The sequence below is a fragment of the Fringilla coelebs genome (assembly GCF_963513975.1).
Source record: "Fringilla coelebs genome assembly, chromosome: 26".
NCBI lineage: Eukaryota > Metazoa > Chordata > Aves > Passeriformes > Fringillidae > Fringilla > Fringilla coelebs.
This window is the reverse complement of record NC_140052.1, coordinates 1-108,424: the sequence shown is the minus strand read 5'-3', so window position 1 is coordinate 108,424 and position 108,424 is coordinate 1. Positions and strand designations below refer to the sequence as shown.

The 108,424-nt window shown below is 55.9% G+C and overlaps 8 protein-coding genes across 18 annotated transcripts; 6 read left to right on the top strand and 2 right to left on the bottom strand.

Annotated features, from left to right (window-relative positions):
• Positions 1 to 527: 527 nt before the first annotated feature.
• SLC20A1 (solute carrier family 20 member 1) lies at positions 528 to 8,915 on the top strand. 3 transcript variants are annotated; one of them, XM_084221694.1, is made up of 11 exons: positions 528 to 681; positions 828 to 1,294; positions 1,382 to 1,522; positions 1,622 to 1,707; positions 2,916 to 3,012; positions 4,575 to 4,694; positions 6,200 to 6,448; positions 6,532 to 7,081; positions 7,329 to 7,514; positions 7,750 to 7,834; positions 8,291 to 8,915. In XM_084221694.1, the coding sequence occupies exons 2-11, from the start codon at positions 979 to 981 to the stop codon at positions 8,450 to 8,452; spliced, it is 1,992 nt and encodes a 663-aa protein (XP_084077820.1). In that variant the 5' UTR covers positions 528 to 681; positions 828 to 978; the 3' UTR covers positions 8,453 to 8,915. The 3 variants fall into 3 exon arrangements, with proteins under 3 accessions (XP_084077820.1, XP_084077822.1, XP_084077821.1); XM_084221695.1 differs by having other exon boundaries at positions 529 to 691; XM_084221696.1 differs by lacking the exons at positions 7,750 to 7,834; positions 8,291 to 8,915 and having other exon boundaries at positions 7,226 to 7,506.
• An 888-nt stretch (positions 8,916 to 9,803) lies between these two features.
• Positions 9,804 to 14,004, top strand: LOC311163013 (cytosolic purine 5'-nucleotidase-like). Of its 2 annotated transcripts, XM_084221692.1 has the most exons (18): positions 9,804 to 9,910; positions 10,338 to 10,411; positions 10,498 to 10,615; positions 10,699 to 10,794; positions 10,880 to 10,971; positions 11,062 to 11,119; positions 11,234 to 11,327; positions 11,431 to 11,484; positions 11,590 to 11,673; positions 11,802 to 11,843; positions 12,304 to 12,411; positions 12,568 to 12,634; positions 12,719 to 12,889; positions 13,064 to 13,115; positions 13,198 to 13,258; positions 13,379 to 13,555; positions 13,670 to 13,771; positions 13,871 to 14,004. In XM_084221692.1, the coding sequence occupies exons 1-18, from the start codon at positions 9,822 to 9,824 to the stop codon at positions 13,916 to 13,918; spliced, it is 1,587 nt and encodes a 528-aa protein (XP_084077818.1). In that variant the 5' UTR covers positions 9,804 to 9,821; the 3' UTR covers positions 13,919 to 14,004. The 2 variants fall into 2 exon arrangements, with proteins under 2 accessions (XP_084077818.1, XP_084077819.1); XM_084221693.1 differs by lacking the exon at positions 12,304 to 12,411.
• Positions 14,005 to 17,996: 3,992 nt separating this feature from the next.
• Positions 17,997 to 26,304, bottom strand: CKAP2L (cytoskeleton associated protein 2 like; the record flags this gene model as incomplete). The annotated part of the gene is made up of 10 exons (XM_084221716.1): positions 17,997 to 18,337; positions 18,427 to 18,574; positions 18,861 to 18,924; positions 19,256 to 19,411; positions 19,917 to 20,109; positions 20,894 to 21,975; positions 23,349 to 23,415; positions 24,002 to 24,068; positions 24,722 to 24,924; positions 26,297 to 26,304. 10 exons carry the CDS (start codon positions 26,302 to 26,304, stop codon positions 18,094 to 18,096), a joined length of 2,232 nt encoding a protein of 743 aa, XP_084077842.1. The 3' UTR covers positions 17,997 to 18,093.
• Positions 26,305 to 27,017: 713 nt separating this feature from the next.
• LOC311163087 (interleukin-1 beta-like) lies at positions 27,018 to 28,324 on the bottom strand (the record flags this gene model as incomplete). Its single annotated transcript, XM_084221793.1, has 6 exons — positions 28,250 to 28,324; positions 28,116 to 28,164; positions 27,845 to 28,034; positions 27,572 to 27,742; positions 27,317 to 27,462; positions 27,018 to 27,230 (listed from the first exon to the last, which is right to left on the bottom strand). The coding sequence occupies exons 1-6, from the start codon at positions 28,288 to 28,290 to the stop codon at positions 27,018 to 27,020; spliced, it is 810 nt and encodes a 269-aa protein (XP_084077919.1). The 5' UTR covers positions 28,291 to 28,324.
• Positions 28,325 to 29,732: 1,408 nt separating this feature from the next.
• OGDH (oxoglutarate dehydrogenase) lies at positions 29,733 to 56,243 on the top strand. Its single transcript, XM_084221664.1, has 23 exons — positions 29,733 to 29,864; positions 33,068 to 33,316; positions 37,935 to 38,123; positions 38,757 to 38,859; positions 44,676 to 44,791; positions 45,911 to 46,065; positions 46,473 to 46,619; positions 47,067 to 47,157; positions 48,039 to 48,218; positions 49,252 to 49,380; positions 49,933 to 50,112; positions 50,261 to 50,413; positions 51,062 to 51,164; positions 51,385 to 51,513; positions 52,408 to 52,558; positions 52,649 to 52,776; positions 52,867 to 53,045; positions 53,183 to 53,254; positions 53,717 to 53,839; positions 55,023 to 55,095; positions 55,510 to 55,673; positions 55,776 to 55,930; positions 56,014 to 56,243. Exons 2-23 carry the CDS (start codon positions 33,095 to 33,097, stop codon positions 56,132 to 56,134), a joined length of 3,063 nt encoding a protein of 1,020 aa, XP_084077790.1. The 5' UTR covers positions 29,733 to 29,864; positions 33,068 to 33,094; the 3' UTR covers positions 56,135 to 56,243.
• Positions 56,244 to 57,163: 920 nt separating this feature from the next.
• On the top strand, positions 57,164 to 63,902 carry ZMIZ2 (zinc finger MIZ-type containing 2). Of its 6 annotated transcripts, XM_084221820.1 has the most exons (19): positions 57,219 to 57,331; positions 58,044 to 58,165; positions 58,447 to 58,561; positions 58,650 to 58,852; positions 58,938 to 59,130; positions 59,211 to 59,465; positions 59,542 to 59,715; positions 59,805 to 59,870; positions 59,945 to 60,116; positions 60,703 to 60,847; positions 61,317 to 61,527; positions 61,603 to 61,708; positions 61,860 to 62,017; positions 62,103 to 62,170; positions 62,347 to 62,415; positions 62,531 to 62,775; positions 62,857 to 63,032; positions 63,138 to 63,344; positions 63,458 to 63,902. In XM_084221820.1, the coding sequence occupies exons 2-19, from the start codon at positions 58,116 to 58,118 to the stop codon at positions 63,563 to 63,565; spliced, it is 2,721 nt and encodes a 906-aa protein (XP_084077946.1). In that variant the 5' UTR covers positions 57,219 to 57,331; positions 58,044 to 58,115; the 3' UTR covers positions 63,566 to 63,902. The 6 variants fall into 6 exon arrangements, with proteins under 6 accessions (XP_084077945.1, XP_084077947.1, XP_084077943.1 ...); XM_084221819.1 differs by lacking the exon at positions 58,044 to 58,165 and having other exon boundaries at positions 57,164 to 57,331; positions 60,050 to 60,116; XM_084221821.1 differs by lacking the exon at positions 58,044 to 58,165 and having other exon boundaries at positions 57,164 to 57,331; positions 61,317 to 61,395.
• A 672-nt stretch (positions 63,903 to 64,574) lies between these two features.
• Positions 64,575 to 66,663, top strand: PPIA (peptidylprolyl isomerase A). The gene is made up of 5 exons (XM_084221785.1): positions 64,575 to 64,691; positions 65,688 to 65,718; positions 65,819 to 65,907; positions 66,085 to 66,257; positions 66,362 to 66,663. The coding sequence occupies exons 1-5, from the start codon at positions 64,623 to 64,625 to the stop codon at positions 66,495 to 66,497; spliced, it is 498 nt and encodes a 165-aa protein (XP_084077911.1). The 5' UTR covers positions 64,575 to 64,622; the 3' UTR covers positions 66,498 to 66,663.
• A 4,235-nt stretch (positions 66,664 to 70,898) lies between these two features.
• On the top strand, positions 70,899 to 77,855 carry LOC311163090 (steroid 21-hydroxylase-like). 3 transcript variants are annotated; one of them, XM_084221798.1, is made up of 10 exons: positions 70,899 to 71,129; positions 71,421 to 71,510; positions 72,067 to 72,218; positions 72,682 to 72,777; positions 73,059 to 73,166; positions 73,858 to 73,944; positions 74,320 to 74,505; positions 75,179 to 75,339; positions 76,422 to 76,525; positions 77,200 to 77,855. In XM_084221798.1, the coding sequence occupies exons 1-10, from the start codon at positions 70,931 to 70,933 to the stop codon at positions 77,445 to 77,447; spliced, it is 1,431 nt and encodes a 476-aa protein (XP_084077924.1). In that variant the 5' UTR covers positions 70,899 to 70,930; the 3' UTR covers positions 77,448 to 77,855. The 3 variants fall into 3 exon arrangements, with proteins under 3 accessions (XP_084077924.1, XP_084077925.1, XP_084077926.1); XM_084221799.1 differs by lacking the exon at positions 72,682 to 72,777; XM_084221800.1 differs by lacking the exon at positions 74,320 to 74,505.
• Positions 77,856 to 108,424: the final 30,569 nt, after the last annotated feature.

The following is a 108,424-nucleotide window of genomic DNA, read 5'->3' as shown; positions in this document are numbered from 1 at the left end:
AGCTGGAGTAAGACTGAGCCACACTGCAGTGCCAGCCCCGTGGCCAGCAGCTTTGTGCCCGCCTGGGCTGGTGCAGTACTGTTGCTGTGCCTGGCGCAGGCTGCTCATGCTGGAGCTGAGCAGAGCTGTTCTACCCGTGGGCCAGACCCACACGGACCCACACCCGTGCCAAAGCGTGTCGGGCTGTGCTGCAGCCCAGCGTGGGTCCTCACAGACGCTGGGCTGCGCCCGTGCCACACTAGAGCAGAGCCCACATCGGTGGCAAGCCATGTCAGATGTGCCCGGCCAGGCCGGGCCATGCCGTACCGGTGCCGTGCCGGTCTCTGCACCGGGGCACACCGGGCACGCACGTGGTTCTCCGGCGCGCCGCCCGCAAGGAGAGCGGGGCCGGGCCCGGTCTCCGTGCTCAGCGCTGCCCAATGGCGGCGCGGCCGCGCCCTCTCCCTCGGCCCGCGGGCCAATGGGCAGCGAGGGCGGGGGCGGGGCCGGGGCCGCGGTCACGCGGGGGCGGAGGGCGGTGTTAAAGGCGCCGCGCGCTGTGGCCGCCTCAGTCCGGGCGGCCGGGACCGACCGGGACCGACCGGGAGAGCACCGGGGCCCGAGCGGCGGCGCAGCGGCAGCGCAGCCAAGCGGCACCGCAGCTGAGCATTCCCGGTTAGCGCGGCCCGGCGCGGCGCAGCGGTGAGCGGCGGTGAGGGGCAGGGGCGGGCGCACGCACGCACGCATGGCGGCGGGAGGGGGCGGTGGCGCGCGCGGGAGCGGCCGTTACCGGCGGCGGGAAGGGCCGGTTCCGGTGCTCGCCCTGCTCAGCTCTGTCCTTCCCGCAGGATGAGGAGCGGCGCGGACCATGGCGCGGCAGCCGGCCCCCAGCCCCTGCGACCGACGGGCCCCTAGGACGTCGCGGTCTCCCCGAGCCCTATAGCGATCCCTCTATTTAATTTTGTACCTAATTTATTAACCCATCGCCCCGCCCCCGCCATGGAACCGACCCCCGCGGTGCTCACCGCCCCCATGGCCGACTTCCTCTGGATGCTGGTCCTGGGTTTCATCATTGCCTTCGTCCTGGCCTTCTCTGTCGGTGCGAACGACGTGGCCAACTCCTTCGGCACGGCCGTGGGCTCAGGGGTGGTGACCCTGCGGCAGGCCTGCATCCTGGCCAGCATCTTTGAGACGGTGGGCTCCGTGCTGCTGGGAGCCAAGGTCAGCGAGACCATCCGCAAGGGTCTGATTGATGTAGAGATGTACAACTCCACACAGGAGCTGCTGATGGCAGGCTCGATCAGCGCCATGTCCGGTAAGGAGCACGGAGGTCACGGTGTAGGGACACTGTGTCCCGGGGTGCCCTGGTGATGGCTTTCTTAGTAGGCTGCTTCTTCTCCAGGATCTGCTGTGTGGCAGCTGATGGCTTCATTCTTGAAGCTCCCCATTTCTGGAACCCACTGTATTGTTGGAGCCACCATTGGCTTCTCGCTGGTGGCCAAAGGGCAAGAAGGTGTCAAGTGGTCTGAGTTGGTGAAGATTGGTAAGTGCAGCTGGCAGGACCACCCCAGCCATGGGCCCCATGTGTCCCTGGGCTTCTTTTTCCAGCAGCAGGATGCTGATTGTGCCTCCCACTTTCTAGTGTTGTCCTGGTTCATCTCACCCCTTCTTTCGGGCATCATGTCTGCTATCCTGTTCTTCCTCGTCCAGAGGTTCATCCTCTGTAAGGTAAGGGCTATCTGCCCTCTTTTCTGATGCTTTGGGGCTCTGGGCTGCTCTCAGTGGACTCACTGGTTGGCTTATGGTCACCAGGGCATCCTGGAGTGTCTCTGTTGGCATCAGGGGAGCCCTTTGGGAGCTGAAGACGGGAGAAAATGGGGCCTGTGGCCACTCCACAGAGCGGACTTGGAGGGTGTTGGGGCATCACCCCCCTCTGAAACATGGGAGTTGTCTTGTTTGGCTTCAGCAGGAACAGCCCTGTTTCCTAGTAATGAAATAGCTCTGGTCTTATCAATTCTGAGCTATCAGCTGGGCTTTTCCAAAATCCTGGTATAAGGATTTTTTTTTCCATGGGGTAGGCTGCAGGCGAAGGTATTTATCCACAGCCATGGCATTCCTCAGCTAGGAGGGACAGAATTGTTCCTGTGGCTGGGGAAGCCGCATTCCTGAGACCCCAACTATGCAGAGAAACTCCAGCATTTTCTTCTGCATATCTGAGGTTAAATTCCTTTAGTTTTACCTCTAACAATTGAAGAGATGTTAAGATTTTATCAGGCAGCCCTTTAAAACAGCTCAGCGTCACCACTGTCACAGTAACCTTGTGTAACCAGCCTCCCAAAGCCTAGCTGGCCCTGTCACGCTCAGTCTTGGCGCTTTGGTGCTCGTGCTGCTTGGCATTCAGGAAGGCTTGGTGTGCTTGTCCTGATGCCAAATCCCAATTGCTGGGCAGCAGTGGGGATTAAACACTCCTGCTGCTGGGGTAAGGGCCTTGCTGCCAGGTATGTGGTCAAATAAGCTTCTTTGTGACTAATGGACTTTTTATTTTGTTCAAGTCAGCTGGAAAGGGGCAAAAGCTTTGAAAGTTATTGGGAAGTTGAAAGAAAAATGTAAGTGGAGGTGGCAGTTTGAGGAGCTGGGGAAAGGGTTCAGAAGCCAGACAGAGATGAATTGTTCCAGGCTTGGGAGTGCTGGAACCCTTGGCTGGGCCTGCCCTAGCTCTCTGGGGAGCCATGTGGGGTCCAGGTATTATGCTGCCTCCTGCCCTCCCAGCTGGGGCCATCTGACTGCGGGCTGTTCCCTAAAGGCTGTTGGGAGCTGTCATCTGTAGGTGACTGAGGGCACAAACCCCTTCTGGAGAGAATCTGTTGCTGACCTGCTCCTGGGCTGCTGCACAGCCCCCAGTGTGCCTCTCTGCAGCTCTGCTCTGTGTTTTCCAGGCAGATCCTGTTCCCAACGGCCTGCGAGCTTTGCCCGTCTTCTACGCTTGCACTGTGGGAATCAACCTCTTCTCCATCATGTACACTGGGGCGCCCTGTAAGTGCACAGCAAATGCTTCAACCTGAATTTTGAAATTCTTTCTAAAGCCTCCATTAAATGCACGATTTACCCCTTTTTTGCTTTACAGGGCTGAGATCTCCTAGAAGGCGGCTGGCCTGTGCCGGTTACGGAAGGCGGCAGGCTAGCCTGCACTGTCTGGGCTAGGTAGTTGCCCAGCCAAAGAGACCTGCTCAAACTAAACTCCTAAACTCCTCCAGACCTTTTCCTTAGACTTCCCAGGACTGGCCAATAACATGGCTTCCCCTTCCCTTCTCTTACCTGTGCTAAAACTCAGGTATCTGCTGGCTGCCTGCAGTGGGGCTAGGAGCAGGGATGGGGCTGCACCTCCTGCTTCATCCAGTCCCTAAAAACAAGCTAATTACTCTTGTCCAGAAGAGCTGGCCCATGTGCTGCAGAGTCTGAGCTTCAGGTGGAAAAGCCAAGCTAGGATGCTGTGTTGCAGGGGACAGGTCACGAGCAGGACTAAGAGTGGGCTCAGCAGGGATAGGTGGATTTGCCTGCGGAGCCAGAGGCTCCGTCACCTCTGTTGTTTGCTGGGATGACTCGGCCTGAGCTGTTTTCTGCTGTCAGCGTGGGTTTCCTGTTGTGGAGGAGCTTCTGGAGGTGGGATGCGGGCAGGCAGTGCTGGCTCTGGCAGGGTTTGCTCTGTAAACAGTGGCTGGAAAACTTTTTGGAGGGATGTCAGCTTCCCTTTCCCCAGACTCTGCAACGTGGGGCAGAGAAGGATAGGTTTGCAGTGGTGCTGCTGGTGGCACTGGGGCTGCTCCCAAATCATTTGATCGCTTGGCACATCCAAAGTGGATCTGTGTTTATCCTGAGCCCTGAACTGCTGAGTGAGCTCTAGGTTGCTTGAGCACAGGGTTTGCAGGCAGACTTGTGCCTGCTGAGGTGTCTGGGTTGCTTCAGGAGCAATAAGGCACTGCCTGCAGCAGCAAATGTAGGGTTTGGATAGTCACAAGCACCTGATGCCCTACCTGGGCTTGTGTGATGCCAGTCCTCTGCTCAAAGTCAGGCTGCCTGTGAGAATGCTCGTAAGTGGGTCATGTATCCCCTCAGATGCCATGAAGCCTAAATTGCCATTGACTCCTGGAGCAGAAGAGCTGCCCTCCCCAGCAGCTGCAGGGGCTGGAGAGCTCCAGGGGGGGAGCAGCCCAGGCATTTGTGTCCTCTCAGAGCAGGGAAGCAGCACCGGCGCTGCAGCAGCCACACTGGGAGGTGTTTTTTCCTTTGACATTGCAGCAAATGAGGAGACAAGAGCTGTGTGGAGCCCGGGGCATGCACCGCTCTGTACAGGGCTTGGCTGGGGGAAGGGGCTGTGAAGGGTCAGCTGCTGATGGGAATGTGACCTGTGCGGCTGAGAGCATACCTGGGGTCTCGGCATGGTCAGTGATGCCTTCCCAGCAGTGTTTCTCCCTGGCAGATGGATTAGGTCAGGGCTGTTGCAGGTGATGGAGTCCCCGTGCCTGGGAAAACCAAAGTCATATATCGAGGAGGGTTTTGCCCAGAGGTTTTCAAAGATCCGTTGTTTTATTTCCTAGTGCTGGGCTTTGACAAACTTCCTCTGTGGGGTATCCTCCTAATTTCGGCGGGGAGTGCTGTTGTCTGTGCTCTCATCGTCTGGTTCTTTGTATGTCCGAGAATGAAGAAGAAAATCGACCGTAAGTACCACGTCCCTCTGCAATCCTCGGGGAAGGGCACGCTCTGGCTAACCCACTTCTCTTCCCAGTGGGAGATCCCATTAGCTGTGGGGCTGTTATTAACAGAATCCTCCTCTTCACTCAGGGATTAACCTGCTCTGAGTCACTGGGGCACTCAGCACACTGGGCTCTGCCTGCTCCTAGCCCAGGCACCCAAACCCCCCCAGGAGCAGCTGTTGTGCTGCTGAGCAGTGTCTGGGGCTGATTGATCTGCAGGGTGATCTCTCCTGGAGCTGTGGGCAGTGTCAGACAGCTTGTCCTGCTCTAATAGAGGAGAGAGAAGGCAAGAGACAATGTGCCTGTTGTAACCTTTAATCTTCTCATACCTGCTGAGCAATCCTTGGCCTGGCTGATGCAGATCACAAGTTTAAAGCTGACGAAATCCTTCCCCTGTAGCAAAAAAACCCAAAACACTCTATTGAAAGGCATCCAAAGGATCAGCCTGGAGCTCTGCCTCTGGAGCAGTGCTTGGAACTGAACTGCATGTGGTCCTGAATATCAATGATGTGTGCAGGCTGGGGCCTTGGGAGTTGGTGATGAGGGGATGTCCTTGTTGTGCTGGTGTAATTGGGGTGTGACTAACAGCTTTATGGCTGTTCTTGACAATCCTCCAGCTGTTTAACTTAACTCCTGCCCGTGAGGTGAGGTGGGCACGTCTGCCTGTCAGACATGCTCCCTGCCTGCCCACAGCATCCCTGGGAGGAGGTAGGCATGCAAGGGGAGACAGTTCTGCTGGGACTGGATGCCAGGATGGAAGGTTGATGCCACAACCCAGCCCTTGAGGCAAACAAAGTGACAGGGAAATGGTCATGTTTATGACAAGAAGGTGGTTTTGGTTGTTGTCTGAAGGAGCTGACCTCATGTTTTCACCTGGAGAAAACATGCTTTTACTGTTAGAGGTGGAGGAACAGCCTCAGGTTCCACAGCTTGGTGCTGCTGGTTTGGCTGCCCAGGGTGGACAGGAAACCAGGCTGCCTTTGGGGGGTGGAGACCAGCTTCTGTTTGGGTTTGTCATCTACCAGTGGAAGCTGGAGAGGAGCCCAGGCTGGAGCTGCTGGGCTGGTAGAGGAGCTGGGCTCTTCTGGGCGCCTCTCTGTCAGCTTCAGGGGTCATAGCCGCTCCAGAAGTGGGTCCAGAGCATCCCACTGCCCACAGGGATGGGACAAACATGGCCCAAAGAGGAACCTCTGCACTACACATTACTGACATAAATGCCCCGTAATGGTGTTCACCACACCCCGTGTGGGTGGGGGTGTCTAAAAATAGGGGATGAGCTGGCTTAGATGGTTTGGCTGTTGTGCCCGGGACAAGGTGTGACTGTCCAGCAGTTTCCAAAGCTCAGGATGTGGAGGAGCTGTAAATTTTATTTGGCTGCCATAAATCTGAGTGGCAAGGGGCGTGGGCTTGCTGCTGGCTTTGGGTGCAGTGGTGGAAAGAGGTTTGATGGTGGCTGCCTCTCTTTGCAGGAGAGATAAAATCAAGTCCTTCTGAAAGCCCCTTGATGGAGAAGAATGTTTGCCCAAAGGAGGATCAAGAGGAGGCCAAGATGCCCTTGGGAGATGCCAAGGGCCCCGCTGCTGATGCAGGGTCAGCCGTCCCCCCCCGGGCAGTGGGGGAGGAGAGGATGGTCTCCTTCAACCTGGGGGAGCTGGAGGAGGCCCCAGAGCAGGAGAGGCTTCCCAGCCTCGACCTAAAGGAAACAAGCATTGACAGTGGTGAGTAGCAGGGGGTGATTGGGGTGCCAAGATCCCCCAGCCCAGGCACCCCTTGGTGCTAACCCCGCTGTCCCTACTGGCAGGAGCTGTGCGGCTGCCCAACGGCAACCTGGTGCACCTGAGCCAGGCAGTGGGCCACCAGCTGGGCTCAGGGGGGCAGTACCAGTACCACACTGTGCACAAGGACTCCGGCCTCTACAAGGAGCTGCTGCACAAGCTGCACCTGGCCAAGATGGGGGACTGCATGGGGGACTCGGGGGACAAGCCCCTGCGGCGCAATAACAGCTATACCTCCTACACCATGGCCATCTGTGGCATGCCCCTGGACTCCCTGCGTGCCAGGGACACCGAGGAGGGGGAGAAGCTCAGCTGGTCTGTGGTGGACACTAAGAAGAGGGTCCGCATGGACAGCTACACCAGCTACTGCAACGCAGTGGCAGACGCCCACCCAGCTGCAGACGTGGACCTGAACACAGCCCAGGCAGAGCTGGGGCCTGCTGACCGCAAGGGCAGCACTGGCTCCCTGGAAGAGTGGCACGAGCAGGACAAGCCTGAGGTGTCTCTGCTCTTCCAGTTCTTGCAGATCCTCACAGCTTGTTTTGGCTCCTTTGCTCATGGTGGCAATGATGTCAGGTTAGTGGAGTTAGTGGGAGCCAGGGAGGCTGCTAGCTGGGGCTAGTGCTCACAGAATCATGGAATCACAACATAGTTTGGGGTGGAAGGGACCTTAAATACCTTGTTCCAACCCCCTGCCATGGATGTGTTCCTCTTGACCAGGTTGCTCCACTTGCCATCCAACCTGGCCTTGGAACACTTCCAGGGATATTCTGTCTTGCCAAGAGCCTCTGGCCCTCTAGACCAGATCCTCTTTCTCTTCCAGCAATGCCATTGGGCCCCTGGTTGCACTCTTCCTGGTCTATCAGACGGGTGATGTGGCTACCAAGGTGGCAACTCCCATCTGGCTGCTTCTCTATGGGGGTGCAGGGATTTGCATTGGCTTGTGGGTCTGGGGAAGGAGAGTCATCCAGACGATGGGAAAGGACCTGACTCCCATCACACCATCCAGGTAAGGGCTACCATGGAGCAGAGGGGAGGTTCCATGCAGCCTGAGAGCTGTGTTCTGCTCCAGGAGCCCCTCTCCATTCTTTACTGGGGCTTTCAGTGGTGGAGCTGGGGTGTGTGTGGCTCCAACACTTTGCTGCATCCTGGGGGGTTCATCTGGGAGGCTGCAGAGCCAAGCTGTGCTGCCTTGAGCTGAGCCCACAGTGTTCTGGGGTCTGATCTGCTCTCTGTCCCTGCAGTGGCTTCAGCATCGAGCTGGCATCAGCGCTGACGGTGGTCATTGCCTCCAACGTCGGCCTCCCAATCAGCACAACCCACTGCAAGGTAGGAGGGCTAGCAGGGGCATGGCTTTGGCTCAGTGTGAGCACAGAGTTCCCAACTCTTGGTGCTCACAGGGCTGAGCTGTGTGGGAGGCCCCACTCTGGGCCACTGGCCACTGTCAGCTCCCAGCTCCGCTGCTTGCATCTCAATGTGAAGTGACAGTGGCTGCCCAGCCTCGGGGTGGGCCCCTGGGGCACTTGGGAGGTGGTGGCAGAACAAAACCCTTTCATGGTCCCCTAGGCCCTGCCAAGAGGCCATGGGAATGGGAGTGCTGCGGGATCCTGGTCTTGTCACCCCACTGGGCTGGCAGCTCCTTGCTCTGCACTCCCTGCCTGCACTCTGTGCAGTGCCCACAGGCCGGGGCAGGACCCAGGGCTCTGCCTGAGGGGTGAAGGAGTGTGTGTTTGGGGGGTGCAGAGGGCTCCTCTGGTGCTGAGAGTGCCCTGGCTCCTCGTGCAGGTGGGCTCCGTCGTCTCAGTGGGCTGGCTGCGCTCCAGGAAGGCAGTGGACTGGCGCCTCTTCCGAAACATCTTCATGGCCTGGTTCGTCACCGTCCCCATCTCTGGCCTCATTAGCGCTGCCATCATGGCTGTCTTCAAGTTTGCTGTCCTGACGGTGTGAGGGCACCAGGGCTCCCACTGCTCCTGCTTCCCACTGCTGTCCTCCCTCGAGGAGCCACCGAGGCTGCCTGCTGTGGGGTGGCGCCTGCGCCCATCTGCGCATAGTGCTGTCACTGAAGTATCTTTTTTTTTTTTTAAATATAACTGTCTTGGCGCTAACATTGTGGGGGTGCACTGCCAGGGCTGTATGTGCCCCCAGGTGACCCCCCTGATCTGCTGTAGCTGTAGATAAGCAGTTACTGGGGGCCACTTTCTCACTTCTACCGATCCCCTGGCAGTGATTTTTGGGGGAAGGACAGAGGTTGGTCCTTGCCTGCCCTGGAACAAAGGGCCGGGGAGTCGTGGGGTGCCCCTCTCGCAGGCTGTGCAGTGTTCAGCTTTGCCTCCATTGCGTAGTGCTGTGGACACCATCCTGCTCGGGGGCCCTGGGGGCTGCCCTCTGGCCCCCTGTCACTGCTGCTACCTCGGACTTAATAAAGATTTCCTTCGTATGCCAGTGCTGCCTGTGGTTCTGGGGATTTGGGATACAGTGGGGGCCCCGAATGCTGCCCCACAGCCCTCCCTGCCTCAGCCCTGTGCCCCAGGAGGGAGCTGGGGCCAGAGATAAGATGCCCACGTGCCCCGTGTATCACGGGAGGAGCTGTAAACAGCCCTGCACTGGGGTTATCGGGGCCCTGCACCTGGGGGCGGCTCCTGCCAGCCCCGGGCCGGGTGTGGGGAGATGTGTGGGTGTGTGTCCGGCCTGAACCGTGCCTCGGTAGCCCGCGGGCAGCAGCTGCTTCGCTACCCCTCCACGTGCCGTGGGTCAAGGCCGGCCCGGGGCCCACGTCAGCGGCCCTGGGCTGTCGCAAGAACCCCGGCGGGGGCAGCCGGGAGAGGGGGCCGGTGCCTGGGGTGGCCCGTGCAGGGTTCGGGAGGCCCTGTGTGAAGACGTGAGGCAGCCCCTGGCGGGGGGTCGCTGTGTCACCCCGGCTGTCCCCCGGGCCGGGCCTGCCCCATCCTCCCGATCCCTCTGTGTGAGGCCGGGGCGGCTCCGCGGTGCCCTCGGGGCGGCTGTGGGGCGGCGGCGGGACAGGGCCCTGACCCCGGTTAATGATTCGCCGCTGGGCAAACAGGGCCCGGGGCTGAGGGCCCGGCCGGGGGGCGCGGGGGCAGCGCCGCGAGCGGGAGCCCCGTTCGGGGGGCGCGGGGAGCGCTCCCCGTGTGAGGGGCACAGGCGGGAAGCACGGGGAAGCACAGGGAGCTGGCTGCCCCGGCCGGGGGTCACGGCCCCGGGGTGCCCCGGCCCCGTGCCGCCCGAGGCGGGGCCGGGGGGGCGGTTCCGCAGGGCCCCGTTAAAGCGGCGGCGGCCCGAGGCGACGGCGGTGGCGATGGGCAGCGAGGGCCAGCGGGGCCCGGCGGCGGCCCGGGGCCCGGGGCTGGGCGACCCCCGGGCCCTGCGGAGGGACTGCCAGCACCGGTGGGCTGGGGACCGCGGGGGAACTGCGAGCACCGGGGGCAGTAGGAGTGGGGGATGGGGGGCGAGGGCTGCGGGAAGGACGGGTTGGGAGGGGAGCGGGACCCCGAGCAAGGGCCTGGCTTCAGGTACGGGAGAGGACCCTTGTCGCACCGGGAGGGGGCAGAGGCCCTGGGTGCCGTGTCGACATGCCGGGGTGGGAGCAGGTCCGAACTGGGGCTTACTGTCCCCCCTCCCTCCTGAAGCTCCACAGCCCATTTTTCTGCTCCATTAACTTGCTGTGGGGGCCCTGGGCCGGGATGAGCACACAACCCTCCCAGAGCACTGACCAGGGACTGGGACAGGGAAACACGACCCCATCTCTTCCTCTGTGTCACCCCCAGCCCTAAACCTCTCCTTACCCCGTTACTCCCCCCGTGGTCACCCCCAGGATCTTCGTCAACCGGAGCCTGGCGCTGGAGAAGATCAAGTGCTTTGGCTTTGACATGGACTACACCTTGGCCAGTGCGTTTTGTGGGGGCCCTAAGGCAGGGTGGGGCAGTGGTGGGATTCCCCCAGCCCCTGCCCACATCCCGCGCTCCCCCCTGCAGTGTACAAGTCCCCAGACTACGAGGAGCTGGCCTTCGCTCTGTTGCTGGAGCACCTTGTCGCCATCGGGTACCCTCCTGAGATCCTTGCCTACAAATATGACCCCACCTTCCCCACCCGGTCAGTTTGTGGAGGGGGTCCCAGGGACGGGAGGGGAGGGGAGGGGAAGGGAGCCCCCCACCACTGACAGCTGTGTGGTGCAGGGGGCTGGTGTTCGATGCCCTGTACGGGAACCTGCTGAAAGTGGATTCCCACGGGAACTTGCTGGTCTGTGCGCATGGCTTCCGTTTCCTCAAGGGGTGAGTCTGGGAATTCACCACCCCTGGGGCAGGGGGAAGTTGGAGGTTCCTCAGGGTGGAGTGTAGCTCCATGCTCCCTCCCCAGAGCCGAAATCCTCCACTATTACCCCAACAAGTTCATCCAGCGGGATGACATGAAACGTTTCCACATCCTCAACACCCTCTTTAACCTCACAGGTGAGTGAGAACCCCTATTGTCCTGGCCCTCCCACCACCCTGGGGTGCTGTCCTGCCCTGCACCCCTTCTCACAGCCCTCTCCCTTACAGAAGCCCACCTCTATGCCTGTCTCGTGGACTTCTTCACCAACTGCTCCAGATATGTCAAGTAAGAGGGAGGTGGTGGGTGGCGGCTTGGTGTTGAATCAGACTGGTGTAAATCTTGGGGGGAGCTTCCCTTAGCAGGGCAGCCCTTTCACCCCTCCCTTCCTGCCTGTTGCAGCTGTGACACCGGCTACAAGCACGGGAACCTCTTCATGTCCTTCCGCAGCATGTTCCAGGATGTGCGCGAGGCCATGGACCACGTCCACCTCTCTGTGGGTGCAGGGGGCAGGGGGCTGGTGCTGGTGGGTGTGCTGGGGTTTTCCCACACGCACACCCTGGGAGGTTTTGGCCAGCCCCACCCCATTCCTCCTGCAGGGCTGCCTCAAGGAGAAGACGCTGGAGAACCTGGAGAAATACGTGGTGAAGGATGTGAGTTGTACCCAGGGACCCCAGGGACCCCTCCCCACACTGCTTCCTTCAATCAATTCCTTGTGGCCCCCCTGTGCTCCCCCCCACTGACTTGCCCCTCACTAGCCCCGTGTGCCACTGCTGCTGAGCCGCATGAAGGAGGTGGGGAAGGTCTTCCTGGCCACCAACAGTGACTACACCTACACTGACGTGAGTAGGGGTGTCCCTGTCCCCCAACACCTCTGCCCTGCATGGGGGAGGCAGATGGGCTGTGTTGAAGCATAGACAGGATCTGCCTTGCCTGGGGGCAGCAGTGATGATGCCACATGTCCTTGCAGGCCATCATGTCCTACCTGTTTGACTTCAGCAATGAGGACAAGGTGAGTCTGTCCCCAGTGTGGGCTGGGTGGGTATCGTAGCAGCGGGACCCTGAATGGGGTAATAATTAGCATTGACTCCATGATTCCAGAAGGGTGATCAATTGCTTTATTATACTATACTGCATTATACTGTTAGGAAACCCATTCCAGACAGTCCAGACAATCCGATACAGCTTTTTCCAGATTAGTCAATTGAATCCAAACACCCTCACCACTGGACAACTAAAAAATCACCCCTTGGTAAACAGATCTCAATAACACATTCCACATGTTTACAACAGGTGCAGCAAGTGAAGATAGGAATTGTTGATCATTCCTTTCTCTGGTCTTCTCACAGCTTTCCCCCGCACAGTGCCTGGGAAAGTTGTGCCTGCTGCTCTTTGTGGAGAGAGCTGCAGCCACAGGTGGGGGACACAGTGTGCCATCAGCACCCTCTTGCTGATCCCCTCCCCATCCACAGGCTGATGTCCCACGGCGGCCCTGGAGGTCCTATTTCGACCTGATTGTGGTGGACACGCGCAAGCCCCTCTTCTTTGCTGAGGGCACTGTCCTGCGCCAAGTGGACACTGTGGGTACCTCTCCCCTGCTGCAGGCTAGGGAGGATGGGCACTATTTAGGCCCTGAGGGGGCTCCTGTGGGCACAGCAAGGTGGATTCACGGCTGATTGGCCACCAAGCAGGCACAGGTAACAGTGTCCCCATCCTGGGGCCCTCTTGTCCTGCAGGACACGGGGAAGCTGCGCATTGGGACGTACACTGGCCCCCTGCAGCACTGTGCTGTGTACTCTGGTGGTAAGTGCCCAGCTGGGCTCTCTGGGCTCTGTGGACAGCAAGGGGGACATGCCCACCCCCCACCCTGACCCCTGGCTGTCACAGGCTCCTCAGATGTGGTGTGTGACCTCCTGGGTGTGAAGGGCAAGGATATCCTCTACATGGGGGACCACATCTTTGGGGACATCCTGAAATCCAAGAAGCGGCAGGGCTGGCGCACCTTCCTGGTGGTGCCTGAGCTGGCCCGAGAGCTGCAGGTCTGGACAGAGAAGAGTGGTGAGCAGTGCTGGGCTGGGGACACAGACTGTACCATACAAGGGCAGGTGGCCTGGAGCCTCCTACACCCCTCGATGGCAAAACTGCTTCAGTGGGCCGTGCCCTGACCCTCTGTTGGTCGTGCTGGGCAGTGGGTGATGCTCCTGCACTGAGCTGGCCCTGTTGCCCTTGCAGAGCTGTTTGAGGAGCTGCGGAGCCTGGATCTCTTCCTGGCCGAGCTGTACCAGTGAGTTGGTTGGGGTGGGAGACAGGCAGGGGTGGGAGCATACCCTCCAGGTGAGCCCTTACCTGGGTCTGTTCCGTTCTAGGCACTTGGACAGTGGCAGCAGCGAGCGCCCAGACATCAGCTCCATCAAGCGTCGGATCCAGGTGACACCCAGGGCACTGTGCCTGCTGGCACACAGCTCAGTTCACCCCCTTGCCACAGCTTCCTCTGTGGAGGGCCCCCAGGAGCTGCTGGGTGCCCTGACTGTCCTGCTGCACCCACAGAAAGTCACACATGAGATGGACATGTGCTATGGGAAGATGGGCAGCCTGTTCCGCTGTGGCTCACGTCAGACACTCTTTGCCAACCAGCTGATGCGCTACGCAGACCTTTACGCTGCCTCCTTCATCAACTTCCTCTATTACCCCTTCAGCTACCTCTTCCGGGCTCCCCCTGTCCTGGTAGGCAGCCCCCAGGTCTTGCTGGTCACCCACTATTCCTCAGTTTCCCTCCCTGCCTGAGGGGGCATGGGCTGGTGCCAGCCTCTCTCTGGAAGCCTTGTCCCCATCCCGCAGATGGCCCATGAGTCAACAGTAGAGCACTCTCACCGGGACTCAGGGGACGCCAGCACTGCCCTTCCTCCGTGGCTGGCCCAGCGTGGTGACCCTCACCAGCAGGTGGGTGGCAGGAGCACAGGGGCAGAAGGACATTGGCATCCTGCCACACTGATGCCCTTGGGGCCCTGTGCTCACTGAGCCCCTTCTGCACTGCCTCAGGTCCCCCAGGACTCAAGTGGGGAGGAGGAAGATGATGGAGAAGCCTGAGCGCACCCCAACTGCCCTGCCGCCCACGGGAGGACATTCGGTGGCCCTGGACCACTTGCACTCATGGCTAGCTACCACCAGAGACATAAAATTGGTTTTAAAGGAAAACTGCTTTGTCCCTGCACCTGAGAGGTGGGGGCAAAGGGCAGTCCCCAAATCCTTGTCGGGCACCTGGTGCAAGCACAAGCCCCTAGGGAGAAGGTGGCAGCCCCGAGCTACCCCCAGCTCTGCAGAGGGGCCAGGCCAGCAGCAGTCCACAGAGCAGAGCCACCCCGTACCAGAACTGCTCTGAGGCTTCTGCCAGCATCCACGGCTCAGTCAAGATGCTCAGCCAGGGCTGGGGTTGGGAGAGGGAGAGAGGAGGAGAAGAGTGTGATGGGGCGAGGGGCACTGCTTGCTGGGGCTGGGTGGGTGACAGTAGGGCTCCCTCACCTTCCACAGCTGCTGGATGGTCACTGTTCACAGCAGGGAGCACCTGCCAGTGTGGGAAGATGGGTTGTAGGAGAATAGAGACCGTGCTGAAGGCAATCTTGCCCCTGATGAGTTGCTGCTGTACTAATTACCAAAGAGTAGGAACAGGCCTGCCCTTAATTGACCACAATGTCCAGTAAGGATGACTGTTAAAAAAGAGTGGGTTAGCTAGTTGTGACGACAGTTGGAGTTTGTTAGCTGTGCCGTGAGGAGGAAGGCTCAGGTGGTCGTGTGAGGGACAGGAAGAAGTCAGCCAGCTGTGCAGAAGAAAGAGAAAAGGAGTCAGCGTGGTGAGGAGCTACCCGTGGGAACTCACAGAAAGGGAGTAGGAGTGTTTTACACTAAGATAACAAAGTGACAATGATGGTCAGTTTCCATCCACCACCACTGGTGCCAAGTACCAACACCAGCAAGGGGTGGCCCATACAGGGATGGGTCCCAACGTGCCAATCCCTCTCCAGTCTCTTGCCTGGTACCCGGTGCTGCTGCCTGCTCCAAGTGCAGGGACAGCAGCAGAGGGGGCCTGAGTGCACTTACAGGGCTCATCAGTCCCAGACCCCAACCATGTCCAGGAGCTGGGGGCCTGGCCTGCTGCACCCCAAGGTCCTCTGCAACCCTTGGCACCGCTGTCAGTCTCTGCACAGAAGCTGCTGGGGCACTACAGGGACCCCAGCTCCTCAGGCAGAGCCGTTGCCACCACCTGTGCTTCCAGACACTGGGGCTGCAGATATGCCTCTCAGGAGGGGCCACAAAGATGTGTCCGGGTAGGGCACAAGGCAGTTCCAGAGGAAATCACTCAGGCCATTGCTTCCAGACACTGGGAGGTGCCTGGAACATTACAATCCAACTGAGAACATTCTACAGCAGGAGAACCAGAGTGTCATGGCAGGGGAGCTGAGGGCAGTCCTGGGAGACGCAATCCCAGGAGATACAGCTGCTGTCTCCACACCACTCACTAGCCCACACACATCTCCACTGCAAAGTTCAATATTTAAAATTGCATTTAAATAATTGATCCGTGCTTATTCTGCACCAAACCCTCCCCTCTACATCTGAGGGGCAGCAAGAGCAGTCAGGGGAGCGTGTACAAGGCAGCACAGCGGGCAGGCAGCCTGCTCCTGCTGGCAACCCCTCAGGGGCTCTTGGGGGGATATGAACTCAAGCCCTCCAGCTCTGTCACTTCTGGCAAAGCCTTGTTTTTCCGGAAGAAGAGGAGAGTCTCCTCCTCAGCATCCAGGATTTCACTGAGGGATGACACCACAGGGTCATGGTCCTTCAGCATTTCTATCTTCCCTTTGGATAATTGAGTCTAGTATTCCAGAGGGGTGTCAAAGGATAGACTCCAGTGCTGGCATTAATTGGGGCCAGTAAACCCTGGAGCAGGGCTAGTGGTCAGTGATGCCAGCAGCTGTTGCCCACCAGGGCCCTCCCTCATGCTGTGACTCGCACCAGGGATCTGCCTCGAGTCGGCTCAATCAGCCTGGGCTGCTGCTGCAGCCTGCACTGCCAGCTTCCAGGGTGCTGTCAGTGGCACACACAAGGTCCATGCTGGCTTTGGCTGGGGTAGAATTAATTTCCTTCCCAGCAGTTGGTACGGGGGTTGTGCTTGGGATTTGCGATAAACACAGTGATGATAAGAGGTATTTTCATTTTTGCTGAGCAAGATTTACGCAGGACCAAGGCTATTTCTACTTTATGTGCTGCCACACTGGCAGGGAGGCTGGGGACGTGTGGGAAGCTGAGAGGAGACACAGCCAGGAGAGGTGGCTCCAACAGACCAAAGAGATATTCCAGACCCTCTACTCACTATCTAAAGTGGGGTGACACTTGGAGTGATGTGCTTTGTCTTCCCAACTCACCACTGCATGTGATGGGGCCCTGCTCTCCTGCAGGTGGTGGAACAGCTGCCCCGCCATGGGAAGTAGGGAGCTGATGTTTTGCTTTGTTTGTGTGTGCAGCTTTTGCTTTCCCAGTTAAACTGTCTTTACCTCAACTCCTGAATTCTTGTCTTTGACCCTTATGATTCTCACCCCAGTCCTGCTGGTGGAGGACTGCATGAGCAGCTGCATGGGGCTTGGCTGCTGGCTGGGGTTAAGCCACAATAGTCTTTTTTGACAAGGTACTTCTCCATTCTCGCAGTCAGCACAGCTCACTGCATGCCTTTGGCTTACCCATAACTTTATGAGCACTGGTATTTTCCCATGTTTCCCCTTCTTGCCACTGAACACTTGTTCCCAACTCCTCTTAGCTACTGGAGGGACATGGCCCTCACCCCCTGGCATGCTTAAGGAGAGGAAAAGCTCATTCAAGCAGCTCCTTTCTCGTTCCATTCTCAGCTGTTTCCTGTCCAAGGACACAGAAATCACAGCACAGCAGACAGTAACCCCAGAAGACAGTAGCTTGGCAAGAGCTGGCTGTTTTTCCTTGGAATCTTCCTTGAGCCAACTTCAGCTGCTTAAAAAGAACCAGTATATCTATCTCAGAAACACACCTGAGCTCTAGACTGGGAAAGGAAATCACTCTCAAGCCCAAGCCTTGAGGCTGAAGCAGGAGAGTGGCCACATACTCTCCTTGCACTTACTGAATCGGTGGGAGAGGTGTGGTAATCACATAGAATCTGAACAGAGATTATAACTCCCCAGGAGACATAACTCCCTAGGATTTTCCTGGGAAGCTGTGAGAAGCTGTGAGAAAACTTAGATAAAATAATTAAAGCAATTATTATCTCTCTTTCTGCACATGTTGTTTACAGATACCATTTTCCAGAGTGTGCTATTCCTAATTCACCAGTGGTGTGAGAGGTTTTCACTCCAGGACCAATCCAGCCTTGGTTTAGCGAGTCGGGTTATAAAAGCCGCGCCGTTCCCTCCCTCGAGTGCCTCGGATTAGGATTTTCCACCTCTGCGGAGCGGAGTCCCTGCTCCCGTCCCTGACTCAACGGCGAGCCCTGCAGACCCCGCCTGGAACCGCAGGACGGCCCGAGCCGCACGGCGCCGGCGCCCTTCGCCAGCGGATGCCTCTCGCCCGCCGGAGCGAGGTAATGCTGACTGTGCCCCGCGTCCTTTGTCCCGTTGGGACCGCGGGCATGGCCGAGAACTGAGCAAGGGACGGGTTTTCCCAACACAGCAGACTGTCCGTCTCTTGGAGTGGGAGCCTGCTGAGGGACGGCTTTTCCTTAAAATTGGGGAAGCAACATTCCATAGACACGAACAAGCGGATGTCTCTGTGTGGAGGAATCTGATAACTGCCACCAGACTCCCTGTCTCTGATCAAGCACTTTGCGACCTTTTATTTTGGGCCAAAAATCACGGATCCATGGCTCAATGGAGATGCTGAGCCAAGGCTGCGCTTGGGAGAGAGGAGAGGAGTGTGATGGGGCCAGGGGCACTGCTTGCTGGGGCTGGGTGGGTGACAGTAGGGCTCCCCCACCCCTGCCAATCCCCTCACCAGTCTCTTGCCTGCTACCTTGTGCTGCTGCCTGCTCCAGGTGTAGGCACACACATCTCCACTGCAAAGTTTAGTACTAAAAACTGCGTTTATTATTTAAAAACACATTTAGATATTTAAAACAAAATTTAGATATTTGATACATACTTATTCTGCACCAAACCCTCCCCTCTACATCTGAGGGGCAGCAAGAGCAGTCAGGGGAGCGTGTACAAGGCAGCACAGCGGGCAGGCAGCCTGCTCCTGCTGGCAACCCCTCAGGGGCTCTTGGGGGGATATGAACTCAAGCCCTCCAGCTCTGTCACTTCTGGCAAAGCCTTGTTTTTCCGGAAGAAGAGGAGAGTCTCCTCCTCAGCATCCAGGATTTCACTGAGGGATGACACCACAGGGTCATGGTCCTTCAGCATCTCTGGGTAGCAACTCCGAGCCCTCTCAGTCCGCAGGGAGCGCCGCACGGGTGTTACAAATTTCACTTCTGGGCCTTCCAGGATTTCCCTTCCTCTGTGGAGAGAAGAGCCTTGGGTAAACCCTGCAGAGGACCACTTGCATGGAAGGGTGTGTCCTGCCAGGAGCAGGAGGTTCAGTCTTACCTGCATGCAGATGTAACCTGTAACTTGACTGAGGGGGGGAGCGAGGCCATGGGCCTCCTCACCACATCTGGAGTTGACGCTGTGGGCTGCCTCTCAGCTGGACAAGGTGTGGTAGGCTCCCGAGGAAGGGGTTCCTCTGCCTTTTCTCCTGGCACAAAAGAAAACGGGCAACACAGTTGCAGCGCTGGCTGGGGATTACACCTCCGCACTCTGGACAGGGACAGGGTGCCTGCCTGCAGAGGCTTGCAGGGCCAGGACCCTCCTTAGCCCAGGCAGAGCAATCGTGTCCCCTTTTGCAGATCAGGATTCCAGACTTTCACAACACTCCTCAGGAGGGACAAGAGGTGCTGGGACAGGCTGTGAACCGTCCAGGGTGGCAACACCAGGGAGCCCCCACCTGCCCGTGCTCATCAGCCCCACAGTGCTCAGGTTACCTTCCAGTTTTTGGCCTGCATCCTTCAAAATACTGAGAGCAGTTTCTCTGACCTCTTCGATTGGCTGCAGGAAAAGCAGAACATGGGTCAGGGCAGGTCAGGCATGGGAATGGAGACCAGAGTTAGAGCTGAATGGGAGGAAAGGCTTTTGCTGCTCAGCCTGTGCTGAGGACAGCAGGAAGAGGCTACAGTATTCCCCTTTGCCCAGTGGGATCCATCAGCACCTAGCACAGCTGGCCAGGTGCCCACCCTGCATGGGCACATCCTGCAGCATGGAATGGGACCGGCAGCTCTAAAAGACTTTTTCATCAGTGACTAATGCTGCTAAACTCATTCAAAAACCCAGGCCCTGGATCTTGTGGAAGCCCTCCAGAGCAGAGGCAGGGAACACTCACCTCAGCCCCAGCACTGACTGCTGCTTTGTACAGCTGTAACACATCAAAGGGGCCACTCTGGGCCAGCAGCTTTGCTTGGCAGATCCAGAATTTGGCAAATTTCTCTGCATGGGGCACAAGGGACAGCACTGCCGAGATCTCCTCTGCACGGACACCCTGCAAGGAGAAGGGTAAGGGCCTGAAGAAAAGTGTCCATGGCATGGATGAGTGTGTGCACCAGGAAGCAGACTGTGCCTGACCACAGCTCCCAGCACTTTCCAGGAGGAGGCCCTCAAAAGTCTGGCATTGCAAATATCTACATAACTGTGGCAGATAAAAACTGCCCTGCCTCTGTCTTCCCCTAAGATAATTGAGTTGGATATTCCAGAGGGGTGTTGAAGGATAGACTCCAGTGCAGGCATTAATTGGGGCCAGTAAACCCTGGAGCAGGGCTAGTGGTCAGTGTTGGTCTGGTCTCTCCCTCCTCCCAGTCAGCACAGCTCACTGCATGCTTTTGGCTTACCCATAACTTTATGAGCACTTGTATCTTCCTATGTTTCCCCTCTGGTCACTGAATGCTTGTTCCCAACTCCTCTTAGCTACTGGAGGGACATGGCCCTCATCCCCTGGCAGGCTTCAGGAGAGGAGAAGCTCATTTGAGCAGCTCCTTTCCTATTCTCACCTCCTCAATGAGCTTCAGACACTCAGTTAAGAAGTTGTTGATCTTTGCTTGGCAGCGCTGCTCTGGATTCTCTTGCTTCTCAGTTGCTTTGACCTTTCTGCAGGATGGTTTCACCGCCTGCTTCTGAAGCTGTATCATCGGTGGCCGCTTGTATATCCTGCCTTTGGATGCTACCCACTCCTCCAGCTGTTTCCTGTCCAAGGACACAGATATTGTAAATTAAAGACCACTCCGACATTGGCGAGGGAGAGAGAGAATGAAGCATCTGACTCCATCATCAGAAGGCTAATAATTACTTTATTATACTATACTATGTACATTTCATCTAAACTGCATCTGCCATGCACTCACTCTTGCTCACAACTGCACAGAGCGGCACTCATTCCTGATTCTCTCATGACTGTCCCGTGACAGTCTTACACACACACACACTCATTGGCCCTGATAGGCCAAGGGAACAAAACATCCTCACTTTGGGAAAACAATCTCCATATTGCATTGTACTTTAGTACAACACAGGCACAGCAAGTCAGATAAGAATTGTGTTTTCCTTCTTCTCTGCTTGTCTCACAGCTTCTCACTGTTCAGAGGGCAGGTGAACACCACACACAAAAATCACAGTTACCACAGCAGACAGTAGCTTGGCAAGAGCTGGCTGTTTTTCCTTGGAATCTTCCTTGAGCCAACTTCAGCTGCTTAAAAAGAACCAGTATATCTATCTCAGAAACACACCTGAGCTCTAGACTGGGAAAGGAAATCACTCTCAAGCCCAAGCCTTGAGGCTGAAGCAGGAGAGTGGCCACACACTCTCCTTGCACTTACTGAATTGGTGGGAGAGAAACCCAGGGTGCCACCCAACATTATCCCCAACCCATTCTTTTTCACAGCATCAACCTCCCCACAAGCTTTCACTCATAAAAGACTTTGGACTCCATTTTCAGCAGGATGGTGCTGGCCCACTCAGAGCTGACACTTACCTACGATCTGCAGCTGATGGGGTCCTTGGAACACGCCGAGCCTGCATGCCACTTGCCTTTGGCAGCTCTGGTTTAAGCTGATCTCTCCTGCTTCTCAAATCATCCTCAAGGACATGAGTTTTGGAGTTGCGTATGCTGTGAGACTGGTGTTTGTGACCTGTCCCTTGGGATGCTGCCGTGTGTCCATGAGCCAACACCTTCATGTCCTTCCTGTCCATCACCTCTTTAACCATGAGCCTTGGCCATGGTAAAGTGACAACTGGGTTCAGGTTGGATTTCAGGTTTGTGGTCTCCTGGGGCTTGCCCAAGGTGGGAAGCTTGGTGTGAAATCTCACTGAGGGAGGCTGGCTGTCCTGTTTAAGACTTCCCCCTGGAGGTGTGCCAGGTTGCCCCACAGTAATATTTTCTCCTTGCTTTGTCCCTGGGTTTTTATGTATCAAATTAGAAGAAGCAGGAAGGAACCGAGAAGGCTGCAATGGCTGAGTTCTATTACTTGTATTTTGTGACATGCTCCTTGATTCTGGCAGGGTTTTCCTGAATTTATCCAGATCTGGCTCTTCCTTAGCCTGGTGGTTACCCATGCTTCCTTTTTGACCCAGAGCTGACCTTGATGTTTCAGGTCTTCCTTGCCTGTGGGCCAAGACTCTCTCCCTCCTGAGACTGTTTTTATTGGAGTGGATAGTTCTGATCAGCTCTGAGGATGTGGAGGCTTGTGGGCCAAGGTTTTCCTTATTGCAGACCAGCCTGTCCTGCAGCCCCACATTCAGGGAGTGCAGAGAGTGGTCATTACCCAGCTGAGGTGCTGCTGCAGTGAAAGTCTCCAGTGCAGGCTTCTGGTCCATGTTTGGATTTAGGTGACCAGAGCTCGAAGGTGGGAGCCTGCCTCTAGTCTGCGCCAAAGCAGGAAATGTCACGTTGTTCCCTGGCTGCACTGGACACACCCCTCCTGCTCTCTGGCACGTATTTGAAGCCTTCTTCAGAGCAGTACGGCCAGTCTGCTGTCTGGATTTGGTTCCAAGCTTGCCATCCTCCTGAGCACCCTCCATCACAGTCCCAAGAACATCCTTCTTGTTGCTGTTAACCTGGAAAGAAAGCAGCCCTCAGCTCCAAGGAGAACATATCATAGCAGCTGTGACAGTGATCGCAGGGGTCCCAGGATGAGGGAAGAGATGAGAAAGTTGACTCCATGTTCAGAAGGCTTGGTTTATTATTTTATGATATCTATTATATTAAAACTATACTAAAAGAATAGAAGACAGGACTTCATCAGAAGGTTGGCTTAGAATAGAAAAGGAATGAATAACAAAGGTTTGTCTCTGACTGAGACAGTCTGGACAGCCAGACTGTGATTGGCCATTAATTAGAAACAACCACGTGAGACCCATCCCAGATCCATCTGTTGCATTGCACAGCAGTAGACAATCATTGTTTGCATTTTGTTCCTGAGGCCTCTCAGCTTCTCAGGAGGAAAAATCCTAAGGAAAGGATTTTTCATAAAACATGTCTGTGCCAAGCAGCAGTCCCCACCAGGGAATAATGAGCATTGGCTCCATGATTGCAGAAGGCTGATCAATTGCTTTATTATACCATACTGTTGAGGAATACCCATTGCCTTTGCCAGACAGTCCAATACAGCTTTGACCTGATTGGCCTTTGGGAATCTTCTCTCACCTATTGGTCAAGAAGGGACAATTCCTTCTCGGAAATATAACAGCGATTGCCTGCCAGGTGCAGAGATTGCAATAATAATTGTTTTAATTCTTTCTCTGAGCTTTCTCACAGCTTCCCAGGAAAATTCTGGAAGAGCTATGCCTCTCTCAGTTTAGAGGATACGTGATTACCACATGACAAGGCAGCTGTCAACAGAACAATAACACAACACCCACCAGGACATGGGCAAAGGAGCAGTCTCCCAAACTCAAAATCCTAACTAAGCTAAACTCCTTTGAAAAACAGCTAGTTGACTCATTGCCAGCTATTTAGCAATCTGTGGTATGTCCCCCATTTGGAGTCAGGAACTCATGACCCTGACTTGGGGATGTGGTTTTCAAAGTAAGTTGTCTGGATTGCAGCCAGGATGAAAAATTATTATGACTAAAATACATTCTCTTGTGACTCTATAAGCAGTGATCCTGAGTGAGACCTTTTGAGCTCTCTTGGACTGCTGTGGGCTGTGACCAGCATCTGCCACTGAGTGGGGCTTCTCAGAGCCAGCAAACTCTCTCACATTTGCTGTACTTGGAGGAACATTTGTGTTCTGGTTTCAGATTGATTGATTTTAGATTTTAGCTTGCTTTTTCTCTATGTGCTGTAACTATCCAGTAAGTAGAGTGAAGCTTGACAATGAACTTTGTTGTGCTTTCACTTTAATATTAAACCTGTTTTTGCCTTTGCCAGTGATTCTTTAAACAACCACTCACTTAAAGCATGAAAGACTCAAAAGCTTCCTACTTACATGTTTGAGTTTAGAGACTGGTTCTAAGGGTGGATTCAGGTGATTAGTCCAATCCTTTAAAAGGGGTCTGTAAAAGACCAACAAGTTATCAGGTTATTTAACAAATTATCAGGTTATTTATCAGCCATAAGAAAAAGTAGAAAGAATTAAGTATCTAACCCACTGCTGGTTGTCTCAGACACAGGAGCTTAGGAGTAGCTTTCAGAAATCAAAAACCTGTCAAGGAATACTACCACATACTATTAATCCTTTTTCTTTCGTGGGGCAACAGAAAAGCAACACAAGCCATTAACATCCAAGGTTGTCACAAAACTTCTATGGGCAACAAAACTAACAAAATGATTCTGGCAGGCAGGGTTTGGAGGAGTCTCCCACACTGCCAGAGCCAGGAGCTGAGATGAGAACAGAGTCTTGTAAAATCTGCAGAAGAGACACCATCAGCCATTGGGAAACACCAGCACTCAAACCTTTCCTTTGCTCCTGCTGTCAGTAACTGCAGACTGGTGCCAGGGCGCTGTGGGGGCAGAGCCCTGACAGGAGCTGGTTCTTTGTACACAGGTCAGAGAAAGCAGACACTGGCCAGTGGGGAGAGCCACCTATAGCTCAGACCTTTACATATCATCGCATCCAAGCCCAACATCCTCCTAACTTACTTGGCACTTGTGCATTTTAGCCTTTCCTTGACTACTGGGCAGTTCTGCAGCTGGCTCCTCCGTTGTGCTGCAAAGAGATGACAGGAAATGCAGTGTACACAGGACGGTCTCAGTACTCAAAGAATGAGTACTTATGACATTGTATCTCAGTTACTCTCAAACACTCAATTGCACACCTCTCGACCTCCCTGCCTGGGGAGCCTGGCAATGCTGTTCCCAGAAACGACCTTGCACATGATATTGCCCAGAGGCTCACTGGCACTTAAGCATCCTGACCTTCACAGTGTGATGCCACTCAGGACTTCAACTGTGCAGGGCCCAGTTTGCAGAAGGAAAGGCTTCCACTGACCCCCGAGAGCAGCACGACGCCCCAGCACACTCCCACTCCTCCCAGGGCCAGTTTTGTGGGCCGCCCGCCCTCAGCTCACCCCCCAGGCGGCCCCTGACACCTCCCCATCGGCCCATCTGTGCCGCCTGCAGTTCAGCACTCCCACAGAACTCGGGCCTCCCCACAAGCTACCCGCCCCACAGGGCCCACAGCTCCGCCGCGCCGCAGGCATAGCTCCGTCCCCTCCGCCCCCAGCCCCAGTACCGGGACCCCTCAGACCCCGCTCCGAGGCCCCCTCAGACCCCGCTCCTGGGCCCCCTCAGACCCCGCTCCGAGGCCCCCTCAGACCCCGCTCCTGGGCCCCCTCAGACCCCGCTCCCGGGCTCCCTCACCCGCCGCTCCCGCCCGCTCCATCCCGGGCGCCGCCGCCGAGCCACCACCAGCACTACTGACAACCGCCGCACCGCCGTTATTGGCCACCGCCTTCTTCAAAGCGACCAATGAGAAGAGCCGAGCGCCGGCCGTGGCTTCGTGATTGGCTGGGAGGGTGGGCGGGGCCGGGGCGGGGCCCGCAGTGACTGATGCCGCGCCGCGCCTGCGGCAAGAGACTGGTGAGGGGATTGGCAGGGGTGGGGGAGCCCTACTGTCACCCACCCAGCCCCAGCAAGCAGTGCCCCTGGCCCCATCACACTCCTCTCCTCTCTCCCAAGCGCAGCCTTGGCTCAGCATCTCCATTGAGCCATGGATCCGTGATTTTTGGCCCAAAATAAAAGGTCGCAAAGTGCTTGATCAGAGACAGGGAGTCTGGTGGCAGTTATCAGATTCCTCCACACAGAGACATCCGCTTGTTCGTGTCTATGGAATGTTGCTTCCCCAATTTTAAGGAAAAGCCGTCCCTCAGCAGGCTCCCACTCCAAGAGACGGACAGTCTGCTGTGTTGGGAAAACCCGTCCCTTGCTCAGTTCTCGGCCTCCCGGGGGCGATGCCCGCGGTCCCAACGGGACAAAGGACGCGGGGCACAGTCAGCATTACCTCGCTCCGGCGGGCGAGAGGCATCCGCTGGCGAAGGGCGCCGGGGCCGTGCGGCTCGGGCCGTCCTGCGGTTCCAGGCGGGGTCTGCAGGGCTCGCCGTTGAGTCAGGGACGGGAGCAGGGACTCCGCTCCGCAGAGGTGGAAAATCCTAATCCGAGGCACTCGAGGGAGGGAACGGCGCGGCTTTTATAACCCGACTCGCTAAACCAAGGCTGGATTGGTCCTGGAGTGAAAACCTCTCACACCACTGGTGAATTAGGAATAGCACACTCTGGAAAATGGTATCTGTAAACAACATGTGCAGAAAGAGAGATAATAATTGCTTTAATTATTTTATCTAAGTTTTCTCACAGCTTCTCACAGCTTCCCAGGAAAATCCTAGGGAGTTATGTCTCCTGGGGAGTTATAATCTCTGTTCAGATTCTATGTGATTACCACACCTCTCCCACCGATTCAGTAAGTGCAAGGAGAGTGTGTGGCCACTCTCAGCATGGTCCTTCCCGTCGAGGATGCTGCAGTGCCGGCGCTGCGTTTGAGCAGTGATGTCCCCGATGTTCCAGGTGAAGCGGCACGGATTCACAGAGTAGGATGCCCCTTTTTATGCTGTTTTTTGTTCCTTCGGATTGGTTTCTGTTTGGATCCTTCATTTGCGTGATGGTTTAAGGCGCTTGATTCGCCATGACAGTTCTGTCAGGGCTGGCTCGTTTCGCTGGGGGGTGGGGCATTTACTGAGGTGTGTGAGTACGTATTTCTTACAACTATCCTTTTAACCCCTTGTACAATATAATAACTAAACTAAGAGCACGCTTAACAATCTGTCAACTATTTTACAACAGTTTCTAACCTATTTTGGACAGTGCCACGGCATGGTCTGCGATGCCGTGTCACATCTAGCCATGCCATGCTGTGCCATGCTGTGCCACATAATGCCATACCACGCCATGCAATGCCATGCAATACCATGCAAGCACACCATGCTGTGCTACACCATGCTGTGCAACACGATAAGACACGGTGTAGTGTGATATTGTATTATATAGTGCACCCCATGATACCATGTGATATCATGTCACAGCCTGTAATGCCACGCCATGCCACGCCACTTGTTGTCCTGCTGCACTGTGGCCCACCACGCCATGTGCTGGCCACAGCTGGGGCAGAGGTGACAGTTTCAGGCAGCTGCCGGGGATCCACCATGGGATGCCCACCTCAGTCACCTCCCAGCTGTGGTGTGGGCATGGAGACAGAGTGGTGGAGGGTCCTGCATGGGTCAGGGTGGTCCCTGGGCTGTGGGGCGGCCCCCCACACCCTGGATTTTCACCCAAATATCAGCCAAAGCAGAAGGATGTTCGCATCCATAACCCCATTCCCCATGAGCAATGAGCTGAGCAACGCCGTCCTAGAAAACATTTTATTTCCAGCTCCATCCACATACAAGTTAAAAGCAAAAATAAATAACAGGGCACAACAAATAAGTACCAAAGCAATGGGCAGACACAATAATTAAATAAATATAGACTGGGATGGCTCAGGCCCATGGGGCCCAGAGCTGCTATTTCACATGAAATAGATGGGGAGGGGGGTTGTGCCCAGGGGTTGTACTTTGTACATACAGCCTGAAAACCGGTGACTGCCGGTTGGGTTGGTGCAGGGTCTTCAGCGCCCGCTCAGCTCGTAGGTAGCAATGTTCACCTGGTCTGGGGTGTTGGTGATGCTGACGGGCTGGCGGGGCTGCAGGGACGTGCAAACGAACCAGCCGGGGAAGGCGGCCGACTCGAAGCGGGTGGTCCCCTCAGCTGGGCTGTCCAGGCGGTAAAAGATGAAGCGGGTCAGCTCCACACTCTCAATATCCCTCCTGATGTCAGCTTCCTATAGCCAAGGGGGTGAAATGGTGGTCAGGGTGGAATGGAGCCCCCAGCCCCACAGAGGACAGGCTGGTGGGACCCCCTGCTCACCTCCAGCTGCAGCACGGGCTTGGTGCCACTCATCACACATGACATGTAGAGCTGGTAGCCCTTGATGCCCAATGCCACCGGCACCCTCCCAGACCCTGGAGCACCCTGCGATGACCGGGGACGGTACAGAGCAATGTTGAGCTTCACTGCAGAGAGAAGGGACAGGTAAAGGAGGAGTCCTGGGGTTGTGGGGTGGCTCCTGGGTGGTCCAGGGTGTGGGGACAGGGACATTGGGATGGGAGAATATGCTCTCACCTTTCTGTCCAGCAGAGGGTCCCTGCAGGTGCAGGGCCACCAGCTGGGTGGGTGACTCCAGTACGAAGCACTTGTGGTCAATGTCGAGGATGTCGAAGGACTGGGAGCGGGTGTAGCGGAAAACGGGTGCCCTGGTATAACTGTCCTTGATGCACTGGAAGGAGACGGGCTCTGTGGGGAGCGAGACAGTCAGGAGGATGCTGGTCCCAGGTCCAAGAATATCCCCCAAGAGTATTCTCTGGTGGGGTGCCACCCCTGACATCCCCCTCATACCAAAAATATCATCCAAGAAGCTGCCAAGGTCACTGTCAGCAAAGTCCTTGCGTGTCGGCTGCTTTAAGAGCTTAGTCACAGCAACCACCAGGACGGCAGCCTGGCGAAAGGCCCTGGAAAGGGGTCCTTTTGTCACCGTCACCTGGATGCCCACCCCAGGCGATGTCCCCTCCAAGTCCAGTCGGGGCTTCTGGAGAAGAAAGGCAATGTAGGGTGAGAGCCTGGCTTCCATACGACATGGACCCCACCGCTCCCACCACCACAGCGTTACCTTCTGCAGGCACAGACAGCTGGGGCCATACAACGTCTCCTCGTTCAGGCTGAAAGGCAAAGGGAGATGGTGAAGTCAGGGTCAGAAATGCAGCATCACATCCCCAAAGTCCTCTCTGTCATGTCTATTCTTACCTGCTGCTCTCCAGTGTGTCCAAATCAGGGACGAATGCCATTGCCGCCACTGATTGCAGAGTCCTGGGCAGAGACTTTACAGCACCTGCAAACTTCTGTGGCACTTGCTTGCCTGCTCCTCCCTGCAGTGCTGCTCGGCTGCTCTCTGAGCCCAGCGTCAGTGTGGCTGGTTTTCAAGACCTCTAGAAGGAAGCGCTGTCAGAATGGGATTTCCAGGTTTCGTAACACCCACTTTTGCCCAATTACTCTGTTGAGACGGGAGGGCTGGGACGAGGGGGTAACCCCCTAGGAATGAAGTGGGGATGCAGAGCACAGAGCAGAACAGGGGATACTCCAGGACCAGATATGGGTCAGAGCAGCGGATGATCTGGAGCTGGGTTGCAGGGCAGAGCAGAAGGATGCTCCAGGGCTGGTGTGTGGGGCAGAGAGCAGAGGGGGTGTTTTGTGTTGATGTGTGGGGCATGTGACCGTGTGCCAGTCTGCCATTTGGTTGACCCAGCAGGGAGCTGGACTCACTCAGTGCCAGCTCCAACCCCGGTCCCAACACCAGCCCCAGTCCAGCTGTGATGACATCCGTCACCGTCAGGGCCGGTGGTTGCGGGTGTCCCGGAAGTGGCCGGTGGTGCAAGCGCTGCCATTCCACCGTTTCCCCACAGCTTCCTCCCGTACTGCCCCAACCCCTGAGGCCACGGCCAGCTATGCCCCCTCTACCACCCCTCTTGTCCTCACTGTCCCAACACCAGTGGGTGCAGGACCCTGCTGTCTGCTCAGTTTCTTGTGCCCACTCATGCCACGTTGGGGACATGGCCTTCAGGACATGGCTTTTAGGGGCACTCCTCATCCTCATGTCCATCTGGTGTGCTGGAGATTGCACCATGCTGGGAGGGCCGGGGATGTGCGTGCCGGGCTTGCGTGGACTCGGGCTGTTGGGGTGTTTTCCTGGCACCCGTTTCACTTCCTGAAAGTGCCATCCAGCCCTGCATAGCTCCTGTGGCCGAGACTGGCACCACCATGACTCACTGCCAGGAAATTGCCAGAAACGCAGAGCTCTCAGAGCAGCTCCTGTGCCCTGCTGGGCATCCGCTGGCTGTCACACATGGCGGGATAGCCCCAAAAGCCTGAGCTGCCCCAGATCAAGGAGTTCTTCACGACACAGTGGAGGCCCCCTAGGCCGTGGCAGACGCCGCCAGGGCACGGTTGGGGTCCTGAAGTCATGGTGAGAGTCACCAAGCCAAGATGAGGGCTGAGAGCCATGATGGAGGGTGTCTCCAGGCCATACCAGGTGTCCAGGGTGCCGTGAGAGTTCCCCGGCCATGGGCGGGGGTCCCCAGCCCGTTCAGCGGCCCCCGGTCCCGGTCCCGGCCCCGCCCCAGCGCGGCCCCGCCCCAGCGCGGCCCCGCCCCAGCGCGGCCCCGCCCCAGCGCGGCCCCGCCCCGGCCCCGCCCCGCCGCTGCACGCCAGACGGCGCAGACGCATTGGGCCGCGATCGAAGGGCGTGGCAAAAGGGGCGCGGAGACGCGACGTGGTGACGCACGGGAGAGGCGGGGCGGGGCGGGACCGGCGGTCGGGGCCGCTGTCAGCGCCGGGACCACGAGCGGGGCGTACGGACACGCCGGTGAGTTCCGCGGCAAGGCCGAACGGTGGAGCTGGACCTAACCAGGCGGGAGGGCCGGGGGCGGGGTCGGGCCCGGGGCTGGGGCCGGGGCCGGGGCCGGAATGGGGCGGCGGTCGCGCGGGGGCTGCGCTGGGCCGGTAGCCCACGGTCGCGCCCCGGTGTCCTTGGCGCCGCCCGGGCGCCCGGGAGGAGGGGAGCGGAGGGGGCGGGACTGTGGCGAGATGGGCAGCCCTGCGACCAATGGGAGGGCTCAGCTGTTCTCTTTGGGCCTATAGGCAGCGAGGGACGCCAAGCCCGGGCGGCGGCGGCGGGTGCTGATTGGGGGGCGCGGGGCAGGGGCGGGCCTGGCGCTGTCTCGGGGGCGGGGCGGGGGTCCTGCTGCCCCTTCCCGCGCGCCTCACGGCGCCCGCGCCCGCCCCGGGCCCTTCGCGGGGCCGCTTCGTTCCCTTCGCCCGCTCCGGGAATGCCGTCCGAGCCCGCGGCGGCTCGCCGACATCTCCGGAGGGCTCTGGTGGACCGCGGTCGGCCTTGCAGCGGACACGGAGGGTCTGCCCCGGCCCCCACCCGCTCTGAGGCCCTCGCCTGCCGCGGGCCCGAAGGTGCCCGGTGCTGGATCAGTTGTGGCTGCAGCCGGTGGCGCTGCCACGCCGCTTGTGGAAGGTGGAATTTGTGCTGTTTTTAACCTAGAAAGTATTCCTAAGTCGCAGTCCTTACCAAGCACCTGCCATCTGTGCCGACGTCCCCATCCCGGCCGCGGGTGGGTCACATTTAGCACTTTAATCTGCTTATTGGCGCGCTCCGGGCCGTCATCTGTTGTGGGCATTCCTGAGGTATGACCTTTTGGTGAGGTTTGGGCTGTGGCTGGCTGCCCCTCTGCACACTCCTCAGGCGTCACTCCCAGTGTGACCTTTGCATTCCTGGGTGACCCTGATATCCCTTATCTCAAACTTGGTTTCCTACGTCCTTGCTTCTGGTTCTCTGTTTTGATCCAACTTGCAATCATCCCAGCTCCAAGCTTGCCTGTCTCTGTGCAGGCTCCTAGCTAAGCTTTCCTACAAAAGATCTTCAAAGAGCAGCTAGTTCTCCCCACTTTGGGTCAAACTCTGGCATTCACCTCACTGTTTTCCAGAGAGGTCACGGGATGCTGCTGAGTGACAGCACCAAAACTGGATATGAAACTGGAGATGATGATGCTACTTCTGTCCTAGAGCTCTTTCCCTGCCATATGCATGCCTGTGTTCTGGCACCGGATTCAGCTGGCTCTCTGAAATATCACGGAATCATGGAATGCTTTGAGTGGGAAAGGATCTTAAAGATCATCCAATTCCACCCCCCCACCATAAACAGCAACACTTTACACTAGTTCAGGTTGCTCCAAACCCCATCCACCCTGGCCTTGGACACTTCCAGGGATCCAGGGCCACCTGTACCAGGGTCTCACCACCCTCACAGGGAATAATTTCCTCCCAATATCCCGTCTAACCTGCTCTCTGGCAGTGGGAAGCTATTCCCCCTTGTCCTGTCATTCGAGGGTCTTGTCTAAAGTCCCTCCTCAGCTCTCTTGGAGCCGCTTTAGGGACTGTGGGGGTCTCTAAGGACTTCCTGGAGCCTTCTTTTCTCTAGGCTGAACATTCCTGACTTTCTTAGCCTTTCAGAAAAAGAACAGTGTGTGTTTTGCTGTGTGGATCTGATGAGGGTGAACTGGGAGAATGCCCAGTGCTGTGGCACTTGTGGTCCTGCACCTGCTGGCCTTTATTGTGGGCAGGGTGGAAACAAGTGGTTCCCTTTTTCCTATGGGTAAACCTGTCAAACACTTTGTCTGAATTCAGGTGACTGTGGGTCTTCCTCAGGCTCTTTGAACCAAAACTTTATAGTTTGCAATGGGGAGTGTAGCCCCTGCCATGCCAGGCAGCCAGAACTACAGAATCACAAACTATGCTCAGTTGGAAGGGACCCACAGGGATCACCAAGTCCAACTCCTGGCCCTGCACTGGACCGTCCCCAAGAGTCGCACCCTGGGCCTGAGAGCACAGTCTAAATGCTTCTGGAACTCTCAGGCTTTGACCACTCCCCTGGGGGGGCTGTTCCAGTGTCCAAACATCCTCCGGGTGAAGAGCCTTTTTCTAACCTAAAACCTCTCCTGATGCAGCCTGTGTCCGAACTATATTCAGCTAGAAGGCTGGCTAACAAAATGCTGGCTGCGAGGGTGTGTTGTTTTCTCTAGTGCCTTGTGAAATTTCATTTTAATCTGGTGAACCGTAGTAGCTGCTTTGCCATTGGGCTGCTGCTCGTTGGACTGGTCTATGATATGGAAACCAGCCAGCCGGGTCATCTCTAGCCTTGTTTCCTGCCTCTTGCAGGAGGAGCTGGGTGGAAAGGGCAGCTCCAAGAAGAGTTGCTCCAATTGCCTGCACTTCCTTCAGGATGATTTCCACTGCTTTCCTTGGGCTGCCGTGGTTGGTTGGATGTGTGTAAAACCCCTCTGCAAGCCCCCTGGCTGACCTCAGGCCTCCCAGTACGTGCCCTGCGGAAAGCTGCAAGGTGGGACCTCTCTAAGGTCCCACACCAGCTCTGGGTTACTTTTCTGGGTTCTCTGAGCAGGAAAGAGCCCCTCTTTGGGTCTTTCACCTGCACTGATATTCTTGGGTCTAGGCTTTTGAGGAGCAGCAGTCTTTCCTGGAGCCCATTTCTCAAGTGTTTTGCACTACTGTACCCCTACTTTGCACGCAATTTTCCCTGTAGACAGTTTCTTCCCAGCTTTATCCTGGTGCACATCACAGCAAAGTAAGAAGAAAACCTCGGCCAAGCAGAGTGGTCATAGAAGTGGAAGCCCAGACCGGCCTGGGAAGGAGAATGATGGAAGAAGCTGAAATAAAGAGATGTGGGTGGCTTTGTTGTGCAGTGGCTCATTCGAGGCCGGTGTTGGGTACCCACCAAACAGATTTGCTTTGCACTGTCGTGACAGGGGAGATGATGATGCCAGGCTGCCAGGGATAGGAGAGGCAGACTTGGCCATGCCAAGTGTACTGAGCAAAAACTGCATTTCCAAGCCATCAGGGACCTGGCTGTGGGACAGGGTAGATGGATTAATCCAAATTAAAAACTGATCCTAAGCTGGGTTCTCTGTGCTCAGGGAGGGGTGGTCTCTGTTCAGTGCTCTCCTGCAGTAATTAATAAGTCACTTTTCTGTTCTCCCTCAACAGGAACTTGTGTGAGGCAACAGGACAAAAATGCTTAACTTAAGGACTTGTGCAGCAAAACTGAGGCCGTTGACGGCCTCACAGACTGTAAAGACAATTTCCCAACACAGACAGGCAGCACCCAGGACGTTCCAACAGCTTAGGTGCTACAGTGCACCGGTGGCTGCTGAGCCATTTCTGAGTGGGACTAGTTCAAACTATGTGGAGGAAATGTACTATGCTTGGCTGGAAAATCCCAAAAGTGTACATAAGGTAAGGATCAACCTTGCCAGGACGTCATCTTCACTTCTCTGTGTGTCTGAACAGTGGGTGCAGGTAAGTGCCACCTCTTGAGGAGAAGTGAATTCGTCAGTAGGGGCTGGATGTTTGTGGACGGTCCTTCTGCCTCACTTTGCCCAAAAGCAACAGCAGTGATTCCTGGAGCAAGAAGCAAGAGGAGCTTTTTCTGTTCAAGAGGAAACGCCGTGGGCTTGGGACATGGGCAGCATCCTGGATCACAAGCGGATACAAGGAATGGCTTCTGGGAATCCACTTGTAGCAAGCTCCTAATTGCTGTATTTTTCCATCTCTGATGGCTCATCAAGAGGATTGATTCTGGAGTGGAGGATGGGGAAAAGGGGCAAGGAGGGTATTCTCCACATTGTGGCTGCTTTCCTTTTTGTCTCTGGCATGGGTGGTATTCGGTTTTGGGGCAGACGTAGATAAGCTTGGCTTTGAGCTTGTGTGTGCAAAGCCAGATTGCTGATCTACAGACTTGGCCTCATTCTGGCCTTGTCTCTTGTGTGGACTCCACCTTGTTCCAGTGGCCTGTTTACCAAGATTCCTTCCCAGCTCCTCTCTGCACTCCTTTGTCCTCTCTGCACTTTTTGATGGGTCCCCTGATGCTGAGCTGCTGGGCTTGCAGCTGTCTCTGGTCGTGTTGGCTTGCAGGCTTCATCAGCCCACGAGAGGAAAGTGCCACTCCTGTCCTTGATAAGCATTGGCCTCTGTCCTGCCAGATGGAGGGTCAGATCCTAGGGTGGAGCTCTTGGAAGGAGTCAGGCTGTCACGGGCACCTGGCTGAGGTTTTTCTGTCCCTGTGTCGCGCAGAGAGCAGCTGCTCCTTGCCGTGCTGTGTCCCACCAGGGAGGAGGGACACGTTCAACTGGGAAGAGCTGGAGTGTCTTTGTTGTCACCAAAAGCCTCTGAGGCTTCTTGCTGGTGTGATGGTCCCAGCTGAGCACACTGAATGCATTTCCTCCCTGGACACACCAGCGGTTTAAACTGCAGAATAAGCTTTAGTGCTTGCTTAAAATAGGGAAGATAAAAAATAGGTTAATTTAGGGCATTTTCTGCATGGAATCCTTTAGCTGAGCTCCAGTTTTCAAGTCCGATGAGCAGAGTTGGATAATAAAAACAGTGGAATAATAAAGAAGAGTGGGAGAAAGAGGAGGTGAAGTCATGATGGATGGGTGCCAGTGAGCTGCCATGGGGTCAGTCAGTGCTGCTTGCTCCTGGGACTGCATCGCCTTAAAAGTGGGGACACCATCCTCCTGCCCTCCATTTGACCAGCTTTGGTGCTTGGTACAGCCCACACTGTCTCCCCATACCCTAAGCAAACTGATGGGTGGTTCAGGGAAGGTGGCCAAACAGCTGTGGCTGCAGGTGGGTGCTACCTCATACATCTCAGGTAGGTTCAGCCTCCCTAAGCAGCAGCCCTGGAGTTTGGGTCGAACTGGGTGACAGGGACACAGCTCTCCCCATAGATCTGTACATGAAACAGCCCTTAGCACAGACCCTTTAACTTGCCTGTGTTTGGGATTCCCTTTTTTAAATTTTAAGGGGTTTTAAGACTCCATCACCCTCAGAAAACTGAAGTTCCTTGTCTAGGTTGATAAAGGACACAGCAATGTGCATATCTGAACCCATTGCTTGCTACTTGACTGCCTGCTCTCAGCAAAGATTCAATTTGCCTTAAATTTGGTTCAGGCTACTCCTCCTCCTCCTGCAGCTGTAAGTTCTGATGTTCATCATTTTCTCTCTGCTGGAGCAGGAGGTGCTGCCAGACCTGCAGACCATGATGAGCAGGGTTGATGCTTCTGGAGCCTGTGGCAGGGGAAGGAGCAGGAAGCAGCCTGAGCTGGATGTGGAAACTGTGTCCCTTATGCACGTCCCAGCCCAAAGCACCCTCAGTGCCTGCAGTGGATGGGAAATGTCACCCCTCTTCCTGTGCTCTGCATGCCTGACCTCCCAGCTGAGAAACTGGGATATGACAGTATGAGCCCACACCCTTCTTCAGAAGCTGAATTCGGTAGAAGGTGCTGGTTTGGCTTGGTGAGCTGGTTTGGGATTGTTCTCAATAGAGGAGCCTGCCCTGAGCTCCACTCACAGAACTGAGCTCAGGATCCCTCTAAAGCGTGAACTGTCCTGGTGTGTGGCAGGCAGCTGGTTCACCAATCTTACTTTGCCAGTGCATGGAGGAGCACTGGGAAGGCCAGTCCAGGCTAATGCTTTGTGTTGCAGCTGTGGGACTGTCTAAAAATGCCCTGAATCTGAGCTCTCTTGTACCCAAAATGTATAATCAATGTATTTTATATCCTGTATGCATCTATACAGGGTGTAAAAGTGGGTGGAGCACTCACAGAGCTGCCACCGGCACAGAAAAGTCAGAAGACAATAACACCATGAGTTTATTACTACTATTACCTCTGTCAAGTGCTGGATTAAGTTCAAAGTTCTCCTTTCCATGATAAAGCAGGATAACTCTGATGAGGCAGCCTCTCCCATGGGAGACGGGAGCTCCAGAGACACCTCTGTGCTCCTCAGAAACCCATGGGGTAGCCCTTGGATTCTCTGGAATTCAAAACCACATCAGCAGGTTGAAAGCTGATGTCTTTATGGCCCTTATCACAGCCCCAGCCTGCCCTGTGCCATCCAGACATCATTCTGTGGAGCAATAAAGCACTCAGTGAAAGTGCCACACCTTGTTTGCAGAGTTCAAAGTGAACTTTTTCTTCCAAAACAGAAACTAATTGCAACTCCAAGAGAAATGAATGGCAGAAGGGAGAAGGTTATAAAGGCAGCACCCCTGGCTCTGTCCGTGTCCCCAACACCGCCCTCTCAGGCTGACAGGTGCTCCTTTTCTCTTGCCTGTCTCTATTTGCCAGTACATGAGCCAACCTTAAATTGCGGAGCAAAGTCTCCAGCCAGGTTCCTCTCCATCCCAAGGGCACAGAGCCCATCCCTGGGTGCTTGTCCCTCCGTTTGCAGGAGCTGATGGCTTTGGGGGCAGCCAGGAGCTCTGTGAGCCTGTGGAAGGGAAGGGCTGGGAAGGAACAAAAAGCAGCTCTTCCTCTTTTCCCACTGAAATTTCCTTTATTAGTCAGAACAGGGTTGGGTGTTTTCTGTCTTCCCTTTTTTTTCCCCTTGGGGGAATTATTGTTTATCAGTTACACTTTCAAAATGTTCCAGATCTTATTAATGTTCGTTTAGCCTGACCTGTTTCTAAATTTATTCAGCTTGTGCAGTCATGTGATGGGACAATGGGGTGTTTGGGTAAATTGGGACTGAAAATACCTTCCTGGGGCATGTGATGGGTGCTGCAACCGGAGGAGCTCCAGGGGGAAGAGCTGAGCTGGGGCGACTCCGGTAAAGGGCAGATTTTCAGTCCTTTCCACCCTGCTTCCAGGGGACAAAAACTGCTTTCTGCTCCAAACAACCCCTGCTTTGAGGGCACTTTTCTGCTTGATTTAAACACTCTGGGTATGGCTGAGCTTTGCCCATCTCTGATTGCCAAAGCTGCATTTGGTGCTCTCCAGGGTGCAGGATGCAAAGCTCCCAGTCAGTGGAGAGACCCTTGAGCTGAAGCCAGCATGCAAATCCCACAGGATTTGTTTGCCATAGCAGCTTCCTGGGTCTGTGCTGGCACACAGCTGCTGTTCTGCTGTGCCTTCATCCTTTGCTATCATTTGGTGGCACATGAGACGAGGCACACACGTGATGGGAGGATGTGCATTGGACTTTGTTTGGCCAGGTTCTCTCCTTCCCCAAGTCAGTTGGTGCTTCTATAAAGAGACTGGTTAACTTGGGTTTGGCCTGGGGCACTTCCAGGCTTTTCAGACAGTGCTAGGAGAGTATGACAGTACACCAAGTCTCTCCAGGGCTTTTTTCCAGTGTTTTGATTTGTTTTCATAACACCTAGAAATGCCCATTTGCAAAGAGAACAGGAGCAGAGGAGGCAGCTGCCTTGTTCTGGGCATGGGAGAGCTTACCTCTTAGTGCTGTCGTTGGTGTCACCAAAAGGATGGGGGAAAATTGAAGAAGAAATAGAAAAATAAAAACATTGCTGGTTGAGGGCTAAACAACACAGCTTATGATGGGATTTAGGTCTCTGGCCATTCAGACCATGGAAAGAGGAAGAGGTGTGTTTGATTACAGGGCAGAAATATTTTTTGGAAAATACTAGGGTATTTAGAGAGCAGCGGCCTCCCCCGAGGAGAAGGAAATGCACTGGAAGTCCAGGCTGGGGCTTGTTGCTCAGAGCAGTGGTTCCAAGAGCAGAGCCAAGGGATGGAGTATCACTCTGTCCTGTCCTGGTGCCACTGCCAAGGGAGGGGTGGCTCTGGTGTTTGCCTCAGGCCAAAAGAAACAATCCAGATGGATGGGAAGTGGGATATTGATGCAGCTGGAATAGTGGGAGAGCTTTATTGCTCTTTTGTTCAAGGCAGGCGGGTGCTTTCAGCAGCAGCTGTAGGGAGATGAGGTACAGGGGAGGAGGCAGGTCTGTCCCCTGTTTTGGCAGTAAAGTTGAGACCTTTGTAACCTTGACTGGAGGAGGTGTTTGGAGTGCAAGTGAAGACCCTGGTCATCTCTCTCCTTTCCTTTTTCCTAGTCATGGGACATCTTTTTTCGCAACGCCAATGCTGGAGCTGCTCCAGGCACTGCTTACCAAAGCCCCCCTTCGCTATCTACCAGCCTTTCCACCCTGTCCCAAGCCCAGTCCCTGGTTCAGGCACAGCCTAACGTGGATAAACTGGTGGAGGACCATCTTGCAGTGCAATCTCTCATCAGGGCATATCAGGTAAGGGAACTTTGTGCCGAGGAGGGTCACGTCCTTTGTAGGGGCTTGCAGGGGCTGAGGTGGGCTGGAGTTAGTGCTAGTGATGCACGTGTTTGCATGGAGAGCACACAGGATAGGAGCTGGGCTGCGTCATAGGAGCAGCTGATCTGTTGGGGCAGAAGCTCAGCTGATGCTTTGCTGGACAATAGGAAGATTAAAGCTATTGTCATCCAAACAGGGTGGCAGGGAGGGGGAGATCTACTCCACGCTGGGTGGTTTGCCGCTGCTGTCTGGAATGCTGCCCCAGTGCCGTGGGCTCCTGCCATGCTTGGTAGTGGCATGGAGCACCCATCCTGCTTCCCCCTGTTGCTGACAGAACTTCCGAGGAAAGGAATGTTTCTTCAGTTACCTTGTTTTAATGACTAATCTGTGTTGTTGCTTCTAGGTCAGGGGTCACCACATTGCAAAGCTTGATCCTCTCGGCATTAGTTGTGTAAATTTTGATGATGCGCCAGTAACTGTTTCTCCAAACGTCGGTGAGAATTACTCTGCAAATTAATTCTAATGTAATTTAACTTTTTTACCCCTCCCCTCTTTTGTTTTTCTCTCCCTTTTGGTTCCTGTTCTCCTTTCCATTCCTGATGCATTTCATAGATTCGAGGGCATCATGTAGCACAACTCGATCCACTGGGCATCTTGGATGCAGATCTGGACTCCTCCCTTCCAGCCGATATTATCACATCCACAGACAAACTGGGTGAGGGCTTTGAGAGCAGTTGGTGCTGCATTGCTTGAGCTCCCCTCTCTTTCACAGCTTCGTAGGTAGATTGCTTCACAGGCCAGGGGTCTGAAGTTTCCTTAGTAATGATCACTCTAAAATTGTGGTTGCCGGTAGCAGCAGCAGTGCAGTCCTGCCATCCTCCGGCTGTCACTCCATCACTCAGCTCATGTATCGTCAACCAGTACCAATCAGTGTTACCACTGATCTTACTCACCCAGAAGCAAAAACCCAGAAGGGCTGGAAGCAATTGCATCTTCTAGAAATGCAAAGCAGCGAGGTTTTTTGGTGTTGAGAGCTGGAGGTCTGTTCTCCCAGCTCCTCTTGCTGCCCTTGGGGACCCTCAGAGCTGGGGGTGAATGTACTGGGTTCATCTCTGCAGGGCTGAGGCTCTCCTGAACTTCCAGCTTGCCCCAGCATCTGTAAATCCTCTAATTGCCTTTTGTCCAAGAAAGAACTGTGAGTCCCTACTGGTGATCATAACAAGGAAGCTTTGGGATGCATTCCTGTCCAAGTAGAGAGGTGGAAATTCCAATGCGTTTGAGTGAGAGCTGCATGAATGTTGTGTGGAAGTGTGTGTGGTTCCCAGGACTTGAAATCCTGATCTGAAAGTGCTTAAACCCAGCACCTCTCCATGTGCTTTAGAGCTGATTTCTGTAGTTTGCTACCATTCTCCTAGCCAGGATGAGGTTGCTGAACTCTGTCACCTCACTGGTGCTTCCCAGGGTGGTTCCCTGGCACTCCGAGTGCTCCAGAGGCATGCTCATGCTCCTAACGTAGAGTAGAGCAACAGTGATGATTACTAACCTTGCCAATTGACACAGCCAATCAGAATGCACGGTGCATGTAAACCTCCTTGATTCCTTATTCATCTGCCAGCACAGGGACACCAGCCCTGGACCTGCTGGACCTTCGGACAGGATTACATGTACCAGGAGCGGTAGGGAAGGGAGTAGGTTTGGGTTGGACCAGTTCAATGGATGATGAGGAGGCTGCTTCATCCCATAGTCTGGACTCTGACATGCTTCTCTGGAAGATCAACCCTTGGATGAACCTCAGGAGCCATCCAGCTCCAGCTAAGAGTGTGTCCTGTGCCTCTTGCCATTTTGATGGCAAGAGGTGGGGAGATGAGTGCTGTGGGAGAAGACACATGTGCTCATAGCATTGTGAGGAAAGCAGGAAGACTTTTTAGGTGAACTTAAAGCCACTCACCATGGCTGTGTAACTCACTTGTTACAGTGTACAGCTGTAACAACATCTGGGGGAAGCAATCCAGGCTCCATTTTTCCTGCTTCTCCAGGGTGAGTTGCCACAAGCCAAGCACTATGTTTGAGTGTGGCTCACTGTGGTGTCAAGCATTCAGGTGTAGATAGTCCATAGGCATTGGCTGGAAGAAACCTCAGCATGGGATCTCTTGTGTATGATCAAGCCCTTAAGCTTAATCTCTGTTCCTTTGTGGCATATTAAAATGAAAGCCACAAAGGAACAGTGGCTAGGAGCGTTGATTTGCTTCCCAGGAATCCATGAATTCATAGGAAATAATGAGTCCTGGGAACAAGATATAATGGTGGCAGCTGCCAGCTCATGCAGGGCTTGTGTCTCATGGTAGAACCCCAGACTCAGGTGGCTAGGTCTTAGCAAAAGACTTTGTTTAACTTACTATAAGTATTATTTATACTGAGTAGATTTTCCCTTTATATTCTTATCTTGGAAAACCTCATCTAGTCAATCCTAGCTGTAACAGAATGAACTTAGCTTGCAAATAGTGTTCAGGAAGTGCAGAAGAAGCTGCGGTGGTGCAGAAGACAGAACTCCACCTGGGCCTAAGGTGGGGTGTTGCCTGCTTGTGGCAGAAGAAGCCAATTTCTAAGCAGATCCTGCTGTCTTTTTGCTTTGAAGGAATGTGTAGCACTTGACAGGGCGGTAAATAACAGGAGTGGTTTGGTTTTGAAACTTGGAAACAATCTTGTTTCTTCTTTCTGAACAGCGAAGTCCTTTAAAGGTCAGCTTTTGTGATGTGATCACAGTTGCCAACAGTTTAAGTGGCAGTGCTGTGATTCAAATGAGTTGGATGGTTAATCTGAGAAATTGATTCTTCTTCTCAATTGCCTCAATTAGCAACTGGTTTGGCTCTGGTTTGGAAGCTCTCTTTGGATTAAGCAGTGCGATCTTTGGGGAAAATGTCAGAGGGAGAAAACCTGCCCAGGGCTACTCCCTCTGAGGAGTGGTGAGGCTGGAGCCACCCAATTCCCCTTTGTCTTGTCTTTTCTATTTAAAAAAAACCCGACTAATCTCATCCTGGTCTTCCACTGCAGCTGGTCTGGCATGGTAAGTGTATAAAACAAGGACAGGATGACTACAGGAACGCAGTATGACCCTGAAAATAGAAAGAAAGAAAGAAATAGTACCTTAGCACACTGAAATCTGGGTGATGTGTGGAAGGCTGTGTGTGTCTAAGTGTCTGTCTGTCTTTCTCCCCGTGGAAGGCAGCTGCCTCTGCCTCATTCCAAGGGGAATTGATGGAAATCCTCCAGCTCAGGAAGAGCCAGGCGAGCCCCTGCAGGGACCTTGGCTTGAGGTGCTCCCACCTTCTTTTTCCCCACTTTGGGGAAGTATCTGATTTTCCCTGCTGACCCAAATGATGAGTGTTTCCAAAGCCTTTTTGTAACCTAGGTGAGACTGAGGCACTTGGATCACCTAACCTAGCTGGGCAGGCAGCTCTGGTGCTGCATGCTTGCCCAGCGTTGCAGTGTGCTGGTGCTCCCACCTGCACCAGGCATGCTCCAGAGAGGCGGCTGTGCATGCCTGCTGTGCCGCCACCTTCGCTGTCTTCCTCATGAACTGCCTGCTTGTCAACACCCCAGTCCTCCTCCTCTGCGCAAAGGCAGCACACTTACCTCCGTGGGTTGACCTTGAAATCCTCCCAGTAGCACGAGCAGAGTAAACCCTCTGGAGCAGGTGTTGGTGGGAGGCAGCTCCCAGCTTCTGCAGAGGGTCCCACTCCCTGTGATGCAGTTTGGCAGGATGCTTTAGGTCATGGCAAATGAAGATGCCAGGTCACCCTCTACTCCCATCAAGGTGCAAGAGGAGATCTCAAACCATGCAGCTCAACTACTCCCCAGTGTCTGATGCCCCCTTCCCCTCCTGCTCCTCCCTCCTCTCATCAGACTTCCCACCAAGATTCCTTTTCTGCCTAGTGTATAGTCATCCTCCATCCCTGCCCTTTTGCCTGTGATGGATTTTGCCTGTATTTTAAAGACTGTATTCTTTTGACTTGTGCTTTCCATGACTAGTTTTCACTGTTCCAGATTTTTTTTACTAACTTTGACTGCATCTCTCTGTCTTCTCCCTTTCTACATCCCCCCTCACTGCCCTCCCCAGACCTCGCTGTGTTCAAGGAGCGGCTGAGAGTGTTAACAGTAGGAGGTATGCAATTAATGAGCCCTTAACCCTCTGGAGTGCAGGACTCTCTTTGAATAGGTTATTCTGGGCATGAACTGAGCTGGTAAAGTGGACCCCTCCCATCTCCCACCACTCCTGAATTTTGTGGCATGTTTTATTTTTAATTTCTACTCAAAGTCTTAATGTAGGTGTGTGGTTAGTGACACTCTGCCTTGTATAAATGCTCAGTTTGAGCCTTGCTGGCCTTTTCTATACTGTGTTTGCATGCCTGGCTTGCTAGAGTACATGTTTTGTTGTGAATATTAATTTTACAAGGCCTCAATCTTCCTCATTGGTTCGAGACTCCTAAAAATCCAAGCTGTCTTCTGCTGGCTTTGTCGCAGGGAAAATTTGGCAGCTCGTCCCTTGTCTTCCTCCATCAGATGGTGTTGCTGCCTATAAATACCAAGTGTTGTCAGAGCTGTCAGGCTGCAGCAAAGAAGAAGCAAAGATGCTTAGATGTCCTAAAACTCCTTGTAAAATCTGATACTCCCCAAAGTGTGCCAGAGTGTCTTCAAAGCATCACAGGAGAACAAGCCAAAGCCCTGTGCTGCAGGTCTGCAAGCTTCAGCAAATTACTGAGGATTCCCTGAAACCCTTCAACAGGCAGTTTGTGTGGGATGCTCCCTGCTGCATCTCTCTGGGATTTCTGTTTGAATGGGAACCAAAGAGAAGCCCCAGAGACATGGGGCCAAACTCTCAACTCCTGTCTGGTTCTAGGCATAGCTCCAGAGCAGAGCTGCTGGGGCCTGGCTTTATTCCCTCTCCTGGGACTCTAGTGTCCCAGGAGCAGAGGGGATGAACAGCAGTGGCAGCCAGGAATGTGTTCCCAGTTTCTGGACTCCCCCCTCAAGGCTGCACAGGAATGAGCCGTGACCAGCCCTGTCATCGTGGAATCACAGACTGGCTTAGCCTGGAAGGGGCCTTTCATACTACCCAGCCCACTAGACCAGGTTGCTCCGAGCCTGGCATTGAACACTTCCAGGGACTGGGTTGTCTACAGCTTGCTGTCCATTCCTGACCAGACAGCAAGGGATAGACTTTTAACATGAAGTTCAAGGAAGGGGCCAGCTCAGGAGGGGCCAGTTTTTGCCTCCCATTCCGCTGAGGAAGGTGGATTACACTCCCTTGTCATGCTTAGATGGCGTTCCTCATCCCCTCTCTGAAAGAACAGGTCCTCTAAAAGCTCCCTATCTAAAATCTGGGGCCCTGGGCTGGTTTGGAGGAAGCTGGGAGTAGTGGTATGTGTGGTATGTGTGTCTACTCAGCTCCTGACCTGGAGTTAGGAAACACCTTGGGACCAGGCTTTGTTGGGAGTGCAGGAGGGATGAGCAGGAGCCTGAAAAAGGGCTGTAGACCGACTCCTTCATCCACGCTCCTGCTTCAGAAGGGTCATGGGACTCTCCAGTTCCTGAACCTGCTTCTGCCTTTCTGCATTGTTTTAGCAAGGTCAGCACTGTCCCTCCTATTCTGTGCCTCAGTTTCCCCAGAGACAACCATGAGCTTCAGTGGGTAGTGAGGCACCTCTGATGGCTTTGGGGTACAGCGGGACTTGCCTGCAGCCCTAAATACCACCCTCCAGTTCTTGAGGCCTGCTTGGTCCCTCTCCAGGCCCAGCTCAGCTCCCCACAGCCCCATACCATGAGTAGGAGCTGCCTCCGAATTGTCAGCTGCCAGCACCAAAGGGTGGAGGTTTGCTGAGCAGAGCTAGGCAAAAGCTCTAATTATAAAAGCTGTTGACTGGGGTGAAGGGGGACCTGGGCAACCGAACCCCTGCGTGGCTGCTGGCCACCCTGCTCCCGGGCTGAGCTATTCAGGAGAGTCCATCAGAGCCCTGTTGCCTTTTCTCTTTCTTGCTTCTCTGTCTCTCCCTCCTTGGGGAGGTCTGTTTGCTTGTGTCTGTTTTAACTGTTTCCTTCTCTGTGTTGACTCTCCATTTTTAATTCCCTCCACATGCCAACACCTCTGATGTGCTCGGTGACTCCTCAAGTCCTGTTTCTTTTCTCTCCCCTTTGTTATAATTTGTTGCGTGTTTTTTGTGTTCTTGGGGCTCCAAACTCCCTGACTCGCCCTGGCTTTTAATTGCCCATTTCCATGCATATACATTGCTTTGTGGTTCATTTCCTGCGGTGCTTTCCGTAATAACTCATTGTTCTGTGCTTAATGTCTTTTTGTTTAATTATGGCTTGGTTTTTATCCATATAAACCTCCTTCATGTTTATTATTTTTTTATGCTGCTTTTTTTTGTCCCTTCCTCACTTCTCCCAAACGTACCTGGTCCCTGTGTGATGGTATCTACGTCCCTCTTCCTTCCTTCTTTCTCTTGCTTCTCCCACCCATGACAAATCCTGCAGGCTTTTATGGTCTGGATGAATCTGACCTCGACAAAGTTTTCCACTTGCCCACAACCACTTTCATCGGTGGAAATGAATCGGCTCTTCCACTCCGGGAAATCATCCGTCGGCTGGAGGTGAGGAGGGCAGGGGTCTCACCAGGTCTGTGTGCAGCCAGGGGCAGGGGCGGAACAGTTGTCTTTGTAAAGTCCTTGGAAAGGGTCAACCTGCACATATTAATATTTTCAGTTTGGGAACTGCTTCTCAGCACTCGCCCCACTCACAAAAGTCACCTTGAGTAACCTGCTCAGCTCTGATTGTCTCCAGCTTTCTGCTGCATTGCAGCAACACACTTGGTTTGCCCAAGGTGGAGCAAACCCCAAGCAGCTGGATATTGCCTTTTTTGAAACTTCTCCAGCTATGCTTTCCAGTTTGAAGCAGCAGCTGGTACTTGCAGAGCACAGGAGTGGGCTGGAGGCCAGTGGTCCCCTCTTCAGGCACTGCAGCAGTGTTGCTGTCCTGCATGGGTGTCCATCAGAGGGTCTTGGTGCAGGTTTGAGACCCCTGGGACTGGAGCTTCCCACTCGTACCGGCACTTCCCCTTTTCTGCTAAATTTCATCCCCTCCTGTGCTCAAGCAGCTCTCAGGCACGTTGCAGGCTGCTCAGCTGGTCTCTGCTGAGACTACTTGACCTTGGAAGAGGTAAAACTCTGCCAACATCTTAGCCCATCTGCAGGAATGGGCTCCTCATTTTGGGAAGAGCTTCTTCTGATTCTCCCCTGCCCTGTGGTGTGGGATTTTGGATTGCTCACAGGTGATGCCATGAAGAGGGAAAATCTCTCCTCTGAGGTGGTTGTAAATGATTTGAGGGACTGATTGTGTGCCCCTCAGGGGATGGGAATTAAACGGCTTGATGCTGGGTCATGTGCACGGTCCGAGCTGGCCTGCAGCATCCTGGAACATGTCCTGCCACATCCCTTTTCCTGGGAATACAACTCATACAAGGCTCCTAAAGTGGGACTGTCGCAGGGCTGGCAGCTGGGTTCCCTCAGGATCCCTCTCCAGCTGCCGGGCATGAGGGTCAATGTCTTTGCTGGCATAGAAGGGCTCTTTGGCTGAAAGGGTGAAGGGGGAAATGAAGAGCCCCTGGCCCTGTGATCCAGAGGGGTGCTGCAAGTGCCAGTCCTTTGGGGTTTGAGGTGCTGAAGCCCTGGCTGTTGCCTGATGGCCCCTCATTTCCCTCCCTGTTGGAGCAGACGGCATACTGCCAGCACATTGGTGTGGAGTTCATGTTCATCAATGACCTGGAGCAGTGCCAGTGGATCCGGCAGAAGTTTGAGACCCCAGGCATCATGCAGTTCACCAACGAAGAGAAGCGCACGCTGCTGGCCAGGCTGGTCCGCTCTACCAGGTACCCTGGGGGGGCTTCACCTTCTCCATATCTTCCCCAGGAGGTTTGCTCCTAGCCGGAGTGATGCAGTCACCAGCTGAGTCACATCTTGACATCATCTGTCGCCATCGGCTTCATGAGCAAGTTGACGCCACTGAGCTGCCAGTCTTGCGGCTCAGGTGCTGGCAAACAGCCTGAAAATGTGGATGATCCTGAAAGAAAAGGTCTAAAAATAAGGATTAAGTGCAGCATGGTGTTGGAGGGGGGAAAAATGGCCAGCTGAACTCTGTGGGAAGACACTGAAGTGACTGTTGTGTGCTGCACGGTACCAGTTTGAACATCAGCCAGTGCTGTGGCTCCCTTGGTGCAGTCCCTTTCCCTTCTCTGGTTTCTGCCCTCATTGATCCCTCCCTCCCTTTGCGTCCTAGGTTTGAGGAGTTCCTCCATAGGAAATGGTCTTCAGAGAAGCGTTTTGGTCTGGAGGGATGCGAAGTGCTGATCCCAGCCTTAAAGACCATTATTGATAAGTCAAGTGAGAAGGGAGTGGATTATGTGATCATGGGAATGCCCCACAGGTAACCTTGCCTCTAGCCATGGTGCTGCCTGGTGCGGGTAGAAGGTGGGAGGATGCTGCTGGGGTTTGGTACTGGAGGGCACACTGGTTTCTACCATCACCAAATTGATCTTGGTTGATGATGAACCTCAGCTGGAGAGCTCAGGCCTTGGCTGCTCTCTTCTCATCAGGATCTTTACATCTTTGTAAATTCATCTGGAGAGGGGTGGTAGCTTGAGGTCAGAGCTGGAATCATGCTGGAATCCCAGCACCTACCCACTCTCAGCAAGTATGTAGGATGTGGTGTTGGCCAAACCATCCCTATGCTGCGGGATCTTCAGACTCCTCCTGGGGAGTCCCCGTATCTGGGTGACCCCACAGCCATCACAGGAGGTGTGGCCTGTGGCAGTGGGGGTTATAGATCACCATCAGCACTCAATGGCTGTCAGCAGTGGCCTTGCTTTTGCAGGGGACGCCTGAATGTTCTTGCCAACGTGATCAGGAAAGAGCTGGAGCAGATCTTCTGCCAGTTTGACTCCAAGCTGGAGGCTGCTGATGAGGTGAGCATCTTTCCTGCCTGCGGCAGGCTGCTGCTGCCTATCTCTGAGCAGTCCCCAGGGGCTGTGGCTGGATTGTGCCACTGCTTCTGGTGTCACTCAGTGGTACCGGTGTTGCACGATTTCCACATTGCAAGCACACCTGGGTGATGGGAGCCTTTGTAGAGGTGCCAGTGCTAGTCTGTCCTTGCCTGTCCTGGGGGTGACATGTGCCATTGTCTCCAGCACAGACTTGGCTGTTGGCAGCTCTCCAGGCCATGAAGCAGCCTTGCGGTGGTTGCTGAGAGGTGGCCAGGAGCAGAAGTTTATTTGTGCCCCTGGTCCCCATCTGCGGTTCTAAAGCAGCTCCAAAAGCAGCTCTGTCACTGCAATAAACTCATGCTCCAAAGCTTCAGCATCATAAGCTGGGATGATTTGGCTTTTGGGAAGCTGGGCTGGGCTGGTTTGATCCTGCCATGACCTTCAGTGGGATTTCAAGGTGAGAAAGCAGCAGCCTGGGGCCTCGAGGTGCCCTGATGGGCTACCTGGCTGCATATTGGCAATGGTGCCGTGGATGGCCATGCTGCTGCAGTGTGGGTAGAGCTCAGGCAAGTGTTACCTGTTATTCAGGGTCTTTGCCCAACCCACCACACTTGTTTCGTCCCCCACACCTTCGGCTGTATTTAGATAGGCTGGGTGCATGGCTGAAGTTGGTGGTGGTTTGGCCCCTGGAACAGGCTTTCCTGGGTGTCAGTTCAGCTCCTACAGTGAGTGCCTGCTGTGTTGGGACAGTACCTCCAAAAATGCCCTCCTCTTCCAGCCTTGGGGTCAGCACTCCTCTGTCTCCTTCCATGCCCCAAAAGCTGCTCATGCTCCTGGGATGACTCTTCTGTCCCCTCCACCAGGGCTCTGGTGACGTGAAGTACCACCTGGGAATGTACCACCGGCGGATTAACCGCGTCACTGACAGGAACATCACCCTTTCCTTGGTGGCAAATCCTTCTCATTTGGAAGCAGCTGATCCTGTAGTTCAAGGCAAGACTAAGGCAGAGCAGTTTTACTGTGGGGACACTGAGGGGAAGAAGGTGAGTGCTGCTTAGACGTGTGTAGTGACGTGGCCTAGGCTGGATGGATTTTGGTGGAGACAGGCTGGTGGGAAAGTGAAGTAACTGCTCTGCTTTCTGTTTGATGTGGCACTTCCTGTGATGTCACCCTGACTTTGCTCCCCATCCTTCCCTTTTGTTTTTGGAGATAACTTTGGGAGGGGCTTGTCCACCCTAGGCTCCCATTGCTGCTTTCTTCATCTCTGAAGTGAGCTGGGCTGTGGGCACAGCAAATGCACAACCCCTGACTGGAAGATAGAGACATGAGGGGAACCCCAAGGCAATCCAAGCACCACACCTTGGAGGGCTTGGCAGCAGGATCTCAGTGTGACTAGAGATAACCATTCCTGGGACCGGGAAAGCTGGAACTGGCAACAGAAGGCAGTTCTCCACACCCCAGTGGGAAAGGGGCTGTTTGCTGTGTGATTCATTGCAGACCTGTCTCCAATCCTAAGAAGTGGAAGAGTGAGATCCAAAGTGCTTCCCTCCCTCCTACACCCCACGGGTTGGATATAAATAGACTGATCCTGTCCTCGCCTGGCAGGCAGTGTCCTTAGCCAGCCCCTGGGATGGTGACAAAATAACATCAGTGGCTCTGAGGCTCCTGGGCCCGCTCCTGCCCCTGGGGCTTCTGGGTTGAAAGTGTGAGAGAGCAGGGCTTCTTCTCTTCCCCCAGTGAGAAAAAGGCTTTGCTTTGGGATGTATGTATTTGGGAATGGGACTTGCTGCCCAGCTGGGGCATACCAGGTGTTGTTTTTCTGTCTCCTCAGGGTGCCCCAAGTATGCTGCCCTCGCTGAGGGGGGGGGGCTGGTGGCGACAGTCTCTGCCCAGTGGTGTGTCAGCCATGGCTGACTCCCCTCCCATCCCCTGGGAAAGCATAGGATGTGTTAATGAGCTGGTCTATGTCCTTTCTGGGACATAAAGGTGAAAGCTCATGGGGAGGAGAGCTGGGCCCTTTTCTGGTGGTGCCCTGTTTTCTGTCCCTGATGACCACCACGGCTTCCCTTCTCCCAGGTGATGTCCATCCTCCTGCATGGAGATGCTGCATTTGCAGGGCAGGGCATCGTGTACGAGACATTTCACCTGAGCGACCTTCCCTCCTACACCACCCACGGCACTGTCCATGTTGTGGTCAACAACCAGGTGAGGAGCAAATACCCTGTGCCTGTGGGTCCCTGGCAGAGCTGTCACTGCAGGCTCTGGGGCAGGGAGTAGCTGGAACCAGCAGCAGCTGTTTCCCTGCCAGTGTTCATGGCAGGAGCCCTAACCTGGGGTCAGCAGGGGGTACTTCTCACCCAGCTGCTCAACAGCAGCAGCTTTTGAGCCCAGTCTGGTGCAGAGGTGATACAACCTGATGTTCAGTGTGTGAGGTCTGACAGGGCTAATCCTGTCTACTACCACGGAAACCTGAGGCGTTTCACTGGGGCCAGCCTGTCCCCACAGCTGCAGCAGGTATCAGGATGTGCCACTGTGTCCAGCCACAGGAGACAAGCAGGTTGTGCATCCATAGCCCAGCTGCAGCAGCTGAGCTGCCCTTGGAGCTGTGTGGACAGTTTCCTGGGACAGCAAAGTGCAGCTGCCTCATGCTGAGCCAGCTGTGATATCAGTGTCCAGAGAAGGAGCTGCATAGCAAAACTGTATCCCAGATGCAAATTGGTAACACTGTGTTTATCCTGTCTGCCCTGACTCCTACAGATTGGCTTCACAACAGACCCGCGGATGGCCCGCTCCTCGCCGTACCCCACCGATGTCGCCCGCGTGGTCAACGCGCCCATCTTCCACGTCAACGCAGATGACCCCGAGGCCGTGGTCTACGTGTGCAATGTGGCAGCAGAATGGCGAAGCACCTTCCACAAGGACGTGGTGGTGGATTTGGTAAGGAAGTGCCTGAAGCTGGGACTCTGCCAGGGGTGTGCTTGGGTCCTTCCTGGGCTGTTTGGGACCCTCCCTCACGTGACCCAGGACACTCCCAAGTGCTTTTGGAGTGGTAGGTCACAGGCAGGCATCTTTCCTTTCCTGGCAGGTTTGTTACAGGCGCAACGGGCACAATGAGATGGATGAACCCATGTTCACACAACCCCTGATGTACAAACAGATCCGGAAACAGAAGCCAGTGTTGCAGAAATACGCAGAGCTGCTGATTTCCCAGGGGGTGGTAAATCAGCCGGAGTATGAGGTACCATATGCGGGGCCTGAAAGGGAAAAGCATCTCCAGGGAAAACTACTTATGTGGTTCAGACCTGGGTGTGAAGGCCCACGTGGGCCTACAAGAACCACGTTCTTGTGCTTGTAACCTAAAGGTGGCAGAGCTGTGCTGGGGTTGGGTGTGTGCTGCAGACCTGGCAGCAATGGAGTTCCGCGCCAAGGCTCGTCCTTGAACTGTGCCAGCTCTGAAAAGTGCAGGAACATAGTTCAAGGATCACCCTGTGATCAGTGTGGAACAGGCGATGCAGCTCTGGGCCACTACAGCACAGGCAGGTCCCAGTGCTCAGGATCTGGGTATCTGGGGCAGATCCTGCCCCGGTTCTGCTGCTTGGGCAGCTCATGGCGCAGCGGTTCCACCAGCCCTGCTTGCCCTGGCACCACCTTTCAGCATCAGTAGAGCTGGACAGCTCTGAGCATAGCAGAGCTATGCCTTGGGGTACAGGGGTCCCAGCTGTGGCTGTGCTCTCTGAGGCTGGACTGCACAGCTTTGTGACTTCTTGTGGTGGGGACCACCTCTGCCCTCCAGCATCCTTGCAAGCTTACCAAGGTCCTGAGGCTCAACACCCTCATTTGGAGATCTCCCGTTAATGTTTTTCTGCCTCTTGGTTCTGGCTTTCAGGAGGAAATTGCCAAGTACGATAAGATTTGTGAGGAGGCCCATGCCAGATCCAAGGATGAGAAGATCTTGCACATCAAGCACTGGCTGGACTCACCTTGGCCAGGTAAGTCACTGTCACTAGCAGTGATTTGGAGGCCATAGCGAGGCACCTGGCCTCTCCAGATCCATGGCAGAGATTTTCTAGTAAGCCACCCCACAGGGGAGGTTCATGGTGCTCTTCCCATTCCTGGTGTCCCTACCTTTGCTTGAGGGCATCCATGACCTGAGGTCTTCCCACGGATCTGGCACACCTTCTGCAGCATGGTGTTTCTCCTTTCTGACAGGTTTCTTCACTTTGGATGGGCAGCCCCGGAGCATGACCTGCCCTTCCACTGGCCTCAATGAAGAGGACCTGACACACATTGGCCAAGTGGCCAGCTCAGTGCCAGTGGAGGATTTCACTATCCATGGAGGTAGGAGCTTGTGAAAGCTGTGCCAAACTGGGCATTTGTTCCAGAGAGATGTGAGATAGGACTGGGATGTGGCCTGGAAGGAAGGGACATATGGGACTGCTTTAATATGGGTGGGCAGCAGGTCAAGGGTGGGGATCCTCCCCCTGGGTGCTGCATTCTTGAGGCCTTGCCTGGAGCTTTGGGGACCCCAGAACAAAACCTGGCCCTGTTAGAGCAGGTCCAGAGGAGGCCTTGAAAATGATAACAGTGCTGGAGCCCCTGTGCAGGAACTCTGAGAGACCTGAGTGTGTCTAGCCTGGAGGAAAGAAGGCTCCAGGGAGACCTTAGAGACCCTTCCAGTGCCTAAAGGGCTTCCAGAGAGATGGAGAGGCACTTTGCACCAGGGTATGGAGTGAAGACAAGGGGGAGTGGTTTCCCACTGCCAGAGGGCAGTGTTAGATGGGATATTGGGAAGGAATTCTTCCCTGTGAGTGTGGTGAGGCCCTGGCACAGGTTTCCCAGAGAAGTTGTGGCTTCCCTGGAAGTGTTCAAGGCCTGGTTGGACAGGGCTTGGAGCAACTTGGTTGCTGGAAGGTTTCCCTTGTAGTGCAAGAAATCCCTATGGCAGGGGTCGGGCTGGATGATCTTTAAGGTTCCTTCTCACCCAGACTCTTACGAGAACTTGTTCACGAGGGAGCTGTGGGTAAGAGAAGTGAACCAAGGAAAAGCTCTTCTTTGGAGCTGATCCTTCCCTGCAGTCCTGATTTCCTCATCCATGATTCATCCCTCCTGAAGAGGTGAATCCATTCCTCTGCCAATGGCACTTGCAGTCTGTCAGTCCGGGGGCTGGTTGTGGAGCAAGGCTGGTGTCACTGAAGCTCTGTCCCTGGCTGTGAACCGGCTCTGTCCTGGCAGGTTTGAGCCGTATTCTGAAAACCCGTGGGGAGATGGTGAAGAACCGGACGGTCGACTGGGCCCTGGCAGAGTACATGGCATTTGGCTCCCTGCTCAAAGAGGGCATCCATATCCGCCTGAGTGGCCAGGACGTTGAGAGGGGGACATTTAGGTAAAGCCCTACTTTTGGAGGCTTTAAAGGCAATTCAGCCCTTCTGGAAGGCATCCAAAGGCTGACAAGTTACTCTTCTCCCTTTTCCAGCCATCGCCACCATGTCCTGCATGATCAGAATGTGGACAAGAGGACATGTATCCCCATGAACCACCTCTGGCCCAACCAGGCTCCGTACACTGTCTGCAACAGCTCCCTGTCAGAGTACGGTGTCTTGGGTGAGTGAGTAGGTCTGTGCTCACTGCCCAGGGTGAGGCTGCGCTGGAAGGGTGGTAACTCAACCCTCTCACTGCTCTTCCTTTCCTCAGGATTTGAGCTGGGCTTTGCCATGGCCAGTCCCAATGCCCTGGTGCTTTGGGAAGCCCAGTTTGGGGATTTCCACAACACTGCTCAGTGCATCATCGACCAGTTCATCTGTCCCGGGCAGGCCAAGTGGGTCAGGCAGAACGGCATTGTCCTGCTGCTTCCCCACGGCATGGAGGGCATGGTAAGGACTCCCCTCGCTCACCCTGGAGGTGAAAGCCTGCACAGCAGTGGCACTGCTCATGATGTGGCAGTGCCTGACTTTGGGTTCTCATGCTTGCCTTGGCCTGCAATGACCATCCCCCTTCTTGGTCCCCTTAGGGTCCTGAGCACTCCTCTGCCCGCCCAGAGCGATTCCTGCAGATGTGCAACGATGATCCCGATGTCTTCCCTGTGAGTGGTGGCCCCCATGGTGGTGTGCTGAGCCTGGCCCTCCTGTGTCCTGGACTGGGCTTGGTGGAGGGCAGCAACACCTGTGTGGGCTTAGCAGAGTGGGAGCCAATGGCAGGAGGCATGGGTTGCCTTGGTCTGGTGCTGGCCCGAGGGTTTGGGGAAAGGGCCTGAACCTGGTGCCCAGGCTGCACCTCCATGGAACCGGGGGCCAATGGCATAGTCCAAGGGAGAGGTAGCCCTGAAAGTGGCATGAGAGGGGGTAGCTTGCCACCCCCATGGCCAGACTAAGGAGGGCACGGCCCTGGAGCCTCTCCCAGATCTCTGCGGGTCTCTGTGCTCTGGAGAATGAGGGAAGGGAGGGAGGGAGGGCTGGGGACTGCTCCTCTGCCTGCTGCTGGAGCCACAAGGCCAAGAAGTACCTTGTGTTTCCTGAAATCCCCTCACGCGTGCTGGCCAAGGCAGAAGCTGGATGACTTTGATGTGCGTCAGCTCTATGAGTGCAACTGGATTGTCGTGAATTGCTCCACTCCAGCCAACTTCTTCCACGTCCTGCGGCGCCAGATCCTCCTGCCCTTCCGCAAACCGGTCAGTGCCAGCAGCTCCGTGCCCAGCTTGGTGCCCAGGCAGGGCACTGTGTTCCTTCTGGGTGTTTCCCTGGACTGGGATTGTGTCGGGGTCTCTAGCTTGTCAGAGTGACCCCGAGAAAAGTTGGAAAGTCTCTTTTCCCAGCCCAGCGCTTGAAGAAGGAGTCAGGGCTCTTCATTTCTCGGTCTCAAGGTTGTTTATTGTATCTTATCTATAAAATTCTTTCTCCTGTCTTGCTGAGGTCCGCTCAGCAAGACAGTTCCAGGCACTCTGCCTGCCCCCAGGGTGGTGTTATCTTTATATACTAAAAACTATGTGTAACATGTTTACAATTATTTTCCAATACCTATCACTTATGTTAGACAGTGAGGTTCTACTCTAAACTAATCTAAAAGTGCCAACATCACCACTGAAGATGGAGGCAGAGAAGAAGAAAGGCTAGACACGCCCAAGTCCCTCCATCTTGTCTCCAAAACCTTTATACTAAAAATCCCAAAACTTACACCCTGTGATAACTTTATTATTACACTATTTAAACTGCTGCAGCTTTTAGATCTTCATGCAGAGCTGGCAGTTTGCTCCACGGTTCATAGTCGAACCCAGTGGTGTTCTGGGCTGTGTGCCAGGGTCTCTGAGCCCCCTGGCAGGGGTCCCGGCAACTTTGGACTCTGAAAGGGATGTTCTGAGTTCCGACAGGATTGGGCTGGGGGCAGCTTCTTCCTGCACCTCGGACATGGGCAGTTGGCTGCTGCCTGGCCAAGAACCTCATGGTGCTCAGTACTGGCTTGGCACTTGATGTGCAGCTGCTGTCTCGTGTGGGCTGCAAGGGCTGTGACCCCTTCCCAAATTCCACGGGGAGGTCTGGGCTGTTGGAGCCAACAGACAGTGCTACATAACCTACTTCAGCCAGTTCCAGTCAGCTCCAGCCATGGGACAGGCAGGTCCCTGGTAGCCCCTCTGCCTCTTCCCTAGGGGATATCCTGACTGGGATGGTTGGTGCTGTCGGTAATGGGTGCCCAATCTGGCAGAGCACTGCAGCTGAATGAGAAGCAAACTTCTGGCAGCTGCTCCCTTGCTCAGGCAGGATGGGCAGGGGAGGGCAGGCTGCTCCAGCACTGGCTTGCAGGGGAAGTGTTTCTGGCAGGGCTGACTGTCTTGCTCTGCCTCTTCTCCCCCACTCCAGCTGATAATCTTCACTCCAAAGTCGCTGCTGCGCCACCCTGAAGCTCGCTCCAGCTTTGACGACATGCTGCCAGGTACAAGTAGCACGGAGCTGCCTGTGTTCCCCCTGCGCCACTCCGCAGCATGAAAGGGCAGGAGCCTGTGGCCTTGGGTAAAGTCTGCCTGGCAGCAGCCTCCCCATGCTGGAGGCTGGCCGAGTGAGGCCAGGGCCTTCTCCTTGGCACACCAGAACCTCATTAGGGCTGAGCCTGGCATCCTCGGGAGACTTGGCTCCATGGTGCTTCCTCCATCAGCAGCCACTTGCTGCTGGGACTTGGCAGCCCAAAGTGGCACGTGATGGTTTGTGGTGGGAGTTGTGCCTGTAACTGAGTGAACTGTCTGTGCCTCTCAGGGTCCCAGAAGGGGCTGGCATGGGATGTGGGTGCAGTGGCTGCTGGCACAGTGCTGTGAACTGCTGTGGCTCAGGGTGCTGTTCACTTCCTTGGCAGGCACCCACTTCCTCCGTGTCATCCCTGACAGTGGCCCTGCAGCCCAGAACCCCGAGCAGGTGAAGCGGGTGCTGTTCTGCACTGGCAAGGTGTACTATGACCTGACCCGCGAGCGCAAGGCCCGGCAGATGGAGGCCGATGTGGCCATCACCAGGGTGGAGCAGGTGAGCAGGGTCGTGCCGCCGCCATGCCTGCGGGCTGGGGGTTCTGCAGCCCCTGAGACACTGCCCCACATCTCCTGTGACACCACTCTATGTCCTCTGCAGCTCTCCCCGTTCCCCTTTGACCTCCTCCAGCGGGAAGCCCAGAAGTACCCAGCTGCTGAGCTGGTGTGGTGCCAGGAGGAGCACAAGAACCAGGGTTACTATGACTATGTCAAACCCCGGCTTCGCACCACCATCAACCGTGCAAAGCCTGTCTGGTAAGGATGCAGAGGGTGGCTGAGAGGCTGGGAGGGAACTGGTTGGTACAGACTCTTCTCATGGCCCACCTTCTCCCTGGCAGGTATGCAGGGCGGGAGCCAGCAGCTGCCCCTGCTACTGGCAATAAGAAAACCCACCTGACAGAGCTTCAGCGGCTCCTGGACACGGCCTTTAACCTCGATGCCTTCAAGGACTTGGCCTGAGTGCCGGCACGGCACAGCATGCTCCTCCGTCTGTCTGTCCGTCTCTCTGTCCTTCGCTCGCCTCCCCTCCCTCTTCCCCCCCCCCCAACTACAGATCTTGTCAACCGCACGCTGGTGCCTGGAGTCCTTGTCTGCCTCATGCCAGGGTGGCTCTGGTGCAGCCACCCTGGGAGCATGAAGGTCTGGGGGCTGCCTGCTGCCATGGTGGGTAAGACCCATGGCCCCCCAGACCCCTGGAATGTCTGCTCCCTGGGGCTCATCTCTGGGGGTGTCCCATACCCCCCAGGAGGGCTGGTCCCCATAGCTCTTCTATGGTAGTGTCCAGTGCAGTGAGTCAGGTTCTTCCCAGTTCCTCTCAGTCTTGGACTTGCCCATGTGCAGCCACTGCCTCTTGGAGGAAGGACACAGGGCATCTGCACGTCCTGAGGGCCCGGGCAGGTGTAAGAGTGCTGCGCCCGTGTCTCAGCTTTGCCTGTCCTCACGGAGCATGTTTTTCCCCTCCGTGTCTGCAGCATCCCGCAGCTCTGAGCCCCCACGGGGGGACAGACAGGGCTGGTGCTGGGCGGCGTGTCCTCTCATTGGAGATCCTGAGTGGGGGTCGAGGGAGGTGATCTCCCGAAGGGGGCTCGTTGTTGGCATCTCCCGAGCCCACCGCGTCCTCCCACAGGAGTCCCACGGGGGGACAGGGGCAGGCCCAGCTAGGACTCGCTGTCGATGTCCCCAAAACCCACCGCTGCTTTTCGGTGCGACGCAGGTCCTTCGGCTGCAGGGGGGTGGCCGGCGGTACGTGTGCCGCACGCCGCCGCATACCCGTGGCTGTGCTGTCACACACCGGGTCACACACGGTGTCAGCGCGCACCGTCCCCGCGCGCATACCGGTGCCGGGGGCCACATCCCCGCGCGTCTGGCGGTGCCGCCGCTGCGGTCGCGTTCCTCACGCGCGCTGCCCCCGGGGCCGCGCACTCCCCCCATAGCCCGGACCGCTCTTCGGCGCTCGGCTACCCACGCCTGGCCGGGCGGGGGCGGGGCCTGCATACTGATGAGCGCGCGGCCCCATTGTGCGCGGCGGCCACCCGGCCCCGCCCCTCGGCCCCGCCCCCCGCGGAGCTGCGGCCGCGCGCGGCTGAAGATCCCGCGCAGCCTCCGCGCAGCCGCGCGCGCCCCGCGCCGCCAGGGCCATCTTGGGCCGCCGCCGCGGTGAGAGCGGGAGCGCCGGGCGGGGGGACGGGGCGGAAGGCGGGCGGGGCTGGCGGTGCCCCCGCGGGCCCACCCCGCCGTGCCGGGGGTGGAGGGGGTGGTTGCCATGGCAATGGGGGGGGGCACGGCCCCGGGGCCTGTCCCTGCGGTGCCGCCGGGGAAGGAGCGGAGGGGGCTGTCACCGCCGGCGAGGGGCGCCGGGGGCCGGTGGTTCCGTGGTGGCGGCTCCCGGGAGCCGGGGCAGGCCCGCCGCGAGTGTTCCCCTCTCCGTGTCTTTCCTCGCGGCGACCCCGTCTCCGCCGCCCTCCCGCGGAGCCGGGAGGAACCGAAAGCGCCGGTGACCCCGCGGCCCCCCGCTGGCGGGCCCGGCTGGAAATACCCCAGGCAGCAGGGCGCATGCCGGGCCGGGGGCCGCGTCCCGTCCCCGGGAAGTCCCCGTGGTTCCCCCCGCCCACAGGCGCGGGGGAAGCCCCCAGCGCCCGCCGCCCCGGGGAGCTCTGACGCCGCGGTGGCCGGCGCGGAGCGGGGGGGGGGGGGGCGGCCCGGAGCGGGGGCGGCGCGTGCCGGCCGGCGCCCCGTGCCAGCCGCGGGCCGGACTCCAGTCCCGGCCGCGGAGGCTGGGGGGTCGCGAAGCCTACGGCCTGTTCCCCCCCCCGTCCCGGCCTCTCCGGGGGCGGCCGCCCCTCACCCGCCGCTCCACTGCTTCCCGCAGCCCCAGTGACAGACGGTGCCGCCGTCCCGCAGTGCCCGCCGCGGCCTCGGAAGACCCAGCCCACACCCGCTGATGAGCTCCATGAACCCCATGAAACCCTCGCTGCCGCCTGCGCCCCACGGGTGGGCGCCGGGGCAGCGTCCCTCCATCCACCCATCCATCCATCCATCCACCCATCCATCCATCCATCCATCCATCCATCCATCCATCCATCCATCCATCCATCCCTCCCTCCCTCCCTCCCTCCCTCCCTCCCTCCCTCCATCCTTCCATCCATGCATCCATCCTCTTGTCTGTCCCTCCATCCCTTCCATTCTTCATCTCTCCATTTCTTCAATCTCTCCATCCCTCTGTCCCTCCATCCCTCTGTCTTTCATCTTCATTAATTTGTTTTTCTTTCTAGTGATGGTTCATTTGCATATGAGGCTGTTCCTTGGCAACCAAGCACCAATCAGCCACCGGGATCCCTCTCCGTGGTAACCACTGTCTGGGGTGTCAGCAACCCCTCCCAGAGCCAGGTACCAGCAGCACCCTCACCCCAGGCATCCCCCGCACCTGGATGCCACTGCCCTTGCCTGACCCACTGCCTCCCACTGCGCCCTCCAGGTTTTTGGCAGCCCCATGGGCCCTGGGGGAAGCAGCTCCAGCACCCCACTGCTGCCTGGCATGGCAGGCACCAGCTCGGGCATGAGCTCACCGCCATTCCTGCCACAGCAGCCCTTCGCTGAGGGGGCACCAGGGAAGGGTTATGTGCAGCCAAGCGTCTATGGGCGTAACACCTACCCCAGTGGGCCAGGCTTCGCTGCCAGGTAAGGCCAGCCCTGTGCTTTGTGGCCTGGCATGTGCCCTGCTGCAGGGCCACTGCATTCCCCTTCCTGCTTCTCTGTTCTCCAGCTACAATGGTGGCCCGAGTGGCCCTGGAGGAATGGGGCTCCCCTCGCATGCCAGCCGGGCCACTGCTGATTTCACCCAGGCAGCAGCAGCTGCTGCTGTGGCTGCTGCTGCTGCCACAGCCACAGCCACAGCCACAGCGACGGTGGCTGCACTGCAGGAGAAACAGAGCCAGGAGCTGAGCCAGTACAGTGCGGTAAGAACCTGGCTGTGACAGAACTGGGGAGCTGACAGCCCCCCTGGCCTGCTGTGACCTTTCTCTCTTCGTTGCTGCAGATGGGCACAGGGCAGTCTTTCAACAGCCAGTTCCTGCCCCATGCTGGATCCCGTGGCCCCAACAGCATGAGCCCAGCTGGCATGGCAGGTGTTGTGGCCCCCTCTGGTGTCTCCCCTGTGAGCATGAGCCCAGTGCGGGCCCCTGGGACTGGCCCCCTCTATGGTGGGCAGCGAGTGCCTCAGCACACCTACCCTGGACCTCCCCAGAGCCAGCAGCTGCCCCGCCAGGGCCTCAAGCGGGCATACTCCAATGAGGTGAGTGCTGCGTTGGTGAGGGCTATGGCATGTGGTGAGCCCCTTTCCCACTGGTGCTGACTCCCTGGCCCCACAGGGGTACCCAACACAGCAGTACCTCCAGGGCGGGCAGTACACTGCAGCTGGTGCCCAGTATGCCCCCAGCGCCCCCCAGTCCTCCGCTCCGTCCCCCTCATACCCTGGCCACAGGCTGCAGCAGAGCGTGGGCCAGTACCTCTCCGCTTCAGGCAGTGCTGGACCCTATTACAAGGTATCACAGGGGAACATGGGCAAGGGGTGGAGGTCTGGGTGTCCACCATCCCCCGGTGCCAGCCCCTGGAGACCCTCCTCCTCCTATAGCCAGCCGACCAGTTCAATGGGCAGAGCGCCAGCTTCAGCACCTACAGCCAAGCAGCCATCAATGGGGTGAGTCTGGCAGCGGGTGGGGCGGGGGCTCTGCTGGCCTGGCTGGACGCTGAGGGCAAGTGCTGCCTCTACAGCCGGGCCGGTCACTGCCGGGGTACCCCAGCTCGCCGCTGGCCGGGAACCCCACGCCGCCCATGACACCAGGCAGTGGCATCCCCGCCTATGCGTCCCCTGGGCAGGATGTCAAGTCGCCCTTCCTGGCAGACATGAAGCCCAGCGTTGCCCCCCTGCACCCGTCCCCTTCAGGTGGGTGTCCCTGGTGTGGGTGGCACTTCACAGAGATCACCCCCATGTGTGCAGTGCAGACCTCGCTTCTGACAGCTCCCTGGCCTTTGCTTCTTTAACTGGAGAGTGGGAGGGAATTCAGAGAAGAGGGCGTGACTACTGCCAGGGTTTGGGGGCTGATTGGGGGGGGGGGGGGGGGGGGGGCTGCTGTCTGTGACTAGTGGGAGGAGCTTGATAAAGGGTGTGGCCTCGGGGGGCAAGGCTTTAATAGGAGTGCTGGTTTGGTGGGGGGCTTCTGCTTTTAGGGTGGGACCATCCGGATCGGGAGGGGCTCGGATAGAGTGTGGTTTCCTGGAGCGAGCGGTTGGATGGGCTTCCTCTAGAGGGGTGGGAGGGGGGTGGTCCCCAGGGCTGGGGCCACTTCGGGTGGGAGCGGCTTCTTGCATTGCCCGGGGCGCGGCTTCTGGGGTGGGCAGGTCGCGTTGTGGAGGTTGGGTTTCCTGCAAGGTGGGTCCTTGTGCGGTGGGCGGAGCGCGGCTGGGGCGTGGCCAGGATGTGGCTGGCACCCGGGGAAAGGTGTCCTTTCCCTGATGGCGGCGTCCCGCAGGGCCGGCCCCCGGCGAGGAGTTGCGACTGACCTTCCCGGTGCGGGACGGCGTGGTGTTGGAGCCCTTCCGCCTGCAGCACAACCTGGCTGTCAGCAACCACGTCTTCCAGCTCCGTGACTCTGTCTACAAGACGCTCATGATGAGGTGGGGATGCTGGGGGGCACCTTCTGTAGTGTCACACAGTGCTGCTCGGGGGGTGCTCTATGGCACCATGTGCTGTGGAGTGGGGCTGTGCTGGGCAGCACAGCTGGGCACTGCATGGTGCCATGTGGCACGGGGGTGTATGGCTGGGAACGGCGCTGTCCTGCATCGCGGTGTGAAGTGTGACATGGCACAGCTGTACTTGCCATGGTTCAGCGTGGTGTCATGGTGTTCAGCACGTTGTGGCGCAGCGTAGTGCTTTGGGGCATGGCTTGGCATGGCACAGCCTGGTGGGATGTGGTGTGGCCTGGCACAGTGCTGTGCTGTGGTACTGTTGGGGTTTGTCACAGTGCCATATGACTCACTGTAACATGGAATGGCTTAGCACTGCACGGTTCTGCATGGCTCGGAGCAGCATGGTGTGGTGACACGTGTGGACACACCCCCCTGCCCACACCCTGCCTGTCCCCAGGCCTGACCTGGAGCTGCAGTTCAAGTGCTACCACCACGAGGACCGGCAGATGAACACCAACTGGCCGGCCTCCGTACAGGTGAGCGTCAACGCCACGCCGCTCACCATTGAGCGTGGTGACAACAAGACATCCCACAAGCCACTCTACCTGAAGCACGTCTGCCAGCCCGGCAGAAACACTATCCAGATCACTGTCACCGCCTGCTGCTGTGTGAGTCACCAGGAGGGTACCAGGAGAGGGAGGGTGGTGGCTGGGGCCACAGCTCAGCCTCCCATCTCTCCACAGTCCCACCTGTTCGTCCTGCAGCTGGTGCACCGGCCCTCGGTGCGCTCGGTGCTGCAGGGGCTCATCAAGAAGCGCCTGCTCCCTGCTGAGCACTGCATCACCAAAAGTGAGCACCTGGGGCTTAGGATGCACTGTGGCAGGGAGGCCACAGCAGGATGGGGGTGATGGTGCAGTATTGCCCAGGTGCCACCACGGTGCCACCCCCATCCCAGGGTCCTGGTTCTGACCCTTGGTGCCCCTCGTCCCCACCTTCCCAGTCAAGCGCAACTTCAGCAGTGGGACCATCCCGGGGACACCAGGGCCCAATGGTGAGGATGGCGTGGAGCAGACGGCCATCAAGGTGTCCCTCAAGTGCCCTATCACCTTCCGGAGGATCCAGCTTCCAGCCAGGGGTCATGACTGCCGGCACATACAGGTAGGGCGTGGTGATGACAGGGTGTTGGAGGTATCCCCCACCCAATATCCTGCCTCCTCCATCTCAGCTGCTGCTCTCCCCACAGTGCTTTGACCTGGAGTCATACCTGCAGCTCAACTGCGAGAGGGGGACATGGCGGTGTCCTGTCTGCAAGTGAGTGGGGTCTGCAATGGGGCCATGCCCTGTTGTCCCTGCCTGCAGGGCATGGGTGTGTGTTTCACTATCTGTGGGGGATGTATTTCCTGCCCTGGGAGAGGAGTATTTCTTGCCTGAGGGGGAGGTTCCTGTCTCGTGGGGGTTCCCTTATTCTCTTCTCGCTCTGCCTGCAGTAAGACAGCCCTGCTGGAGGGGCTGGAGGTTGACCAATACATGCTGGGCATCTTGATCTACATCCAGAAGTAAGTGCCTTCCCTTTGGCTGTTTGTCCATCCATGCCTGGTCCTGTGCCACCCCTGGGGGGCTGTGCAGCCAGTGCCCCCAGCCTCACCTCCCCTGTGCTCCTGCTGCCCCCAGTTCAGAGCATGAGGAGATCACCATTGACCCGACCTGCAGCTGGAAACCTGTCCCTATCAAACCTGATGTCCACATCAAGGAGGAGCCGGAGGGGCCAGCGCTGAAGCGGTGCCGGACACTCAGTCCTGCACACATGGTGCTGCCCAACATCATGGAGATGATTGCGGCCCTGGGGCCTGGCTCTGTGCCCTTCTCAGCATTGTCACAACCTCCAGCGGGGGCTGCCACTGACTACGGCACCCCGGGTACGGGAGGGACCCATGGGGGACAGGACTGAACCCCATCCGTGCGTGTGTGTCCCCCAATTGCCCCATTTCCTCTCACAGGTTCCAGCTTTCTGGGTCCTGGGGGCTTCCCAGAGCCTTTTGCTGCCCCTGGTGTCCCTGGCCCCTCAACGCTGAGTGACTTCACACCAGGCCCCTCCTCCATCTCCTACCAGCCCAACATCCCAGGCAGCCTTCTGGCCCCTGAGAAGCCTCCTGTGCCCCCTCTGCCTGCACAGGTCAGCTGGGCTATAGGTGGAGGGACTCCCCCCAAGCCCTCATGTCTTACTGTGGGGGGGCTGGGGGGTCTCATGGCTATGCTCTTTTCCCCCCCCACACTCCAGCTTCCCCCACCGGGACGAATGGAACCGTCCCACCCCGCCGTGCAGACGGGGCTGCACAGCGCTCCCTCGGGCAGCCAGCCGAGCTCCGCGCTGCACTCGCGGGGTGCACGGCCACCCCTGGGAGCCCCGGCCCATACCGCCGACCTCGTCTTCCCCCCTGCACCCAGCATGGCCGCGGCGGGCGATGGCTCCGAGGCTGCCCTCGACGTGAGTACTCGGGGGGGTGGACAAGGGTCCTGGTGCTGGCTCAGGACCCCAGCTGCTGCAGGGGGGTGGGCAGAAGCTGTGGGGAGCTGATCATTACACACTGCCGCCCCCAGCTCCTGCCCGAGCTGACGAATCCTGACGAGCTGCTCTCCTACCTGGGGCCCCCTGACCTCCCCAGCAGCAGCAACGATGACCTCCTCTCTCTCTTCGAGAATAACTGAGCCATCCTCGCCCCCCTCCCGGGGCTGGGGGGCAGCACTGTGTGCCCCTGCCCGCTGCAGAGCTGGGAGCCCCACAGCAGGGGCTTTCTCAAAGGGCTGCGATGGGACACAGGGGCTGAGCCCCCCCAGAAGCACAAGGCTGTACATAGTGTAGAAACACTACTGCTCCCCTGAGACTCCCCATATTTAAAGGCAAGTGCGTCACTGCGGGGCTGCCCGTGCCCCTCTATCAATGTGCAAATGCTGCTGCCCCTTTTTCTGCACGGGTCTGGTGTGGGGTGCGGAGCTCAGCTCCCACTGCCCCGCGCCGAGCTGCCCTGTATGTCCCCGATGGCTATTAAAGGATCCTTCTGCAGGGCCACGTGTGTCCCCCCTCTTTTGTCATCCCGCTGTGGGGCTGGCCCCGCCACCCCTCTGAGCGAGCAGGGGAGGCCCTCGGGTGGCGGGAGGATCCAGGCGTCTCTGTGGGCAGAGGAGGGAAGGCGCGTCGCGAGTAGCGAGGGAATCCTGCCATATCCCCGAGCAGCGGCGGCCGGGCGATAAACCGGACCTGTGGCGTCAATCATTAACCGGGGCCGGCTGGGCGGTGCTGCAGTCCGACGGCGGAGTAGGGGAATCGGGTGTCTCCCCACGTCGGGCGGTGGGCTGCCAAGGCTGGGCCGCAGCTCCGGTAACTCCAAGCCCCAGAGGCCGCGGTGCCGCCGCAACCCCGCCGCGCCCCGAGCCGCCCCACACGGCGGCCCAGCGCCGCGCCCGCCCCATCCTGCCGCTCCTCGCTCTCCGCATGGCGCATGCGCGCCGCGCCCTGCCCAGCGCCGGACCGCGGCCCCCGCCCCGCCCGCGCTTTTTTCCCCCCTTCCCCCCTCTTTCAAACACGGCGCCGCCGATTGGCTGCCTGCCCTGACACTCCGCCACTCCACCAGCGGCCGTTGGTGGGCGCTGCGAGGAAGGCGGGCCCTCCTCAACCCTATATAATGGGCGGCGGGGGACTGCGCTCCTTCTGCTGCGCCGCGCTCGCCGGACGGAGGATTGTCTGCTGCCCTGCTCGTGTGTCGCCATGGCCAACCCCGTCGTCTTCTTCGACATCGCCGCTAATAACGAGCCCCTGGGTCGCGTTACCTTCGAGGTGGGCGCGGGAGGCGGCCGGGGAGGGGAGGGGGCGCCGCTGCCATTTTCTTGCCGGGCGCGCGGGGCCGGTGGGGGGCCGGCAGGCGCCGCGCGTGCGCGGCGGGAGCGCGTTGGTGGCTGCGGAGCTGCGGGGCCCCCGGCCCGGTGGGGGGGGTGGTGGGGGCGAACAAAGGGCCCCGAGCGTCGCGCTCGGACGGCTCGAGGAGCGGCGGCGCGGTGCCAGCCCTGGGCGCGCCGTCGCCCGAGGGAATCTGTGCTCACCTGGTCCGGTGCCGCTGCTTCCCCGTTGCCGCTGGCCTCGCTACCGCCGTGTTCCCGCCGCGCCTCCCCTCCGCCACGGGGCCGGGGGGGGCGCGGCAGTTCCCCCCCCCCACCGCGGGTCGCGGCCGTGGCGGCTCCGCCGCCATTTTATCGCAAGGCCCCCTGAGCATCAGGATGAGCCGTGTCGAGCTCCCGGGCAGTGCTGCCCGAGTCTGGGGATGCCGGCGGGGAGTGCCGGCAACCCGATCACCGCGGGATTGTCGCTGGAAGGCAAAGCATTTATCACCCCGCCCGGGGCGCAGAGCATCTCTGGCACGGCTGGGCCTGCTCCGTGCGCCGCGGCTGCTGCGGATTCGGGGCCGCGCTCCCGCACGGGCGGCGCATCCAGCCCAAAATCCTCCCGAAGCGTTGGGAGGTGGCGCGCGCGCCCCGCCCAGGAAGGCTTCGAGCACATTAATGTTTAATTTAGTCCAGGCCAGCGGAACGGACGCTTCTCTGCCCCGCTGGTGAGATGAGCGATGCTGCAGCTGTTAGTTCAGAGCTTGCAGATAACGGTGTGAGGCGGGGAGGAATCTAGAGCTGCTGGCACGGCCAAGGAGCCCCTATCCGGTGGGGGTCCCTGGGCTCCGAGCAGTGTCTGGGGGGATTCCCGCGGTCTGGATTGGCCTCGGGGAGTGGGGGCGGTGGCCAGTCATCAGCCCAGATTTGACAAATGCCTCTTCTGTCTTTACAGCTCTTCGCGGACAAAGTGCCGAAGACAGCAGGTTGGTAAAGCAACTTTGGCTCCACTGCAACTGCACCAAGCCCTGCTACTGTCCAGAACTCAACAAATCTGTTCATGGTGGGGTTTTATTTCCTTTGCAGAAAACTTCCGTGCTCTGAGCACTGGTGAGAAGGGATTCGGCTACAAGGGGTCCTGCTTCCACAGAATCATTCCTGGGTTCATGTGCCAGGTGAGTGGTGCTCCTGCTCTAGTGGGTAGGTGGGTGGGTGAGGCAGTCTGGCATTCAGGTAGGTTTTGGAGTTCGATGCTGGCAGATTCAGGGTGAGAGGTTGGTTCTGCCTTTTTCCTGCACCCAGTTCCAGAGTATTCTTCTGCACCCATGTCCTGAAATAGTGCCTTTTCATAGGGTGGTGACTTCACACGCCACAATGGCACTGGAGGCAAATCCATCTATGGGGAGAAGTTCCCAGATGAGAACTTCATCCTGAAGCACACAGGTCCTGGCATCCTGTCGATGGCCAATGCTGGCCCCAACACGAACGGTTCCCAGTTCTTCATCTGCACTGCCAAGACCGAGTGGTGAGTTGTGGGCTGTGGGAGGAGGAGCGTGGGGGTCTGCATCTGGAAGATGTAGTCTGTTGGGGGATATCAGGGGCCGGCTGTGACTGGTGCTTCTCTGGCAGGCTCGATGGCAAGCACGTCGTCTTCGGCCGCGTCAAGGAGGGGATGAACGTGGTGGAGGCCATGGAGCGCTGTGGCTCCAAAGATGGCAAAACAAGCAAGAAGATCACCATCACTGACTGCGGGCAGCTCTCGTAAACCCTTCTCTCACCGACTGACGATTCCTCGGGCAGCCTGGGCACCACGCCCCACTGCAGCTCACCCGCTCCCACCCCAGTCCTGATGTACTGCTGCGTTTCTACTGCGTCACGGTCCCACTGGGCCGCAGTTACCTTCAAGTCTAAATAAAACGAGTTAAACTACACACAGCATAGCAGTTCCTTCTGTCCCCAGCTGGGGGAGGGCAGGGTTTGGCACTGGTGGGGGAGGAAATAGAACATGTTGAGGGGCAAGAGGAGCCCTGCCAGTGCGGTGGTTACACCAGGCACCCCAGTAGGATCCCAAGTGAAGAGAGTAAGCTGGTCTGGGCACTGAACTGATCCATGGGGGTCCTTAGTGTTTTAGCTGGGGAAGCCATTGCTGTGCACTTGTAAGTATAGGAAGGGCAGTGACACCCCAGCCACCAGCAGCAAACCCAGATGCCTGTGCTCCTGGTCTGTGTTGATCAGTTCTGCCTTTTTTCTGAAACCACTAATTGCCCCCTGAAGCCATCCAAGAATGGGTTCTGTTTCTCTGAGGGCTGAAGGGCTCTGGGCCGGTCCTGCAGTGCACATCTGGTTGAGCAGAGCAGCTGTGGGGCTCAGGTGGAGGCAGATGTGTGCCTACCTAGGCTGAGAGGGGCCAGTTCCCTGGTGCTCTGGAGATGGACTGGCTTTCCAGGCACGGGTGAGGACTGTTGGTTCGTGGCCCAGCTCTTAGAGGTGCTGGGGTAAGCAGCTCAGCTGTTCAGGGGCAACAGAGGGCTGCTGGTGTCCGAATGGCTCCTTCTCCATCCTACCTTGAGGGAGATCTCCATCCTACCTTGAGGGAGAAAGGATGCCTGCTGATAGCTGAGTCTGGTCTGTATGGGTGGGGGCAGGACATTCCTCTGGGATGCTGAATGGGTGAATTGCTGGAATTCCCAGGACAGTTTCTCTACAGCCAATACAAGGGAGAAAGAGAGTTTGTCTTTTTGCTCCTGAAGCAGGTGAGGCACTTCACCATCAATGCCCCTCTGCCAGTGAACTGGGAAATGACAACAGTATGCCCTGTGTAAGGTTCCTCCATGTGGATCATGTGCATTGAGCTTTGTCTGGATTTCTGGGTGACTGTGCCTCATGAGGCTGACCCCTTGACACGTGTCTGGGGTCTTTGTTCAGCCTGATGACAATTTACAAAGAATTTACCACCCCTGACTGCTGGGTTGTGGCACCTGCCTTTTTTTCCCACTCCCCCCACCCTGGAGCTCCTCAATATCCCCCAGGGACTCCCAAATTCCCCTGGGACTCCACAGGTCTTCCAAGAAATCCATTCTGGGAAACCTCCCAAACAGCCCCTGGAACCCTTCCAAATCCACCCCAGGACTCCCAGTGTTCCCCAGGATGCCCTTGAATCTTCCCAGTTCTCCAGAGATGCCTTGGTACCCTCAGGAGTCCCTCAAATCCGTCTTGGGAATCTCAACATCCATCAGGACCCCCCTCCAGCCCCTGTCACCCTCTGTGGTCCCCCAAATCTACCCAGGGTCCCCCCAGATCAACTCTGGAAACCCCAAATCCCCATCACCCCCCAACATCTTGTGGGACACTGCAGCCCCCTAGACCCCCAAATTCCACCCTGCATCCCCCAAATCAACTCCGGGATCCTCACAAACAGCCCCTGGGACACTCCAAATCCACTCAAGGACATCCTGACCCCTCAAACCCCTCAAATTCACCACAAGACCCCCCCCGCCCCCCTCAGACACTGTCTACTCCCTGTGATGCCTCTGGAGGCCCCCAAATGTAACCTGGAAACCTTTCCCTCCCAGGAATCCCCCAAACACCTACTGTGACCCTCCAAACCCCTCCAGACTGCCCTCCCCCCAGTCTACCCTGGAACACCAAATTCTATCTTCAGAATCCCCACAAACACTCTCCGGAACCCTCCAGACCCCCTAAATCCACCCTAGTACACCCCAGAGTGACTGGGAACCCTCCAACCCCCATTAGATGCCACCAAATCCACCCCAGGACCCTCCCGGGGTCCCCCACCACCCTCTGGATCCTCCAAATCCACCCTGAGACGGGCAAACATCTGCTGAGAAGCCCCCAGGACCACCCCCACACAAAGGCCTCTCCTCCACACTGTTCCAGCCCCACCATGTCCTTGCCTTCCCCCCAGCACATGGCCTTGTCCTCCCTCAGTGTCCTTGTGTGTCTCCTGATGTCCTTGCGTCCACCCATCCCCCAGAGGCCTCCCAGCCTGGACGTCCCCTGTGCCCTTTTCCCTGTGGTGGCACTGTCTCCCTGTCCCATTAGGGGGTCCCTAGAGGGCTGTCTCCATGCCCCCAGGCTATCCCTGTGTCCCCTTTCCCCGCAGTGGATGTCCCCAGGGGAGTGCTCTCCAAGTCTCCATGCTCAGGATATCCCCAAGATGTCACCCCCTTGTCCCCCTACCCGGAGTGTCTCCAGGGTGTCCCCATCCAGCATGTCCCTGTCCCTGGGGTGTCCCCGTCCCTGGGGTGTCCCCACTGTCTCCCCAGGGTGACAACTAGGGTGTTCCCATGCTCCTGGCATGTCCCCAAGGTCTCCCTAGGGTGATGTGGCCCCAGACCAGGAGGTCCCCGTGCCTCCCACAGCCCCCCTCCATGTCCCCTGTGCCCATCCATATAATTCCCACTCCTGTGCCTTCCATGACCCCCATATCCCCCTCACATCACCATGGCCCCACATGTCCTGCCATGTCACCACATCCCCCATGTCCCCCTGTGTCCCCCAACATTCCCTGTGTTCCCCTGTCCCCCTGTGTCTGCTAGCACTTCAGGAGGGCCAAGGGTGGTCCAAGGAGGGGCCTCCTGTGGGAATTGAGGGGGCTGGGAGGATTCTGTGGGCACTTGGAGGGGAGCTGTGTGTACTGGGGGGGGGGTGGGGGTGTCCAGAGGGGCTGTGGCAGATCCTGGGGGTTCTGGTGTTGTCTCTGGGGAATTAGGGAGGTCTAGGAGGGTCTCTGTGGGTGCTAAGGGGATGTTGTTGGGGCTCAGGGAGAGCCCATGGGGGCTGAGAGGTTTGTGGGGGCAGTCTGTGGTATCCATGGATGGGGGGCTGGCAGAAGTGCTATGGGGGGACCCTTTCCCCCGGGGGAAGTCTGTCAGGGTATGGGGGGGAGGGTCACTTGATATTGGGGCCCACTACCCACTTTGAGGGGCATAGGGTGTTTGAGCTGCCTTTGGCTGGATTTGAAAGGACCCTGTGTCCTGAGAGCGTGTTTAGGGGGTTTCTGCCCCTGGGAGATGCTGTCAAGGGGTCAGGGGGTGCTGAGGGGCTTCAGAGTGCAGGGGATGGAGGACACATAACTGCACTCACTGCCCACTGTATCATCTTGCTCCCCAAGGACCTGCAGCTGGCCCGACACCTGCAGGGGCTCCAGAGGGGGAGCATCTGATGGGGGACACCCCCAGGATCCCCACACCATAGCCCAGTGCCTGGCACCCACCCACAGGCACCCTGCTCCTGACCCACATCCCTAATCTTATTGGGGTCCCTGGGGGATCCACATTTTGAGAGAACACCCAGCACCTGGAACTCCCTTCTGCAATTCCCCTCCTGAGGGCCCTCACCATGGCACCCCACAAACTCCCCCAGAAACACATCCCCGGGTGGGGGTCCCCTTCCTGACTTCAGCACTTCTCAGATTATTGTGGGTCCCCACCTGTAATCATTCCAGGACCCACGAACTGGAGTGACATCACCTCCCAAGGGGACATCCCTAGGACTCAAACTGTATTAGAGACCTCCCTCACTACTGCTGGACCCCAGTAAATGTCCCTCATCCTCAAATGCTGCTGCCAGAGTGAGGAAAATTGGGGGGAGACATCTGTGAAGGAGGCTCTGGGTGCAGGGACTTAAGGGGGGGTGGGAGCACCTCCACAAGGGCTGTGGGGATCACGATAGGGGATATCTGGGGAGGTGAGGAGGAGGGCAGAGCTTAAAATGTCTCTTTTATAAGGTGGTGTTTGGAGGGGCAGGGCTTGAGGGGACACTTTTATAGTGTTGGGGGGCTAGGGGATTAGAGGTGTGCTTTATGGAGGAATCAATGCATCATGAGGCAGGGATTCTGGGGCAGGGACTACGGGTCCGTTTTATAGAGGATGGGGAGGATGGGGGGCTGCCTCCAGGGCCGGGGGGCAAGGGCTCTTCTTTATAAAGGCAGAGCGGCCGGTGAGGGGCAGGGTTTGATGAGAGACGGGGCTTTGAGCCTCCTGTGTAAGGCCCGAGCCTCAAGTGGTGGGCTTTTAGGGGGCGCTCTTAATGGGACTGGGTTTGGCGTCCACTTTTATGCTTACAGGGGGGGTTGTCGCGAGGAGCGCGTGCGCGCCACCTGCGAGGGGCAGGACTTAAGGCGTGGTTTGGGGGTTCCCCAATATAGGGGCTCGCCGGACCGCTCCCCCGCGGGTCATGGCGGCTGCGGCGCTGCTGCTGTGCCTGCTGTCGCTGCTGCTGTCGCTGTCGCTGCTGTCGCGGCTGTCGCGGCGGGGCGATGGGTGCGGCCCGCGCTGGGGCGCGCTGCACCTGCTGCACCCGCAGGGGGCGCTGCACCTGAGCCGCCTGGCGCGGCGGCACGGGCCCGTGCTGCGCCTGCGCTCGGGGAACTGCGGTGAGTGCGGGACCCCCAAAACCGACCCTACCCCAACTACCGCGGATCCCACAACCCCCCAGACCCCCCCCCCCTCCCCGCTCCCTAGGGACTCTCCGAACCCCCAACCCTCCCCTTTCCTCCTGCCGTGGGGACCTCCCCAAACTTCGGACCTCTCCTCAAACCCCCCAAACCTTTCCTGGGGCCCAAATCCCCCGATGCTCCCCCCAAAATCCCACGCCAGGACTCTCCACTTGGTTTGGGATCTCCCCCAGTTTTGGAGTACCCCCCAGCCCCTCTTCTTCCCTGCAGACGTGCTGATGCCCAGCTCGGTGGCGACCATCCGTGAGGCGCTGGTCCGGCACTGGGGGGACTGGCTGGGGCGCCCTCCCAGTTATCTGGGTATGGAGGCAGGGAGGGCCGGGTGGGCTACGGCGGGGGGAGGTTGGAGGGGTTCCTTTGGGGTTTGGGGGGTATCCTGTGTGTAGTGAAGCTCTTCGGGGGATTTGAAGGGAGTCAGTATGGGGTTTGTGGGGTTCTTTGTGGGGCTTGGGGGGGTCACTAAGGGTTGGGGGGGGGGGCTATGGGATGGCAAGTCCTTATAGGTTTTGAGGGCGTCCCTATCAGATTGAAGGGGTTGTTATGGGGTTTGGAAGGGGTCCCTGTGGGGCTAGGGACATGGGTACTGGGAGGGGGTGGGGGCAGTTCTGGAGGGGTGGGTTGCCTGTAGGGGCTAGGGCAGTTTCTAGAGGTCTCTGCCCCACCAGAAACACCCTTCAGCCTCCAGGGTGGAGGGTCCTATTAGGAGGGTCCTATGGAGGAGGCGGCTATGGGGTTGAAGGAGGTTTTATGGAGTAGTGGGGCCCTGTAGAAGACCCCTGTTGTATTGGAGGTGGGTCCCTGTAGGGGCTGGGGGTTGGAGTTCTGGGGGTCCCTGACTCCTCCTGCCCAATGCCAGGGTCGCTGGTGTCACGGGGGGGCCAGGACCTGGCGCTGGGAGCCCCCTGCCCTGGCTGGCGGCAGCAGCGGGGAGCAGTACGGGGGGCACTGGCACGGGCTGGGGGGCATCTTGGGCCCCTCCTTTGGCTGCAGGGCCGGGAGTTGTGTGAGGTGAGACCCTGAAACTGACTTCTCCCCAAAGTGGTCTTCCTGCAACCCTGACACCCCCACTCCCTGCATTCCAAAACAGATTCCCCACACAATATTGACCAGCAAAACCCTGCCCCATGCACCCCAAAACTGATACCTTAAACCCCATTCTCTTCACCCAAACCGCACCCGTGCGCCTTAACCATGGCCCCTGCATCTGAAAACTGCCCCCCAAACCCTGCCCCCTGCACACAGCCCCCAATCTCTGCATCCCAAACCCAATCCCCAAACCCTGAACCCACACCACTGTCCCCCAAAACTGACCCACCCAAACCTCACCCTCTGCACCCCAAAAGGGCATTATCCCTGTGAGTCCCCAGTACTCCCTTAGAGCTCTGCAATTCTCTGCTGCAACCCCCTAGCCCATCCTTGGACTCCCCCTTTATTTCCCCCAGGGCTCTCTCTAACCTTCTCTTTCCCCCAGGAGCTGCGTTCCCATGGGGAGGCCCCCCTGGACCCCTTTGAGGTGTTCACCTTCCACACCTGCAGCACCATTGCACGCCTCCTCTTTGGGGACCTGGTGGGGATCCGGGGGTGGGGGGGGGGTGGCTAGGATGGAGATGGGTTTGGAGGAGGACCACAGTTTTTATGGGGGCCCAGGGGCTTGGGGGGGACCCAGGAATTTGTGGAGGGAACATCCAGCTGTTCAGGGGGACTGAGCAATTTGCAGGTGGGTGGCAGGGATTTGGGTGCACACAGGAGTTTGAGGGGACCCAAGTGTCTGAAATTATGTTGGGGGTGTTCTGGGGGATCCAGAGAGAACTTGAGTACTGGACAGTACACAGGTGTGTCCTCCTCCAGGTGCCCCCTCCAGAGGAGCTCCGGGCCTTCTCCCGCTGCCTGGGGGAGCTGCTGCAGGTTTGGGGGCACAGCAGTGTACAGGTGCTGGACCTGCTGCCCCTGCTGCGGGTGAGCCTGGCAGGTCCTGGGGGTGGCTATGGGGCTGTGGCCTTTTTGCTGCATGAGGGTCTATGGGGCCCAGGGCTACAGAGCCGTGTGGGGGCAGTGAGGGAATTGTGGGGGGCTGCAGGGGGGCTATGGGCCGTTGGTGGGGCTTTAGGGCCCTGAGAAAGGCTATGAGTCTCAGGGGTGTTATGTGGCCCATAGGAGGGATATGGGGCTGGTGGGATTAAATGGGGTTGGGAGTGAGATTATAGGATCTGTGTTGGTCTGGAGAAGGGTGTGTAGGGCTGACAGGGAGCTTACAGGGTCCATAGGGAGCTTGGGTGGTGTCTATGGCACTGGGAAGGGACTGTATAACCCTAGGAGGGGAATTATGGGGTCTCTGTGGGGCTGGACAGGGGTTATAGTGTCTGTGTGGGGCTAGGGGGAGTGTTACAGGGCATATATGGTGTTGGGGATCTCTGTGGGCCTGGGAGGGGCAGTTGTGGGGGCTCTATAGGGCTGAGGTGGGGTAAAGTGTCTCTATGGAGCTGAGGGTGCCTATGAGACATTGGAGGGGTCTGTATGGCTCAGGGGAGCAGCCATAGGGTTTCTCTGGGGCTCAGGAGATTTCTGCAGCATCTCTGGGGGAGGGGGTGTCTCTCTGAGGTCCAGGGTTTCTTGGGGATGGGGGTCCCTATGGAGTCCCTGTGCACAGGCCCTGCCCAACCCGGGACTGCGGAAGCTGATGCGGCTTGTCCAGCACCGTGACACATTTGTGGAGACTCAGATCCAGCGGCACCAGGTGGGGAGGCCTGGGGAGCTGGGGGGCAGCCAGTCAGGAGCAGTGTGGTTGGAACAGAGGCTCAGGGGAGACCCAGGGGGGTCCAGGAAACTACGTGGGGGTCTGGAAGCACCCAGGTTCTGAGTAGAAACCAAGAATTTGGGGGGTACCCAGGGGCTTGGGGGCACCCACATATTTTGGGGGAAACAGAGGTTTGTGGGGGACCCAAGGGCATGGGAGGAGCCAGGGCTCTAGGGGGGATGTGGGGCTGGGGAGATGTAAAGCTTGGGGTAGGACCAGGGGTTTTGGTGGACTTGGGGGCTTGGAAGGGACTCCTGTGTTTGGGGGCAGCTGGGGATCAGGAGACACCCCCAGCACATGTCACCCCTTTGCCAGGCGTGCCCCTCCCCTCCCCCGGACACTGTTCTGGCGGCGCTGCTGGGGTGTAATTCTGGGGCATGGGGGGGCCCCCTGAGCCCCCCTCGGCTGCACATGGCGCTGGTCGACCTGTTCATTGGGGGCACCGAGACCACGGCGGCTGCTCTGGGCTGGGCTGTGGCCTTCTTGCTGCACCGCCCCGAGGTGAAACACATGTCCCTCCATGTCTTCCATGCAGCCCTGGGGGGTCCTGTGTGTCCCCAGGGGTCCTGTGTCCCCACACACATCCTGTATGTGTTCTATATGTCCCTCATGTTCCCTTCTCTGTGGATTTTCTGCTGCTCTGCCCCCTGTGGCACCCTGTGTCCCCTGTACAGTGCCAAGGCTCCATGTGTGTACTTGGGGGTCCCATATCCCCCCCTGCATGTCCTGCATGTCCCCCATGTCCTCCTCCCCAGGGCTGACACTGTGCCCTTGCACCACCCTTAGGTGCCACATGGATGGCATTTCAGAGCTGTGTCCATGTCCCCACGTGGCTCCTTGGTTTGGGGTTTCCATGGAGAGGTGGCTCAGGTTCTGGGGAGAGAGAGTCCCAAGAGATAGATCTGGGGGCTCAGGGGTGTCCCCAGGGAGGAGGGAGGAGCAGGTTTGCTGGGGGGAGGGTTTGGGGGGATCTGGGGGTTCAAGGGGGTCCCCAAGGGAGAGGGCCAGGCATGGGGATGGTTTGGGGTCCCAGGAGTGGGTTTGTGAGTTTGGGAGGGTCTGGGATTCTGGGGAGTCACCCTGTCATCCCATTGCTATTGTGTGCCCCCTGGGATGCACCCCATCCCCTGATACCCCAAGGCAGACGCGGCACACCTGTGCTCCACCTGTGCAGCTGCAGGCACGGCTGCGGGCGGAGCTGCAGGGGTCACAGGGACCACCTGGGCCAGGCGATATGGGGCGCCTGCCCCTTCTTCAGGCCACTGTCAGCGAGACTCTGCGGCTGCGACCCCCTGCGCCCCTGGCACTGCCCCACTGCGCCCTGCGCCACACCAGGTACCAGGGCAGGGCCAGCGCGGGGCAGGTGCTGGGAGGAGCCGCTGCCAACCAGTCTGGGTGAGGGGCAACTGAGGGCAACCACTACAGACCAGGAAGGGACTGCCTGGTATCATCAGTAGGGTCCAGGAGAAGCCAGCAGAGCCCATTAGACCCCAGTGAGTCCCACTAAGACCCATCAGGTCCCAGTATGGCCCTGGTAAGAGCCGAATATACCAGTAGGTACCAGTAAATCCCAGGAGGGCCCAGTAGAAGTAGGGCCGCAGTAGACTCCAATAGACCAGTACAGCCTGGTAAGTCCTTGTAGGACCCAGTAGGCTTCAACAGACCCCAGTAAATCCCAGTAAGACCCATTAGGTCCCAGTAGGCCCCAACAGGTTCTGGAATGACCCCAGTAGACCCTAACAGACACCCAGTAGATCCTAGAAGACCCCATAGCCTCAGCAGGCCCCAGCAGAGCCTAGAAGATCCCAGCCGGAGTTCCCAATATATCCCAATATATGTCCCAGTGTGGCCCCACTAAACCCCAGTAGACATCCAGTAGCCCCCAGAAAAGCTCACTATGGCTCCAGCAGTTCCCAGTGAGCCCCAGTAGACCCCAGTATGGCCCCAGCAGACCTCAGCAGATATCCAGTAGATGCCAGAGAGCTCCAGTATGGCCCCAGCAGGACTCCGGCAGATCTGGTATGGCCCAAATAGACACCAGTTGATACCCAGTAGCTCACAGCAGATCCCAGTATGGTGCTAGCAGATCCCACCCAGTATGCCAGTAGACCCCCAAGAAACTCAAGTAAGTCTCAGTATGGCTCCAGTAGATTCCAGTATGGCATCAGTAAATTCCAATACACACCCAATAGATCCCAGAAGACCCCGGAGAGCCCCAGCAGACTCCAACAGACGCCCAGAAACGCCCAGTAGCACCTGCCAGATCTCAGTATGGACCCTGTAGACCCAAACAGACATCCAGTCATACATACCCAGTAACCCCCAGAGAGCCTCAGTAGGTCCCAGTATGGTCCATGTAGCTTTCAGTAGTCCCCAGCAGACCCTAGTCTATCTCCATGCACCTTGTCCCCTTCCAGTCTTGGGGGGCTCCCTGTAGCGGCCGGCACTGTCCTGGTCCCCAACCTGCTGGCAGCCCAACAGGACCCTGACATCTGGCAGCACCCTGAGGTCTTCCTGCCCGGTATGTGGGTACGCCTGTACTCTGAGTGCCCCCCCGAACTCCTGGGTTTCCTCAAACATCAAACTGGGTTCTCTGAGCCATGGGGTTTTCCCTGATTCCTGGGTATCCTGGGAACACCTTGGTGTCATGAGTGCCCCCACCCATGCCTGAACCACCCCAAACCCCCGCCCCCTTCCCCAAACCTGTGGTTTTCCCTCCATCCCCATTAGTCCCCCCATATATCTGTGTACCCCCCAAAACCTGTGGGTCCTTCTGTTCCTCCCCTCTATCCCCCCACCCCCAAACCCCTGAGACCCCCCTCAGGTGTCTGAACCCTCCCCTAACATGTGAATCCCCTCTGTTGTCCTGGGGTCTCCCCCGAGCCTTAGGGTCCCTCTGAACCCCTGGGTCACCCCAAACCCCCATGTCTCCCTTCTGAACCTCGAGGTCCAACCAAACTTGTGGAGGTCTTCCCCATGTCTTGGGTCCCCTCAAGGGAGGAGCTCCCGCTCCCCCCAAGCCTGTGGTTCCCCTGAACCCCTCGAAGCCTGTGGGTCCCCCCCACCGCGCCCGTTCCCCCCAAGCCTGCGGTTCCCCGGAACCCCTCGAAGCCTGCGGGTCCCCACCCACCGCGCCCGCTCCCCCCAAGCCTGCGGTTCCCCCGAACCCCTTGGAGCTGACCCGCCACCCCCCAGAGCGGTTCCTGGCCCCGGGCGCCCCCTCGCGGTCGCTGCTGCCGTTCGGCTGCGGGGCGCGATCGTGCCCGGGGGAGGGGCTGGCGCGGGCCGAGCTGTTCGTGTTCCTGGGGCTGATTCTTCGGGAATTCCGTCTGGTGCCGGGCCCGGAGGGATTGCCGGGGCTGAAGGGGTCGCCGGGCACAGTGCTGCGCTGCCCCCCCTTTCGCCTGCGTATGGTGCCCTGCCAGCCCCCGGGCTCACCCTAACCCTGGCCTGACTCCACTTGACCACTTTATTACTTTTCTGAACACTCTGTGACTCACCTGAGTTTTTTTGACCCTTCCTGAATACACCTGACTTCGCCTGACCCTGTGTGACACTGAACCTGGCTGACCGTGACCCCCTGACTGATCCCACTTGACCTCGGCCTGACCCCTGCCAACCCTATGCCTCACCTTGACACTGGCTATGACCCCAGCTGTGACCCTACCTAACCCCATCTAACCCTGCTTGGACCCTGTGTGACTCCATCACAACTCACCTGATGCCTGACTCCACCTGATCCCTGGGTGCCCACATTCAGCACTCCAGATACCTGGGTCTCCCCCCAATGCCAGGGTCAATGCAGTGTGGGAGGGCCTCATTTACCTCCTCCTGATAAAATTTGTACTTTTGACTCCACCCCTGAAGTCTCGGCTCTTCCTGGGACCCCCTAAACTTCCGGAACACCCGAAGCCCCAGCCTTGCCCCCAACCCTGACTGGCCAATCTCGGCACCCGCTAGAGCCACAACTCTCAGACAGCATCAGGGGACACTGGTCTGGGTGATATGCACTTTCCCTGTCCACAAAGCCCTTCCCGGAGAGGCTGCGGTCTGGGTTGGGCTCGCAGCCCTTCGAGCGGATGTCCTTGCTCTGTGTGGGGTGCTGCGTTCTGCTATCTGCCTGGCAATAGACGACTCGAAGATTGAAGCGCTCTGATTGGCCGATTCTTCTCACCCCTTTCTTTTCTCTATATTCTCTCTATTTCTAACTTTCCTTTTCTAGCTTTAGAATAAAAAAAGCAGCAGTAGGAATTTTCAGGCTCCCGGGGAGTAAAAAGAAAAAAAAAAAAAAAAAGCACCCCATTTACTCCCCATGAGCCTGAAAATTTCTACTGCTGCACAGGATGTATAGTTTTTCTTCTTTTTATATATAGTATAGAGGGTCCCCCAACCCAGCCCCTCCCACCCACAGCCCATCCCAGCTGGTGCTCATCAAGCACCATCACCAGCCCCCACCCACACCCCTCCACCACCCCACCCTATCCCCTAATCCAGCTCCCCCTACCTGGTGCCCATCAGCCTCCACCACCAGCGCCCCCTGCTGTCCCACACACCACATTGCATGCACATTGCCCCGTGCACTGCACTCACAGCGCCACCTGCCGTCCCGCGCACCGAGTTGCACTCACAGAGCCACTCAATGACGTCAGAATAGCGACACGCCCCAGGAAAGACCCCCAACACGCAGTCGTCCAGCCAGCTGCCAGACCGAAACACTGACACAAAACCCACGCCCTAAAAACAACATCCTGCGCTGCTGTCGGGTGCGGTTGCACCGGAACAGCACCACGTCCACACGGGACGCGCGAGAAGCAAGAAAAAAGCGCCAGAAACTGAGGAAAAAAACCCCGTCCCGGGCGCCGCCATTTTGAACCGGAAGCACGTGGTTTTTGGCGGGCGCCGCCATTTTAAACCGGAAGCACGTGTTTTTTGCCGTGCGCCGCCATTTTAAACCAGAAGCACGTGTTTTTTGGCGGGCGCCGCCATTTTAAACCGGAAGCACGTGTTTTTTGACGGGCGCCGCCATTTTGAACCGGAAGCACGTGTTTTTCGCGGGCGCCGCCATTTTAAACCGGAAACACGTGTTTTTCGCGGGCGCCGCCATTTGGAACCGGAAGCACGTGTATTTTCGCGGGCGCCGCCATTTTAAACCGGAAGCACGTGTTTTTTGTGTGCGCCGCCATTTTAAACCGGAAGCACGTGTTTTTTGCCGTGCGCCGCCATTTTAAACCGGAAGCACGTGTTTTTTGCCGTGCGCCGCCATTTTAAACCAGAAGCACGTGTTTTTTGGCGGGCGCCGCCATTTTAAACCGGAAGCACGTGTTTTTTTGGCGGGCGCCGCCATTTTAAACCGGAAGCACGTGTTTTTTTGCGGGCGCCGCCATTTTAAACGGGAAGCACGTGTATTTTCGCGGGCGCCGCCATTTTGAACCGGAAGCACGTGTTTTTTGCCGGGCGCCGCCATTTTAAACCGGAAGCACGTGCTTTTTTTGCGTGCGCCGCCATTTTGAACCGGAAGCACGTGTTTTTTGGCGGGCGCCGCCATTTTAAACCGGAAGCACGTGTATTTTCGCGGGCGCCGCCATTTTAAACCGGAAGCACGTGTTTTTTTGCCGGAAGCCGCCATTTTGAACCGGAAGCACGTGTATTTTCGCGGGCGCCGCCATTTTAAACCGGAAGCACGTGTTTTTTGCCGGGCGCCGCCATTTTGAACGAGAAGCACGTGGTTTTTCGTGGGCGCCGCCATTTTAAACCGGAAGCACGTGTTTTTTTGCCGGGCGCCGCCATTTTAAACCAGAAGCACGTGTTTTTTGCCGTGACACTGAGGGGCTGAGAGGGGGCTTGAGGGGCAAAGGAGAGGGATTCAGGGTGACACACAAGAGCTGAGAGGGGGCTTGAGGGGCAAAGGGGGGGCTCGAGGGTGACACACAGGAGCTGAGGGGCAAAAGGGGGGCTTGAGGGGCAAAGGAGAGGGATTCAGGGTGACACACAAGAGCTGAGAGGGGGCTTGAGGGGCAAAGGGGGGGCTTGGGGGTGACAGAGGCTGAGGGCTGGGGGGCAAAGGGGAGGGAATAAGGGTGACACAGAGGGGCTGAGAGGGGGCTTGAGGGGCAAATGGGGAGTGGCTAAGGGTGACATACCGGAGTCGAGGGGCAGCTAGGAGGGGGCTTGAGGGTGACAGACAGGAGCTGAGAGGGGGCTTGAGGGGCATGGGGCAGCTGGAGGGTGACACCGAGGGGCTGAGAGGGGGCTGAAAGGCAAAGGAGAGGGAATAAGGGTGACACACAAGAGCTGAGAGGGGGCTGAGGGGCAAAGGGGGGGCTTGAGGGTGACAAACAGGAGCTGAGGGGGGGCTGAGGGGCAAACGGGGGGCTTGAGAGTGGCAGAGGCTGGGAGCTGAGGGAGGAGCAGGGAGAAGGGACAGTGGGTGACACACAGAGATGCTGAGGGTGGCAGGGGCAGCTGGAGGGTGACACCAAGGGGCTGAGAGGGGGCTTGAGGGGTATGGGGGGGCTTGAGGGTGACACACAGGAGCTGAGAGCAGCTGAGAGGGGGCTGAGGGGCAAAGGAGAGGGGCTAAGGGTGACACACAGGAGCTTAGAGGGGGCTGAGGGGCAAAGGGGCAAAGGAGAGGGATTCAGGATGACTCACAGAAGCCGAGAGGGGCCCTGAGGGCCAGCATTTTAAGCGTTTAAATGCGCATTTCAGGGCACTTCATTCTGTACCTTAGGACCAGATAACTCAGAGAAGGGTGAGCCTGGCATCTCCTTCACCCTTATACTGCCAAGGAGGCTTTTATTTATTTATTATTTTTGTTCACAATATGGATAAACCTAATTAGCAGTCCCATGGAGGCTTACACTATTTCACATCGTTAACATTCTTCTCCTTCTCAGTAGTCATCAAGGCTATCTGGGCAACACCTGTAGGAATAATTATGTAAGTTAGCAGCAAATTACCTGATTCACCTAGCTGTGCTTCCTAAGCACAAAGTTTCATTTCTTACCAGTTTTCTGAAGTTTTATTTCTTACCGGTTTCCTGAAGTTTTATTTCTTACCAGTTTTCTTCCCCAAGTAGTTGTGGCAAAAAAGAAAGTGCTGTTATTTCTCTGAAGAATTTTTTTTTTCTCTATCAAGCCCTTTACCCCCTGGAATCCAAGTCAGAGGAGCCAAACCAGCTGCAGCTGCTCCGAGGGCTTTTATACCCGGTGGGATTTGCCCCCTCCCTTTTCCTGGGTGTGGTGGGAACGAGGGTGGGCACAATCAGGGGTGTATTAACCCCAGCCTTGGCTAGGGGCTTCATTCCGTCTCTGGGCTGTGCTGGGGTAAGTGCTCTCCTTTTGTTTCTGAGATGAGGCTTTTTCTGCTTATTTTCTGTAGGTGCTTTTGGGCATCTAAAGTCATAGAGGCTTTGAAGATCCTGGAAGAAAGCAGCATTGAACACAGGGAGTATTTAAGTTCATCATTTTTGGTTGTGTGTTCAGGGGTGGTAAAGTGCTTTTGTAATTCCTGGTTTTGTTCTTATTTTGTTGTTTTTTATTTATTTTTTTCAGGAGGAGTGCAGCTTCCAGAAACTCCAGGCTGGGTCAAGTACAGCACGTTTTTCAGCAGATTCGTCGTGTCCCAAAAGGCATCTGCCCAGTGCCAAAGATGGTGTTTGAGATTGAGGCCTCAGGTGAGTTGAGGATTGTGAGGAGGAGAGGGAGGGTGAGCAGGTGTCTGGTTAGGAGTTATTGGGGGGGGGTTGAAGGCAGCAGGGTGAGAAAGGGTGTCTGTTTGAGGGGCCCCCAAAGTGTTTTTACATGTGTAGTGGAGATATTCCCAGGTCTTAGAGCACACAAACTCCTCCACTGCACTTAGATGAATGCCATCTAATTTTCCTTTCTCTAACCCAGGTGCCACTCAGGATAACAGGCACAGCCTTGGAATCAGGATGCAGCTGGAGACTCAAGACCCAGGTGTACTCAGGTGAGGGTAAGTAGCTGACTTGCTGGGATCTGGCCCACATAACCCTGAACTCATACATTGTTCTTGGTTTTCTTTATTGTAGCTGAGCGAGAGGCTAAGAGGCCATCACGGGGCCCTCTGAGGCAGGCTCATTTCAGGTCCAATTCACATCACCAGTCATCCAAAAGATAAGTTGGGGGCCACGGCCTGGAGGTGGGAGGATGGGAGAGTAGTGGGTTGGAAATTCCTGGGACAGATTTAAAAATTAGTAGAGGGTGAAGAGATGTCCTCTAAGAGGCCCCTTAGGACAGCTAAAGGGAGAGGCTCTACTTTTCATTGCAGCTGTTGGGTGTGCAGTGCAGAACAGCTCCAGTCTGTGTTGTGTTGTCTGTGTCCTGTGTTACCTCGTGTGTCTTTGGGGTACCTTGGATCAGATATCTCTGCCTTTTCCTCTTGAGGCCCTCACCATGAGTATCAGCCATCATCTCTGGCTTCTCAAATGCTCGCACTTCTCGGCACAATGCCAATATAATTTGTTCTTTTACCTGTGGGCTCGGTCACATCCGAGTCACATCTCAGCAGCATCGAGTCAGGTGTGTTTTGAGGCTTTGTTTCCAGGCCTATCACTATCCATCCTTTCCAGCTGTGAGCTGTACATTCAGGGCCTTATAAGATGGTATGATATGGAGAGCATTTTAAATGTAGCATTGTCTCACAGGCATCTTGGTCGTCGTGCCAACAGTTCTTAGGTCACTCTGTTCCAGTCTTTTCTTCTGCTCCTTAGTGGAGCTTCCTCCATCCACTGTCATCTTAGCATCGGTCATCTCCTTTTGCATCCTCTTGGTCCTTGCCATTATTAATCCTGCCAGGAACTCTTCCCTTATCCTTGTGTCCCTCTGTTTGTAGCATAACGTGTTGTGTTTACTGTCTCCATGTTTGTCATGTCCTGTGTCACGGGTGTCTGCACATATTTGTGCCGGAGCTGCTCTGCCCTGCTGCATAGCTTGGTGGAATAGAAGTCCCAGAGACTTGATATTTGTAGTGTGGGGTTTAGTTGGACTCTAGATGGGATTTGTAGATAGACACAAGATGTTTGCAGCTGTGAAGTTATCCTGCAGCACTTTGACTTCTGTCCTCACTTTCTTTCAGATGCAGAAGGATAAAATCCAGGGCAGCGTGCCCCATCCTGGGTGAGGAGGTTCCCCCGAGCAGGTCAGTCAGTGTTTGTCTCTGCAGGGGGAGTGTAAATGGTGACTGTGTTACAGCACTGTTCTTTTTCTCTCTTTTTAGGAGGCAAATCTGGATATCAGCAGTCAAGGTGAGCAGTGGAGAGAAGCGGTTGTTATTGCTCAGGTCTCTGTTTCTGGTGCAGCTCTAAGTTTCCATTCTCATTTGTGCCCTTGAGGCAATCCACTCTGCCAGGCCCCCAGCACCGATCGGGTTTGCTGCTCCTGTGAGCCCTGTGGATGTGTTACAGGACTTGATGATGAAGCCTCAGCCTTTTCAATTTACAGGTGTCACCCAGGTAGCCTTTGGCAATTTCCTTAGAGTTGTGGTGAGTCGGGGAGGTCGGGAGAAGGGGTGAGGCTCAACTCAGGTTTCAGCAGTGCCCTGTCACCTTGTCTCCCCATAACCCAGGTGCACCCTGCCACAATGGTGTCGGCCTCTGAGCAAGCCTGAAGCCTGGGGCCCGCGGAGCTGGGCATTCTCAGGAGAATGGTGAGTAGCAGAATTGTGTTTTGGTCACTGTGCTGCTGAGGTTGTGCATTGATGTTTGGTTTCCTTTCTCTTGGCAGACTCAGAGACAACAGAGTGCTGTCAGCAGCAGCTTCCTTGACGGCGTGCACCTGAGAGGGATTAGCATCTCCAGATGCCTGAGAGATAAGTCAAGGGCTAGAGGGGATGAAAAGGCACCTCTGGGATGGGGCTGGCTGCAAGGGGTTTTGAGTCAGCTGTGGAGATGAGGATATCCAATAAGTGTCCTCGTAGGCCACATAAAGGGAAAGTGTCAGTTTTGATCAGAGTGCCAAGGCGCCCAGGGCAGAGCAGTCCCGGTGTGTGTTGTGTCACTTGTCTATCGTGCATTCTGTGTTGTTTGGGTATGTCCTGTCTTTTACCTTAGGCCTTTGAGGGGCCTATCAGAAACCATCCCTAGCATCTATGATCTGTGTTCTTTATCCTGGCACCAATGCCGTAGGACTGTTGATTCAGGAGCTCAGACAGGCATCAGAATCTCTTCTCTCTTCAGGAGCATCCACTCCCATGTCTTCTGAGGTTCTTGTTCTGAGCTGTATGGGAGCTGCGCTCTGCAAGGATCCATTATGGCAGGTTAGGACTTGTTAGAATGTGAGGTCAGGTAGAGGTTTCTGACTGTAGGATTTTTAGGCATCCATCTTTGCAGTTCTTGGAATAAATCATTCAGTTAGCATCTTCTTCCTCCAGGGTTCTCTGAGCCTCATCAGCCCACCATTAGTCTCATCTCAGTTATCTCATTTTGCATTCTCTCATTCCTTGCAGTCATTTTCATTGCCTCGTGCTTTTTGTCCCTGTTGTGTCTCCATTGTTTGTTGTGTCCTGTCCTGTGTCACGGGTGTCTGCACAGGTTTGTGCTGGAGCTGCTCTGCCCTGCTGCATAGCCTGGTGTGATAGGAAAAGTCCTGGGGCCTTGAAATTTGTAATGTGGGGTGTAGTTGGACTCCAGGTGGGATTTGTAGATGGACACAAGATGTCTGGGGCTCTTCAGTTATCCTGCAACACTTTGACTATTGTGCTCCCTTTTTTTTCAGATTCATCTGGATTAAATCTGTGCCAGAGTGCCCCATCCCAGGTGTGGGGGTATTCCCTGAGCAGGTCAGTCGTTGTTAGTCTCTGCATGGGGGATGTAAATAGTGACTGTGTTACAGCGCTGTTCTTTGTGTCTCTTTTTAGCAAGTAACCCTGGATACCAGCAGTAAAGGTGAGCATTGGAGAGAAGCGGTTGTTATTGCTCAGATCTCTGTTTCTGGTGCAACTCCAAGCTTCCATTCTCATTTGTGCCCTTTAGGCAATCCACTCTGCCAGGTCCCCATCCCCAGCTGGCCGATGGATCGGGTTTGCTGCTCCTGTGAGCCCTGTGGATGCATTAGAGGACTCCGTGATGAAGCCTCAGCCTTTTCAATTCACAGGTGTCACACAGGTAGATTTTTGGCAACTGCTGAGGCGATGTGGTGAGTCCGGGAGGTAGGGAGAAGGGACGAGGCTCAACTCAGGTGTCAGCAGTGCCACAGCACCTTGTCTCTCCTTAACCCAGGTGCACCCTGTGACAATGGTGTCAGCCTCTGAGCAAGCCTGAAGCCTGGGGCCCGAGGAGCCGGGCATCCTTAGGAGAATGGTGAGTAGCAGAATTGTGTTTTGGTCACTGTGCTGCTGAGGTTGTGCATTGATGTTTGGTTTCCTTTCTCTTGGCAGACTGAGAGACAACAGCCTGGCGTCACCAGGGATTTCCCAGATGGCGAGGTGGCCTTCTTGTGCACCTGACACAGACTGGCATGCCCAGATGTCTGAGAGATAAGTAGAGGGCCAAAGCCTCAGAGGGGATGAAAGTGGGGTGCTGTTGGGACCCACTTGGAGGGGATTTTGATTTGGCTTTGGAGATGGAGGTGTCCATGAAGTGGCTCCTTAGGGCACATGAAAGGAAAGTCTCACTTTTGATGACAGAGCTGAGGTGCGCAGGGCAGAGCAGTCCCAGTGTCTGTGGTGTCACTTGTCTGTCATGCATTCTGTGTTGTTTGGGTATGTCCTGTCTTTTACCTTAGTCCTTTGAGGGGCCTATCAGAAACCCTGGCATCATTCTTAGCATCTGTGATCCCTGCATTCTTTGGCCTGGCATCAGTGCTATAGAACTTTTGACTCAGGATCTCAGACTGGCATCAGAATCTCTTCTCTCTTTAGATGCATCCAGTCCCATGTCTTTCCAGGTCTTGTTCTGAGCTGTCTGGACAGCTGCACCCTGCAAGGATCCATTGTGGTGGGTTAGGACTTGTGAGAATGGTGAGGTTAGGTAGAGGATTCTGGCTGTAGGATTCTCAGGCATCCATCTTTGATTTATTCCGAGAACTGCATTCAGTTAGCATCTTCTTCCTCTGGGGTTCTCTGAGCCTCATCATCCTGCCATCGATCTCATCTAAGTTATCTCATTTTGCATTCTCTAAGTCCTTGCAGTCATGCTCCTTACCAAGAGATTTCTGTCCGTGTTGTGTCCCCTTTGTTTGTCGTGTCCTGTCCTGTGTCACGGGTGTCTGCACAGGTTTGTGCTGGAGCTGCTCTGCCCTGCTGCATAGCTTGGTGCAATAGGAGAAGTCCTGGGGACCTGAAAATTTGTAATGTGGGGTGTTGTTGGTCTCTAGATGGACACAAGATATCTGGAGCTTTTAAGTTATCCTGCAATACTTTGACTATTGTCCTAACTTTATTTTCAGATTGAGATAGATTAAATCTGTTCCAGCGGGCCCCATCCCGGGTGAGGGGGTATTCCCTGAGCAGGTCAGTCATTGTTTGTCTCTGCAGCACAAGTGTAAATGGTGACTGTGTTACAGCACTGTTCTTTGTCTTTCTTTTTAGTAAGTAACCCTGAATACCAGCAGTAAAGGTGAGCTGGGAAAGGTGAGTAGTGTACCGAAGCAGTTGTTATTGCTCAAGTCTCACTTTTTGGTACAACTCTAAGCATCCGTTCTCGTTTGTGCCCTTTAGGCAATCCCCTCGTAGTAGTGTCAGGCCTTGTCACCAATCGGCCGATGGACCAGGTTTGCTGCTCCTGTGAGCCCTGTGGATGTGTTACGGGACTTGGTGATGAAACCTCTGCCCTTTCTGTTCAAAGTTGTCACCCAGGTAGCCTTTGGTAATGGCTGAGGAGTTGTGGTGACTCGGGGAGGTCTGGAGGAAGAGCGAGGGTCCACTCAGGTTTCAGCAGTGCCCTGTCACCTTGTCTCCCCATAACCCAGGTGCACCCTGCCACAATGGTGTCTGCCTCTGAGCACCCCTGAAGTCTGTGGTTCGAGGAGCTGGGCATTCTCAGGAGAATGGTGAGTAGCAGAATTGTTGTGTTTTGGCTGCTGTGCTGCTGAGATCATGCATTGATGTTTGCTTTCCTTTCTCTTGGCAGACTCGGAGACAACAGCCTGGTGACAGCAGGGATTTCCCAGATGGCGAGGTGGCCTTCTTGTGCACCTGACACAGACTGGCATGCCCAGATGTCTGAGAGATAAGTAGAGGGCCAAGACCCACAGAGGGGATGAAAGTGGGGTGCTGGGGGGGGACCCACCGGGAGGGGATTTTGATTTGGCTTTGGAGATGGAGGTGTCCATGAAGTGGCCCCTTAGGGCACATAAAAGGAAAGTCTCACTTTTGATGACAGAGCTGAGGTGCGCAGGGCAGAGCAGTCCCAGTGTGTGTCGTGTCACTTGTCTATTGTGCATTCTGTGTTGTTTGTCTATCTCATGTCCTTTACCTTAGGCCTTTGAGAGGCCTATCAGAAACCATTCTTAGCATCTGTGATCTGTGTTCTTTATGTTCTTTTTCCTGGCATCAATGCCATAGAACTCTTGACTCGGGAGCTCAGACAGGCATCAGAATCTCTTCTCTCTTTAGATGCATCCAGTCCCATGTCTTTTCAGGTCTTGTTCTGAGCTGTCTGGACAGCTGCACCTGGCATAGATCCACTATGGCAGATTAGGATTTGTAAGAATGGTGAGGTTTGGTAGAGGATTCTGGCTGTAGGATTCTCAGGAATCCATCTTTGCAGTTCTTGGAATAAATCATCAGTTAGCATCTTCCTCCAGGGTTCTCTGAGCCTCATCAGCCCACCATCAGTCTCATCTCAGTTATCTCATTTTGCATTCTCTCATTCCTTGCAGTCATTTTCCTTGCCTCGTGCTTTCTGACCCTGCTGTGTGCCCATTGTTTGTCATGTCACGGGTGTCTGCACAGGTTTGTGCTGGAGCTGCTCTGCCCTGCTGCATAGTGTGGTGGTATAGGAGATGTCCCTGGGACTTGAAATTGGTAATGTGGGGTGTAGTGGGACTCTAGATAGGATTTGTAGATGGACACAAGATGTCTGGGGCTCTTCAGTTATCCTGCAACACTTTGACTATTGTGCTCCCTTTTTTTTCAGATTCATCTGGATTAAATCTGTGCCAGAGTGCCCCATCCCAGGTGAAGGGGTTACCCCTGAGCAGGTCAGTCCATGTTTGTCTCTGCAGCAGAAGTGTAAATGGTGACTGTGTTACAGCACTGTTCTTTGTCTTTCTTTTTAGGAAGTAACTCTGGATACCAGCAGTCAAGGTGAGTAGTGTATAGAAGCAGTTGTTGTTGCTCAGGTCTCAATTTCTGGTGCAGCTCCAAGCTTCCATTCTCATTTGTGCCCTTTAGGCAATCCACTCTGCCAGGCCCCCGTCACCAACTGGCCGATGGATCGGGTTTGCTGTTCCTGTGAGCCCTGTGGATGCATTAGAGGACTCTGTGACGAAGCCTCTGCATTTTTTATTCAAAGGTGTCACCAAGGTAGACTTTGGCAACTGCTGAGGAGTTGTGGTGAGTTGGGGAGGTAGGGAGGAGGAGCAGCGAGGCTCCACTCAGGTTTCAGCAGTGCCGCATCACCTTGTCTCCCCTTAACCCAGGTGCACCCTGCCACAATGGTGTTGGCCTCTGAGCAAGCCTGAAGCCTGGGGCCTGAGCAGCCGGGCATTCTCAGGAGAATGGTGAGTAGCAGAATTGTGTTTTGGCTGCTGTGCTGCTGAGGTTGTGCATTGATGTTTGGTTTCCTTTCTCTTGGCAGACTGAGAGACAACAGCCTGGTGTCAGCAGGGATTTCCAAGATGGCGAGGTGGCCTTTTTGTGCCCCTCACTCAGACTGGCATGCCCAGATGTCTGAGAGATAAGTAGAGGGCTAAGACCCACAGAGGGGATGATCATGAGTTACCAGGAGGGGTTTTTGATTTGGCTTTGGAGATGGGGGTGTCCATGAAGTGGCCCCTTAGGCCACATAAAAGGAAAGTCTCACTTTTGATGACAGAGCTGAGGTGCGCAGGGCAGAGCAGTACCAGTGTGTGTCATGTCACTTGTGTATCGTGCATTCTGTGTTGTTTGGGTATGTCATGTCCTTTTCATTAGGCCTTTGAGGGGCTTATCAGAAACCATTCTTGGCATCTGTGATTTGTGTTCTTTATCCTGGCATCAATGCCATAGAACTTTTGACTCAGGATCTCAGACAGGCATCAGAATCTCTTCTCTCTTTGGAAGCATCCAGTCCCATGTCTTTTCAGGTCTTGTTCTGAGCTGTCTGGACAGCTGCGCCCCACAAGGATCCACAATGTCAGATTAGGACTTGTTAGAATGTGAGGTCAGGTAGAGGAGTCTGGCTGTAGGATTCTCAGGCATCCATCTTTGCAGTTCTTGGAATAAATAATTCAGTTAGCATCTTCTTCCTCCAGGGTTCTCTGAGCCTCATCAGCTCACCTTTGGTCTCATCTCAGTTATCTCATTTTGCATTCTCTCAGTCCTTGCAGTCATTTTCCTTGCCTCGTGCTTTCTGACCCTGTTGTGTGCCCATTGTTTGTCATGTCATGTCCTGTCCTGTGTCACGGGTGTCTGCACAGGTTTGTGCTGGAGCTGCTCTGCCCTGCTGCATAGTGTGGTGGTATAGGAGATGTCCCTGGGACTTGAAATTGGTAATGTGGGGTGTAGTGGGACTCTAGATAGGATTTGTAGATGGACACAAGATGTCTGGGGCTCTTCAGTTATCCTGCAACACTTTGACTATTGTGCTCCCTTTTTTTTCAGATTCATCTGGATTAAATCTGTGCCAGAGTGCCCCATCCCAGGTGAAGGGGTTACCCCTGAGCAGGTCAGTCCATGTTTGTCTCTGCAGCAGAAGTGTAAATGGTGACTGTGTTACAGCACTGTTCTTTGTCTTTCTTTTTAGGAAGTATATCTGGATAACAGCAGTAAAGGTGAGCTGGGCAAGGTGAGTAGTGTATAGAAGCAGTTGTTGTTGCTCAGGTCTCACTTTCTGGTACAACTCTAAGCATCCATTCTCATTTGTGCCCTTTAGTCAGTCCCGTCGGATTGTGCCAGGCCTTGTCACTAATCGGCCGATGGACCAGGTTTGCTGCTCCTGTGAGCCCTCTGGATGTGTTATGGAACTTGGTGATGAAGGCTCTGCCATTTCTGTTCAAAGGTGTCACCCAGGCAGACCTTGGCAATGGCCGAGGAGTTGTGGTGAGTCGGGGAGGTCGGGAGGAGGTGCGAGGCTCCCCTCAGGTGTTAGCAGTGCCACGTCACCTTGTCTCCTCTTAACCGAGGTGCATCCTGTGACAATGGCGTCACCCTCCGAGGAAGCCTGAAGTCTGCGGCCCGAGGAGCCGGGCATTCTTAGGAGACTGGCAAGTAGCAGAATTATGTTTTGGTCGCTGTGCTGCTGAGGTTGTGCATTGATGTTTGGTTTCCTTTCTCTTGGCAGACTGAGAGACAACAGCCTGGTGTCAGCAAGGATTTCCCAGATGGCGAGGTGGCCTTCTTGTGCACCTGACACAGACTGGCATGCCCAGATGTCTGAGAGATAAGTAGAGGGCTAAGACCCACAGAGGGGATGAAAGTGGGGTGCTGGGGTAGGACCCACCGGGAGGGGTTTTTGATTTGGCTTTGGAGATGGGGGCATCCATGAAGTGGCTCCTTAGGCCACATGAAAGCAAAGTCTCACTTTTGATGACAGAGCTGAGGTGCACAGGGCAGAGCAGTCTCGATGTATGTCATGTCACCTGTCTGTCGTGCTATCTGTGTTGTTTTGGTATCCCATGTCTTTTACCTTAGGTCTTTGAGGGATTTATCAGAATCCCTGGCATCATTCTTAGCATCTGTGATCCCTGCCTTCCCTGGTCTGGTATCAATGCTGTAGAACTCTTGACACGTGACCGTAGGCTGTCACACTGCAGCTGCAAAGGGCATCCCAGGGGCATCGCAATACTGCCACAACCTGGCCTCCTCGAGGGCTTTCTCCTTGGCACCTGCCCTAACCCTAGGCTGATTGGCTGCCCTGCCTAGGGTTAGGGTTAGGGTTACGCCTAGGGTTAGGGTTCCGCAAACTAAAAGGCCCAGAGCTAGGGGACACTGCAGCTGCAAAGGGCATCCCAGGGGCATCGCAAAACTGCCACAACCTGGCCTCCTCGACGGCTTTCTCCTTGGCACCTGCCCTAACCCTAGGCTGATTGGCTGCCCTGCCTAGGGTTAGGGTTAGGGTTACGCCTAGGGTTAGGGTTCCGCAAACTAAAAGGCCCAGAGCTGCGGGCACACTGCAGCTGCAAAGGGCATCCCAAGGGCATCGCAAAACTGCCACAACATGGCCTCTGCAATGCCTTTAATTGTGGCACCTGCCTTAACCCTAGGCTGATTTGCTGCCCGGCCTAGGGTTAGGGTTAGGGTTCTGAAAACTAAAAAGCCCAGAGCTCCAGGAACACTGCAGCTGCAAAAGGCATCCCAAGGGCATCGCAAAACTGCCACAACATGGCCTCTGCGATGCCTTTAATTGTGGCACCTGCCTTAACCCTAGGCTGATTTGCTGCCCGGCCTAGGGTTAGGGTTAGGGTTAGGGTTAGGGTTCTGAAAACTAAAAAGCCCCGGGCTCCAGGAACACTGCAGCTGCAAAAGGCATCCCAAGGGCATCGCAAAACTGCCACAACATGGCCTCTGCGATGCCTTTAATTCTGGCACCTGCCTTAACCCTAGGCTGATTTGCTGCCCGGCCTAGGGTTAGGGTTAGGGTTCTGAAAACTAAAAAGCCCCGGGCTCCAGGAACACTGCAGCTGCAAAAGGCATCCCAAGGGCATCGCAAAACTGCCACAACATGGCCTCTGCGATGCCTTTAATTGTGGCACCTGCCTTAACCCTAGGCTGATTTGCTGCCCGGCCTAGGGTTAGGGTTAGGGTTAGGGTTAGGGTTCTGAAAACTAAAAAGCCCCGGGCTCCTGGAACACTGCAGCTGCAAAAGGCATCCCAAGGGCATCGCAAAACTGCCACAACATGGCCTCTGCGATGCCTTTAATTCTGGCACCTGCCTTAACCCTAGGCTGATTTGCTGCCCGGCCTAGGGTTAGGGTTAGGGTTCTGAAAACTAAAAAGCCCCGGGCTCCAGGAACACTGCAGCTGCAAAAGGCATCCCAAGGGCATTGCAAAACTGCCACAACATGGCCTCTGCGATGCCTTTAATTGTGGCACCTGCCTTAACCCTAGGCTGATTAGCTGCCCGGCCTAGGGTTAGGGTTAGGGTTAGGGTTCTGAAAACTTAAAAGCCCAGAGCTCCAGGAACACTGCAGCTGCAAAAGGCATCCCAAGGGCATCGCAAAACTGCCACAACATGGCCTCTGCGATGCCTTTAATTGTGGCACCTGCCTTAACCCTAGGCTGATTTGCTGCCCGGCCTAGGGTTAGGGTTAGGGTTCTGAAAACTAAAAAGCCCCGAGCTCCAGGAACACTGCAGCTGCAAAAGGCATCCCAAGGGCATCGCAAAACTGCCACAACATGGCCTCTGCGATGCCTTTAATTGTGGCACCTGCCTTAACCCTAGGCTGATTTGCTGCCCGGCCTAGGGTTAGGGTTAGGGTTCTGAAAACTAAAAAGCCCAGAGCTCCAGGAACACTGCAGCTGCAAAAGGCATCCCAAGGGCATCGCAAAACTGCCACAACATGGCCTCTGCGATGCCTTTAATTGTGGCACCTGCCTTAACCCTAGGCTGATTTGCTGCCCGGCCTAGGGTTAGGGTTAGGGTTAGGGTTAGGGTTCTGAAAACTAAAAAGCCCCGAGCTCCAGGAACACTGCAGCTGCAAAAGGCATCCCAAGGGCATCGCAAAACTGCCACAACATGGCCTCTGCGATGCCTTTAATTGTGGCACCTGCCTTAACCCTAGGCTGATTTGCTGCCTGGCCTAGGGTTAGGGTTAGGGTTAGGGTTCTGAAAAATAAAAAGCCCAGAGCTCCAGGAACACTGCAGCTGCAAAAGGCATCCCAAGGGCATCGCAAAACTGCCACAACATGGCCTCTGCGATGCCTTTAATTGTGGCACCTGCCTTAACCCTAGGCTGATTTGCTGCCTGGCCTAGGGTTAGGGTTAGGGTTAGGGTTCTGAAAACTAAAAAGCCCCGGGCTCCAGGAACACTGCAGCTGCAAAAGGCATCCCAAGGGCATCGCAAAACTGCCACAACATGTCCTCTGCGATGCCTTTAATTGTGGCACCTGCCTTAACCCTAGGCTGATTTGCTGCCCGGCCTAGGGTTAGGGTTAGGGTTAGGGTTCTGAAAACTAAAAAGCCCCGGGCTCCAGGAACACTGCAGCTGCAAAAGGCATCCCAAGGGCATCGCAAAACTGCCACAACATGGCCTCTGCGATGCCTTTAATTGTGGCACCTGCCTTAACCCTAGGCTGATTTGCTGCCCGGCCTAGGGTTAGGGTTAGGGTTCTGAAAACTAAAAAGCCCAGAGCTCCAGGAACACTGCAGCTGCAAAAGGCATCCCAAGGGCATCGCAAAACTGCCACAACATGGCCTCTGCGATGCCTTTAATTGTGGCACCTGCCTTAACCCTAGGCTGATTTGCTGCCCGGCCTAGGGTTAGGGTTAGGGTTAGGGTTCTGAAAACTAAAAAGCCCCGAGCTCCAGGAACACTGCAGCTGCAAAAGGCATCCCAAGGGCATCGCAAAACTGCCACAACATGGCCTCTGCGATGCCTTTAATTGTGGCACCTGCCTTAACCCTAGGCTGATTTGCTGCCTGGCCTAGGGTTAGGGTTAGGGTTAGGGTTAGGGTTCTGAAAACTAAAAAGCCCAGAGCTCCAGGAACACTGCAGCTGCAAAAGGCATCCCAAGGGCATCGCAAAACTGCCACAACATGGCCTCTGCGATGCCTTTAATTGTGGCACCTGCCTTAACCCTAGGCTGATTTGCTGCCCGGCCTAGGGTTAGGGTTAGGGTTAGGGTTCTGAAAACTAAAAAGCCCCGGGCTCCAGGAACACTGCAGCTGCAAAAGGCATCCCAAGGGCATCGCAAAACTGCCACAACATGGCCTCTGCGATGCCTTTAATTGTGGCACCTGCCTTAACCCTAGGCTGATTTGCTGCCCGGCCTAGGGTTAGGGTTAGGGTTAGGGTTAGGGTTAGGGTTCTGAAAACTAAAAAGCCCAGAGCTCTAGGAACACTGCAGCTGCAAAAGGCATCCCAAGGGCATCGCAAAACTGCCACAACATGGCCTCTGCGATGCCTTTAATTGTGGCACCTGCCTTAACCCTAGGCTGATTTGCTGCCCGGCCTAGGGTTAGGGTTAGGGTTAGGGTTAGGGTTAGGGTTCTGAAAACTAAAAAGCCCCGAGCTCCAGGAACACTGCAGCTGCAAAAGGCATTCCAAGGGCATCGCAAAACTGCCACAACATGGCCTCTGCGATGCCTTTAATTGTGGCACCTGCCTTAACCCTAGGCTGATTTGCTGCCCGGCCTAGGGTTAGGGTTAGGGTTAGGGTTCTGAAAACTAAAAAGCCTCGAGCTCCAGGAACACTGCAGCTGCAAAAGGCATCCCAAGGGCATCGCAAAACTGCCACAACATGGCCTCCGCGATGCCTTTAATTGTGGCACCTGCCTTAACCCTAGGCTGATTTGCTGCCCGGCCTAGGGTTAGGGTTAGGGTTAGGGTTAGGGTTCTGAAAACTAAAAAGCCCAGAGCTCCAGGAACACTGCAGCTGCAAAAGGCATCCCAAGGGCATCGCAAAACTGCCACAACATGGCCTCTGCGATGCCTTTAATTGTGGCACCTGCCTTAACCCTAGGCTGATTTGCTGCCCGGCCTAGGGTTAGGGTTAGGGTTAGGGTTAGGGTTCTGAAAACTAAAAAGCCCAGAGCTCCAGGAACACTGCAGCTGCAAAAGGCATCCCAAGGGCATCACAAAACTGCCACAACATGGCCTCTGCGATGCCTTTAATTGTGGCACCTGCCTTAACCCTAGGCTGATTTGCTGCCCGGCCTAGGGTTAGGGTTAGGGTTAGGGTTCTGAAAACTAAAAAGCCCAGAGCTCCAGGAACACTGCAGCTGCAAAAGGCATCCCAAGGGCATCGCAAAACTGCCACAACATGGCCTCTGCGATGCCTTTAATTGTGGCACCTGCCTTAACCCTAGGCTGATTTGCTGCCCGGCCTAGGGTTAGGGTTAGGGTTAGGGTTAGGGTTCTGAAAACTAAAAAGCCCAGAGCTCCAGGAACACTGCAGCTGCAAAAGGCATCCCAAGGGCATCGCAAAACTGCCACAACATGGCCTCTGCGATGCCTTTAATTGTGGCACCTGCCTTAACCCTAGGCTGATTTGCTGCCTGGCCTAGGGTTAGGGTTAGGGTTAGGGTTCTGAAAACTAAAAAGCCCCGGGCTCCAGGAACACTGCAGCTGCAAAAGGCATCCCAAGGGCATCGCAAAACTGCCACAACATGGCCTCTGCGATGCCTTTAATTGTGGCACCTGCCTTAACCCTAGGCTGATTTGCTGCCCGGCCTAGGGTTAGGGTTAGGGTTCTGAAAACTAAAAAGCCCAGAGCTCCAGGAACACTGCAGCTGCAAAAGGCATCCCAAGGGCATCGCAAAACTGCCACAACATGGCCTCTGCGATGCCTTTAATTGTGGCACCTGCCTTAACCCTAGGCTGATTTGCTGCCCGGCCTAGGGTTAGGGTTAGGGTTAGGGTTAGGGTTCTGAAAACTAAAAAGCCCCGAGCTCCAGGAACACTGCAGCTGCAAAAGGCATCCCAAGGGCATCGCAAAACTGCCACAACATGGCCTCTGCGATGCCTTTAATTGTGGCACCTGCCTTAACCCTAGGCTGATTTGCTGCCCGGCCTAGGGTTAGGGTTAGGGTTAGGGTTAGGGTTCTGAAAACTAAAAAGCCCCGGGCTCCAGGAACACTGCAGCTGCAAAAGGCATCCCAAGGGCATCGCAAAACTGCCACAACATGGCCTCTGCGATGCCTTTAATTGTGGCACCTGCCTTAACCCTAGGCTGATTTGCTGCCCGGCCTAGGGTTAGGGTTAGGGTTAGGGTTAGGGTTCTGAAAACTAAAAAGCCCAGAGCTCCAGGAACACTGCAGCTGCAAAAGGCATCCCAAGGGCATCGCAAAACTGCCACAACATGGCCTCTGCGATGCCTTTAATTGTGGCACCTGCCTTAACCCTAGGCTGATTTGCTGCCCGGCCTAGGGTTAGGGTTAGGGTTAGGGTTAGGGTTCTGAAAACTAAAAAGCCCAGAGCTCCAGGAATACTGCAGCTGCAAAAGGCATCCCAAGGGCATCGCAAAACTGCCACAACATGGCCTCTGCGATGCCTTTAATTGTGGCACCTGCCTTAACCCTAGGCTGATTTGCTGCCCGGCCTAGGGTTTAGGTTAGGGTTAGGGTTAGGGTTAGGGTTAGGGTTCTGAAAACTGAAAAGCCCCGAGCTCCAGGAACACTGCAGCTGCAAAAGGCATCCCAAGGGCATCGCAAAACTGCCACAACATGGCCTCTGCGATGCCTTTAATTGTGGCACCTGCCTTAACCCTAGGCTGATTTGCTGCCCGGCCTAGGGTTAGGGTTAGGGTTAGGGTTAGGGTTCTGAAAACTAAAAAGCCCCGAGCTCCAGGAACACTGCAGCTGCAAAAGGCATCCCAAGGGCATCGCAAAACTGCCACAACATGGCCTCTGCGATGCCTTTAATTGTGGCACCTGCCTTAACCCTAGGCTGATTTGCTACCCGGCCTAGGGTTAGGGTTAGGGTTAGGGTTAGGGTTCTGAAAACTAAAAAGCCCCGAGCTCCAGGAACACTGCAGCTGCAAAAGGCATCCCAAGGGCATCGCAAAACTGCCACAACATGGCCTCTGCGATGCCTTTAATTGTGGCACCTGCCTTAACCCTAGGCTGATTTGCTGCCCGGCCTAGGGTTAGGGTTAGGGTTCTGAAAACTAAAAAGCCCAGAGCTCCAGGAACACTGCAGCTGCAAAAGGCATCCCAAGGGCATCGCAAAACTGCCACAACATGGCCTCTGCGATGCCTTTAATTGTGGCACCTGCCTTAACCCTAGGCTGATTTGCTGCCCGGCCTAGGGTTAGGGTTAGGGTTAGGGTTAGGGTTAGGGTTCTGAAAACTAAAAAGCCCCGAGCTCCAGGAACACTGCAGCTGCAAAAGGCATCCCAAGGGCATCGCAAAACTGCCACAACATGGCCTCTGCGATGCCTTTAATTGTGGCACCTGCCTTAACCCTAGGCTGATTTGCTGCCCGGCCTAGGGTTAGGGTTAGGGTTAGGGTTAGGGTTAGGGTTAGGGTTCTGAAAACTAAAAAGCCCCGAGCTCCAGGAACACTGCAGCTGCAAAAGGCATCCCAAGGGCATCGCAAAACTGCCACAACATGGCCTCTGCGATGCCTTTAATTGTGGCACCTGCCTTAACCCTAGGCTGATTTGCTGCCCGGCCTAGGGTTAGGGTTAGGGTTCTGAAAACTAAAAAGCCCAGAGCTCCAGGAACACTGCAGCTGCAAAAGGCATCCCAAGGGCATCGCAAAACTGCCACAACATGGCCTCTGCGATGCCTTTAATTGTGGCACCTGCCTTAACCCTAGGCTGATTTGCTGCCCGGCCTAGGGTTAGGGTTAGGGTTAGGGTTAGGGTTAGGGTTAGGGTTCTGAAAACTAAAAAGCCCAGAGCTCCAGGAACACTGCAGCTGCAAAAGGCATCCCAAGGGCATCGCAAAACTGCCACAACTTGGCCTCTGCGATGCCTTTAATTGTGGCACCTGCCTTAACCCTAGGCTTATTTGCTGCCCAGCCTAGGGTTAGGGTTAGGGTTAGGGTTAGGGTTAGGGTTCTGAAAACTAAAAAGCCCAGAGCTCCAGGAACACTGCAGCTGCAAAAGGCATCCCAAGGGCATCGCAAAACTGCCACAACATGGCCTCTGCGATGCCTTTAATTGTGGCACCTGCCTTAACCCTAGGCTGATTTGCTGCCCGGCCTAGGGTTAGGGTTAGGGTTAGGGTTCTGAAAACTAAACAGCCCCGGGCTCCAGGAACACTGCAGCTGCAAAAGGCATCCCAAGGGCATCGCAAAACTGCCACAACATGGCCTCTGCGATGCCTTTAATTGTGGCACCTGCCTTAACCCTAGGCTGATTTGCTGCCCGGCCTAGGGTTAGGGTTAGGGTTAGGGTTCTGAAAACTAAAAAGCCCAGAGCTCCAGGAACACTGCAGCTGCAAAAGGCATCCCAAGGGCATCGCAAAACTGCCACAACTTGGCCTCTGCGATGCCTTTAATTGTGGCACCTGCCTTAACCCTAGGCTGATTTGCTGCCCAGCCTAGGGTTAGGGTTAGGGTTAGGGTTCTGAAAACTAAAAAGCCCAGAGCTCCAGGAACACTGCAGCTGCAAAAGGCATCCCAAGGGCATCGCAAAACTGCCACAACATGGCCTCTGCGATGCCTTTAATTGTGGCACCTGCCTTAACCCTAGGCTGATTTGCTGCCCGGCCTAGGGTTAGGGTTAGGGTTAGGGTTCTGAAAACTAAAAAGCCCCGAGCTCCAGGAACACTGCAGCTGCAAAAGGCATCCCAAGGGCATCGCAAAACTGCCACAACTTGGCCTCTGCGATGCCTTTAATTGTGGCACCTGCCTTAACCCTAGGCTGATTTGCTGCCCGGCCTAGGGTTAGGGTTAGGGTTAGGGTTAGGGTTCTGAAAACTAAAAAGCCCAGAGCTCCAGGAACACTGCAGCTGCAAAAGGCATCCCAAGGGCATCGCAAAACTGCCACAACATGGCCTCTGCGATGCCTTTAATTGTGGCACCTGCCTTAACCCTAGGCTGATTTGCTGCCCGGCCTAGGGTTAGGGTTAGGGTTAGGGTTAGGGTTCTGAAAACTAAAAAGCCCCGGGCTCCAGGAACACTGCAGCTGCAAAAGGCATCCCAAGGGCATCGCAAAACTGCCACAACATGGCCTCTGCGATGCCTTTAATTGTGGCACCTGCCTTAACCCTAGGCTGATTTGCTGCCCGGCCTAGGGTTAGGGTTAGGGTTAGGGTTAGGGTTCTGAAAACTAAAAAGCCCCGAGCTCCAGGAACACTGCAGCTGCAAAAGGCATCCCAAGGGCATCGCAAAACTGCCACAACATGGCCTCTGCGATGCCTTTAATTGTGGCACCTGCCTTAACCCTAGGCTGATTTGCTGCCCGGCCTAGGGTTAGGGTTAGGGTTAGGGTTCTGAAAACTAAAAAGCCCCGAGCTCCAGGAACACTGCAGCTGCAAAAGGCATCCCAAGGGCATCGCAAAACTGCCACAACATGGCCTCTGCGATGCCTTTAATTGTGGCACCTGCCTTAACCCTAGGCTGATTTGCTGCCCGGCCTAGGGTTAGGGTTAGGGTTAGGGTTAGGGTTCTGAAAACTAAAAAGCCCCGGGCTCCAGGAACACTGCAGCTGCAAAAGGCATCCCAAGGGCATCGCAAAACTGCCACAACATGGCCTCTGCGATGCCTTTAATTGTGGCACCTGCCTTAACCCTAGGCTGATTTGCTGCCCGGCCTAGGGTTAGGGTTAGGGTTAGGGTTAGGGTTCTGAAAACTAAAAAGCCCCGAGCTCCAGGAACACTGCAGCTGCAAAAGGCATCCCAAGGGCATCGCAAAACTGCCACAACATGGCCTCTGCGATGCCTTTAATTGTGGCACCTGCCTTAACCCTAGGCTGATTTGCTGCCCGGCCTAGGGTTAGGGTTAGGGTTAGGGTTAGGGTTCTGAAAACTAAAAAGCCCAGAGCTCCAGGAACACTGCAGCTGCAAAAGGCATCCCAAGGGCATCGCAAAACTGCCACAACATGGCCTCTGCGATGCCTTTAATTGTGGCACTTGCCTTAACCCTAGGCTGATTTGCTGCCCGGCCTAGGGTTAGGGTTAGGGTTAGGGTTAGGGTTCTGAAAACTAAAAAGCCCCGAGCTCCAGGAACACTGCAGCTGCAAAAGGCATCCCAAGGGCATCGCAAAACTGCCACAACATGGCCTCTGCGATGCCTTTAATTGTGGCACCTGCCTTAACCCTAGGCTGATTTGCTGCCCGGCCTAGGGTTAGGGTTAGGGTTAGGGTTCTGAAAACTAAAAAGCCCAGAGCTCCAGGAACACTGCAGCTGCAAAAGGCATCCCAAGGGCATCGCAAAACTGCCACAACATGGCCTCTGCGATGCCTTTAATTGTGGCACCTGCCTTAACCCTAGGCTGATTTGCTGCCCGGCCTAGGGTTAGGGTTAGGGTTAGGGTTCTGAAAACTAAAAAGCCCAGAGCTCCAGGAACACTGCAGCTGCAAAAGGCATCCCAAGGGCATCGCAAAACTGCCACAACATGGCCTCTGCGATGCCTTTAATTGTGGCACCTGCCTTAACCCTAGGCTGATTTGCTGCCCGGCCTAGGGTTAGGGTTAGGGTTAGGGTTAGGGTTCTGAAAAGAAAAAAGCCCAGAGCTCCAGGAACACTGCAGCTGCAAAAGGCATCCCAAGGGCATCGCAAAACTGCCACAACATGGCCTCTGCGATGCCTTTAATTGTGGCACCTGCCTTAACCCTAGGCTGATTTGCTGCCCGGCCTAGGGTTAGGGTTAGGGTTAGGGTTCTGAAAACTAAAAAGCCCCGAGCTCCAGGAACACTGCAGCTGCAAAAGGCATCCCAAGGGCATCGCAAAACTGCCACAACATGGCCTCTGCGATGCCTTTAATTGTGGCACCTGCCTTAACCCTAGGCTGATTTGCTGCCCGGCCTAGGGTTAGGGTTAGGGTTAGGGTTAGGGTTCTGAAAACTAAAAAGCCCAGAGCTCCAGGAACACTGCAGCTGCAAAAGGCATCCCAAGGGCATCGCAAAACTGCCACAACATGGCCTCTGCGATGCCTTTAATTGTGGCACCTGCCTTAACCCTAGGCTGATTTGCTGCCCGGCCTAGGGTTAGGGTTAGGGTTAGGGTTAGGGTTCTGAAAACTAAAAAGCCCAGAGCTCCAGGAACACTGCAGCTGCAAAAGGCATCCCAAGGGCATCGCAAAACTGCCACAACATGGCCTCTGCGATGCCTTTAATTGTGGCACCTGCCTTAACCCTAGGCTGATTTGCTGCCCGGCCTAGGGTTAGGGTTAGGGTTCTGAAAACTAAAAAGCCCAGAGCTCCAGGAACACTGCAGCTGCAAAAGGCATCCCAAGGGCATCGCAAAACTGCCACAACATGGCCTCTGCGATGCCTTTAATTGTGGCACCTGCCTTAACCCTAGGCTGATTTGCTGCCCGGCCTAGGGTTAGGGTTAGGGTTAGGGTTCTGAAAACTAAAAAGCCCAGAGCTCCAGGAACACTGCAGCTGCAAAAGGCATCCCAAGGGCATCGCAAAACTGCCACAACATGGCCTCTGCGATGCCTTTAATTGTGGCACCTGCCTTAACCCTAGGCTGATTTGCTGCCCGGCCTAGGGTTAGGGTTCTGAAAACTAAAAAGCCCAGAGCTCCAGGAACACTGCAGCTGCAAAAGGCATCCCAAGGGCATCGCAAAACTGCCACAACATGGCCTCTGCGATGCCTTTAATTGTGGCACCTGCCTTAACCCTAGGCTGATTTGCTGCCCGGCCTAGGGTTAGGGTTAGGGTTAGGGTTCTGAAAACTAAAAAGCCCCGGGCTCCAGGAACACTGCAGCTGCAAAAGGCATCCCAAGGGCATCGCAAAACTGCCACAACATGGCCTCTGCGATGCCTTTAATTGTGGCACCTGCCTTAACCCTAGGCTGATTTGCTGCCCGGCCTAGGGTTAGGGTTAGGGTTAGGGTTAGGGTTCTGAAAACTAAAAAGCCCAGAGCTCCAGGAACACTGCAGCTGCAAAAGGCATCCCAAGGGCATCGCAAAACTGCCACAACATGGCCTCTGCGATGCCTTTAATTGTGGCACCTGCCTTAACCCTAGGCTGATTTGCTGCCCGGCCTAGGGTTAGGGTTAGGGTTAGGGTTCTGAAAACTAAAAAGCCCAGAGCTCCAGGAACACTGCAGCTGCAAAAGGCATCCCAAGGGCATCGCAAAACTGCCACAACATGGCCTCTGCGATGCCTTTAATTGTGGCACCTGCCTTAACCCTAGGCTGATTTGCTGCCCGGCCTAGGGTTAGGGTTAGGGTTAGGGTTAGGGTTAGGGTTAGGGTTCTGAAAACTAAAAAGCCCAGAGCTCCAGGAACACTGCAGCTGCAAAAGGCATCCCAAGGGCATCGCAAAACTGCCACAACTTGGCCTCTGCGATGCCTTTAATTGTGGCACCTGCCTTAACCCTAGGCTTATTTGCTGCCCAGCCTAGGGTTAGGGTTAGGGTTAGGGTTAGGGTTAGGGTTCTGAAAACTAAAAAGCCCAGAGCTCCAGGAACACTGCAGCTGCAAAAGGCATCCCAAGGGCATCGCAAAACTGCCACAACATGGCCTCTGCGATGCCTTTAATTGTGGCACCTGCCTTAACCCTAGGCTGATTTGCTGCCCGGCCTAGGGTTAGGGTTAGGGTTAGGGTTAGGGTTAGGGTTCTGAAAACTAAACAGCCCCGGGCTCCAGGAACACTGCAGCTGCAAAAGGCATCCCAAGGGCATCGCAAAACTGCCACAACATGGCCTCTGCGATGCCTTTAATTGTGGCACCTGCCTTAACCCTAGGCTGATTTGCTGCCCGGCCTAGGGTTAGGGTTAGGGTTAGGGTTAGGGTTCTGAAAACTAAAAAGCCCAGAGCTCCAGGGACACTGCAGCTGCAAAAGGCATCCCAAGGGCATCGCAAAACTGCCACAACTTGGCCTCTGCGATGCCTTTAATTGTGGCACCTGCCTTAACCCTAGGCTGATTTGCTGCCCAGCCTAGGGTTAGGGTTAGGGTTAGGGTTCTGAAAACTAAAAAGCCCAGAGCTCCAGGAACACTGCAGCTGCAAAAGGCATCCCAAGGGCATCGCAAAACTGCCACAACATGGCCTCTGCGATGCCTTTAATTGTGGCACCTGCCTTAACCCTAGGCTGATTTGCTGCCCGGCCTAGGGTTAGGGTTAGGGTTAGGGTTAGGGTTCTGAAAACTAAAAAGCCCAGAGCTCCAGGAACACTGCAGCTGCAAAAGGCATCCCAAGGGCATCGCAAAACTGCCACAACATGGCCTCTGCGATGCCTTTAATTGTGGCACCTGCCTTAACCCTAGGCTGATTTGCTGCCCGGCCTAGGGTTAGGGTTAGGGTTAGGGTTCTGAAAACTAAAAAGCCCAGAGCTCCAGGAACACTGCAGCTGCAAAAGGCATCCCAAGGGCATCGCAAAACTGCCACAACATGGCCTCTGCGATGCCTTTAATTGTGGCACCTGCCTTAACCCTAGGCTGATTTGCTGCCCGGCCTAGGGTTAGGGTTAGGGTTAGGGTTCTGAAAACTAAAAAGCCCAGAGCTCCAGGAACACTGCAGCTGCAAAAGGCATCCCAAGGGCATCGCAAAACTGCCACAACATGGCCTCTGCGATGCCTTTAATTGTGGCACCTGCCTTAACCCTAGGCTGATTTGCTGCCCGGCCTAGGGTTAGGGTTAGGGTTAGGGTTAGGGTTAGGGTTCTGAAAACTAAAAAGCCCAGAGCTCCAGGAACACTGCAGCTGCAAAAGGCATCCCAAGGGCATCGCAAAACTGCCACAACATGGCCTCTGCGATGCCTTTAATTGTGGCACCTGCCTTAACCCTAGGCTGATTTGCTGCCCGGCCTAGGGTTAGGGTTAGGGTTAGGGTTCTGAAAACTAAAAAGCCCCGGGCTCCAGGAACACTGCAGCTGCAAAAGGCATCCCAAGGGCATCGCAAAACTGCCACAACATGGCCTCTGCGATGCCTTTAATTGTGGCACCTGCCTTAACCCTAGGCTGATTTGCTGCCCGGCCTAGGGTTAGGGTTAGGGTTAGGGTTAGGGTTAGGGTTCTGAAAACTAAAAAGCCCAGAGCTCCAGGAACACTGCAGCTGCAAAAGGCATCCCAAGGGCATCGCAAAACTGCCACAACATGGCCTCTGCGATGCCTTTAATTGTGGCACCTGCCTTAACCCTAGGCTGATTTGCTGCCCGGCCTAGGGTTAGGGTTAGGGTTAGGGTTAGGGTTCTGAAAACTAAAAAGCCCCGAGCTCCAGGAACACTGCAGCTGCAAAAGGCATCCCAAGGGCATCGCAAAACTGCCACAACATGGCCTCTGCGATGCCTTTAATTGTGGCACCTGCCTTAACCCTAGGCTGATTTGCTGCCCGGCCTAGGGTTAGGGTTAGGGTTAGGGTTCTGAAAACTAAAAAGCCCAGAGCTCCAGGAACACTGCAGCTGCAAAAGGCATCCCAAGGGCATCGCAAAACTGCCACAACATGGCCTCTGCGATGCCTTTAATTGTGGCACCTGCCTTAACCCTAGGCTGATTTGCTGCCCGGCCTAGGGTTAGGGTTAGGGTTAGGGTTCTGAAAACTAAAAAGCCCAGAGCTCCAGGAACACTGCAGCTGCAAAAGGCATCCCAAGGGCATCGCAAAACTGCCACAACATGGCCTCTGCGATGCCTTTAATTGTGGCACCTGCCTTAACCCTAGGCTGATTTGCTGCCCGGCCTAGGGTTAGGGTTAGGGTTAGGGTTAGGGTTCTGAAAACTAAAAAGCCCAGAGCTCCAGGAACACTGCAGCTGCAAAAGGCATCCCAAGGGCATCGCAAAACTGCCACAACATGGCCTCTGCGATGCCTTTAATTGTGGCACCTGCCTTAACCCTAGGCTGATTTGCTGCCCGGCCTAGGGTTAGGGTTAGGGTTAGGGTTCTGAAAACTAAAAAGCCCAGAGCTCCAGGAACACTGCAGCTGCAAAAGGCATCCCAAGGGCATCGCAAAACTGCCACAACATGGCCTCTGCGATGCCTTTAATTGTGGCACCTGCCTTAACCCTAGGCTGATTTGCTGCCCGGCCTAGGGTTAGGGTTAGGGTTAGGGTTAGGGTTCTGAAAACTAAAAAGCCCAGAGCTCCAGGAACACTGCAGCTGCAAAAGGCATCCCAAGGGCATCGCAAAACTGCAACAACATGGCCTCTGTGATGCCTTTAATTGTGGCACCTGCCTTAACCCTAGGCTGATTTGCTGCCCGGCCTAGGGTTAGGGTTAGGGTTAGGGTTCTGAAAACTAAAAAGCCCAGAGCTCCAGGAACACTGCAGCTGCAAAAGGCATCCCAAGGGCATCGCAAAACTGCCACAACATGGCCTCTGCGATGCCTTTAATTGTGGCACCTGCCTTAACCCTAGGCTGATTTGCTGCCCGGCCTAGGGTTAGGGTTAGGGTTAGGGTTAGGGTTAGGGTTCTGAAAACTAAACAGCCCCGGGCTCCAGGAACACTGCAGCTGCAAAAGGCATCCCAAGGGCATCGCAAAACTGCCACAACATGGCCTCTGCGATGCCTTTAATTGTGGCACCTGCCTTAACCCTAGGCTGATTTGCTGCCCGGCCTAGGGTTAGGGTTAGGGTTAGGGTTCTGAAAACTAAAAAGCCCCGAGCTCCAGGAACACTGCAGCTGCAAAAGGCATCCCAAGGGCATCGCAAAACTGCCACAACTTGGCCTCTGCGATGCCTTTAATTGTGGCACCTGCCTTAACCCTAGGCTGATTTGCTGCCCAGCCTAGGGTTAGGGTTAGGGTTAGGGTTCTGAAAACTAAAAAGCCCAGAGCTCCAGGAACACTGCAGCTGCAAAAGGCATCCCAAGGGCATCGCAAAACTGCCACAAGATGGCCTCTGCGATGCCTTTAATTGTGGCACCTGCCTTAACCCTAGGCTGATTTGCTGCCCGGCCTAGGGTTAGGGTTAGGGTTAGGGTTAGGGTTCTGAAAACTAAAAAGCCCAGAGCTCCAGGAACACTGCAGCTGCAAAAGGCATCCCAAGGGCATCGCAAAACTGCCACAACATGGCCTCTGCGATGCCTTTAATTGTGGCACCTGCCTTAACCCTAGGCTGATTTGCTGCCCGGCCTAGGGTTAGGGTTAGGGTTAGGGTTAGGGTTCTGAAAACTAAAAAGCCCCGGGCTCCAGGAACACTGCAGCTGCAAAAGGCATCCCAAGGGCATCGCAAAACTGCCACAACATGGCCTCTGCGATGCCTTTAATTGTGGCACCTGCCTTAACCCTAGGCTGATTTGCTGCCCGGCCTAGGGTTAGGGTTAGGGTTAGGGTTAGGGTTAGGGTTAGGGTTCTGAAAACTAAAAAGCCCAGAGCTCCAGGAACACTGCAGCTGCAAAAGGCATCCCAAGGGCATCGCAAAACTGCCACAACATGGCCTCTGCGATGCCTTTAATTGTGGCACCTGCCTTAACCCTAGGCTGATTTGCTGCCCGGCCTAGGGTTAGGGTTAGGGTTAGGGTTAGGGTTAGGGTTAGGGTTCTGAAAACTAAAAAGCCCCGAGCTCCAGGAACACTGCAGCTGCAAAAGGCATCCCAAGGGCATCGCAAAACTGCCACAACATGGCCTCTGCGATGCCTTTAATTGTGGCACCTGCCTTAACCCTAGGCTGATTTGCTGCCCGGCCTAGGGTTAGGGTTAGGGTTAGGGTTAGGGTTCTGAAAACTAAAAAGCCCAGAGCTCCAGGAACACTGCAGCTGCAAAAGGCATCCCAAGGGCATCGCAAAACTGCCACAAGATGGCCTCTGCGATGCCTTTAATTGTGGCACCTGCCTTAACCCTAGGCTGATTTGCTGCCCGGCCTAGGGTTAGGGTTAGGGTTAGGGTTAGGGTTCTGAAAACTAAAAAGCCCAGAGCTCCAGGAACACTGCAGCTGCAAAAGGCATCCCAAGGGCATCGCAAAACTGCCACAACATGGCCTCTGCGATGCCTTTAATTGTGGCACCTGCCTTAACCCTAGGCTGATTTGCTGCCCGGCCTAGGGTTAGGGTTAGGGTTAGGGTTAGGGTTCTGAAAACTAAAAAGCCCAGAGCTCCAGGAACACTGCAGCTGCAAAAGGCATCCCAAGGGCATCGCAAAACTGCCACAACATGGCCTCTGCGATGCCTTTAATTGTGGCACCTGCCTTAACCCTAGGCTGATTTGCTGCCCGGCCTAGGGTTAGGGTTAGGGTTAGGGTTCTGAAAACTAAAAAGCCCAGAGCTCCAGGAACACTGCAGCTGCAAAAGGCATCCCAAGGGCATCGCAAAACTGCCACAACTTGGCCTCTGCGATGCCTTTAATTGTGGCACCTGCCTTAACCCTAGGCTGATTTGCTGCCCAGCCTAGGGTTAGGGTTAGGGTTAGGGTTAGGGTTAGGGTTCTGAAAACTAAAAAGCCCAGAGCTCCAGGAACACTGCAGCTGCAAAAGGCATCCCAAGGGCATCGCAAAACTGCCACAACATGGCCTCTGCGATGCCTTTAATTGTGGCACCTGCCTTAACCCTAGGCTGATTTGCTGCCCGGCCTAGGGTTAGGGTTAGGGTTACGGGTTAGGGTTCTGAAAACTAAAAAGCCCAGAGCTCCAGGAACACTGCAGCTGCAAAAGGCATCCCAAGGGCATCGCAAAACTGCCACAACATGGCCTCTGCGATGCCTTTAATTGTGGCACCTGCCTTAACCCTAGGCTGATTTGCTGCCCGGCCTAGGGTTAGGGTTAGGGTTAGGGTTAGGGTTCTGAAAACTAAAAAGCCCCGAGCTCCAGGAACACTGCAGCTGCAAAAGGCATCCCAAGGGCATCGCAAAACTGCCACAACATGGCCTCTGCGATGCCTTTAATTGTGGCACCTGCCTTAACCCTAGGCTGATTTGCTGCCCGGCCTAGGGTTAGGGTTAGGGTTAGGTTAGGGTTAGGGTTAGGGTTAGGGTTCTGAAAACTAAAAAGCCCAGAGCTCCAGGAACACTGCAGCTGCAAAAGGCATCCCAAGGGCATCGCAAAACTGCCACAACATGGCCTCTGCGATGCCTTTAATTGTGGCACCTGCCTTAACCCTAGGCTGATTTGCTGCCCGGCCTAGGGTTAGGGTTAGGGTTAGGGTTAGGGTTCTGAAAACTAAAAAGCCCCGAGCTCCAGGAACACTGCAGCTGCAAAAGGCATCCCAAGGGCATCGCAAAACTGCCACAACATGGCCTCTGCGATGCCTTTAATTGTGGCACCTGCCTTAACCCTAGGCTGATTTGCTGCCCGGCCTAGGGTTAGGGTTAGGGTTAGGGTTAGGGTTAGGGTTCTGAAAACTAAAAAGCCCAGAGCTCCAGGAACACTGCAGCTGCAAAAGGCATCCCAAGGGCATCGCAAAACTGCCACAACATGGCCTCTGCGATGCCTTTAATTGTGGCACCTGCCTTAACCCTAGGCTGATTTGCTGCCCGGCCTAGGGTTAGGGTTAGGGTTAGGGTTAGGGTTCTGAAAACTAAAAGCCCAGAGCTCCAGGAACACTGCAGCTGCAAAAGGCATCCCAAGGGCATCGCAAAACTGCCACAACTTGGCCTCTGCGATGCCTTTAATT

Coding starts and splice junctions, on each gene's coding strand:
- ZMIZ2 (XM_084221816.1), top strand. CDS start 57,174: ATGAGCGCGCGGCCCCATTGTGCGCGGCGGCCACCCGGCCCCGCCCCT. Junction 59,716..59,804: donor GTGCTGGACCCTATTACAAG/GTATCACAGGGG, acceptor CTCCTCCTATAG/CCAGCCGACCAGTTCAATGG. Junction 63,345..63,457: donor GCTCCGAGGCTGCCCTCGAC/GTGAGTACTCGG, acceptor TGCCGCCCCCAG/CTCCTGCCCGAGCTGACGAA.
- LOC311163013 (XM_084221692.1), top strand. CDS start 9,822: ATGGGCAGCGAGGGCCAGCGGGGCCCGGCGGCGGCCCGGGGCCCGGGG. Junction 10,972..11,061: donor CACCCTCTTTAACCTCACAG/GTGAGTGAGAAC, acceptor TCTCCCTTACAG/AAGCCCACCTCTATGCCTGT. Junction 12,635..12,718: donor CTGTGCTGTGTACTCTGGTG/GTAAGTGCCCAG, acceptor TGGCTGTCACAG/GCTCCTCAGATGTGGTGTGT.
- LOC311163090 (XM_084221798.1), top strand. CDS start 70,931: ATGGCGGCTGCGGCGCTGCTGCTGTGCCTGCTGTCGCTGCTGCTGTCG. Junction 71,511..72,066: donor GCGCCCTCCCAGTTATCTGG/GTATGGAGGCAG, acceptor GCCCAATGCCAG/GGTCGCTGGTGTCACGGGGG. Junction 72,219..72,681: donor AGGGCCGGGAGTTGTGTGAG/GTGAGACCCTGA, acceptor TCTTTCCCCCAG/GAGCTGCGTTCCCATGGGGA.
- OGDH (XM_084221664.1), top strand. CDS start 33,095: ATGCTTAACTTAAGGACTTGTGCAGCAAAACTGAGGCCGTTGACGGCC. Junction 51,165..51,384: donor GCTGGACTCACCTTGGCCAG/GTAAGTCACTGT, acceptor CCTTTCTGACAG/GTTTCTTCACTTTGGATGGG. Junction 52,559..52,648: donor GTTGAGAGGGGGACATTTAG/GTAAAGCCCTAC, acceptor TCCCTTTTCCAG/CCATCGCCACCATGTCCTGC.
- SLC20A1 (XM_084221694.1), top strand. CDS start 979: ATGGAACCGACCCCCGCGGTGCTCACCGCCCCCATGGCCGACTTCCTC. Junction 1,523..1,621: donor GTCTGAGTTGGTGAAGATTG/GTAAGTGCAGCT, acceptor CCCACTTTCTAG/TGTTGTCCTGGTTCATCTCA. Junction 7,515..7,749: donor ACTCCCATCACACCATCCAG/GTAAGGGCTACC, acceptor CTGTCCCTGCAG/TGGCTTCAGCATCGAGCTGG.
- PPIA (XM_084221785.1), top strand. CDS start 64,623: ATGGCCAACCCCGTCGTCTTCTTCGACATCGCCGCTAATAACGAGCCC. Junction 65,719..65,818: donor CAAAGTGCCGAAGACAGCAG/GTTGGTAAAGCA, acceptor TTTCCTTTGCAG/AAAACTTCCGTGCTCTGAGC. Junction 65,908..66,084: donor TTCCTGGGTTCATGTGCCAG/GTGAGTGGTGCT, acceptor GCCTTTTCATAG/GGTGGTGACTTCACACGCCA.